Here is a 144,179-nt window from a genome sequence, read left to right on the forward strand (position 1 = left end):
GATCACCATGGGGGACACCCATGGTGTGGGCCCAGACACTTTCTCAATGACCCCTTGGTCTTACAGTTTTTGCAGTTCTTGTTCTACGAGGGGTCTGAGGTGAAAAGGGATTTTCCTGTGTCGCAGCGCTGTTGGCCTGACAGACGGGTCAATGTGCAGTTTAATGGGAGCCTTTTTTTTATCCGTCACAGCCCCTCGAATAGGTTCCCGAACTGGCTCAGCCGTTCCTTTGTTTGGTCCGCCTGCACACGCCTCGCGAATGTTACCAACCCCAGATCTTCTGCGGCGTGGCTGCTTAGCAGGGTATCCGCATCCTGGTTTATGACATGGATGTCTGTGGTGATCTCGTTGTCTTCCGACCGTATTGGCACGGCCATCTTGCCTCGGAGCAGCAAGGGTGAGTCACTCCCATTTGCGAAGACTTTCGTCTTGGAGGGTCTGAGTTCGAGTTTCAACCGGTTATACTGCTGAATCCCCATAACGTTAACTGACGTGCCGGTGTCGATCACCACGCTCACTTCAGATCCGGCAATGTGCACGTGGGCTGAGGCCTCCTTCGTCTTTTGAGTGCCTGTGTGAAAGAGACTAGGTACGTTGCACATTCGTCATCTACCGAGGAGGTGTTGTCGGCTTGGTAGGAGCTCCGCTCGTTCTTTCTCCCACCTTGGGAGGATGCAAGAGGAAACGGTTGACAGCTGTTGCACTAGCTTGCACACTGGCTTTGTCCATCTCCCATCCTTCTTCTGTGTCTTCCTCCTGCATACCGACTCAAAATGATTCGGGATGCCGCAGTTAGTGCACATCTTACCTTGGGCAGGGCATGATTGAGGTGGGTGTTCTTCATGCCCACAGTATCCCCACTGACCTTTTGGGGTTTGCGGTGGGCGGTCCCTTGGTTTGTAGCTTCTGTCGCATGTATTGACGGTGTTGGCTCGTTCCAATTTCATGGTGGCGCTCTTCTTGGTCGTGTGTGTTAGTGCGAGATCCATCTTGTCAGCCCGAGCAGCTGACCGGTCATGCGACCTTGCCATGACCAGTATGCCGTTCATCGGTATATTCGGCTGTCGCAGTCTGAGTACCCACAGCACTTTGCTGCGTATTCCTTGGATGAGCTGCGCTCTGATTTCTTTGGCCGCCCTTTCATCCACTATGTGCGTGCTGGCAAGCTCCCTCAGGCGTGTGTAGAACGTGTCAATGGACTCCCCTTCTCTTTGTCTGGCTTGTCGTAGCTTGAACTGCTCGAAGTATGGGTTCAATTGGGGGTCGAAAAGTGCGTTGGGCACAGCCATCGCCGCGTCAGTCATTTGGGGCTCCGACGTTAGGGAGGTGCTTGAAGAGCAAGTAGACTTCTTCTCCCGCGTAGTGGAGCTTGAGCGACCGTTTGACGGCCCCATCCGTCTCCCTGGTAGAGAAGAAATAGTTTTCCAGACGCCATAGCCATGTCTTCCACCTGGGGGATGCCGTGGTGGGGTCAGCTGCCTCACTGAACAGGGGTACGACGTCAGTGGGAGGGTGTTGTGCTATCATTCGTACTGGGGCCTGTTTCTCCTCCGCATTATCCCCCATGTGCCTTAATGGCGGAGTCTGTGCCCAGACAGATGTTGGGTACACAGGCTTTGTGCTGTCTGGTAGTGCTGCGGCCTGTGCTGACTCTGAGTGGTCAGGTGTGGGGGCTATGAGCCTTCCTCGGTTGTGGCGCCAATCTGCTGGGTGATACAAGTGTGCCCTGCCTGGAAAACATGCGTCTGCATGGGGTTTGGCTCTGGTTTACTGCCCGCACGGGCGGATTCTCAGGTGGCCGCGTAGGCGGTCGGCGCGTGTCTCATGCTGCGGAGGGGCTAGGCTCGCTGATCGCGCCCTGCCAACTCACCATTCATGTCGGGGCGTGGAGGTATGTTGATCGCGGCTACTGTGTTGTCTTGACGCGGGCCGTGGGGGTGAGCCTCAATGCCGGTGATGCTTGCTGGATGGGGTGTCACTCGGCCCTCGTTCAGTTAGTTATGCCCGCCTGCGCGGTACAGCCGTTCCCCGGGTTGTGGGGGGATACTGGAGCATGGATCAGTGTCTGCTCCTCGTCGCCAGTGTTGCATCGGCCGGGGATGCCCGTGGTTTCGCTGGTTGCACCGCTAAGCTGCTGTTGCGCGCAGCAGTAAGACACACCACACACAGTTGTAATCGGGTGGACTGACCCCATGCGGTCACGCCCACAAATTTATTGCCGCGCTCCGCCCTTCCAGCGTGAGTGCTACAATATCCAGCGTGGGTCGGCCGAGTTCAGCTAGACCGCTGACTCATTACAACTCCTACCTCCCACGTTCCTACATTGTCTGCTGGCCTCTTCTCCTTCCCTCGCTCTACCGATGACAACCTGTCGTGGTCCAACCCAGGGTAAATTTCTTCCTATCTACACTCTGTCTAGTTCGCCCTCCCTCCCAACCGTATTCGTCTCCCTTTATTCCTCTCTCAACCTACTGCTCTCACATGCTACCTTTTTTCCCTGCTTATCTTGTGTCGCTCATCTGTGCTTGTTTCTGTGCTTGTTTCTGTGCTTGTTTCTGTGCTTGTTTCTGTTTCTGTTCCTGTTTCTGTCTTCACTGGGCAGCCTCTCCCCCCTTACCTCCCCATCTCCTTGTTATGTTTTACATTCCATCCCCAGTAAGTACGAGTGTACACTGTGGATGCTGTGATGGGAGCCATGGGGTGAAGAGCTGGATTCGGAGGCGGATGACTCACTTTTTGCTTACTAAATAATACACCAGCCACAGGAACAGAGGTGGACGGAGCCAAGGGGAAGCATGTCAAACCCATGAAAAGCCCTGGTTTCAAAGCCGCTATTATAATGGGCACAGACCTAACCGAAAGCCTACAGGCTTTGCAGAGCCACCATCTTAATAGTAGAAAATTGTGAGAGTTGAGTGGGCCGTTAGGCTGCCCATAACATGCAGCTGTCTGTGCCCCAACCTGACCCACCTCAAATAAACCCCTATTTGTTGGACAGTTGGGACACTTCTGAGCATGTCATCTGCCCACTCCTTCCTCAGCTTGTTGCAAGCATGGGATAACGATAGCAATAATAAAACGTTATTGCTCGTAAAGATGCATTTTATTTATAACCAAGTCCTTAAGTACATTATATTTTTTTTAGATGTTGTGGCATATTATTGAACATACGAATGGCCCTATAAGGTTTGTCTGTGCTGGTTTGTGATTGTTTGATGATACTGGCTAATGCACCAGGTCCACATTCGCACCATCTGACAGCCGCTCACGGCTGTTGATTGTCGTTTGCAAGTGCAATCCCGCCAAATCTACACCTGCGCACAAATTCTGAGGGCGCCTCTTTACTTCGAATAGTCATCGATATGTGCTGCTTGCATTCACGTGAACATTAAACACATGTACATAAATCAAAAATGGCTTGCAGCCATCTGACCACTAAAGATAGAATCTGCTGCCCTTGCGCTGTAGCTGCTGTAATTACAGCTGCATCATTCTCGGCAGTCTTGGCCATTGACCCTTTGAGGGCCCTTCTGAGTGGATTGGGGAGTTGTTTTGTGTTGAAATCCCTCTGATCTGGCTATGCCGGGTTTGATCGGAGCCCCCGGGACAGCTTGCAGTAGAAGATGCTGCCTGCACTGCATGGAGGTGTTCAGCAGCACACTCCAGACACAGGCCTACAAGGAGATCATGTTGAGCCTTTTTCACATTCAGGGACGCAGGCCAATTGGTTCAGAATTTACAAGCTCTAAACAAATGTCCGATCCTTTAAGCTTGGGAGGGCAGGGTGAAGCGAGGAATAGTGAAGTACGTTTTAAAATGTTTATTTTTTGCTGCTCCTCCCATAACATACCCACCATTCTAACAATCTTCTGCTGCAAAGCTTAGCTTTGCATGTTCTCCCAATGCCCCTGCTTTCATTAACTTGTTAATGGGAGAGGTGTGGCGCAGCGGTCAGGACAGCTGACCCCAGAGCGCAGATTGCCAGCAGCTCAGCACCATGTGACTCTGGGCAATAGCTTCCAGCACCTCGAGACCCTTAGGGGTGAGTAGTTTGCGCTTTACAAATACCGAATTTAGGTTTTTAAAAACGTTTCCATATTACATTTCTCTTCCCAATGTCATGCTGCATTAGACTCCTTCTGTCTCTGCATCCCCGGACTCATTGGTGGGCCTTCCATTTCCCCGCCCCCCGCCCGCCGATTGGATCCCGCGCTCCCCGCCTCCCCGCAGACCCTCCCTCCCGGCTCCCCTCTTAAGGGGACCCTCTCCTCTGCCCCAGGTGTGACCACTGTGCCCTCGGCCTGGTCGCCCCCACTCCTCCCGCCTGCTCCTTACCTGCTGGGCCTCCTGCTGCCGCCTGCCGCCTGAGCCACCACAGGGCCGCCGAGCGCCGCCCCAGCCGCCACAGGGCCGCCGAGCGCCGCCCCAGCCGCCACCGAGCCCCCAGGTTCCCGCCGCTTCCCACGAGACCCCGCCCCCCCGCCCGCCGATTGGATCCCGCGCTCCCCGCAGACCCTCCCTCCCGGCTCCCCTCTTATGACGCCCCCAGAGCGACCGCGCAGGGGACGCGCGCAGCGGGAGCACCGAATGAGCGCAGAAGGTTCGCCAAAGGTAAGCCCGTCTGCGCCCGTCCGTGCCTGGACCGCACCCAGCGCCAGAACCCCTGGCCCCCGCAGAGGCCACCCCACCCGCCGGACTTACGATGCCGCCACCCTCAACGCACTCAACACCGGCCGAACCCCCTGGTGCTACCGAGCCACTCCGAGACGCACCCACGGACCCTTTAGCTGCCGCACCTGCAAGTTCACCTGCATCCGGACCCGCCCCACACCAGCACCCGCCAAGCCGAACACCAGCAGCAACCACCTCAAGTGCATCCTGCTCAACACCCGCTCCGTCCACAGACACGCCGTTCAACTCTGGAACCTCCTCGACACCACAGCTCCCGACGTTGCCTTCCTCACGGAAACCTGGATGAACGACTCCTCAGCGCCCGCCATCGCCATCCCAGAGGGCTACAAGATCATCCGGAGAGACCGCGACAACCAGACTGGAGGAGGCATCGCCATCATCCACAGGGACACCATCCGTATCTCGACCAACGCCGACAACACCCTGACAACCGCCGAACACCTGCACTTCCAGATCCACACCGACCCCAAGACCACCCTCAGAGGCACCCTGATCTACCGACCCCCGGGACCACGCACTCAATTCAGCGAAGACATCGCCGACTTCATTAGCCCGCACGCCCTCCCCTCTGCCGACTACATCCTCCTCGGGGACATCAACTTCCACCTGGAGAACAACAACGACCGCAACACCACCACCCTGCTTGACAACCTCGCCACCCTCGGACTCAAGCAGCTGGTGACCACCCCCACCCACCTCGCCGGACACACACTCGACGCCGTCTTCTCGTCCAGCAAAGACATCTCCTTCAGCCACGCCACAGGACTCCACTGGACGGACCACAGCTGCATCCACTTCACCTTCAAAAGAACCACGGTCCACCACCACCAGCAACAGGCTGCACGAAGAAGCTGGAACAAGATCACAGCCAAACAACTCACCGCATCCCTGAGCCAGCACCCTCCCGCCAGCTCACCGAACCCCAGCCAAGCCGCCGACAACCTCACGAAATGGATCTCCACCTGCGCGGACGAGCTCGCCCCTCTGAGGACCCCACCCAGCAGACCCGGAAGCAAGAAGGCCCTGTGGTTCACCGACGAACTCAAGAGCTCCAAGAAGAACTGCCGAGCCCTCGAGAAAGCCTGGAGAAGAGACCCAACGCCGGACAACATGACTACCCTCAAGCTCGCCACCCGAATGCACCATCAACTGATCCACGCCACCAAGAAAACTGCATTCAAGGACCGGCTGGACAACAACGCACACAACAGCAAGGAACTCTTCAACATAGTCAGAGAGCTCTCCAACCCCAACGCCGGAACCAACGACATCACCCCATCGCAAGACCTCTGCAACTCCCTCGCCTCCTACTTCCACAACAAAATCGCTGACATACACAACAGCTTCAGAACACAACCAACGCTCCCCACGACCAAACCAACGCCCCCCCACCACCACCCTCAACGCCTGGACACCGATCAACCTCGAAGACACCATCAGCACGATGAACTCCATCCACTCCGGATCCCCAACCGACCCCTGCCCTCACCACATCTTCAACAAGGCCGACGCTGTCATCGCACCCCACCTGCGGGACATCATCAACACCTCCCTCGACACCGCCACCTTCCCTGAGAGCTGGAAGCACGCCGAACTCAGCGCTCTACTAAAGAAACCAACGGCGGACCCCACCGAACTCAAGAACTACCGCCCCATCTCGCTCCTCCCGTTTCCAGCCAAAATCATCGAGAAGACCATCAACCAGCAACTGGCAGCCTTCCTCGAGACGACTGGTTCCCTCGACCCTTCCCAGTCAGGCTTCCGGGCCAACCACAGCACCGAGACCGCCCTCATCGCCGCCACCGACGACATCCGAACCCTGCTGGACAACGGAGAAACAGCGGCCCTCATCCTCCTGGACCTCTCCGCGGCCTTCGACACTGTCTGCCACCGCACCCTAGTGCAGCGCCTCAGCAACGTCGGGATCGAGGAGAAGGCACTGGAATGGATCATCTCCTTCCTCACCGGAAGGACACAGAGAGTCCGCCTGCCCCCGTTCAGATCAGAAGCCACGGAAGTCATCTGCGGCGTCCCTCAGGGCTCCTCGCTCAGCCCCACCCTCTTCAATGTCTACATGAGCCCCCTTGCGGCCATAGCACGCCAACACAACCTGAACATCATCTCCTACGCCGATGACACCCAGCTGATCCTCTCCCTGACCAACGACCCCGCCACCGCCAGAGCCAACCTGCACGAAGGGATGAAAAACGTGGCCGAGTGGATGACGACCAGCCGCCTGAAACTGAACACAGACAAGACGGAAGTCCTCATCCTGGGCTCCTCACCCTCCGCCTGGGACGACTCCTGGTGGCCCCCCGCCCTGGGCAACGCACCCAAACCGACAGACCACGCACGCAACCTGGGCTTCATCCTGGACTCCTCCCTCTCCATGACCAGACAAGTCAACGCCGTCTCCTCGTCCTGTTTCAACATCCTGCGCATGCTACGTAAGATCTTCCGGTGGATCCCCACCGAGACCAGGAAAACGGTCACCCAGGCCCTCGTCACCAGTCGACTGGACTACGGCAACGCCCTCTACGCCGGTACCACCGCCAAGCTCCAGAAGAGACTCCAGCGGATCCAGAACGCCTCGGCGAGACTCATCCTCGACGTCCCCAGACGAACTCACATCTCCAGACACCTGAGAGATCTGCACTGGCTCCCGATCAACAAAAGAATCACCTTCCGGCTCCTCACCCACGCACACAAAGCCCTACACAACCAAGGCCCGACCTACCTCAACAGCCGCCTCAACTTCTACGTTCCCAAACGCCACCTCCGCTCGACCAGTCACGCCCTCGCAGCCGTCCCCCGCATCCACAGAGCGACAACAGGAGGAAGATCCTTCTCCCACCTGGCCGCCAAGACTTGGAACGCCCTCCCCACCGACCTACGCCTGACCCAAGACCACCTCTCCTTCAGGAAGAAGCTCAAGACCTGGCTGTTCGAGCAGTAGCGGACCCCCCCACCCCCCTAGCGCCTTGAGACCCTCCGGGTGAGTAGTGCGCTTTATAAATGCCTATGATTGATTGATTGGTAATACACTATAAAATGTCAGAAAGACATTTGCATGCCCAGATTGAGTCTTGCAGGTATATGTGAAGCCTCTTTTGCCCTTGTATTTCCGCTTATACTTAGCTAGTCACACTTGACGAAAGAAGCACATATTGCCAGTCGGTTTCGCATTTACATACTTGTTTTATATTGCTTCATGAATCTATTCAGGCCATTTCTGTTTCGTGATGTACAATTTTCTGCTATTAAGTAAGATGATGAAGTTATGAGTTGGGCCTGAGAATTTAAAAAGCAATGATAGAATATGAAATTTGATGCCAAGATGACATGTACAGCATTGGCAGCTTTTTGCATTTAGCATATTTGCCCAAGGACCCTTTGTGATATTAGCTGTATATGCATATAATAAAATTACCCTGTCTTTTCAGAACAGCTACTAAATCGCTAATGTTGGGCTAGCTATCAGTCATACTCTGTAAGTGTAGTAAAGCCACTTTTTAACTGCATGTGACGGCATATCTGTGCATGCTGCACACTACCAATAAAATCTTTACAGCAGTGCAACAGTGGGGGAACCATTTAATTTCTTTCGCCCTGAGGAATGCCCAGGACTCATGTCAGGCTAGTACCATAGGGCAGAAACCTGTCAACGTTTGAACATTAGGGTCAAAGGACCACAACATCCTGTTTGCCCCGTATAATTATAGTCTTTATCCTTTCATCCCACAACAAATAAAAGGATACCTTTGGGTGGTTAAGGAATTGTATCTAATAGTATATAACCACCAGAAAAACAAAAATTCTTCAGAGCTCCCTGTAATACGGTTGAGCTCACCTTGACCTTTAGGAGTCAGGTTGAACCAGACGATGAAGCATGCCACTACTTGAGTGGGTGAGGGTTGTATAAAAAAAAGTTATACTTTTTCCGCCACTGAGTGTGGTGGAGCAGAGGTGTAACTCGTTTTCTTTTCTTCCTTTCCATACTGCCACCCCTAAGAGGAGGATACTACACAGGTTATTGTAGTTCATGAGATGCCTGGCGTTTGTTCTGGCAGATGAGTGGGTAACTGCTCTGATTTCTAAGTTAATGCAGTGTTATTTGAGGGCTGGGCTTAAATTGTTCAAACCTATGGTGATCGCTGCATTAATGAGTGACAGCTATCTTTTCCAGCAGAATGGATGTGTCATTGCATGTAGCTGCCAACAAGCAGGGAGTTTACTTTTGTTTAGCAGCTGGGCTCTTTGAAGTGACCTTGATGTTAGTAGTGGCACAGTCAGTTCTGAGAGCATTGCTATCAGTGTTGTTACTGGTACCTCACAAATGATTTCAAGTGATTGGTGCTGCTAATAACTACAGTAGCTTGAGCTTTCGGATTAAGGCCGACATGAGTGTGGGTTGTAGTTCCCTTACTAGTGACAGTATCCGGTATAATTGGGGTCTGTGATTTTTCAGGGTTTGTTTTGGAGCTCAAATTTGGAATATGTAGCTATGGTAGAGTTTGTTTATTTGTTTTGTAGAGCGCATCTGTCACCCCCCACTGGGGTACCATGGAGCTTAATACAGCTCATAACTCAATTTCCAAAGCAGTGCTTTGAGCTTTTTGACCTGGGCTGTTTATGAAGCTTTACAAATACACGTTATGTTTATGGAGCTAACGAGTTAAAGCAGTCAATGCAGTCATTTATTATAGCCCGCTGTAGCGGGCTATACCGGCTATTAAAGGCCCGCTGCAGCGTTAAAGGCCCAAGCCGAAGGCGAGGGACATTAACAAGGCAGCGGGACTTTAATAGCCGGTATAGCCCTACTACGAAGGGCTATAAGTCTATTAGAACATTCTGCCACTAGAGGTCAGAATGTTCTAACAAATAAAACAAAGGCCTCTCGAAGCTCGAGGGGATTTAAATCCCCTCGAGCTCCAAGAGGCCTTTGTAATACATTGGAATGTTGCTCTGCGGGCCTTTACCGGCTGGTAGAAGCAGGGAGCACTCCATTGTCTACAATGGAGCTCCCAATATTCTAATACTGGTTCTTTGAAGAGGGGCTGTCCGTTGTGGAGATTAGAAGGATTGTTTTTGCCTCGATGGCATGATTCATATAGGGTGCTTGCCAGTTTCTTTGTGATCATTTACTCATTCTGAATCTTGTTTTTGTCAAGATTACAGCTGGCTAATTCTGCCTAACATAGTGTAATTAAGAAATTTGGAGTCCTTACAGTACCTTTAGAATTAAGACTGGCTAAATTTTTTTTTGTTATTACTAAACCAATATGATGAACATACATTACGACCACATGTTACAATTATAGCGATTAGTATATGTAGAGATATACAGCATGCAACTTGAAACAATCAACCTTTACATTGAGCATCATGGCCAATTTAATTTTTAAAACACAGTACAGAATGTTTAGCAGCTGGTTCAATGCATTAACATAGTTGCCCGTGATAAACCCCATTAAGATATGGCTATTCCAAACAAAAGTGATGTTTGGTAGTCATGCGTAGTGAGTAGTGACATCTACATATCTGCACCCCTTCGATCCTGAGGGGTGTGCTCATCGCCTACTGTGGACAGCCTCTCCATTGTCCTCACCCGTCTCTTTGCTTATTAAGTATAATAATCAATGGTACCCAGCAATCTTTCGGTCGGTTTTGTGGTGGGAGAACATCACTATATGCAATGCCATCCTTGGCTCTAGTTCTAATTAAGTGCCTGTTATGGCCTCTAGTTTTTGGAACAATTTTCCCCAGAACCGAGCATAGCCAGCCAGTGTGCAAGAACCCAGCGTCCTCCTCTCCACATCTCAAGTAAACCGTAACAAAAGAGGGGCATATTCTCAAGGATCCATTGCCAAGTTATTGGCACTTTATCGCAGCCAAAGTCGCGATAAATTGATCGCCACATTCACAAGCTGGTGCAAACAGCCGATACTACCAGTTTACCTGCGATAGCATCCGCAAAACACATCGCCACAGATGACCCCGGCAACTATCGCTAATGAGATGCAGAGTAGGCGTTCTCGAGTAAAAAGCCGCGACAACACCACACCACACCTCACCATTCTCAACGACCAGCCAGATCGGCAATAAGACCACAAGACAGGCGATAAGGCACATTAGCAGCAGGAAATTAACACCTGCTCTGACCTGGTGCAAATTCGGATGACAACCTGCACCAGAAAAGGGAGCCCAGCCCAGAGCCACACCAGATGAACAACAGATGCCATGGAGCTACTCGTCATGCAGCTCGGAGCCCCAACAGGGCCACAACACCCACAGCAACCAGCCCCAGGCCCGCCACCACCCCCCCCCACTCCCCCGACCACCACAGAGGCAGCGCAGACAAAGCCAGCGGACCAGAGAGTGTCATTGCCCACTACAGACTTAAAAGGACAACCATCCTCCGGATCCTGAACATCATAGCCCACATGGCGACAGTACCAACACAGCAGACAACCAACATCCCATCTCAGACAAAGCTGCTGGCTGTGCTGCACCTGTTGGCCTCTGGGACATTCCAACCAACAACCGCCAGAGTCTGAGGAGTCTCACAGCCAGCCCTATCCAAGTTCCTCACACCTGTCCTGGATGCCATCATCAGCTTGGTACCCCAGTACCTTTACTTCCCCCCACACTGCGCAGGAACAGCTGGAGACCAAGCAAGGCTTTTACGCCATAGCTGGATTCCCGCACGTGTTGGGGGCAATTGACTGCACCCATGTCCTACTTGTGCCCCCTGCTGACACTGCACACAATTACCGCAACAGAAAGCACATGCATTCCATCAATGTGCAGGCAATAGTGGACCACCGGGGACTCTTCACCAATGTCGTCGCCAACTACCCAGGCAGTGTGCATGACTCATACATCTTCCGACAGTCCATCATCAACCGGCGATTCCAGGATGGCACCTACGGAAATGCAGTGCTCATTGGTAAGTACCAAATGAACACACCTCAAGTCCACAACCATGCAACTCACAACTCTGGGAATGCACACGTTACAAACTCACATACAACATGCTAAACAACATGCCCACCCACCATACACGACAGCACAACGTAAGGCAGTAACCTGAGCTAGCCATGTACATGAGCCATCAACGGCATGGCACCTCAGCCACACAATAGCAGAATGTGGGGAGAAGTGGGAACCAGGCATGTGCGAAGGAGGCATGTGACCTATGAATGAAAAGGCACACAATGCCAAGTGTGGCGTGGATGTGCTGGCCAGACTGCAGTATGCAGACCACAGACATATCCATGTCGAAATATACTGCTGGTGGTGGTAGTGTTGTGGACAGTGGACGCAACCATGTTACCCCAGCAAGTGGGGAAGATCTGGGAAATTTAGCTTGTTACGTCCCCCTGTAAGCGTGTGCAGAGTGGGCTGGCCCGGCGTACGCCAGGCTAGCGTAGGGGTGTGAATAAAAAGCACGTAACCCTGGGCGTGGTCCTCTTCCGGAACAGCCAACGTGTCTGCCAGGGCGGCGCCTCTCACCCCGCCACGAGGCCAACGCCGTGAGCGGTGGTGCCTACGATCCTGTGCGCCTGCTGCACCCCAGGCCGCTGGGCCCCAGACCTTGTCTTGCCCGCCCCTGCGCATCCAGGCCTCACTGCTCACCTGCTGACACCGGCGTGTCTACACGAGGGCCCACCACTTGCCGGTGCAAGCTCCAAGCCCGAGGCCCACGACCGTGGCAGCCTCCGCAAGCAAGGTCCGCAGTACTCCTTTCTCGTTGAAGTACTCGACCGGCATACACAGCGGACAAGTAGGTCACACATTTGGAACTGAGTCTTGATAACCCAATGGCAGAGTACATATTTTATGGCTGAGTTCATGTCCCTATACTCCCTTCGATGTGGTGCCACCAACTCTGTGCATAGCATTCCGACCACACATGTCTGTGGGCCCTTGCTGACTTCTGCCTTTGGCCTACACTGCGGTCCAGCAGGCCTCACATCAATCCAATACAGTCCGTACCAGGCAGGACACGGCATCGTCGCAGGGTGAACATCCGCTCAGCTAAGGCGCCCCCACCTCTGTTAACCCTTGACCTGCTGGTAGGTCGCTCCCCCACTACACAGCTCTGACCCCCTCTCTGCCATTCGCTGCCCCCGCCTTCCAGCTGCTCCTCCCTCCCACATCCCCATATATGGTGGCCGCTGCGCGGTGAGGAGAGCGACCCTTGACCTGCTGGTAGGTCGCTCCCCCCCACACAGCTCCGCCTGTGTGCCCTGATGCTGCCGAAAGTTGAGGCCCTCCTCCACCTGCGTCTCATTCCTGGTGGCCAGTGGTAGGCCCTAGGTTTGTATCTTGTGCCCGCTTTTGCCTCTTGTCTCCCCCTCGCTGCCATTGTTTTGGCCACTGTTTTTTCCTTCTGCTCGATTGGTATCTTGTGCCCGTTTTGCCTTCTGTCACCCCCTCACTGCCACTGTTCTGCCCGTTTTTCTTCTGTTTGATATTTGTATCTTGTGCCCATTTTCTCCTCTGTCTCCCCCTGTTTTTCTTCTGTTTGATTTTTGTATCTTGTGCCCATTTTCTCCTCTGTCTCCCCCTCACTGCCACTGTTCTGCCCGTTTTTCTTGTTTGATATTTGTATCTTGTGCCCATTTTCTCCTCTGTCTCCCCCTCACTGCCACTGTTTTTCTTCTGTTTGATTTTTGTATCTTGTGCCCATTTTCTCCTCTGTCTCCCCCTCACTGCCACTGTTCTGCCCGTTTTTCTTGTTTGATATTTGTATCTTGTGCCCATTTTCTCCTCTGTCTCCCCCTCACTGCCACTGTTTTTCTTCTGTTTGATTTTTGTATCTTGTGCCCATTTTCTCCTCTGTCTCCCCCTCACTGTCACTGTTCTGCCCGTTTTTCTTGTTTGATATTTGTATCTTGTGCCCATTTTCTCCTCTGTCTCCCCCTCACTGCCACTGTTTTTCTTCTGTTTGATTTTTGTATCTTGTGCCCATTTTTCTCCTCCGTCTCCCCCTCGCTGCCTCGTTCCCGCTGCTGCGTCCCCGCCCCCCTATGTGCAATTCGCTGCCCACGCCTCCTGCCTCCCAGCAGCTCCTCCCTCCCACATCCTCTCCCTCCCACATCCCCATATATGAAGACCAACTTCACGCAAACCTCGCTCTCAGCCCACCCACCGAACCCTCCAACACAGACGACGATGCCCGCAACCTCAGATGCTGGATCAACGACTGCACCAACACCCTCGCCCCACTGAAGAAACCCCTCCCATAGAGATACCAGCAAGAGGGCCAGCTGCCTCACCCCAGAACTCCTAGCCTCCAAGCGAGCCTGCCAAAAGCTAGAGAAGAAATGGCACAACGAACAGACCCTGGAGAGCCACGCAGCCCACAAGTACGCCACCCGCAACCACCACCTCATCAGGACGGTCAAGAGGACCTCGTTCAAGGACCGCCTCGACAACGCACACAACAGCAAGGAGCTCTTTAACATCGTGAAGGAACTCTCCAACCCCAGCTCCAATGACATCCCACCGTCGCAAGCCCTGTGCGACTCCCTCGCCACTTTCTTCCACCGCAAGATAGCAGACATCCACGTCAGCTTCAACACCCAGACAGCCCAAGAAGACAGCATCAACCATGACCCCCTGCTAGCCTGGACCAGCGTCAGCATCGATGATACCATCAAGACCATGAGCACAATCCACTCCGGCTCCCCATCAGACCCATTTCCGCACCACATCTGCAACAAAGCCAGCAGCTCCATCGCACCCCACCTGCGCAACGTCATCAATATCTCCCTCGAGACCGCGACCTTCCCAGAAAGCTGGAAACACGCCGAGATCAATGCCCTTCTCAAAAAACCCAAGGCTGACCCTAAAGACCTCAAGAACTTCCGGCCCATCTCTCTGCTCCCGTTCCCAGCCAAGGTCATCGAGAAGATCATCAACAGACAGCTAACCAGATACCTCGAAGAAAACAGAATCCTGGACCCTTCCCAGTCAAGATTCCGCAGCAGCCACAGCACCGAGACTGCCCTCATCGCTGCCACCGACGACATCAGGAAACTGCTGGACAACGGTGAGACCGCAGCCCTCATCCGCCTGGACCACTCCGACGCCTTCGACACCGTCTGCCACCGCACACTATGCACACGCCTCCACGCCGTAGGGCGCCGAGACAGAGCCCTGGAATGGACCACCTCCTTCCACTCCAGCAGAACCCAGAGCGTCCGCCTCCCCTCCATTCCGATCCGAAGCCTCCGAGATCATCTGCGGAGTACCCCAGGGCTCCTCCCTCAGCCCGACACTGTTCAACATTTACATGGCCCCACTCGCACACATCGCCCGACAGCACGACCTCAACAATCTCCTACGCCGACGACACTCAACGGATCCTCTCCCTCACCAAGGACCTCATCAACGCCAAAGCCAACCTTCATGAAGGAATGAAGGCCATCGCCGACTGAATGAAGACCAGCCGACTGAAGCTGAACACGGAAAAAACGGAAGTCCTCATCCTCGGCTCCAACCCCTCAGCCTGGAACGACTCCTGGTGGCCGACGGCACTGGGGACAGCCCCAACACCCACCGACCACGCATGCAACCTAGGAATCATCCTCGACTCAACGCTCTCCATGACCAAGCAAGTCAACGCCATCTCCTCCTCTTCAACACCCTCCGCATGCTCCGCAAAATCTACAGGTGGATCCCGACAAGAAGAACAGTCACCCATGCCCTCGTCAGTAGCAGACTCGACTACGGAAACGCCCTCTATGCAGGAGCCCAGACCAAGCTCATCAAATGACTGCAACACATCCAAAACGCCTCGGCACGACTGATCCTCGACGTACCACGACACAGCCACATCACCCCCCACCTGAGAAACCTGCACTGGCTACCCGTCAACAAGAGGATATCCTTCAAGCTCCTCATCCACACACACAAGGCACTCCACAAGACCGGCCCAGCCTACCTCAACAAACGACTTTCCTTCTACACCCCCCAACTGCCAGCTCTGCTCCGCCGACCTCGCACTTGCCACCATCCCACACTTCCGAAGGAAAACTACTGGCGGCAGGTCCTTCTCCCACCTCGCTGCCAAGACCTGAAACACCCTCCCACTGAATGAAATGAAAAGTGGATTTATAAAGCGCAAATTGCTGCCCTAAGGCGTCCAAGCGCTACTTGAAGAGTGAGGTGGGGGCGACCGAAACGATTCAAGGAAATTAATTTTGGGAGGTGAAGAGAAAGGTCTTTAAATGTTTTCGAAATGAGGAAAGGTTGGGATTGGATCTGAGTTGAGGGGGCAAGAGGTTCCACGACAGACCCAAGACCTGCTGACCTTCAGGAGGCTACTCAAGACCTGGCTCTTCGATCAGTAGCACCCTCCCTCCCCCCATGCCTTGAGACCCTCACGGGTATGTAGTGCGCTCTACAAATGTTGTTGATTGGTTGATTGGTCAACTAGAAATCTTCTCCACATGCCATTTCAATGCCGTGTGTTAGGGATCCAGGAGGATCTGGCTGCACAGCGGTTGACCCGTGCTGACTGCTGCCTCCGGCCTACACTGCGGTCGAGTAGGTCACACATTTGGAACTGAGTCTTGATTTCGTCATGGTAGAGTTCAAATCATTGTACGCAAGGAGAGTAAGAGGAAGATGTGGTTCAGTCCTGAGGAAAAAAGGATCCTCGTTACGGTGGTGATCGAACACTACCAACAACTGCTCTGGTGCCACTAACTGTGCATCGCAAGCCAACGACACGCGGCTGTGGGCACGTGCTGACCGCTGCCTCCGGCCCACACCGCGGTCCTGTAGGTCACACATTTGGAACTGAGCCTCGATTTATTTATGGCAGAGTTAATATCATTGTACAGGCCTCATCACAGACTGCATCCCCTTCCAGCTTTGGTGCCACTGACTCTGTGCCACGGGAGTCAGGGACACTTTCTGGTTCAACTTTGGTGGCATCTGAGTCTATGGCCTGGGGGTTGTCTTCATCATCATGTAGCCGATACTGACATGGTGGGAAAAAGGAGACTGTAGCATTTAACTACTCCATATTGCCTGTTTCTGCTTGCTTCTGCCCTCTGCATCATGCCCTGGATGGACACCTTCCACTGTCAACCGTAACACTTTGTGATATTCTCCTTGGACATCAACAAGGACCCGCTCAGCTCCCGTTGCCCTATCTCAGTGCACCCCAAGTCACCGTCCCTTGCGGGTGTGCCTGTGCCGGCCGCAGTGCATCCAGGGCCACTAACTCTGTGCAGCTCAAGTCATGGACCCTTTCTGTTTGCACTTTGAACTTCTGATTGTCTGATCACTGTTGTAGTTGTTGCCAGCACCAACCAACCCCTGAAGGGTGGCTCACATTACCCAACACCCATCCAGCACAGGCGTCACTGGACGTGTGACCATGGCACTAAAGGGGGCCGGGCACACGTGCCCGTAGCCAGTTGCACAAATTATCTCATGTCTGTGTGGTCATTATGTATGCATGAGGGCCCTGGGCCATACCACATTACATTGTGCTGTGTACAGCGGGTGCAACCTTGTCACCTCAGGCAGTGGGGGTAGACCTGGGACATGTAGCGGTGTCGGATCCCCCTGTGAGCGTAAGGGAGGGGACCGGCGTGCGACGTAGGGATGTGGGCATTCAACACGTGGCTCTGGGCAGGGTTGACTTTAGGCCTTGCCAAGGAAGTTACTAATGCGTGTCTCTCTGGTGTAGTGCCGGCACCACCCGTCACGCAATATACAATGTTGCTATGTAGCATGCCCCCGGAGTGCGGGCTCGACCGAGGGGTACATGAGGGTGCGCAAGCCCGCTCGGGGTCAGGGATCAGACATGCCAATTGTTGTGTGTGTTGCTATTTCCGCAGCATAAGCATAAGCCAAAGGTCTACCCTCAACCGCATGGCGAGTTCAGCCAGGCATGAACTCTACATCTGTGTCCGCCCTGTCCTTATACCATAGGCCTACACACACGTGGCCGCCCACCTTCAGTGCACAACATCTCTGTGTCGTCAGGCATGTGGACATGCGCAGACAGACATGACAATGGTGTGCCGTAGGGGTGCAAGTGATGCAACCGCGCTGCGCACACTAGTGAATAGGCTCGGGGAGGGAGGAGCAGCACTGAGGCCACATAATACACACTGATGCCGATCATTTGCAACAAGCAGTACATGTCATACAGAAATCACAAAGTCACACACCAATGAACCAGTGAGCCTGTCAACACATCATGCAGAACCAACTATTGACGCGTGTCTCTCTGCACTGTCACAGGTGACCAAGGATATGCACTCTGCTCTTGGATGATAACACGCCTCCGAGCCCCGAACATAGAAGCCCAGAAGCAGTACAATGCAGCCCACAAACGCACCTGGGGCATCGTGGATCACACATTTAGCGTGTTGAAGTCACGTTTCAGGTGCCTGGACATCACAGGTGGAAGGCTCCTGTACAGCCCAAGCATCGTGTGCAAGATGACCGTTGCATGTTGTGTGTTGCACAACATATGTGTACGCAGCAATGCCCCATGGATACAAGTCCCAGATGCACTGGACGATGATGAGGATGATGATGAGGCAGGTGGACCACACCCTACTGCAGCCGCAGCAGGAATAGCCCGTAGGAACATCATCATTGACAATTTCTTCACATGAGCATGTCACATTGTGACAGTCCTTAGCAATCATGGGACAGTACAAAATCACCACAGGCACAGCATGTGCAAATAAATGCATTCCAATAACACATTCACTAACAAAACAGAGCATTAAAGGCTTCAGGTGCACAGCACAATTGCAGTTGCTGGGTGGTCATTTTCCTGCAACAGCATGTGAGATGATGCTAGTGTGCGATGATGAATGTCGCATTGCTTTTTCCCCAAACATTGAGATTTTTGTATGCCCCTCACGTTGGAGAGCACTTACTGTGAGCATGTTTCACCTTTTCTTTTTCTAAGGAAGACAAAGATGCAAAATGAATCTGAGGTAAACTAATCAGAATAAAAAAGAAATGTATGTATGTTACATACAGTGATGTAAATGTGTGCATCTGCATGTACAGAGAAACCTGTGCAGATGGGGTGAGGGTATGTATGTGTACTTCTGCATTTATGTGTGTGTATATATGCATGTATTGTACTGTGCTTGAACGAACGGTGCTGTGGAGCAGTAGGAGGCGGCACTGGGCCTGCTGCGGGGGCAGGACAGGAGGCAGGTGGGGCAGTGCTTGCACTAGCTGTAGTGCATCCATGCCAAGGGGGTGTGCTTTTAGCCCATGGATCGGTTTGTGATATTCCAGCCACATGTGATAATAGGTACCCACAACATCCACCCGCTTTGTAGTTTGGCAAATGTACGGACAGCAATGAAGGTACTGCTGCTGGTGAGGCTCGAGACGGGTGCATGAAAAGGAACGCACAATCTGAAGAGATATCTGCTAAGGATGCAAGTCTTTACCTGGTCAGTGCAGCACTCAACTACAGACATGCATAGGATAGACCATGTACCGGTTTACAGAAAGCGAGGCAGAACCAGTCGCATCCAGATCCGCAAACTTTGAGGAAGTACTGGAGATAGGCAAAGTACCGTGGAGGCCATGTGGCCTCACATACTGCTTGCCTTTCATGAGTACCTGACTTACCCTTTCCAAGCAGTCTACACACTTTTGGTATGTGAGATATTGCGTTAAAGGTGATTGGCAGTTACTGATAACGCCGCACTACAACTCTGCCATGTGTCAGGTAGAGTGCATGGGCACACTGACCCACACAGGGTGAGGGAGGGGCATGCATACTTATTGCTGTCCATGCCAGAGTGCAGCACAGGTGCCATGGTCTCCGAAACTACAGGGAGCAGAACAAGAAAGTAAGCTCACTTCAGTCTTCCCCTCACTACAAGCCAGCGATCAGACACGTCCTTGTCGAGCCCCATTGTGTTTGGGTGTACCGAGCTGTGTAGGGGCTTTGGGGCAGCAAGTACTGGGGAATCATTAGCATGTCATCAAAACACTCTTCAAGTAGGTAGTGGAGAACGTACAAATGTACCGCACGGTCCAATAACACTTTGCAGCTGTTGGATTCTTGGAAATAATTAAGCAACAAGTTGTAACGAGAGCAGAGCTGTGAATGAAACCAGAAGTGATCCGGGGGTGAGCCTCATGTGATGCACACGGAAACGGAGGGAAGTGAATGAAGCGGCGAGGTGGGAGGGGAAATCCTCTCACTCTGAAGTCAGAAATAAGATCACAATTTACAAAAAAAAAAGTCTCTGAGCCAGTAACTAAGATGGGACAAGTGGAAGGCTACAAGAAATGGGAGCCTGCTTCACGGGAGGGAACAAACAACAAAAAAAGGAGGACAAATAAGAAAAATAACCACTTAGAAGCTAGGGTTTTTAAAGGACACTGACAAATAAAAGCGGGGGTGGGCTTAAGTCTACAAAATAAAATACAACAGGTCTCGAAAAGACAGCGCAAGCGCAGTCAAGGCTCAACCTAAAAAAACTACTTTGCTAACTCCCAGGACAACAAGTAACCAGTTGCAAAGAAATAAATGACCAATGGTAGTTTGTCAAGAAATTTTATTACCTCTTGTATTAAATTAGATATTTCGTACCAAATCTTACACAAAAGTAATTGGCCTTCCTTCACAGAAGAAAGAGTGCAAACATTTTTTCGAATTAACACTTTTATTTAAATCAACCAGTTGGCTTCGTTACACTCTAAAAATGTCAACCTGCCTCGAAATTAGGCATATTTTCTAAAACTGGCACATTTACTGTACATTTTGTGATTATCAATTGGTTTAGAGAGGTGCCTTCAAACTTAGAGTGGACTCCTCACTTTCACTCTATCGCTCACCGGATTCTTCTCAATATGCATAACTCTCTAGTAGCTGTGTTTGAGGCAGGAGAAAGGGCGGATACAAATTGAACATAAAATAGGGACCGAGGAAAGGAAGAGGCCAGGGCATGCGAAAAAGAGACCAGTCCCCATGGTATATTTATCACAACAGGTCCAGGATGCAGACTAAGAAATGTGTAAGGGTTGGCTAATGGACTTGGTGCCAGACCCTTAACACATATAAAGAATGGCAGTGCAAAAGTTCAAAATTTGAACTTGACATTTTACGAAATCAGAGATAATGGACTATGATCACTACTAAATCTACAAATAAATTCTGATTTCCAGTATCCGCCCCTCAATGGGAAAACGTGTCGAATCTGATGCCTCCTAAATCCACTACCAAAGAAGCTGGGTGCTACTCTCCTCCTCAAACAAAAAAAGTTTGTGGACTCCATTGTCCTTACCTGTTCCTCTGCATTTTCTCAGAAGATTCACTTGTCTCTCTTGATGTCTTTGCACTCTGGGAAAAAATTGACTTGTGCAGTCTAGTCTGATTGCACCTTCCATTTGACTGTACCATTTTCCCACTCTTCCATCCACAGAGGTGAAATATCCAATTGTTCCTCACTGGCAAATACACCCAATCTACCCTGCATTAACACAGTCCACCAGCAACACCTATTCTATTTCTACTATGTCGCTATCACGGAAAGAAAAATTATTTCCTAACCCCAAAAAAGCAACATTTGTTCTACTGCTCCTATAGCTCATCAACTGAGCACTCTTCTCTAAGTCCACCCGAACCCCACATTCTCACTGCTGTTACAGACGGCCAGTGGAAAACACTGCACTTTCAGTAGATGCCAATTTTTCCCCACAGCCCCCAATGGACATATAGTTTGAAAATATTGCACATCATAAAGTGATACCAAAAGAACAGACCTAAACAACAGTTTCTGAATGTTGGAAACTGGCCAATACTAGCCGTGGGTAGTTCATGGACTATGACACCTTTCAGCAGGATGCACATTGTTACAAATCAGGTTTCTCCAGTATAGCATCAATACAGCTCGCAAAGAAACATTGCACCTGGTCTTTTTACCTTCCAAATGTACCACTATCATAACAATATACAATAGAATGCTATTATATCAGGTCAGTTATAATTAATTTAAAACACCTCTATTATAAACATATACAGACCTAGAAAGCAGTGTTACGAACTGTTACACGTACAAAGGGCTAACAGCAGCATTATTAATGGCATCATGTTACTTTGTTAACACTGTATCTGCGTCACTTTTAGTACAAATACGTATATGGGTTTATATCCAAATGAACCCCAATCAGTATGTTCTAGTCCAAACCTGCACCCAAACATACACACAGGCAGACAGCCATCTTAGAGATAAAGTTAAGATTCGTCTATTGACACTTGTGCACATAAACTGAACAGCGTGACAATAACGTCTATTGCAGAAAGACCAACACACATGGTGCTTAGCAAAGGGCCATGGGCACAAGGCTTTGCTCGCTTAAGAGATGTCTGAATCATTGATTTCATAACGACTTATGACTGCTTCCAAGAGAAATTATGTCGGCCAATCCGCTGCATCTAAGTAGACCAATGAAAACTTGCAAGACTAGAAAGTTTCCTAAATTCAGGTCTGCTGCTCTTTTCCGGATAACAAAATACCGGAAGAATGAGCATTTCAATGAAGCTGTGAGGAGTGCCTCTTCTGAGTGTGGATGGAGGGAATGACTTATTAGGTAGCTAAAGCATTATTTTATGTGTGTAAAGTAACACAGATGGGTAGGATAGGTAGAAGAAGGTCCCACCTGTGGGCTAGAAAGATTTTCTAGTAGACTCTGCGCCTGCTTTATCCTTGACCAAAATGCCGCTGAATTTGTATACTGCCCAGCCTAATGACCCACTGGATAAGCATCAACATGAGATTCATTCCTAATAGTGGGCATCATCACAACAGTTTTTGGCACGCACTCAAACCATATTTATGTACAGTCAACAACTGTTACTTCTTCGCCAGTCTGAATGACCATCGCACTGACTCTTTACTAAAGGATCTTTCAAATGGGCATGCAACTATTTTTCAGAAGCTGAGAAACACTTTGGAAGACAGCAGTGGAAGGAATGTCTTGTATGTGCTTGAGTGTCATGGAACCCCACCCATCGGGTGAAACCACGGTTTCAAACCTAGGCTGCCCACCCATCGGGTGAAACCACGCTTTCAAACCTAGGCTGCCCACCCATCGGGTGAAACCACGCTTTCAAACCTAGGCTGCTTGCTGTTCATGCTTGCAGACTGATGAAAGCTTGATAGTTCAGAGTGCCCTTCTTTCAGTGCACTAATTTCTCATCACTTATCTAATATTTGTATTTGTCAAGTTAGAAACTGAAGTGAACGTCTGCCTTTTATTATTAGCTTTTGGTTGCTGTGCAATACAAAAAAACATAAAATAAACTGGAATAAAAATAATAATTTACTTTTCATGCTATATCGTTCCAGAAATTAATCTTAATACTCCCGTTTTTTTTTTTGCAGCATTCGAGTATGATTAGAGGGTCTGACCCTATGTATTATTTAAAATAGGTTTACAGCACCAACAGCAAAGAGAGCATTAAATGGTACTATACAAATCAAAATGAAGATCATCATAAAACATGAGGTGCGTGAATGGAAAAGATACTGCAAATTAACTACAGTATGGGGAAAACGGAGGCAGACCGATTTAACTCTTCCAAAATTTCCCAACAAGAGTTTAGGGGCAAGTCAGTCAACCTCATAATGTGACTGTTCCACTTCTACAGCCACTTTAGGTCACAAGAGATTTCGCCAGAATTTTTCTATTGTAGTGTACATCTAGGGAAAAATGATAAAGGCTTGTACATAGGACGTGCTGTGATTGTGATTTGAAGCAAAATAGAAGAGTCTGGTCTAGGTAAGTCATTTTGCAATCTGAGAGGATCTGGGTAGATTAGATGGATGGTGACCGTGGACTCTGAACCAATAAAGATTAGTGAGCAGTAATCCACTGCAAACCAAGTGCTCCATGCCAACCCCTAGGAGAACGATCATTAATCCTGCACCAAGGATGGTCAATGGTGCCATAAGGGGATTTCAAATGGATGGAGGAGTCTTTCCCAGTTATCAACTGAGTCTTTCAGTTTACAGCTCTGCAGAGTGTAAGATCAAGTTTATGATGGATATACTATAAAAATATAATTTCACGTATGGCCATGCTAAAAACCATCCCTAATCATCCTGCAGTTTAAAAGTCCTGCCTCGATTAAAGCTTGGAATTCACAGAATTGCATTCCCAGGTTTGATATAAAACAGCTACAAGGACACTTCACTCCTGCTGCAAACGAGACTCCTTCCTTGCACGCCTAATCAGCAAGGTATTTAGGGCAACAGGAAATTAGATGATAGCCTCACGGTTCCTCCCAGGAAACAGGACTCTACTGCCATCAGAAGTGGAAGTTTTGGTGATACTTCCAGAGAGCCCACAATGAAAAGGCCATGTGCTTGAACTGCTCTTTGAACGCCCCATTCTCCATAAGCATGGACAAAAGATAAAGCAGAGAAGCTTGCACCACTGGGGAATGACCAGTCTACAGTGCCCTGAGCTCACCCCTCGCTTCACGAATACCAATACCCTCCATATGGCGTAACAAGTGACACACGAGCAAATTCTACACAACTCTCATTCATTTACAATACTGAAAGTCACTCTCGAATGTACAGACAACTCAAATAACTCAGATCGCTTTTAGTTAAGGAATGCTATCTAAGCTTTTGTCACCAAGGTGCCTTACTATAGGTTTTCTTGGTCACTTGAGTCAGAAGATGTTACCTGGGCTCAGAGATCAGAAGCACACACATATAAACACACACAACTGTAGACACGTAGATGGAGCTTCAGAAAATACGCCCAATACAGAGAAAGTAAAGTGAGGTACACTTCTCACCACATTATTCAAAATGTTCAGGATCACACATACACAATTTAAAAAATAAAATCTCAGCTAAAACACATGCACTAAGTTTATCAGGTGAAGGCATTTGGTGAAATGAAGCGAGGTAATTCGTATAGCTTATGCTGGTTGCTGTATGTGTCAAACACAGATGTATTTCCTGTTCTAAAAGGGCAATCTAACTTTCCAACTTTTTTTTAGTTTTAATGAATTTTTAATATGAAAATATTCCTGTATTTCGCAGCTTGCACACTCTCCCTGCCCTTGGTATCCAAGATGAGATTGAACGTGGTGTTGACAGAAAGTGGGAGACACTTCTCTCACTCTCTACAACAATAAAAAATGTCAAGCTGATGAAAGGAGAGCCACAGTGACAAGTTTTTGGGTGGAAGTGGGTACGATACTTAAAGGAAAAGGTACATAGAAACATTACAGATTAAACTTTAGTTAAAGAACAGGGCAGCGTCCAACAAAACACCAGGCTTTTTAGAAATAGTTTTACTGCTGTACATTGTTACCAGACACACAGGGGCATATTTATGAGCCCCTTTGCATCGCTCTAGCACCATGCAACATGAAGCAAGAGTGACACAAATAAAAAAATAAAAGAGAGATTTATAAAGCCACGCAAGGACACCTTGCGTGGGCCTGCATGGCTTCATAAATTTCAAGTAACGTAATGCAGGGCAAATCGCTGCGTTACATTACTCTGCACAAGGGAGGTGTTTCCATGGGTTTTGCATGAGCATTCCAACACAACACCCATGGATTTTGACGCAGTCTCGCTGCGCTGTGCCACTTTTTCATAAAGGTAGCCCACAGTTTTTAATCCTTAGGCCTCAAGATCATGTCACATAGTTTCTTAAACACACCTATTTTCAACTACTACATTAAAGGATTCGGAGCTCTTTCCTAGGAATCGGAAGAACATGTAAATACATTTTACTTTCATAACGGAAATAAAATACAATTTCGATAAACGTATGCCATTACAACAGACCTATTTTCTCCAGGATGGGTAAAGGCAAATCTTACATTGTAGCGTTCCCAATGAAAAGGGTGGACATTAAATGCTGCCATTCTTAACAAGCAAAAAGTTAATAAGTGCAAGAATCATTTTTTTAAATTCCATTTCTTCTCCCACTCTGAGAACAGAAAAACCGTACTATGGCCCTAATTACGAGTTAAGAGCAAATATGTGTCAGTATTTTTGGGTGGCCAGCATTACAGTTTCTGATATTTGCACGCATTACACTCACATTTCAAATGAAACCCCACAAAATGGAGACTAACAGGACACAGATTTACTGGGCGTTATTATGTATGGTATTCCTTTTTCCATGGGGTTTAACACACTGATTTAAACCTGCTATGAGCAGGAAGTAAATCTGAACTGGGGCCATGGGGTCTGGTCTAAGGTGGGGTGGGTACAGGTTGGCTGGCAGGAGAGTATCACAGGCACTCCCCGTGCCTTGTCGAAAAGTAAGGCTGGGGCCAAGGTTTAGATCCAGACAGATAAATACTGATAGAACCAATCCCACAATGAAACTACCTTGCATCACCATATCCAGACTCTTGCGTGAAACTCATCCAGTCAGGCACTGCGCAGGTTGCTTTATCCAAAATGAAAAAACATAAGAGACCCAACCAGTAGTGCAGTAGATAGAGTCCACCACTACCACATGGCTACAATTGTAATCCACCAGTCTGCTGGGTAAGAGGCATGTTTCTAGTCACATATGTCAGTCAGCACCCTTAATTCTGGTCTGTCAGCCACTTCAGTGGATAAGGAAATGTCTTATGCCAGATGGGGAGTCAGGCAGTTGGCACTTTTGCAGCATGGTTCGTTGTGTAAACAAATTACCACAGGGAAAAACGAGTAACTGAAAAATTAAGAATAAAAGTGAATAATCACCATTCAAAGGTATAACAAAATATCACTTGAAAGTACAGCAGCTTTAGACAGCAAAAGGATTCAAAGTATTTGCAATCCTTGCACTCATAACGGAGATGTGCTAACACTTTAACCATCATGACCCTGTGTTATGACTAAGGTGCTCTGCAGTGCCTCATTTGGCACTCTTTAAAGAGCTCAAGAAAGACTGAACATACTGTCACAACACAGAGCTTAGATAAACAACAACAAAACCACAGAACAGCTAAAAAATTACCAAAGCAGGTCCTGAATAAGCTACAAACAAGTGCCATTGGGGGCAAACTTTAAGCACTCAACCAACCCCTCCTTTATGTTTGTTGTTCCTCCTGGCTTGCGTATGTGTCATTGTAATGTTGTGCTCTTTCTGAGTTGGGAATCCAGACCCCTTTACAGCAGGGGTATGTGTCCACAGTCTCGCTCAGCGAACTGTCTTTGTGTGGTAAGCTATTGTGGTGTTATGCCATATATGTTCCGCGTTGGTGGAGCTTGGAGCCTCTCCGAAGTCTTGGGTTTCCTTGGCTGGGCTTCCCTCTTGAGTTTTAAAATACACTATGTAAAACACTGGCAAAACAATCCCTATCAAGAGCATGAAGAGAACGGCATTCCACCATCGGATGCCACAGTCTGCGCCAGAGGTGCCGCTCTTCTCAGGGAAAGAGTCAGGGGAAAAGCCGGTGACAAGGTGGGAGGGAAAGGTAGCTGAAGATTGTTCTGTAGACTGCACCGCTGCCTCAATGTTTTGATCAATCTCCTTAAAATATTCTGTCAGGTCCGCCCGACTGTTCATGTCATCGACGTCTGGGGACTCGACCAGTTTGAGTCCTAAGGATGAGACTGTGGGCTGCAGAGGTCTCAATTCGCCCCTCCCCTCGGTCAGGATCCCATTGGGTTTCACGGGGATCTTGATTGACTTTAGAGCATAAATGTCCTGCTCCCTGATGAAGTTGTTCACACGTTTGATGTCAGCAACCTGTAAGAAACAAAGGGAGTAACTCCATAAGACACATCGTAGTCTCAAACATTCCCAAAATATGCTTTGTCTACATTACCAAGAATACTAACATCAGCCTCTTACACAAACATGCATTGAAAGGCTGGAAAGAGGCAACCTGGTTGGAAAAGAAGATGGTTAAGAACGGGTGATATGCAACACAGTAATAATAAGGCAAGAGCACACATTATGCAGCAGAGCTGTCTGACTTATGCTGCAAGAAAGATCAATACATGTGGAATATTAAAAGAGTAAATCATTAATGCTGGTTTTTCTTGTGAATGGTTATGTAACTACTATCATTAGAGACTTGTACCAATTATTAAACTGCTGTCCCTCACTCCCCTCCCCAAAGGAAAATTCAGAATCTACAGATTTATACTACAAATTGTGCTGATGTATGCAATGGGGCGGCCTCTGTGTAATTGGTTTAGAATTATGTCTGTGAAGTTTTCTTAAGTTTGTCTCCGTAAATTCAGTAAAACTCACTTTCTAAAAACAATTGTTTCTTATTGAATTAAACCATAGGACCATAGTTCACGTAATAGTATCTTCAGCAAATCATCTATTCCTCTAAAAGTAAATTAGTTCGAATAAACTATATACGTCCTACCAGGGGCGGTGGGTGAGATTTTAAAGTGGTGGGGCGCAAACTAATGAGCATACAGCACCGTAGCGAGCGAGCGCAACGAGCGCGCCCGAACCCCAAAAGGGGGGTTTGGGGTGGTTACCCCCCCCCAAAAAAAAAATTGAAAAAAAAGAAGAAAAATCGTGCATTTTCAAGCAAATTTGAGAAAGCAGGAAGGTTAATAAAGCAATTGTGAAAGTGCAGTTATTACATTAATTGATGGCATAACATAGGTAGCTGCCCAGGGCGCCAGACTTTCAGTGGACCACTGATAGAGCCAACTCTGTTCTGCAGAGAGCCTTGTCCTGATGACCGTGAATAATTATAAAATAGATTTTTAAAAAATATCGTTTTCCTTTAATATATTTGTTAATGTGGTTGATGTATGATTTTCTGTTACAACATTTTCAGAGAAAGTGTATGTTTGTGCTTCATGCAACATCTATAAAAAGTTGCTTTTAGATCAAAACAGGTCCTGAGATATGAGAAATGGCAGGGTGTCACGGAGACTACTTTCAGCAATATCAGTGAGCTGCTGCTGCTGTGTTACAATACTGAAAACCCAAGTCACTGTCCTTGAATATTAGATGTAAACGAAACGCATGTGGAGTTTGGACGATTTTGCCGGTGCACTGACAGTGACCTGGCCAAAGAGGGCAAGAAAGAGCTAATATTGGATCATAAATTCAAAGGGTTTCGAATAGGTGCCCCCAAAATACGTTTGACACAAGGCCACCAAATCCCTTAAGATGTCCATGAACCAAGCAACCATTCCCATTGTAAACCGTTGCTTAAGAGCAGTGTGGGCAGTCCCTAGATAAGACACCCCAGGTACCTGAACATTTGAGATATTTTGAGTGACCGAGGTGGCCTCCACTGCTCTCGCTATCTCAGCGCATCACCTTTACACCCAAATGAGCCGTCTCCAACTACACGCACAGTGGATCACATGCACGCGAACTTTGAACTGTCATGGACAAGGGTATTTCTCAGCACTCAGTGCGTCCCAGGCACGGCTGCCCCACCACTCGGAGGCCCATCCAGCTCACTCGCTGCTCTCCATGAAAATGATGCTTGTAACCGCTGCTCTGCATCAGGGCTGCCCAACTTAACACGCATCTGCATACAACGAACCTCAGTGGACTTGATCAACATGTTCATGGGTTATTCTGAAAAATCACGCTGAAACGTCCCTCCTGAAACCCCTTTGGACACCCTTGCCTAGAACTCTAATCTCATCCTACTACTCGGTAGCGGCTTCCTATAAAGAATGAATATAAAAAAATAAACAGTACACACCCGTAAGACTACACTCTCTCTCCTGGGCCCAAATGTACTAAGGTTTTGCGTAGGCGTTCTTTGAAGAAAAGCAGTGCAAACGTTCGCTGTCGTCGACTATATGCTTTAAAGCCCTGTGGGCGCTCGTGCAAAACTATGCAAATGTGGGCCGTAGTGTTAACTCTTGGAGCTGCTGCAGGCCAACATCTGCCAACCTCTTTACCATTCCAGGAATGCAGAAAGTTGCATGCGTATGGGAAGCGCGGGGAACGTTTTCATCTACAGCATTCCCCGTACAGTGTTTTTACCGACTCGTCTTTAACATACAAGGAATAATATTGCTATCTATGGAGCACGCACGCTAGTTTTGAAAGACAATTTACTTCTTTTAAAAAAATCCGGAGATTACAGCGTAGAGCGGAGGGAATGTAAGCAGCATTAAGGTGAGTGCTTGAAATGGAAACCTATTAAATATCAAATTTGGATATATCTTGGAAATTCATCCATTTTTCTCCAAACATCAGCTCACGAGTTCTGAAATTACATACATTTTTGTGTAAAGTACACATGTATTATTTCGACCAAGTAACAGCTTTAAATTCTGTAAATTGTGCAGCACAGAGGAGGGCTACTTACAGGTAGGAGGAGAGCTACCGGTAACTCACTGGCTACTATTTGGACAAGCCTGGTGCGGTGGAATCACAGTACAACAGAAAGCTGAGTTTAGTGAGTGTTTTAGCGAGAAACAGTATTTTTCCTCTCATATGGCTGTTCATTTTCATTCTTGCAGTCCTGTACTTGCCATTATAAATGCAGGACTACAAGTCCCACAATGCAACGAGGTGTGTATGCTTTGAAGCTAGGACAGTCTGCACCCCTCTCACATCACAGGGCATAGACTAAATGTTCTGCTCTCCTAAAGTGTACTTCTCAAGCTACCCATGAGTGTGCATGGAAGGGATAGGTTATAAAAAATAAAGCATATGCATTATAGTGGTCGGAAATGTACATTAGTTGAACTAGCGCATTCCAAAATGTAGAAAAAGAACTTCACGTAATGTCTGGCCAGTGAACAGAAGATATTGACAAGGGCTGTCTTTTTTTTATAAATTATGGTTCAACCTCCGAAGCACTTCTCTTACAGACTGGGCGCTTAAGGTGTTTGCACTTTATCCACTTTAGAGAATACACAGTTGCCAAAACAGCACCCAGAGAAAAACCCGGACCAGGCAACAGGATATGTGATGCATTTAACGCTGGAATGTAAACACTTCATTTGAAAAAAAAGTAGGCTGCAGGTGCTGCTTGGGCAAATAAAGCGATTGCATTTTAATGATAAAATGCAAGCAATGTTCCTGATGTGTTCTTCAGTCCCTGTATACAAGAGATATGCATGCACTGTAAGACTGTCAATGTGCTGGTCTGTTCCACTATTTACACAAATAATTTAAATACAACAGTTTTGTTTTCTTTCTTTCATAGGCTACTCATCCCAATGCAGGGTGTCCGAATGCTCTACATCCCAAGTAAACAAACATTATACATTGACAGTACATCATGTGCGTAAATCAATGTACAGCAGGTGTTACATAAAGTGAGGGTTACAAGCTGTAGGAGTTACATGCCCTTCGTAGCTCACTGTCCTATATTAGAATCATATATACAAAACGAAAAAATAGGTCATAAAAACACAAAGAAATGAATAAAAACCCTGGCAGTGAAAGGGCCGAGAATGCTACTCACACGACATACCGAGCAACAATTTGTTGAAAACGCATTTATCGAATGACTAGTACATCTAGCATTATCGTGTCATTATCTTGTTTGTTGCATTTATTTGAAGACATGTCAACTTTAATGTCAACGCCTGTTTTTTTTGGATCGTATTGGTGACTGGACCAAAAATAATTCTAGGGAGAATGAAAAAACAAACCATTCAAATAACGTGTTAAGTAAAATGGAAAACAACACAGATCAGGAATGTGCTAAATAATAAAATGGCACGCGACACCAATACAGTCAAACTACTGTATTCCTTCTCACACAAGATCATTAACTGTCTCCCCACATCGGCGCAAAGCACAGGGTAGCATTCTACCAAGTTCTATATATAAGCGACAGACAAAAACAACAAAAAACGTGTTCCTGTCAACTTAGGAAGCACAGTGCATTAAATACCGTCGATTTTGCAGGATTCATTTACTAAGCACATGATTCATAAAAACTCCACTGAACAATGTAAGGGTAGCGACTAAGTAATAAACGTGAATTACTGGCCAGCGTAAGGGGGAACCTGGCAAAATATGACAAAGCCTAGAGAGGGGTACAGCTCAAACAGGGCGTAAAAAAAGTCTACAGAAGAGCCATCTGGTTGCCAGGATAGGCCACTAAACCCACTGTGCACCCTAAGGAATAGAAACTGAGTGACCAGCTTTTGGCTTTCTCATTGTCGGGTGTCATCGCACTTTTTATAGTTTGGGTTTGAAGTCAGGGTTCCGTAAGTGGTACTCACGCTGAAGCCATTAACTTCCGGGAGTATGTTCTCCCCATGTGACAAAAAGACCACCCATTCATTCAGTGTGGCACTGGGTAACAAGATAGTTACCAGATGACTCCCCGTAGATATGACACCATGGGCCTGGTGTATCCTTAGGGAATAGGGAACTATTCAGGAAGCGGGGTAGGATTCCACCGCGCCTCCTCAGAAACCAGTTTTTCCTAAGGGACCCTCATTAGATGACCAGTTTGGATAAGGGGCACCATGAAACGCGGACTATTTTTTTTGGGGGGGGAATTTTCATGTTAGGAACATTACTGAGTAGATTAGGGTCTGCCTACTCTCCTGACTAAATGTGTTGACCTCTCTGGCACTTCTGGGCATGAAATAATTTTACCAACATGCACTCCATTTTCAAAAGTTTTCTTTTTCTCTTACGTTTTAAAGGTGTGCGATTCAGCTTGCGTGCGCCGTGTCTGAAAAACACATAGACATATACTAAATAAATGAATGCTCGGTGTGGAAAACCGCTCCCTAGCTGCTGGTCGCACTGAACATCAAAACACGATGGTTTTTCTTCTAGTTTTCTCCAGTAGATTTTCTTCATCTTCAATGCTTTTACTTTTTAATAAATCACGCTCAGTTGCGGCTCGAGGGGTGTCGCGGGGGAGGGGGGGTGTATCGCGGAGGTGGGGAGGGGGGGAGTTTTGAAATAAAATTTAAAAATCCTACCTGAGCAGGTCGGTCCGCTGCCTCGGGTCCGTTGGCGCAATGGCGCCTACACTCGGGAACAGCCACTGTGACGCACACATCACTGACTGCTTGCAAGTGGGCGTGCAAAACCCTCTCAGCCAATCCTGGCGCTGCTGGCAGCGCCAGGATTGGCTGGGGCACGTTTTACACTCCGCCCGCCTGCCCATTAGGAGACCGAGGTTTGAGCCTTTGCTCAACCCTCGCTCTCCTAATGGGCATGCGCCAGAACTGCAAACACAAGTGCGCATGACTGGGCACGGTGCGAAAATTCGTCCTCCGTCCCCACTCATGCGCACTTGTGCATTGTGCTGCTCCATGCCCCTGGTGACGGTCTGACTGCATGTCAGTCAACATGACGCCGGACCGCCCACGGGTGGTCTGATGTCATGCTGACTGACATAATTGTCAGTTGTTCTCAGCCGCGGGTCCAATGGCAGGTGGGGCTATGCCCCTACGCCCCAATGGACGCACCGCGGCTGCGTCCTACACTTACTGTTATGCACACACCTTTAAACACATTCATTAAAATAGGTCTACCTCTTTTGGAAGTTCCACTCATGCCATATTTTAAAATCTGCCACTACACTTATGTACTCAGTGTATGGATCATCCCTTGTACCTAACAGACGTGTTGAAATAATCATTTTCCTAGTCCCTTAGCAAAAGTAGCCTGCGTAACACGTCTCAGTAAAATCATTATTATAGCGAGTCCTACTAGGATGTTCTTTAAGATTAAATAGAAAGAAAAAAAAAGGCATTGGCTGTTTATTAAAAAATCTGTTTTAGAAATGTGGCAGAGTAACATTTGTTAACTTCAGTGTTGAAATAACTCGTTTAAATGAGCAACAAGTACAAGTCTTCACATGTTTTCAGCATAGACACCTGTGTGTGTCCTACTTGTGTTTTACTTAAGAGAATGAACACAAACAATTTTCCCTACTCATCACTTTATGAATATGGACAATGTGATCTGTCCTCCAGCAACACATTTCTGACGTACATGATCAGAGAATTGTTGAACAAGCAACTCCAGAGGCCGAGATAAACATGCGGAGTGCTGACTCAATCAGAGAGGCCTGTGAGACGCATTACGGCTGACTGAGCCGCGACTAGCGAGACCTGCCCGCTGCCTACGGGGCCTGGGGGAGCCTTGCCGTGACGGACCGACAGCCACTGCCAGGTGGGACTGCGGAGCCAGGGCGGCAGGTACCCGGCAGGGCAGGCAGAGGCGCAGCGACGAAGAAGTGACATGTGACCGCGCTTGCACAGGCACCCTACATGCGCTGTCCCGGCGCGGATCGCGATCACGCAAGGCCGAGGATTGCAGCCTGCCCAGCGTGAGTGAGGCCTAGAAAGGAGCGCTGATCCAGACGGCAGGCGCATCACCCGACACCATACCAGCATTTACCAGAGGGAAGAGAGGCGGAGGGGCAGCTGACGGGGGGCACAATATCGCCGCCATCGAACACTCACCTACTTGCATCGTGAAGGCTGGATGGTGGGGCTGAGAGTTGAGGCCTACCTTGCACACACCGCCACTGCATCGCGACCTGCACGATCAGGTACAGGCCACAGAAGTTATTGCCTGCAGGGCCCGAGATAACATAACTGGGGGGGCCCTCCTGTGGTGTGCTCCCCGCTGCGCCCTTGATGGCCCCCCGGGCGAGGCAACTGCAAAGCTGAGGGCCTGTTGACCTGGGGGCCGCATACACTCATAACGCCTGCCCGTTGGGGACATCGTCGAAGGGTGTACGTCCTGCCTGTGGGTTTCCTCGGGGCCGGGTGCGAGGGACGACCTACTTCACAAGGCTGGGGGACCCTGGACTTTCATCGCTCTGCCTGACACTGAGCCGTCCCCACTGCTGGGGAGTGGCCCCAGTCGACTTCACAAGCTGCTGCACCCCGAGCAGTCCCTGTGAGCTTGACTCTTGAGGAGGAGGAACAAACTGACTTAATCGCTCCTGCAGAACGCGGCACACGCGGTCCACCTGGTCGGGGGATCGTGAACTTGAAGACATCGCACAGACACTGCCAGGTGAGGGGCGACCCAATCCTTCCCTCAACACACCCTCTACTCCACTACAAGATCACCCAGGCTGAGCATTTCGAGCAGCAACCCCTCGGTAACGGTGTGCACGGATACATTTCCGGGCCCCCACTCGACCCAGGCCCAGGACCCCATCTCCCCATGCTGGACTGGCACTCACACTGGAACCACAGACCTGCAGACCTCTGGAGACTGGGCAACACCTGCAGACCTCTGGAGACTGGGCAACACAGGCACAGAGGCGCTGCTCCCACCTCCGCGCTGCGCAGCTGGACAGTAACACCACCCGTGCCACCCCGTTCCTCCGCATATCATAACCCCTTTGCGCCGCCCAGAGCGAACAGTCAGAAGAACAACTAAGTGTCGGCGGGGGACGCCTCCCATCCACCCAGCTGGTCACGACTGGGGAAACCGGATGGCAAATAGCCCAAACTCAATTTCAACACCCGCAGAACGCCCAGAGGGCAGCCGCCCGACCCAGAACAAGACAGCGCGGGTCAAGAGACACAGGGCACAGATGAGGTAGACATGAAGACACTGCTCCACACAATGAAAGCAAGCTTTGCCTTCATAGAAGGGAGGATGGATTCCATGTGCGGCAGAATGGTCCAGATCACCCAGAAGATCGAAAAACAAGACGGGAGAATCAAGGAGGCTTAAGCACGTACCTCAAAGACGACCATACGCAGGCTGCGGGGCAACTCCCGGACATTGACAAGCTGTGATTGCAGCCAAAAATGAGGACATTGAAGCCCGCTCGAGGCGGAACAATATACGCATAACTGGCGTCCCCGAGACCACTAACCCTGGAAGGCTTGAAGATTACGTAGAGCGGCTGCTCACTACATGCTTCGGCCAGGAGGCATTCTCCAGGATTCTCACTGTCGAAATGGCACACCGCACATTGGCACCAAAGCCCCCGCCGGGTGCACCGCCTCGACCCATAGTCGCGAGACTACTTAACTATCGCGACCGCGATACATCCCTGCGTAAGGCGAGAGAGCTGAAAGACGTGGTCTTTGAGAACAATGCCATATCACTTTACCATGACTTCACCTTAAACGTTCAGGAAGCGTGGAATAAATTTGCTCCCATCAAAAGGAAACTCCAGCAGGAAGGAGTGGAGTATGCAATCCCACACACCTACGATGGTAAGCAACACATCTGCAGCACCACACAACAAGCGGCAGACTTCTTTAAAAAAACCAGTGCTGGCGGCCAAGAGAGTGGAGCGATTCCCGACGAGCGGCAGACACGGCCCGGCGCATCAAGAAGAGGACTGAGAGCACTGAATACAGATGTACACGTCTCCGTCGGCAGGTGGCTATGTTGGCACTGTTGGCATGGACATTTGCTCCAATATGCAGTTAACACTAAATAAGATCAATGTATTGCCTCCCGCCCTTTCTCTAGTCTTTCAGTAGGCGGTGAGGATCTTGTCGGATATTGCAATAGCATTCCAGGGCCCCCTTCTGCACACTACCATGGTGCAGGAGGAGCCACAACGCCCCCTGGGACACATGTCTCTAAGGGAGCATCCCAATCGCGGGGACTTTATTGTTAGGCAGTTGCCTATGTTGTGCAGATAGAGGGACACTGTCACCACGGACCACTAATAACTCAGAGACTCATTTTCTATCTGACTTGCTGCTGCACTGTGTCTGCCTGTTCTTGTATCGTGATCTCCCTATGTTGCGAATGACATTTAACCCCATAACATGGCCAGTGCAATGCTCACTCAGGGAAATGATGGCACAAATGTTTGAAATGTTTCTGGATGCATTGGAAGGGGTTCAGACGGAGGGTACTGTACACGGCAAGTTGGGGTCGCCGTTGTAGGGGGAATGTTGGGGTAGAAGGGTAGGCATTACCAAATTGGTGTTAGATACCAGGCTATGTGGTTATAGCACTCACTTTATCACAGATCCACAATCCCTATATACATGTTGGAACTTAGGAAATGGCAGATGAGGGACACAAGCCAGACACCATAGCATAGCATCCATGGGTCTCCTAACTTGGAACATTAGGGGCCTGGGCGACCCCAGAAAAAAACGGCACATACTGGCCTATCTAGACAGGCATTATGTCAGTATAGCCATGCTGCAGGAAACGCACACCCTCCCCTCCCAGCAGCCCCAGTTCGCCTCAAGATGGACTTCACATAGGTGCTTCTCCTCATATTCCAGCTATTCCAGAGGCGCAACAAAACTAATAAAAAAAGTGATGCCCTACACTGAGGAAGGCTATACACTAGACCCACAGGGTAGGTTCTGCGTGACGTGGGGGAGACTAGCTTCTGCCTCCATCACACTTGTGTGTAGGTATGGGCATAACATGGATGACGAAGACTTTTACATAACCTTATGGGCACGAGTAGTGAGCATAAGCTCGACTCATCTAATGTGGGGAGGTGATTTCAACCTTACACTGCATCCCTCGCAGGACCGCTCTCACTTGCTACCACACCATTATTCCAAAGCGCAACGCCAACTCCAGCAAATAATTGCAGACAAATTACTTGTGGACGTCTGGCACCATCACGATCCAGCACAGAGGGAGGGCACATTTCACTCCGCAGTACACAACACTTGGTCCCGTCTGGACCTGTGGATCGCCTCGCAAGACATAGCGTTGCACGCCCTCTCCTCGCGTCACTTAGCGTGCATTTACTTGGATCACTCCCCAGTGCTTATGGCCATACAACCACCAGGATTGCCGCCCCAACCCAGGCAGTGGCGCCTGCAACCTACGGCGCTCCTCGACAGTGTTTCAGACTGAACTGGGGGAAACTCTAGAGGAGTTCCCGAGACTCAACATCAACTCAGTGCCCTCCCTAGCAACGGTGTGGAAAGCCTTGAAGGTAACCGTCAGGGGCCATTGCATAACTAAAGCGGGAGGCATACTCAAAGGCATTCGCATTTCAATAGCATACCTAGAACGTCAGATCAAACAGCAAGCGGTGAACATGCACACGGCAGGCGCAGGTTCCACTCCGGCCATGATATGTGAACTCCTCATGAAGTGTCAAACCGAGGCGGAAAGGGATTGCCTTTTCCGCAGCAAATACCACATGGCGCGCAGATATGGCGAGGGCGAGCGCCCCGGTAGGGCACTAGCCGATAACATCCGCCCCCTAGAACGGCAAACCACGTACTGGCTATCCGGGATGAGGCAGGAGTGACCCATCGAGACACGTCGGCCATAATGCAGGTGTTCACTGCGCACTTCCAAAAACTATACACGACATGTGCGCCACATCAAGCTGAGACCCCACAATATTTACAACAGATAGAGCTGGCCTGAGTCAGCAAACGGCAGCGCGAAATCTTAGTCTCCGACTTAGGGGAGGACGAAATAGATGAGGCTATTATGCACATAGGGAATGGGAAGGCGCCTGGACCCGACGGCCTCGGAATTGAGTTTTATAAGACCTATATCGACACACTCGCCCCCTTCCTTAGAGCGTTATATGAAGAGGCTGCCCAAACCGCGACGCTCCCGCCTACCATGAGGGAGGCAATGTTGGTCTCATTACTGAAACCAGGAAAGGCCCCCGACTCCACGGACTCGTACAGACCTTTATCTCCAATTAACTGCGATGTGAAGATACTAGCTAAGGTAGTGGCCAATAGGCTCATGCTCTTGATGGATAAACTCATCAGGCCTGATCAGACGGGCTTCATACCTGGGCGATCCACTTTGCATAACCTGAGGACCCTCTTTTCCATCCTGCATGGGATTGACCAGGAGGAGCAGGCGGTGGCGGTCTTTCTAGATGCCACCAAAGCATTCGACTCCTTGAAATGGGAGTACTTATTCTCAGTTTTAACTCATATGGGATTTCCTCTGGGGTTCCTCAAGTGGATGCACCTGCTGTACCACTGACCCTACGCCTCGTTACTCCTGAATGAAGAACGCTCTCCCACCTTTGGCATTTCCTGGGGCACGCGACAGGGGTGCCCCCTCGGACCCCTGCTATTCGCGATAGCCATGGAACAGCTGGCAGCCATGTTACGGCAGCACCACAAACAATATACGCTGGTTACCCCACTAGGCCTGTTCTAATCTTGCTCTACACGGACGACGTTATGCTTTACGTGCGAGATCCTGCTGAAGGCTTGAACGCCATGATACCCGAAAAGGCCCCAAATTTTATTCTTTCGCGTATATCACTATAAACTGGGTCAAGTTCCAAATCATGTCGCTCACTAGTTGCACCACTCCATTCCCACTGGACTAACCACTGCAGTGGTGCGAGGACGAGGTCCGCTACCTGGGCTTTACTATCACCAAGGACAGAGAAGAGCTCTTGCGAGCTAACTATGGCGTGGTCCTTACAAAGGTGGAAGACTTAATCACTAGATGGATAGCTCTGCCGCTCTCCCTAGGCGGCCGGGTGGCCCTAATGAAAATTATCATGTCCAAATTTTTATACTGGTTCACAAACATCCCCTTCCCCCCCGGTCGTCCTTTTCTAGGTCTTGCGACCTGCGTTGCACTGCGCAGCAGTGCTGGCGCAGGCGAGAGTCCTTTTGTCCGGGGTTCAGAAATGGACCCTGGAATCGCACACACTCGTGCGTTTTTTTTTCAGCTCTTCCATTGGCCTTTGCATGCGTCTTATTCTTAAAGACTGCACGCAATTGGCCCGAGGCGCACGCTTAGCTCCTCCCACGGCCTATTGGTGTCTATTACACGCACCAAGCGTGTAATAGACACCAATAGGCCGTGGGAGGAGCAATGTTCGTGCCCATAGTCAGGCGTGACACGCGCACCACTTGTTTTTTTTTACTTTTGGGATAAGCGCGGCACTCGCGCTTTACTTATAACATTAAAAGTAAAGCGCGAGTGCCGCGATTATAATGTAAAGAAATAGATTTTTTTTTTCTATTTCTTTACTTTTGGTATAATCGCGGCACCCGCAGTTTACTTTTAATGTTATAAGTAAAGCGCAGGTGCCGCGATTATACCAAAGGTAAAGGAATGGAAAAAAACATCCATTTCTTTACTTTTGGTATAATCGCGGCACTCGCGCTTTACTTATAACATTAAAAGTAAAGCGCGGGTGCCGCAATTATGCCTTTCCTTTGGGTCAGACATGTTTCCAACTGCACGCCGCTAGTTTGTTAAACTCTTTTAACCCCTTCGGTGCTCATGACGGAACGGTTCCGTCATGAGCCACGGTTGAGCTGTGCTCATGACGGAACCATTCCGTCATGACCACGCCCGCGCAAGATTCCGTCAGCACAGCGGCGGAATCTGCGCAGCATGGAAGGGGTTAAGCCAACCTTGTATGTCGCCTTCCCCATCACTCACTAGGACGTCGGCTGGCATGTGGGAGCTCACCTCCTGGATGCCGATTATCTCCATGCTGAGGTGTGCAGCAGTGAGGGGCAGGGTGCCCCTCGAGGACTTCTACCCCTTCGGGCTGGAGAGAGGTGATGCGGTGACCCGCAAACAGGATGATGGCGCCTTGGGTTTGCTTGCCATCTCGGTGCCCTTCCCCTTCTTTGGAGAAACACACGCTGGACTGTATGTAAGTTCTGGTTTCAGTGATTATGTAACGGTTAGTGATATTTGTTTAGGAAGCACTAGAGTTTACAGCGGCTATAGGATATAATTCGAAGTGGTTCCATTGGAGGCGGATTTTCTCTTTCCTCATGGACATAGTCAGGTTTCTTTTCTTATTTAAAGTCCGTTAAGAACCACGCCACCAATCCTGCTCAGTACACAGGCCTGCACAGAAGAGGGTGGTGAGACTTTAGCTGCACCCATGGCTTCGTAGCAGCGGCCAGGGCCAACTGAATTTTTAATGAGATCCAGTTCAGAACGGGATTTACAACCCCATCTTGTAATATCCATGGTGAACTTGAAGCATTACCCATTTTTTTGATACCTTTAAAATTAAACTGTAATTTTTATCCATCAGATGGCCGTGGTCAAATTATGCTTTGGATTCGGCCCTCCTTGACATACACTTTGACACCCCTACGTTATATGCATCCCTATCTACACATGCTGCATAAAGTACTGAAGCGTGTTCTAAATAACGCCTTCTAGTTTTTTCTACCTTCTTACACATTTCAGTACATTAGCCCTGTGGCATCATATACCCCAAATTTACAGCTCTTTATCTGCGATGTCCATCATATATTCAGGATAGCCGTATCTTTACCAGATTAACAGGAAAACCATGTAACATTAACTTACATTCAATCGAGCTGAGTAGGGTCAGTTTGTGAAACTGTGGTAAGTACGCAACTCTCCTGCACCTATGTTGCGCATCCCCTTTCAAAATGTACTCTCCTAAGTATTCTCTGTACAGATCTGATCTAATCTAATGAATAGAGGCATGAAACATTGCTTGTTCCTCTTGTTATGAAAGGGTACTGAGCAGCTACACTGGAAACCCGGCTTCGGTCAGCCTAACTGAACCATACTTAGAATGAACAGTCTGCACAGAGTTTCTTAACCGAGCGTATGCCAGTTTGTCGTGCCCCGTTCCAGATGTTTTTACGGATCTTTCTGGCCACCCTCGATATCTTTGCGTGCATAACGATGGGTTTTATATCATCCTTAATGCTGAATATACCAGGTAAGGAAAAACGACCTTTCTTTTGCATTATTTACGGTACACCGATCGCTCATACTGTTATTAAATGAGTTTGTTCGTATACAAAATACGCATGCATTTACGGGAATATTATATTTGGTTAATCTGGACAGGGTGGCGTGTGTTGTCTCAGTTTATTAACGCCTAGTTTTGCGCCACGTAATGTCACACTTATACGTATACCGCACCTCAATTTAGAGTTTTGGTACTAGAAGGAATGAAATAAATGAAAGGAGAACTGTTCTGAGTGAATACTTTAGATGTCACCACATGGTCTCCTGAATGGTTTTTTCACTTTATTGGTGCATAGTGTATAACATGTGGTTTGGACCAGCACTGCAGCTTGAAATTTCATTAGCTTTCCTCTGGATATTTTCTTTTAAATAAAAAATCATGTATACAGTTGAAGTGCATTTTTTTTTTCACACCTGGAAACCGACAATGTAGACAAAACTACGACATTGCTACAGCACGAAACAACGCATCACAACCTGGCCAGCTAAAAACTCAAAACGTTCTGTTGATTAGCATCCCTAGCCCTATACTGCTGGTGACTTTTCCATCAGTACATAAACGCAACACAGGATGTACACACCTCTTTCCGTACACCTTCTCAACAAAGGTAGGCACAAGGAGAGAAAACACAAGCCTTAAGCTGAAGTAAAGCTCCCATATTTATGTAAACAATCACGAATATGGTGCCTTAAAATACTTTAATAGTTCACTACTGCAGGAGCTGTATGAATATAACATAAGCAAGGTCTCTCTATTCACTAGTGCAAGGCCTGTGAGAATCCAACAAAGCAAGGTCTTTCTCTTCACTACTGCAGGAGCTGTATGAATATAACATAAGCACGGTCTCTCTATTCACTAGTGCAAGGCCTGTGAGAATCCAACAAAGCAAGGTCTCTCTCTTCACTACTGCAGGAGCAGTACGAATATAACAGAAGCAAGGTGTTTCTATTCACTAGTGCAAGCACTATGAGAATCCAACAAAGCAAGGTCTCTCTGCTCACTACTGGAGGAGCTGTACGAATATAAGACGCAATGCCTCTCTACTCACTAGTGCAAGGGCTGTGAGCGTCCAAAAAAAGCACAGTCTCTCTCCTCAGTACCGGAAGAGCTGTACGAATATAACAGACGCATGGTTTCTCTACTCACTAGTGCAAGCACTATGAGAATTCAACAAAAGCATGGTCGCTCTGTTCACTACTGGAGGAGCTGTATGAATATCAGACGCAAGGTTCTCTACTCACGAGCAAAAGACACACAATTGATGGACGGAATGCAGAACAAATCAAAACATTCACCCCCAGTCAAGAGATCTGGGTTAAATCCATCATTCTTTTGCTCACCATGCCACCCCAGTTTAGACCTGACCATATGTGTAGGAGAGTAGGGTCTGCTATCCTATGGTCACCCCAAATTTTTGCTTCACTGGTTTTCGACGTATTGAGGCTGTGGGTCTGCTAATCAGACCCCCAGCCCGCTGTTCTCTCTGCTAAACTGACACTATGCACTTTGGGTGCATGACCCATTGGAACTGGATCACCCTGTGAGCCCCTGTACTAGTGTACCCTAGGTACCCAGGGCATTGGTGTATCTGAGGCCTACCAGGGGCTGAAGCATGTATTGTGCCACCCCTGGCCTGGCCTAGCAATTTGACACAACTGGCTGATCGCTCAGCTGGGGTAAGTTGGTGTATCCACCTCTTACTTAGGTGTAGTATGCCTATACCTAATCGTAAATGGGACACATGTTAACCTGTAAGTCACTCCTATGGCAGGCCTTAACAATCCTGAAGGCAGAGTGCTTGGTTTTATGTGAGATGGTGCTCTGGCATGAGCTGAGCCTATCTGCAGTGGTCGGAACAACTTCCTTCTACCGTTTCCAGATATCGCCATACCATATACTCTTAAGTGCATTATGAACCTCGCGGTTAAATGCTATCTTTGGTTTGGCTTTATCTAAACATGTCGAGTAAGGTGTCATACGAATTGGAATGCTAACCCCTCACCAATTCTGGTTAGCATTCCACCCTCCTAGAGTGACACGACATGTATAGAACCTGAAACCCGGAAATAATTCTGGAATTAATTTACTATTTCTGTCATGAGTACACATGCAATAGCAACAAGCATTTGCAATGAAACAGGTCTCGCACTGGTGAAAGTTAGAGCTATTGGAGTTGCAAATGCTAAAGTTTTTAATCCAATCTGTCAAGAGGCTGGAGCTGGAGTTTGGGAGGGTAGGTAATTAACTGCGGCTACAACAGAAACAGGCTGGAAGTGGAGTGTTGCAAGGTATGCAGCTTCAAACCCGATTAATTAATGCAAGGTGAAAAGGCGTGTGAATTAGAAATATGGTCTAGGAATAGGAGTTAGGAATGCTGCAGTTATGGTGCTTTTCAAAATGATGTATAATATAACTGGTGTCTGAGTCATGTGAGTAATGTGCAAGCATTATGATAGGCTGAGTGCTTGTTTTCCAGGAGATGGGCGATTGCGTTTACTTTGCTTGCACCTCCCCTATCTCCTGCAAATAACAGGCTGTACTATTTTGTAAAAGCTGTATAAAGTTGTAAAAACCTAAATTTGAGCTGAGCACAATGAAAGAAAAAACACACGGATGCTATTCTTAAATATTATTTGCTGTGTGCATGGACTTAATGTATTTTGGCAAGCCACGCACAATGTAAACAATGCGCAGCAGCTACTGTTAAAGCTTAAGGGGGGCATGCCTTTTGGTAAAAAAACAAAAATAGGATGGTACCTTTTAATTTGTAGAAATACAGTTGTGTGAGCTGAGCACAACAAAATACGGGCGGATGCGATTTTGAAATATTATTCAAGGCGTGCTCACTTCCCCCAAAAAATTACAATGTTGCTTGCGCAGACTTAATTTATTTTGGTGAGCTGCTCACAACAAAATACAGACGTGCGACCGCCATTGCTAAAGTTTAAGCGGCACAGTAATGAAATCCAAAGAAGATGCCTTGCACGGACATAATCTATTTTGGCCAGCCGCGAACAACAAAATAAAGACCATGCGGCTGCCATTGCAAAAGTGCAAGCAATACGATAATGCTATAGAAACAAGAACGTGGCTGTTAACATTTAAGCGTGGCGTTCGGAAAGTGCGGTTGGGGAACGTTGTAGTTGTTCTGCCTGCAACACCACCAGATCGAAAGTCATTAACAAAATAGTGCAAACTAACTGTAAATAAAACATGTAAGATTACACGTAATATGGCCAGTCCTTATGGGAGGTTAGAAAACTAGAAAGGGAGGGACTACTGAACAAATTAACCAATGAAAGAAAAGCATTTACAAAAGAAAGTCTAAGGACCCAATTAAAAACACGGGCGAGCAATGGGCGGAGCTTATAGCCCATATCCTGAATACAGCATGTTTCAAAGCTGACTAGGCGAGACCTAAAAACTGTCTACCATGCCACTTTCTATATGCATCACAAAATTCTATGCATTATCTAACAGTGGGCGTTTAAAGAACTAGATGGCATACTGACTATGCAACTGTGGGCAGAAAAATTAGCAGGGCCCGGCTGGATCTCAGAAAGATGGATAGGAAAGAAGGTGGTCTTAGATTGCCCGAAGTAAAGCTATACTACATTGTAATGCAGTTACAACATGCTGCAAGAGGTGTGGGGAAGTAGATGAGAGAAAAGGCTATTGAGCGGGAGCAAAACCTCCCAGCACTCCTCAGGACAAGCAAATACACCTAAACAAGAACCCCATACGCCAAACAGCACCTGCAAGGGAGAGCAGCCAAAAAAGTCTTGGGACTGCCTCCCTTTGCCGGGTCTTTCGAAATCTGGTGGTTACACGTTTTGGCGTATTAGCCCGATGGAAGGAGGATGAATGCCACACTCTAGGGAACCTATGCCAGGGTGAGGAGTTCACCGCTTTTGCAGATCCACAGAAAGTGTTTGGTGTACAACCTGGATAGTTCTTCCAATATGCAAAGCTAAACAGGACTGCCTAGTCTAGTGGGGATTCTCAAAAATACTCTGACCTCCTCGTATTTTAGAGTTGGAGCCTGTGCCACAGTTTAGATTCCCACTTTTATGAAGCATTAACAAAATATAGGAAAACAAACTACTAGTAGAACTCTCAGTATTGGGAGGGCGATCTGCAGACACACCTAACAGACGAAGATTGGGCCAAAGCATGTGAACACCAAGTGAATCATAAATCTTCACCCCTTTTTCTGGCATCCAAGATTCAACTACATGTTTTCCAACATGCATTACGTTTCTCTTGTCAACTGCTTTTGGATGTTTCTTGGATCAAAAGATTTTGTACAGCGTCAGGACCTTTTCAATTGCAGCTGACAAAAATTGGAATCATCTCTTGTCGGGGGTTCGAGACTTATCTTCTCTTCAAATTTCAAGAAAAATCTTAAAACCCTTCCTTTTAATGCAGAAAGTTACATTTTGTATTTATTTTTCGATTGTTTGAATTTGGTAATGTTGTCGCTCCCCAATGCGCAATTAAACTCCAAATATCAACATAAGTACTCTTGTGAACAGTGCTGATAGACACATACAACTTGCAGCCTCAAGTAGGTAAGTAAAAGCCGAACACACCGTTTGTTATCTTACATTTCTTCACGTACAGTTTGTGGTTTGTTACTCCACTAGAGCTCTCCTGTACATTTTGATAGTAGCAGTTGGGAAACATGTGCCGATGGAGAAGTAAATAAGTGGCTTACAGAGACGCTGGAATAGCAAGAGACCTCTTCCACTGAGGTAAGAACCAAAGGTTCACTATGATAACCTGCGCCCTGGATGGTTCCCATTAAGGCTCCAATTCTTTGTCTCTGCATTTGAATAGGTACAAATGGGGTTCATTACTGCACGTGTACCCATATGGAAGTTAACAGTGCTCGACTCTGATCTTCTGTTGTCAGGAGAACTTCATTATTTAACAGATAAGGTGCAAGCATTTTAGCAGGAGACCTGCAGTGTCCTGTCTATTGCCATCCAAATTGTTACTACTATGCTCTGAGCTGGACTATGATCATGACCTTAGTCTCCTCCAGGCCACGGAATGCAGCTGCAAGAAAAAGCAATTAACACTTGGAACACACTTCCTGTTGTGATATGCCTAGTTAGTTTCTTTCATTCAGGAGACATCTACAAGGCTTTCTCTTCAAGAAATTTTATTTTCTAGTCTGTTCATTCCTCTTTTTTGTTTGCTAGCAACAGAACACACGAATACAGATAGAGCATATAACAACTTAGTTTCATCTTACAAGTTAGTGAAATAATGCCAATTATTTCCATGAATCTTTCGATGGTGTAATTAGATAAAGTGTTCATGAAAATATACATTTTATTCCATCCACAATGAATTCTACCCTTCTGGCAATTTGATATTCCATTTCGAAAGCTTTGTTAATTTCTCTCCACCATTCCCAAAAAACGTGGCGGTTTAGGATCTTTCCATTTTTTGCAATTAGTAATCTGGGGACGGCTAAAGCATGTAATGCAAAATGACCTACCACAATACCCAGTGGTAGGGTACCTGGGTGAAATTTTAGGGTAACCCTTAATATGTCACTAAGCATTGAGTGAGGAACGACAATTCCTTTGAACAGGCAGCAACCATAAATATAGAATCAGCAAGTTGCATGTTACATCTCAGGCACTTTATTTTGAGTCAATACCATTTGATTAGCTTAGCAAGAGTCTTATAAAAAAAATCATACACTGTTATATATGTTTGAGTTTTAAGCATGATGGGAGTGACAGTTTTAAGATTCTTGAGCAGAATGTCTGAAATTTGATTTCCGATTATCATGGTAGAGAGTCACTTGGACCATTTCTCTACCTACTGTGTTGGATCCTCAGGGGCTTTATTATGGAAAGTGCCCTCGGGATGCAACTGGCATCTGCACCTACTTTTTGTGCCCCCAGGGCACTTCATTATTATAGAAAGGGCCACAAGCGCTTGTGCTACCATTTCTGTAAAACAGATAGTGCTGGTACACATATAGCGCCATCGCTATCAGCAGAGATTGTTCTCTCATTTGCATGGGGGCGAGGCCCAATGCAAATGAGGGAATCCCTTTGCCTCTGCACCCGTGTCATATTATAGACACGGGCGCAGAGGCAAACAAGCTAAGAGATTAGAGGCAAAGAAGCTGTCAGGTGGCGACTGTCAGTGCACCCCTTAATGGCAGCCCTCTGGAGGGGGAGAGGGTCCTATGTACTCTCACGGCACTCGCCTGCAAGGGATTCTCTCTCTCTCTCTTTTTAAGAGTGCAGGCGGGTTGCCGCCTGCACAGTGGAACACGGAGCGTCTGCTTCAAATCTGCTCCATTTTTCACTTGAATGCGCTGCCTCCAGGGCAGCACGACTACGCGGATGCCCTGGGGGCGGGACATTCAATGTAATAGGGAACACGCTCACTGTTTGCACCCAACTCACTTCTTTTAAGGTGCAACGTGGCGCAAACAGTTAAATTGTGCCCTATGTGTAACAGAGGTACATATAACGAATAGGCCCTAGTGGACACACTAAAAAACATGAGTTAAGGTACACCTGTCAAAGTAATTCACAATATTCGAAGGCAAAAAATGTATAAATAGGGTAATTACTAGAAGGATAGGCTCCCTTCTGGAACCTTTGAGCCAGTTCAGTGACTTCTTTTTGCGTCCTTTGGTCCAGGCTACTCCAGCTTACCTCAAAGACACCAGAGATGTGCTCAACCTCATCCGAACCATTAATGATGAAAACACCGAGGAAATCAACTTACTGCTCACACTGGACGTGGAAGCACTCTATACGAATATTCCGCAGGAGGCAACCATCGAAGTGGTAAGCAACTTGTTACAAAACTCGGAACTTCCAACGTCTACACCGGCAAACTTCATCTCGGCCCTCATTGCCCTTGCTCTCACCAACAACTATTTTATGTACAAAACCACCATCTACCACCAGGTACAAGGCACCAGCATGGGGAGCACCTTTGCGCCGAGCTTGGCTGGATTGTACATGTCACATTTTGAGACCAACCACATCTTCACAGACGCCAACCCGTTTCACCGACACCTGGTCACTTGGAAACGGTACATAGACGATGTGCTGATCCTATGGAGAGGACAGGCATCTAAGACACTGGAATTCTTTGAGTGGATCAACAATCAGGACCCCCATTTACGCTTCACTATGACCTCCAGTGACGAGAAAATCCCTTTCCTGGATTTATCTATCCAACTAGAAAATGGGATACTTCACACCAGCATGTACAAAAAAGAGACAGACTGCAACAGCCTCCTGAGTTTTAAGAGCCACCACCCAAAAGCTCTACGGGAAAACTTACCCTACGGCCAGTTTCTCAGGATTAGGCGCAATTGCAGCAAACTACAGGATTTTGACAGACAAGCCAACACCCTATCTGAGAACCTGGCGAAGAGGCACTATCCAGCAAAAGTAATCAACCAAGCTAAAAAACGGGCTAGGAACAACACTCGTGAGGGCCTCCTGGAAACGAGAGAGCCCGATACCAATAACGTGATCACCTGTGTCACAACCTTCACCCCCCTCTCCAACAAAATCAAAAGAATCATCAACCGTAACTGGAGAATCATAAACAGTGATGCACTAAACATCCCAGCACCTCGTTTTGCCTTTAAAAGAACCAGTAATTTAAGAGACCAACTGATTAATACACGGCCACGCCAGAAACAAGCGAGAAGAGAGAACACTCTGTGGGACCTGCCAGCAGTGAAGGGGCATTACCCGTGTGGCTCATGTAGTGCCTGCACCACAACACGACACACGAAAGTCTTGGAAATTGGTGAGCTAAAATGGGAACAAAGGAAGCACACGAACTGCAACACCACTAATTGTGTATACTTGATCTCGTGCCCATGCGAACTCTACTACGTAGGCATGACCACCAGATCCATCAAAACAAGGATCAGTGAACACAAAAGTACCATCAGGCGAGCCCGCGCAGCCACTAAATTGACGAACCATTTTCTGGAAAAAGGGCACCCCTGTGAAGCGATCCAATGGACCATTCTGGAATCCAATAATAACTGGACTAGCGAGTCGCTCTTTAGGCGCGAACAACGCTGGGTGCACCGCCTGCACACAGACACCCAGGGGCTCAACGACGATATCCCATGGACCGAGCTCTAATACTGTCATTTTTGTATGCATGTATAATGTGTAATCCATCGTACATCGTCCCTCCGGCTAGGAGCCAAACAACTGAATGATTAGACCAACGCTCGTCTCAATAGCTCTTAGGTGTATCTCCCGGGCCTTTTTGGGCCGTACCAACTATGAGGAGATACTGCTATATCCTAAACACTATCCGGTAAAGGATGGGACATTTACACCTTCCGCACACGTTAGCGAGTTATCACTTGGCCCCGCCCATACTCCGCCACACCCTCAAACTTGGCAACATGCAGGGTAGATCGGCCATAGGCTGACAGTGACACACCTACTTGTGTGGTCTAGTTCGCTACTCCGGTATTAACACATTGTAAGCACTTCACGGCCCGCATGCGCGTAGTAACACACCTCACAGACAATACGCATGCGCCAAAACACCTAATCACGCATGCACAAGAGAACACTGGAACACTCTGTTTCACCGCGCATGCGCAGCTCCGGCCTCCCATGACTCATCGTGCCGTCGAAACCGGAAATAGGTACCTCCTTCAATCACGGGGCTCAGTCTTTAAATATCATGGGCTAGGAAAAATCAATCACCTCCGAGCAGGCGTCTGGACCGGGCAGGTTTCCAGTGCCGTCACCTGAGCAACCCGTGAGTATGACTCGAGGCGATCCAGCTACCCAGATTACAACGTAAGCATTTATCCTGCTCTACACTTGGCAACGATGTAAGTAAATCTAACGCTCCACTTTGTTTCCTTTACCCTCTGGGTATTCCCTGCTGATACGCATCATTTCCGACTTACAGCCCTAGATGGTGTGGGCCTCCTACGCCGCTTTTTAACTCAAGGAGTAATTCCAACTCTTATTATAGGTAAGACTACTCTTAGCGCACTTCATTCGTGTTGAACCTACGAATCTAGTTACACACACAACACACGTGTCTTTTTGACTGGCCTGGTAGACGACACGCCAGGTGTGCCCGCTGCACAGCCAAGTGGAGGTGTCCGGGCCCCGCGGGGTACAGCAGTTTACCTAGCGAGTCTCCAGCTGGGTTCTGTGACCGCCTCCGGGACCCGGGACCAACCATCTTTTGACTGGCATGGGACCACACCCACGCCTGCCCGCTTCTCCAGAACTTTGAGAGTAGCCTGGGCCTCCAGGTGCATGATACTATGACTGTCTCATTGTAAATATGTGATTTCTCGAATCACTGTGTACTTATGCGGATCGACAAGGCACGTCCGCATATGTATTTTAACTTCTGCATTTCTCTTTGTTTTATCTTTCTTTTGGTCTAGGTACAACGCAAAGGGGGCACAACAGACTCCTTTTTTCACACACTACCTGTTTAGGAGACACTGTACTCCCCCCCCTTTATTGCCGAGTGAGAGGGTGATATTTTACCCCCCCCACTACACATAGTCTGGGCACCTCTCCCCACACTCTTCACCTCTACTGGTCCTGATGAAGCGCCATGGATCATTCTGACCACTAAAAGGCGCGAAACATGTCGACCATTTGACCTGTATCTTCAGTTACTACTGACACATTACGTTTTGATTAGTAACATCTTTCCACGTTTTTTAGTGTACCAAGGGTACCTTCTTATTAAATTAGCTTCCCAGGTAACCCTTAGGTATTTTTATTCCTGCACACCCTACCGTCACCACTGACCCTGGCACTCCCCCTCCACATACCCGCATGCACCAATCGGCAGCTCTCTTAAAAGATCTCCGCTAAAGAGACCCTTCGGGGGACCCGTAGGGCATTGCACCGCCGGCCCGACGAGGAGCACTGCCCGATGATGAAGCATGACATCCTTCGGGGTGTGTGAGGGCAACAAGAGACACTTTTGTTGTCTCCCCCCCATCCTGAGTACCCCATCCTAGACCACGAACAGATAGATCCATCCCTTCCTCTTTACTTTCCTCTTGTTGAGGTACGGTCTTGGTTGACTTTCAACCATACCGACCCTGGAACAGTGCCTTCCAGTAATTACCCTATTGACTTCTCGGAGCACAGGCACTGGACCATTAACCAGCTCCTGGTCCCCCCCTCCCCTTTTTTTGGATACAACAAAAAAATGTATAAACCCATTTATTTACACAAAAGAAGAAAAGGATGAATATCAGAGGATATCATGAATACAATTTATCGTAAATTCACACATTGAAGTTTCAAAAGGGTGCCCTGGGAGAGATGGTAGGTAAGCGTAATTTAGTGGTAAGATGAAGGTAAGTGGTGAAAGGTGGAGGGCAGTGAGCATTATATACATCAAACTATTTCATGAATGCCGATCTGACCTATAACATGGCCAAGCTGTTTATAAAACCATATTTCATGGGCACATAGAATTCTTAATATTGTTGACCACAGTGGTGAAGAGGGTAAGTAGCTGTCGACATTTCGACCCTGGGGGGGATGTAGATACTTCCGAATCTTACATCAGGGTCTTCATTAGGACAAGGAAAGGGACACCCCACAACACCAAGGGTAAATGGTGGTAAAGTAGGTTGGGCCCGGAGGCTCCAATGGCAAAGCAGGACCTCTGTTGGTGTTTTAAATGCTATAGGCTTCAAATAAGGGGTCAGTACTGTCAAGATTCCCAAAAAGTGGTTATTATTTCAAAATCAATGTAGTTGGGATCAGACCATGAAGATTCCCAGAATTCTTTCACCAGAGGAGACAGCTTACGTCCGTCTGCGACAGTGCAAACTACGCGGCTGCCTTGGGAGCGTGACGTTCAATGTAATAGGGCGCACGTTCACTGTTTGCACCGACTCACTTCTTTTAAGGTGCACCGTGGTGCAAACAGTGAAATTGTGCCCTATGTGTAACAGGGTTCCAGATGTGAATTCTAACAAACAAGTATATAAGTTGGCTGTAGATGGTGGAATATTTCTATAGATCCATTTAAAAATGTGATGTTGACTAAATGGCTTTGTCCTATTTCAGTGATGAAGTTGTTATGCTGTAGGTAGAATTATTTTTCCAAATTAATAATTGATTTAATAACCACTCCCTCAAATACGTTTCCAAGTTTCCTAATCCCTGCTAAATGCCATCTCCAAAAAAGTTCTGGGCCTTGAAGATGTTTGTGAAGTTAATGATTACATCTTAGAGGTGTTAGTGGTGAAAAATTCATAACCTTTTTGAAGAACTTTGGATCCCCAAACCTCTCACTATATTCATTGCAATTAAATATGTTCTCTACCGGGTTGTTAGAACATGTGTTGGTGGGGTAAAAGGGCAGCACTATTTTGCTCAAACATGCCCCATAATATAGTCCCCAGTTCGAAACAGAACATCCACCTATGCTAATAGGCAGCTTTAATCATTTGATAGATTTTCAAGATTATCTTATCACATTCTATAAATCTGGATATGAGAGAATATTGTATTGTATTGTATTTATATAGCGCTTACAACCCCGGATGAGGTGTCAAAGTGCTTTTTCGGAGAGTTGCACGCTACTCCGGAGCCCCTAAAGGATTAGTGGTGAATTAGTATAGTGAAATATGAAAGTAATAGGAGTGGTGGATATGTTAGTCAGTAAGTTGGATTGAGAAGAATAGTGGAGAGAGAAATAGGTTTGCATTTATATAGTACTTGCTACCCCGATGGGGTGTTGAAGCACTTTTTCGGTGAGTAGAACACTACTCCGAGACCCATAAAGGAATAATGATTAATTAGTATAGTGCAATATGAAAGTAATATGAGTATTGGATAAGTTAGTGAGTGATTTGGATTGAGAAGGATAGAAGAGGGAAAAGGTTTGCATTTATAAGGCACTTGCTATCCCTGATGAGGTAATGATGCGCTTTTTCGGCGAGTAGCACGCTACTCTGGAACCCATAAAAAATATGATGGTGAATTAGTTAAGTAAAATATGAAATTAATTTGAGGGGTGGACATGATAGTCTGTTATTTGGATTGAAAAGGGTAGTGGAGGAATAGATTGGGAGCTCACAGCAGTAGGGGGGGCTTGGGGTGAGTAAAAGGGAGGTGGAGGGGGAAGAGCCAGAGGGAAGGGTTTAGAAAGGCTTGTTTGGGAGATCTGAATAGTAAAGAGGTATGAGATGATGCAAGGAGGGGTAGAGTAGGGGAGAGTCTAGAAAGGGGGAAGAGGAGTTGGCCTAACGGCTAGGCCGGTCAACCTCAAATCTGGGGAACCGGGTTCGAGTCTTGGCAATGACGCTGAACATCCTACGATTATGGGCAAAACACTCAATCTCCCCGTGCCTAACAAAAATGAATGTGTCCTCATGTAACACAACTGGTGCTACGTAAAGCACTCCGATACCCAGTACCGGGTCAAGTTTGCGCTATATAAAACTCTGTAAAAGAAAAAGGGAAAAAAAGGGTTATTTTGGGGATCACAGTAGTGGTACGGGGTTTGGGATGATTGAGAGAGTGGAGAGGTAGAGGATATATCGATAGAGGTATAGGGTGAGAAATAGGGTAGTGCACTAGAAAGAGTAGTAGAATTGGATATGCTGAATTCGAAGAAAAGTCATAAATATATGGATACATAAGTACATAGAAGGTATGTATATATATATATATATATATATATATATATATATATATATATATATATATATATATATATATATATATATTCATATTCTTCAAAACCATTCGATTCCTAAGGACAGCAAGCTCAATCATCTGGTGCGAACATCCTTTCACGGGCAGAATCCAGCCCCAATAACATATTTATAGAACAAATTATGCAGCACTCCAGTATTACTGATTCCAAGGGTTTTATTCTTCACCACTACCACCAACGGGTTTAACCACAAGGCCCTAGCCCTTGTGGTGAAACACATTGGTGGTAGTGGTAAATAAAACCCTTGGAATCAGTAATACTGGAGTGCAGCATTATATATATATATATATATATATATATATATATATATATAATCTACTGGCGGTCGCCAGTAGATAGTTATAGTTAGGACCGTGTTTCCATAGGAAATCCGCAACATTCTATTTGGAATAACTTTGGTGCCGGTCGACGAATCCTCGCGAAATTTTCAAAACTAATGGGGCGCTACGCTCCGCTCCTACCCTGAAAGTCTCGGGGGGATTCGTCAAGCGGGGGCTGAGAAAAAAGGGGGGTCCCAAAACGCGTTTTCCCCATGCATTTTCACATAGGACCTTTAGTCCGAGCTACAGCCCGAACGGCTGAACAGAATTACTTGAAATTTGGCAGAGAGGTAGTCCTCAGGTCAAGGATGTGCCTTTTGTAGGTCTGGTGTAAATCTGTTCAGTAGGTCCTGAGAAAATAGCATTTAAATCAATATATATATCTGTAAGCGCGCTCCGTGCGCTTACCGTAAGCATACGGTGCCGTGCGCGAGCTCAATTCTGATTGGTGGTTACATGACTGTAAACATTCGAATCGGTCGAAATCAGGAAGTGTCGGCCGCCATTTTCTGTCTCTCGCACTGAGAAACAAAGGTGGGGAACGTGAAAAGGGGGCAACGAAGAGAGTTGCAGACCCCCTAGTGTTTGTCAGGGGGTCCAAGAAGGACCCAAAAGTACGAAAAATACATTTAATAATTTTAAAAAAACATCGCGGAGTGCGCGTACGGTAAGCTTACCGTACGCGCACGGGAAAAAATAAATAAAAAAAAATAAATAAAGAAGTAACAATCACATTTATTAAATAAATTAAAGGACCCACAAGGGAGAAAAAAACAAATGTTACTGTGTTAAAAAATGCGCGGTGCGCACGGCATGGACTGCGCAACGTGGGCGCTCGGTGTGCGAAGCGCACCGAGCGCCCACAGCGCGCGCACGGTGCGCGAAGCGCACCATGCGCGCAGGGTGTGCGCACAGTGAAAAACCAGAAAAATAAATAAAAAATAAATACATAACTTAGCATTTAAAAAACCGTACAAATTCACTGAAAAAACCATAGGTTTCACACACGTTATAGTTAGGAATTATCATTTACAAAACCTTGCAAATTCACTTAAAAAACCATAGGTTTCACAGATGTTATAGTTAGCTGTACATTTCACTCGTAAAAAACCAATGAAATTCCACGTTATAGTTAGATTAGGTAACTATAACTTGCGCGACCGCAATCCACAATGTGTAATTTCAGATGTCATCATTGATGTCATGAGTGATGTCACTGACCATGTCATGAGTGATGTAATATGTGACGTCATCAGCAGTTTATTGTGGGCGCGCAAGTTATAGTTACCTGATCTAACTATAACGTGGAATTTCATTGGTTTTTTACGAGTGAAATGTACAGCTAACTATAACATGTGTGAAACCTATGGTTTTTTAAGTGAATATATATATATATATATATATTACCTACTGGCGGTCGCCAGTAGGTAGTTATAGTTAGGACCACGTTTCCATAGGAAAACCTCAACATTCTATTTTGAATAACTTTGGCGCCGGTCGACGAATCCTCGCGAATTTCTCAAAATAGGTGGGGCGCTACGCTCCGCTCCTACCCTGAAAGTCTCGGGGGGATTCGTCAAGCGGGGGCTGAGATAAAAGGGGGGTCCCAAAACGCGTTTTTCCCATGCATTTTTCCATAGGACCTTTAGAACGAGCTACAGCCCGAACGGCTGAACAGAATTACTAGAAATTTGGCAGAGAGGTAGTCCCTAGGTCAAGGAAGTGCCTTTTGTAGGTTTGGTGTAAATCTGTTCAGTAGATTCTGAGAAAATAGCCTTTAAATCAATATATATATCTGAGCCCGCTTACGGTACGCTTACCGTACGCTTACCGTACGCTTACCGTAAGCTTACGGTGGCGTGCGCGAGCGCGATTCTGATTGGCTCTTAGATCTTAGTAAACATTCGAATCGGCCGAAACCAGGAAGCGGCGTCCGCCATTTTGTCTCTCGCACTGAGTGTTGTTTATCAAACATGATGGCCAAAAACATGTTACGGGGCTGTTTTGACAACTCCCTCCCACATAGTCATGTTGAGGGAGTCCCCAAACATCCCCCAAGAGCAAAAACGGTTTTATTTTTTTTTCGGCAATTTCGCGGGGTACGCTTACCGTACGCTTACCGTACGCTTACCGTAAGCTTACCGTACGCTTACGGTAAAAAAATAAAAATAAAAAAAACACTATCCACACTTACTCCACCCCCTGTGCTTTTGGTGGCCGCAGGCCACCAAATGTGCAGGGCTTATTAATAGAGAAAAAAAACGTAATTTTGGCAACATGAAATTATAAAATCGAAATAAAAAAAACACTATCCACATTGACCTCACCCCCTGTGCTTTTGGTGGCCGAAGGCCACCAAATGTACAGGGCTTATTAAAGTTGATAAAAACCGTGCACGGAACGAACTGCGTTAAGTGGGCGCGCACGCCACAAATGGCGTAAAGTAACTTAGCATTTAAAAAACCGTACAAATTCACTGAAAAAACCATAGGTTTCACACACGTTATAGTTAGGAAATAGCATTTAAAAAACCTTGCTAATTCACTGAAAAAACCATAGGTTTCACACATGTTATAGTTAGCTGGACATTTTACTGATAAAAAACCAATGAAATTCCCCCGTTATAGTTACTGTAGGCAACTATAACTCACGCGACCGTAATCCTCTGCTGATGACATATGTGTCTTTATGAAAAAAAAATATTTGTAATATATGTATAGCTAAAATTTAATGGAAGAAGATATGGGCAAATAAGTGTCTAAATACAGTATTAGCATCAGCAGAGGATTGCGGTCGCGTGAGTTATAGTTGCCTACAGTAACTATAACGGGGGAATTTCATTGGTTTTTTATCAGTAAAATGTCCAGCTAACTATAACATGTGTGAAACCTATGGTTTTTTCAGTGAATATATATATATATATATATATATATATATATATATATATATATATATATATATCCATATGTGTGAGTAAGGAAGGTAGTATATGTAGATTAAAGATGCAGTCTGATACAAGGAGATTCTTTTTGTAATTCAATATTGGAGCAATTGTAGATAAACAGTTATGATAAAAGATTTACTTATTTATGCATTCACTTTTATACATGGTAAATTAATACATAGAATAACGCATCTATCAGTAATATGTACATTTGTTAAGCAGAACTAATGAATACCAATATTTAAAAAAAACAATTATTATACACGTTTATCAAAGCAATACACATATGTATGTACATATCTATAGTGCAAATAAATGCTTTTTTACAGAGGTATATGCTGTATTTTTCTGTTTGCGTTTGGTCGTTATGTGGGGCAGAGCCAATTCTTGAGTAGTTTTCTGAAACTAAGGTGGTTATCCGAGGATCTTATGTTGGGGGGTTAAGAAATCCATAGTTTGGCTGCTTGAACAGAGAAGGATGTGCCATCCATGGTTTTTTTCTTGTACGTTGGGATTTTGAGGCGGGGTGCCACTCTAGAGCGGAGGTTCCTTTGTTGAATGTGTTTGGTGATTTTATTCCTGATGAAGAGCGGTCCCGTTCCATGTATAGCTTTGTGGGTGATACAAGGCAGCTTGAGTGTGGCTCTTCTGGCAACCGGTAACCAATGCAGGGCTTTAAAGGCAGGGGAGACGAGGTCTCGCAGCTTTATATGTAAGAGTAGTCTAGCAGCTGAGTTCTAAATCCGTTGTAGTCTTTTCATACTCATTAAAGGGGATCCGTGGTAGAGGCTATAGGCGAAATCAAGTTTGGACAGAACAAGAGACATGGTAGCCTGGACCTTGGTGGAAATCCCAAATGGGGGAAGATTCGTCGCAGAGATTTTATAGTAACAAAGCTTGATCTTGCTAGTATGGCCACTTGAGCATTCATGGATAGATGGGAGTCCATGGTCATTCCGTGGTTTCGTACTTCCTTTGAGACTTTAGGCGGTGTTCCCAGATATCAGGCCAGGTAGAAAGCGGGCCTGACAATTCCCACACGTGAGTATTTCCGTTCTGGAAGCATTCAACTTGAGATGGCTACACGTCATCCATTGATCCACGGCTTTAAGACAACTGAAAATAAGCGGCTTTCCAATGTCTTTGGGGCATTCTAGTTGAAGGAGTATTTGCGTGTCATCTGCATAGTTATAGCACAAGGTGAAATTGATTGATCGATGCTGGTAATTACTTAATGTAGATGTTGAAAAGTATAGGCGAGATGATAGAGCCTTGAGGGACCGCTGCTTTTGTGAACTATGGTTTGGACAAGAAAGGGGGGGTATGAATGACAAAAGTTCTGTTGTGAAGGTAGGATGTGATTCAGTCCAGACCAGCCCCCTCTATATCAGCTTCGTACAGTCTTTGTATCAGAGTATCATGGTCAACAGTGTCAAAGACAGCCGAGAGGTCCAAGAGAAGTAGCGCAGCAACCCCATTGCGGTCAACTGTGTTCTTCAGCTCATCCCAGATGGCAACAAAGGCAGATTCTGTGCCTCATCCTGGAATGAATCCCGTTTGGAAGACTGAAAGTATGGAATTATCTTAAATGAATTGTGAGTTCTGGTCGAATGCTGCTCTATCTATCAGTTTGCCCAGGAAAGGTGCATTTGTAATCGGTCTGTAGTTGTTGAGGTTCAGCAGTTCCAAGTTTATTTTCTTTAGTAATGGACTTATGTATGACCGTTTAAGTTCTTCTGTAAATTTTCCTGTAGTTAAGGAATTGTTGATTCTTCTTCTTACTGGTGTGGCAGCAGAGATTGTTAAAAGAATTGTCTTGAAGGTATGCAGTGGACACGGGTCAGAAGGGCTGTCGGCAGGCCTGCTTGCTTTGACCAGGTCCATAAATTCATTGTGTGAAATGTGTTGGAAGGAACGGAGAGGCTGGGTTAGAGTATTGTTGGATTGTTGTTTTAGAAAAGGGTCGGTGCTGGTGCTTTGTCTTAAATATGACTCCAAGGTGTCTCCTTTGGCCATATAACGATTTGCCAGTTTGTCTGTGAAATCTTGAGTAACGGGATGAGCTCCTTCTAGGCAATTAGGTTTATGAAATTAATTGAGAATTTTATTGAATTCTTTATTTGCACATTTAGCATTTTGAATTCTGTCTGAATAGTACCTTTTCTTAGCTTTTTTGACAGCTGACTTGTATAATCTGTTAATTTTCTCTAGGCAAAGTTTGTCTTAAATGGGGTTTGTTTTGAGCCAGGCATGTTGCAGATTTCTAATTTGTTGTTTTATTTCCTTAATCTCTGTATTTCTCCAAGGTACTGGTTTCCTTTTGTTCTGTTGTGTCGTTTTCAGTGGTATTAGGATATCAATAGCTACTTGTAGCCACTCATATAGTTTTTGAACAGATTTTATTGTGTCTAGTTCTGTACTGGATGTTAGTTGTGCTTCTAAGGGTTCCAAATTGAGTTTGTTGCACCGTCGATGGGTGGATGCTTGTAAGGTGGTTTTAGGTGCATCGATTAGTATTGTTTTAGGTTGGAAAGCAAGCAAACGGTGGTCTGACCATGTGACTGGAGTCACTGTTTGAAAGCCAATGTTCTATATTTGCAAAAATGACATCTTGGAGGTGAACAGCGTTGTGTATGGGTTTGTGGACGATCTAATGCAGGTTCAGTGCGTTTAGGCCAGCAATGATTGTTTTCAGGTGGGGAATATTGGGTTTGTCAAATCAAATGTTGAAGTCACCCAGAAAGCATAGGTTGAAGTGTAGTGTTATCAGGTTTCAAACTGCGTCTAGAAGTGTGTCTGGGAATGTTGCATTGCTAGGTGGAGGTCTGTAAAGGAGCAAGAAGTTACAGGAGGAAGGCGGGTGTAGGATTGCATCTGGTGAAAAGGGCCTCTCAATCTTTTATGGAGACGTCGTCAGCTTTTGAGATTTCTAATGTTTGCCTGAAAACAACAGCCATGCCACCTCCTTTTTGCCCATACACTTTTGGGTGATATTTGATAGCCTAGAGGAATGGCTTCATGCAGGACTGGAGCAATATCATCTCCTAAACATGATTTAGTTATGAATAGTATGTCAGGTCACTGAAAAGTTTATAGATATGATGTTTATTTTTAGAGAGAGATCAAGCATTTATTAGTAGACAGTTTAGAGAACGTGCTTTGGCGATAGTGTGACTTTGTTTTTTAGAAGAGTCAGCAGTATTTTGTGGGCTTGTGTGTCCTTAGTGTTGGTATTAGCTGTATGAGGATAGCAATTGTGTAGCTGTTCTGTATCGTGTTCCTCGTCCAGCAGGCTAAAGAGGCATTTTGATGGTTCTATGTGTGCAGGTGGTGGACATGGTATTTGAGAGTGAGATGGTGCGCTGTGTTGCTTTTGTAGTGTAAACTTGTTGTGCAGTAGACACGGCAAAGTGAATTTGTGAGGTGTGGCATGTTGCTTATTTTGTTCGCGTCTGTTTAGGACGGAAGGTGTACGAGTTAGGGGTGGTGGTGCAGCAACTGGGTCATGTAGTAAGGTTCTAAATTGTCCAATGGAGGAGAGGTGGTTAAAAGAGAGTTGCTGTGTGTTGCTGTATATGTGTTAGGTGTGGTGGAAGAGAAAAATCTTGGTATTGTAGTTTGTTAATTTGTGTAGTCTGAAAGGTGGGTGTATTTTTGTAGTTTGTGATGGAAAGTATTATGAGGCGTTGCGCTTGAGTTATTTTGTTGTGCTGGTGTGTGTGTTATGTTTTGTTTTTAAGGAGTAGTGAAACAAGGTGCTGATGTATTTGTTCTATGAGATAGATTTGTTTGTAAGGTAATGGGGTGGTGATGTGTATGTGAGTAGACTATGTTGTGTGTAAGTACATTTGTAAAATATTTAATGGATATATGAAGTGCAAGCTCCTAAAAAAAGGTACAAGAATTTGGGAAGAGTATTCATTTTTAGGTCGAGCCTAGAGCAGCGCACATATGCTGCTTGCTCGACTTTTAGTAATGGGCTTTAGAAAGCTCACCACACGCTTGTGCGTGTGGTGATTTTATTCTCCCAGGCTATTGTGCTTTGCGTGCGTCTTTCTAAGAAAGACAGCACGCAATTGGGCAAAGGCGGGTGCATGTCCCGCCTTTGCTGCACCCACGGCCTATTGCTTGCAGTTATCCGCACAGGCCACATCTGTTTTCAATTATCGCACCCAGACACGGGCGCGATAATTGAAAACAGATCTCTCACTGAGGCGCACGCGCACCACTCGCGTGCTTGAAAGTTGGTACCTCTGGTTGAAACCTGTGACTGACATAGGTTTCCAGACCTCCTATAGCAGATGCATATGAATTACAAAAAGCATAAATCTACATCAGTTCGTTAAGAGTACGTCTTTATGTGTGGAGATTACTCATAAACACCATCCAGCATCTCTTCTACACTTTTACATTATCGCAGTCGGCGTCGGCCTCTGCATTTCCGGTGCTCTGCACTGCAGAAGTGCGTCCCAGGATGTTGTTTTGAGCAGGGTTACCTGCTTGCCACCTGATTTATGTGCCGCTGCCGCATCTCTGCCGCCTCATTGTACACCTGCCTCTAGATTGAGCGGCCTAACCGACTGCAGAGAAGGAGACAGATGTGCCTGGCTCGTGGCTTGCACGAGTGCGAGCTTGGAACTCGTAAGAGAACAATGAGGAGTGGGCAGTGATTTATAGGGCTTTCCAAGCCTCCACACATCACGCGCCATCCTGACCCCCTTTCACACTTCCCAGTGAAAGAGTCTGGCTAGCCTCGGGGACACATCTCTCCCGAACTAATGCGGAATGACAGACGCTCACTGTCGTACCAACAAAATCAGAGACGGAAAGAACACAATTTTGTGCGCGTATTTTTTTTTTTACTCTATCATTTCATAGATTTTTGGTGATTTCACGATAGATTGAAAACAGAAAAATAGATGTCCAGATATAAACACAACAAAAATACGGTGCCGCGAAAAAAGTGTTTGGAATGTGATAGTCATTTGTGATTTTTTATTTAACTTGAGAAGGATGTAGAAGGGCTCTGGATTAATGCACTACGTGCAAATGTATTTTAGAGCGGGGCGAAAGGGATGCCAATAAGAACAATTTATTTACTAAAGGTGAAATTATGAAAGACAGAACGGTTCATTAAGAGAGTAGTCGATCAAGGTAGATGAGCCCGAATGATAAAGCCAATTACCATGGTAAGCCTACATTTAAGGCCGTATTGGCACTGTTTATGCTTGACATCTATCCACATACGAGTACCTGCCACATGTAAATGGTTGTACTAATGTTTAATTCTCCACTACAAATGGGTAGAATTGCATAGTTTTAAATCCCATTCAAGTGAGTGCAGTGGGCAATCAGCGCATATATTCACTTGAACGTCTTTTAACTCCATAAATTTGGGATTTTGTGGGAATTCACAAACCTCTATACAACCTTTCTCACCCTTGAACGCATTTGAGTTATTTTTACTCCAGCAAATAGCCAGACTTGGATGGGGTCTACCAGGAGGGAAAAAATTGTTTATTGGGACCACCTTTCACCCAAAGAAGAAATGCGCGTTGGAGAAATAGCAACGTTAAAAGGAAATCATGTGACTCAGTTAATAAAGAACACCCAGAAAGCTGTAATTGGGGTGCGCTGCCAGGTGTGCCACTGCTGAGATTTATAAATAGAAAAGAATTCAAACATTTCAATCAAGAGGGATAATTCTTGTACAAGTGCAAATCGACAATTTCCGTTGTGAATCGATCCAATAGTGTTATATCGTCAGACTTGAGGCCGGGTGTTATGGGCACTGCGAATTACGACTGGCAAGTGTACACCACTAATTAAAGCTCATAGTATGTGAAATTTGCACCTAATTTCTAGCTGCATCTCCAGGAATGGGGAAATACATGCAATCTGCAAATGAGTTAACTTGCACTCAGCGTGGTACCAAACATCAAAACGGTTTAATTTCTCCTGATGGCACCAACCAAATTGGATCTAGCCAACTGCACCAGTGCTGCGGCAACACATTCTTAAATGCTGTATTTATTGCCCCGTGCTCACGTATTCTCAATTGCACACAAGGGGTCGGCAAAACTGCCACAACAACGACATGTTTAGCACGCCGAGCCAAAGACTAATCCCACAGCAGTTTGCACAAGGGGTGAGTCTAGCCACATCTTCAGTCTCTCATGCATTGTATGCACATCGGAGTCCATGTGAGTTTTACAATGACCAAAGCTGCTGCTTGACTATCCTAGGCTGGCCACTGGCCCATGTTTTCCTGACACTTACTTCCACTCTTCGCACTGCTTCGCTCCAAAATGTACTGTCCAGACTGCACCAGGCCAGCCTTCGAGCAAGTAAACTTCTGCTATCTATTCTTGTTTAGCTAACTGTTCTATAGTTATGCCTGTGGTCTGAAAAATGTGCACATTGCTTGTAACACTTTTGCGCAAAACTGGTTTCATTTTATGCATGGTCTGCTGGTTTTTAATTACTTTTAATGAAAATCAGCTAACCCTTCTGTCCACCTCTTCAGACCTGTTCAGCATGGGGCCTGTGTTCTGCGCTTTGTGCCTTGGGCTTACTGCTCTAACCCACAAAGATGCACCTCACAATGTGCTCTATTTGTTTTCAACTTATTAGGAAAGCAACACCAATATGAACCTTCTTCGTCGGTACTTGGCGTTGTTTTAATGATATGCCAATAGGTCTCACCTTTGGGACATTATAATTGTTTAGCCATGCAACAGTTGATGTTGTTGCACCAAGGATATTGTACTGCATAACTAAATACTCTTAAGGTTCCTATTGGCTATGCCAATGCTTGTTTAATTATGTTGATCCTGCCAATTTATAATATTGGTAAATGCGTCCACCATTCTAGTTGTGCTTTTGCAGACTGTAATAAGTTTGTGTAGATGTATTTAAAATATAATTAGAGTTTAGAGGACATAGTAATTCCGAGATATCGAGCACTTTGCTCCTAAAGTAAGAACAATTTGGGTTATGTGGGGACTGAATATATATCTGGACAATTGACGGAGCCCTTCAGTTGTATATTCTATCATACTTTTTGTGTGATTTAAGGAGTTCGAAAATATAGCAACATCATCTGCATATACTGCTAAAAGAGAGGCTGTGGTAGAATTGGGAACTGACAAAAGTTTCTCTGTGAGCTGTCTGACGTTCCATATATACCGCACATAGAGCAGGAGAGAGGGGGCGGCCTTTACTTGTGCCTCTGAAGATGGAACGAGCAGTTGAAAAAATTACCATTGATGAGTATTTGGGTGCTCTGAATGGATTTAGATCCATTTAATAGACCTAAGGTGTTTTAATACCTTTCAAAGAAACTCTGTTTATACTCTATCGAATGCAGTGTAATTAATAGTAGGTTTTAAAACCGTGGTGCCTATCAGAAATTATGGATGACACAACCTGGTTTATCCAGGCAGCTAAAATCTTAGAGAATATCTTTGAATCAGGTTTTAAGAAAGAAACTGGTCTATACAATTTAGGATGTGAGTGATGCTAACCCTTTTGGGGAAGACAATGGTGGCCTCTGCCCATGTCACCAGAACGGAGTTACACATTTGGATTTCATTAAGTACTTGTAAAAAACAGTGCTGCAATTAAATCTACAATAGTTTGGTGCATTTCTATTAGGGTATGACCTGGGCCAGGTGCTTTAACAGGTGCCATTTATGAAATTGTGCACTTTAATTGCTCACCTGAGAATCGATCAATTAACCTGGTACTCAAATTCATCCAGAACAGATAATTATATTATGTGAATTGTATGCACTGGTGTAGGTTTATATAAGCAAGTAGTTTTGACTTATTTTTGCCTTTTTATAAGCTATTCGTTTTATTAGCATAAACCTTTCTTATTACCTTATGTTACTTGAAGTGCTTTGATATGTGTGTGTTAAGCAGTAATATAGCTGTAAGTTTGATTCATTCCAAAGTTTTCTTATTAATTTGGCTGTGTGTTTTAATTTGTGAATCTAACTCTTTTCCTAATTTCTCCATTAGTATAGGAGTGAGCATAGCAACTTCCCATCCTGACTCTCAAGCATATTAAGAGCCATGTTGCACTGATATTTCACTATATGCTGCACATTCTTTTGGATGCAATGACAGCGTGTTCAATAAGACTCTTAATGCAACCAAATGAGAAGCTTGTCTCACATACAAAACTTTTAACCTCTCAAAACTCACAGATGTCTCTTGAAGGTGTTATTTTTTATGGAGGCTCCCACGCCCGATGTTGTAGAAGGCTAATTATCTCTCTACATCCCTGTTTTCAAGAAGACCATATTTTCCATATCTTTTTCCATATCTTGGAGAAATGCTCCAAGAATCCTCAGTGCCCTCCCTCCTCACCTCAAGAATGCTCCCTCTTTTCAAATATTTAAATTATTTCGAAAGAATATGCTTCTTGGGAAACAGCTGCATTTGAAAGATTAATCACCTAACCTCAGCAGCCCCTGTTCTTTGCTGGTTTCAACTTTCTGTTTCCTCCCTTGCTGGGTGTGTCCAATCACCTGACATTCTTCTCTAACTCATACACTTTTACCTCACTTTAGAGTTGTTGCTACGTTGTATGTTAAATTGCACTAGCAATCTCTTTAATCCCTTCGGTGATCATATCGGAATGGCTCAGTCATGAGCGTCAGTGCTCGTGTGCTCATGACTGAACCATTCCATCGTGTGCACACTAGCACGATTCCCTCTGCTGTAAACAGCAGAGGGATTTCTTTCTTTTATAGGCCCCTAGAGGTGGGGGAAGAGCTTCCCCAACCTCCCGTGGCATTTTTTAGTTTTCAATGTAATGACAATCAAGCGCATGGAGTGCTGATGTCATTAGATTGAAAATGAAATTTAATTTCAGTTTCACTGTTTTGGTGCTGGTGGGGCTATCTCAGCCCCCCTGAGCACCAAAACACAACAATTGAATTGGCGTTTTCAGTCTTTCTGCCCCCACTAGGGGGGCATATGGGTCTATAACCTCCAATCTGCCTCCCCCGGGAGGGCAGAAAGCACCCTAGACACCAGGGATTCTTTTTTATAGTTCAGGGGTGGGGGCTGCCCAGAATGGGCAGAGCAATGCCCTCATTCTCCCCCCCCAAAAGAAATGCCAAAGTCATTCTGCCCCTGCCCCCCCGCCCACCCAGGAGGCAGAGGGGGCAATAGCCCCTGATCTGCCCCACAGGGGGGGGGGGAGGGAAAAAGCGCACTGGGCACCAGGGATTACATTTATTTTCTTTTTTTAGTAGGGTTGGGGGCTGCCCAGAATGTGCATGCCAATGCCCCAACCCAAAAGGTTTCCCTAGGTGCCGGCTAAGCTAGGGTTGAAAATCCACATCTAGGTACGTTGCAAAGAAGGGTCAGTTTTCACAGGAAAAATGTGATGTGTCCACGTTGCGTGTTAGGCCGTTTTCTGTCGCAGGCACCAGGCCTACCTACACAAGTGAGGTAGCATTTCTACCAGGAGAGTTAGGTGAACATAGAATAGTAGAACAAGCGTTATCACCAATTGACTTTCAATGCATTTCTGCCTTACAAATGTAAGACAATGTGTAAAAAAAGTCATTTTGAAAAATGTCCTGTAATTCACACGCTTGGATGGGTACCCACAATTTCAGAGATGTGCAAGTAACCACTGCCTTTAAACTCTATATTTTGTTACCATTTCGGAAATATATATGTTTCATTAGTACCTATTTTTCGCTCTTTATATTTTACCAAATGAATTGCTATATACCCCATACAGAATGAAAAACCATTGCAAGACGCAGCTTAGTTGTTGGCTCTGGGTACCTCAGGTTCTTGGTGAACCTATAATTCCGATAGATCTCCGAAACCAGAAGGGTCCAGTAGACATAACAGTATATTGCTTTAAAAAATCTGCCATACTTGGAAGTAGTTGCAGGTGAAAACTTTGACACAAATGGCTGTTTTTTTCAACTCAATTTCATTTTTTTTTATTTCTATTGTTAGTTTTTATAGAAAAACCTTGAAGGATCTACACAAATGACCCCTTGCTGAATTCAGAATGTTGTCTTTGTTTCAGAAATGTATAGTTTTCCGGGTTCCATTATTGCTATGACACCCATTACTACCACTAACTGGAAGGAGGATGAAAGCACAAAAAATATGAAAAATAACCTATGTCCCAGTAAAATGCCATCAATTTGTAGAAAATGTGGGTTTTATGTCAAAAGTCTGCCTGTTCCTGAAAGCTGGGAAGATGCTGATTTTAGCACCACAAACTCTTCGTTGATACCTTTTGCAGGGAAAAAACAGACTCTTTCTTCTGTAGCACTTTTTTCCCACCCCACCCAAAAAAAACTAGCTGTATTTTGGCTACTTTATTTGTTCCCTCCAGGGGAATCCACAAACCCTGGGTGCCTTTTGAATACTCAAGATGTTGGAAGAAAAGGACGCAGATTTGGCGTGGATACGTTATATGGACAAAAAGTTACAGTGGCCGAAGCGCGAACTACCCCAAATAGCCAAAAATTGGCTTAGCAAGTGGGGTGAATTGTGGGGGGGGGGGTGGGGAGGGGCTAGCAGTGAAGGGGTTAAGCATTAATCCCTTCTTGTGCCTCCTGTTGCTTGTCACTCCTAACTTCTTCACTGTCATGTCGATACTCCTTAACTCTACACTCTAGTTTTAGTCCTGCTAAGCTCTTGCAATTCCTTTTTAGGTAAACTCTTTATGTTCAGTTTGTCACTGCTCACTCAAAATTATCATTTTGTTTAAGACCTGGCATAGTGGACTGATTCATCTATTACCTGCGTTTGAGCTTGACCACAATTACGTTTCATTATCTCCACTGATTAGTCAAAGCTTGCGACTCTGTCGCGGCTGTATCCTTATCCGTTTTTATGTTGCAGCTATTTAATCTATTCCTGTGCACTTCCAACTGGAATTGTAGAGAACATTGACACCTTGATTTGCGACTCAGTGTGACCACTGTACGGTTCTGTGGCATCTTTATCTTTTAGGTATGCCTAGCCTTGCCTACTGCAGGCCCTCATTACTTTTGTTTAACTGTTGCCACTGTAGATATTTGAGCCATTGTAGATATCAGACTTATAATGAGAAGTCTTTGGTCAAGGGCATTAGCATTCAATACAACTGCCCGGATTGGGATCATTGCCTAAAGTCCAATAACGGCACTTTCTTAGCAAGTGCACCTTTTATTGGTTTGTGTCCATAGAGCGCAGATGTGGCGTCAACAACCATAGACCACAGACGTACCCGAAGGGATTGCTACCATGCACTTTCAAAGGTAAAAGGAGGACAAATTATAAGTGTTAGTCTATATCCTGTTGTAAAGCTCTCTGAAACCTGGTTTTGTGTGGGGATTGTGCAGTATAACAAAACCATGAATGTTAAACACAGTATTTATTTTTGCTTGCTTATGAAATACCTACATGCACCTGGCATCTTTCGGTGTCTGGGATGGAAAAGGTCAGCTTAGTAATCAAGCTAAAATTGTAAGAACAACATTAGCAGTGAAGGGTATATGCGCACAGAAATTATCCTAATGTTTTCAAAAACTTTCCTTAACAGTTATGTGCTTTCTTCTGAAGATCACAAGATCTGTGCAAGTACAACTTTCTACAGGCATGGGCGTTGTTAATGGAACTGAATGGGACGCAATTCAATATAGCTACAGTAAATTCATCTTACTCAAATGCAGATCCAGGGCATTCATTTGCAAGAGATCAACACTGGCAGACAAGGGGTCCAACTCATTGTATTTAATTCCCCAAAGCTGGGTAATCCAGGTGGGAAGAGTGGTTCCAGATGATGTTTGGCGCAGGTCTGTAGTGCATTACGACCACTGCTGTGCTGAACTGTGGCCCTAAAAGAGGTTTTGTAACAGATTTCGCGGCTGGTCTTTTTCTGAGGTGGTCGGTGTCACAATGGGAACTTTTGACACCAACCTTTTATCTTTAATGAGTTCACGTCAGCAATATTTTTTTCCAGTACAGACTTGTCGTTCTAAGCACGGACTAACACACATGATGGACCGCAGCGGTTAACTCTGCACAGCTGCTCACTCTACTGAGCCCATATTAAACCATGTACATAATATTTATGTGGAGGCGATTGTTCCTACACAAGCGTGCGCAATTACACTCAGGTGCAGTTACAAACGTTCTGCTTCGCGATCCACCAGAGTCATCAGCAACAACTAGAAGTTGGTCACTGCACGGGACAATTTTATTTTCAATACATTCATGAAAAAAGTGTAGTCTAAATAATGCGAAGATTAGAATATAGTGTATGATTAATAAATGTATAGACAATCACAGTACCTATACCATGAAACTCTTTCTAAAATCTCATTAAGCGAAGTTAAATTAGCCCACTAATATACGTTTGCTCAAAAGTGATAGGTCATCTTTCATCCTTGACAACAGAGGTCCCACAGTTCCGGGTAACACGTAGATTTAATCGCTACACCACAGCTCACCACACTTCCTCACGGCCATCCGATATTTTCAAACAATCTCACAGCTGCTTTCAAATGATAAATCATTCTTTCCTTCTACTGAAATGACACATATTCTGCCATGTGGTTGACACATAATTGACACTGAGCATCAAGATGGATTAAGCAGGTTAAACAATGTATGCTGCTGACATGTATGTGATCTGCAGATCATTCTGAATCCCAACACAACGTTGAGCAATGTCTGCTGCTGACATATAGGTGTTCTGTAGTCTAATCTGAATCTCGACCCAGAGAATTCAAAATACCATCTTTCAGAGGTCGACAAATTGAGTAACATTCAGTTAGGGAATAATAACAGCGATTAAATATGTTTGTATGTGAAAAAAGATCCCCTACAAAAAAATAAAAAATAAAGCGTTAAAAACGTTGCACCAAAAATGTCATGGCTATCATATATTGCCATGCTTTTTTTTTTTTTAAACAGAGGTAGAAGTCTAAATCTGTACTATGTAATTGTTTTTTGTTGTTGTTTTAGAATAGGTTTATTGGCATTTATCAACGTGGTACACGCAGCACACCAACAGAGGCAACACAAGACCAGCAAGCCGGCCAGTCTTATACCAAAGAGAAACATTCCCCTAACTCCCCACCTCTCCTCCCCCACCTACCATGGCTCTGTCTTTGGCACCTTTTTCCCTTCGGTGTATTTTACTTTTTCCCTTCGGTGTATTTTACTTTTCAATCAGTCTTATCTCCTGCTCTGTGTGCCATTTTTAGGTCTTGCGTGGCGTGGGCAGCGCATGCGCTGCTCGCCTCGCGAGATTTATTGTTGAAAAGGACTTTCAGAAGAGGGCTTTAAGCCCCACCCCTAATTTCCATTGGCTGGTGTCACCGTTTATGCTAAACGGTGGCCTGCCGTTGGAAATGAGGGTTTTCTGTAGATGCCCTTTCGCCTCCAAGCCGGACTCGGTGGCCTGCTTTGCGTCTGTCGCAAAGCACTTTCTTATCTTTATGGGGCCATGTGTTTCTAATTAGACACACATGGCCCCATAAAGACAAGAGATCCCCATACTCCGGCTGCAGCGCGGTCATCTTTCATTTTCGGGACGGCGCTTATTACATATCTTTGCGGGCACGCTGTAAATTCTTTAGTCTGTAGTCGCAGAACATGGGCATTTTTGACAAACTAAAGACTGCATCTTCTCACGGATTCCACCAGATGGTGATGCAGGCAGTAAATTGCTGTCTGTAACCAAGAAGCTCCCACATCTGAAATGTGCTCTGTTATCAGCATTTGTATGTAGCTCATGTCTACTATTTGTTCGGGCATGTGCACCAGGTATGTACATTAACGCATAAATTTCATAAGGGACTCTGCATATAGGATAAGTAGATAATGTAAACTGTACTTTATTGTGATTACAGCTCACACAAACCTCGTGGTATATATTCAAGGAACAATCAAAAGGTCTGCTGCAGAAATATATCTGCATCTGGCATCGGGCACGAACAGGACTGACTCAACCTTTCACCATTCTGTGTCTGATAAAATGAGCTGGGGAATGGTACGCACAATACTAACATTGCTAACCACAAACATCCCTACCAGAACTGGCACTGTGTGGTACATTCGTGAACGTTGTTTGCATATTTTGCCATAAGTAGGCATTATGTCAGTCTGCTGAATCAGCAAAGAAAGAACACGCGTATTATTACCCATCTGCAATAGGTCAAATCAAACGACGAATAAAAACACTTTTCCAGGAACTTTCACTCTTTGGAAACGTGATGCGGACATTTTCAATCTTAAATGTAAAATGCCTTAATAATGTCTTAGAAATTATAAACTCATCTGAAGCACATCATACCCCCTGCAAACAAAGCCTGTTCTACGAGTGCAAATGTGGCCATATTTTCATTGGGGGTAAATATTGTATGTGCCACGTTCTCTTTCTTTACAATAGGAATGCCACGCGGATGTGTGTACATGCATCTCTTACGGATGAGGAAGAGGGACAAATTGGTACCGGGTGATCAGCCACCCCATCTGCAAGGTGGAATGCTGTGCACTCCATTTGTCACCTACTAGAACCACCCCACAATCACAACGGGTGATCACAGAACAGCACTGGAACACTTTTTTCATCCAAAACTTATTTCATCAGGTAAATTACAAAATGGGTAAAGGTGTTTGGACTAAGACCACATTGTTGTGCAGGCTGACCCGTGCATACCACCAGACACCACAACAATAACAGACATCAAATACCACAGACTGTTGTGTGGGCGACCATGTGCGGGTTTACTCCCCGTTATTTACACCCTTGGCTGCGGAGTGCAGTACATCCAGGTGTCAGGGTCATAACGTAGTGGCCGAGTGGCTCACTACATCCCCCTTCCCACTTTATTCTGGGTCACTGTACCTTAGCTCACACACAAAATCCTTCAGTGCAAGGTGCGGTCGGCACCACGCAGGCTGAAGCTGGCTGACGCATGGAGGCAGAAGCGCAGATGCGGATAGCGACAAATGCGTTAGTGGGTGTTCGCTAGGACTGTTACGGTGACTTGCCGGTCCGGCATCACCAAATGTTGTGCTGTCTGCCCCGTGAATACCACCAGACCCTACAACAATAAAAGACACCAAGCACCACAAACTGCTGTGTGGGTGAAGAAGACCTCGAGTGGTATATCTCACTTTTATTTATGCCCGTAGGGTTGAGTACAGTACATCCGGGTGTAAGGATCACGACACACGTCATTATCAGGACTGAAATTGCGGTCGGCGCCAAAAGGTCACTGAGTAGGGCTAAATGACTGCTGGGCTAGTGCGCATTATACAAACGTGATGATGATGAGGATCGCTTTGCTTTTAACAGCGCAATTATTGACACAACGCCCATGCTCCTCAAGTACTCTTGGCTGAAAAGAGAACTAGGTCATACTAGTCCATTTCACATCCATGCCACCCAGTGGTCGCAGTATTAACAAGCATTTGCAATGCAATAGGTCTCGCTTTTACGCGAGTTTAAGCTATTGGCATTGTAAATGACAATGCCTTTTATTTATGTTTTAAAAACAAAAACAAAAATAAAAGGCATTGTCATTTGCAATGTCAATAGATAAAACTCACGTAAATGCGAGACCTATTGCATTGCAAATGCTTGTTTTAATATCTGAAGGAAAGATACTCCTAGTTTCTCCATTCCATTGACCATCCATCTGCTCTACGGTTTTCTGTCTCTCTCTCTCTCCAGTCACCCTTCTCCCTTGCTTATTTGTCCTACCTCTTTTCCTCTCTGAATTTTTAGGTCAGGCTTGATAGTGCAGTTGACTGTGAAACCTACTGTTACAGATATTTTGATATATACATGGAAGGAGCTTTAGCTCTGCCCAAAGGAGTACTGTTTGGTGTATCACTACGCTGCTTGAATGTCTATGTATGAGGGACTATTTTACATTTCAAAAGTACACTGGCTCATCACATAATAAGTTCTTTATGTCATAGATGTAATATATACAGAAAGTAGGCCTTTTTTTGTTTTATTTTTTCACTGCTATGGGCTTTTAAAAAAGGTTTAAGGCAGACTAAAAATGCAAGCACAACATATTGCCTTTGCCATTGCTTGATTTGCTGCGACCTACTTGCTCCATTTGCCGTTTTCAATATCCAATCACATTCGCTCCCATGCCCCATGTCTTCTTTGCTCCCCACGCCATTTCTGTATCTTCCTTCTTTACATTCACTTTTTACCGAACTGTTGCACTTTTTTCATCCAGCACAGAACGACGTTCTCCTGCTTTCAGGCTATTTGAAATGTTTTGGCTTTTAAAAGTGCATTTAATTTATATTTTTAAAACAAATTTAGCATTTTAAAAATACTTTACACTGTCTCCCAATATATAACTTTTTGTTAATTTTTTTGTTAGCTTAATAATGTTTTACTTTTTTGATACATTGTTGTAGCTCACATTTTTTAGTCTACTTTTTTTTGCTAGAAACCATATGTACTGCGTTAAAAAACTGAAAAATTGTTCAATTTAAAAAACGATGGGTTAGTCTGTGGCTCTCTTACTATGGATATCCTCGGTTATATCCTTTGGTGGTGGAACTTTAAAACCAAAGTGTTTCTTACAAAATGAGGAAAAATAATTTGCTGAAGAGTGATTGTTGAGTCTAGGTAATAATTATGTTTGCCACTCACAAAGGTGTCCGCAACATTTTAAATATTCTTAGACTTATATTACTAATGATACAGTACAAAAACATTTTAAAGCCATGCAACTCGGCAATGAACTTCAGTAGAGAGACACCACCTGTCCAACTCGTATCAATGCTGCAGATGTTGGAGAGGGTAAAAGTGGGCGAACATTTGTTTGTAAAAGCAGCATGGGAAGATATACTGTACAATGAAGTTTCAAGTATATACATATTACTATTCACACAGTCAAACCAGGCAGCATGCTGATGACTGCTTACCTTACAGCCGTACTGCAAAGCAAGTTTGTTTAGGTTGTCTTCTTCTGTGATCTCTCGCTCCAGGAGCATCACATCTCCAGGTCTATGATTAGAGTTTTTTGGCCTTTGCTGATCCCTGCCTCTGGCTCGCAGCTCCATGACATCAAATTCTTCTTCGGATGAGTCTTCTGAATCAGACTTGTTATTTCTGAACATATAAACATGGCTGCCTTGGGCCGCATGGACACTAACCGGGGCCTGGAAGGTTTGGGCGGACACTTCTTTCAGCCTCATTTTTCATGTGAACACCTGCAAGGGACAATCTGAATTAATGTGATGTATTATGTTATACAGTGATATAAGGATAAGCCCTTTTTACTTTCCAGAGGTTTCATGATGTGTTATGGATGCATTAGAGGTAAATATCAAAGCTGAAGGGGTCCGTGTACGGCTGCTAGATGAACCCCTGGAACCCCATCTCTGCCACTTAAATACAGACACTGCTGACCTTGAATTGCTGCACTCATTTTACCATTTAACTACCACTTGTAACTTAGCACACCTATTACTTACTTGCCGGCATATTTGTAATCTAGTTGTTTGCAGCTCTATATTAAACAAATTACATGAAAGAATTTGACATTCATTAATAAAATGACTGGATCTATTAACACTAACACATGCCATACAACCATTAAAGAACGAAGAATGATACCGTTTTGCAAGAGCTACTATTAATAATAATTGTGCATGCTTGAATAATATAAAATTTCAACAAGGAAACACTGTCATAGCACAGGTGAAAACAAGATCAACGAGTTATTCACACTCAGACTTGGTTTATAATACAAATTTGTTAAGATAAGTGTAGTAGAATCCAGAAGGGGCAAATATTCAATGCACTAGAGGGCAAAATCAAGGAGTCTGGTCTAAAGGATATTCTGCCCAACTTACACCAAAGCAAATGTATTTTCATAAAAGACGTTCCTCCCCTCGATTGTATTTGCTCACAAACAATTTGTATAAAATCTGTAATAAAACTCTCCTTTTGAGTTTGTTTAAATAATTCTCAACGGCTACTGCGTGCTCATAATAAAAATGTTTTAAACCTTTCCCAAACGAAATTAAATAAATCCCTTATAGCAAGCTACTTTTTTCAGTACATTTTTTAACACGTTTATTGTTTTTTTATTTCGTAAACAAAACTGGAGATAAATCCAAAGTATAGCATCAAGGCAGCACATGATGGTTAGCAAGATTAGACTTCGTGGGAAGACCCGCCACTACCACTACATTATAGGGATAAATTGCAATGTGTAAGTCTTAACCGTTTGTATAACCAGAAAGTTACAGGCCCTAAATCTTTTGGTTTTAGAAGCGCATCCTGCCATTTGTACATTTACTTTTTAGCCCTGCAACAAAAGTACATTTCCTGAGACCCGTGCAAGCCTCAAAAAATCTACTTGCTCACTCTCTATGGCGTGTCAGATTTTATCAGGTCGAGCCATAATTTAGGACCCACTCACCCGTTCTGGCAAGTGGGCAAAGAACAGGTGTTCTGTTCTGTCAGAAAGTGAAGGAGCAATAAATATGACTTTAAATCTTGTTTTTAGTTTGTCACATTTGCTCTGGGTCCGGAGACATAGGTCAGAAGTCAATTAACAATTACTTTTCCTTCTCTGACTGCAGAGTTCCATGATTTTGAAAAGTGAACTCGCTGACCTGTTGTAGGAAGAGTGAAATGAAAGGCTGTAGAGTATCAGGTTTTTACCAATATACATTTAAATAGCTAATAACTCAACTGTACAAACATTTCAAAATATATTTTTGTAGTTGTGAAAGCCCATTTTTGTACATCTGTGTGATGATTTTTTTTTTTTTATAGGATGAAAAAAAACAGGACACTTAACTTGGTGATGTGCAAATGATTAATATGTTTTCTGAAACCCGATTTTCACAGATTATTGTTAATACACTATATTGCTTTATCAGTAAAGCTGCTAGGTAGAGGGAGGGTTATTGGCCACTTCTTGGACATTTACTGTCTGTAAATGACAGTGCGCACCACATCATGCTTTAGTAATGAATGTATTAAAAGTAAGTGTTTAAACATGAACTGAGAAACACTCCCGTCCCTGACCTGATGGCAAAGTTATCACTAAACTGAGAGACAAGTCAGGGATCATGTGTACCCTGTATGTTGGCTACATTCTATTACACATGGAGCAAACGTTTAGTCTACTTAGTCAAACAAAAGAGTTTTGTTTTCTACAGAAGAAATGCTGAATTCATATTTGAAGGTGCACTCATATGTGAGAATGAAGAAAAAGCAAACTCTGCAAAATAAAATATTTGCCAATGAACACACAATTTGAGACCAGTTTACGGCTCAAGCACATTACAGTAAGGTCAAGTAGATTATTCAAGTTACTCGACCTGCAGGTCTAGAAACATTTTGATGATTTTGAGGGGCCTGAATCACCAATACATTGCCAAATCGAGTGGGCTTCTTTACCTGTCCTCAGACGTAACTCACTAATCATACAGATTGGCCAGACCATGAAAAGGTAAAAGGGATCATAAAATCTAGCTAGAAAGTAGCTGCTCCAGGCCCAATTAGTGGTATCCCATCAACAGTCTAAAATACAAGCCAGACTACTGAGCATCCATATTGTACACCGTTTTGCAGCGAGCTACATAAATTAAGCAATCTCTGAATCATGGAAAGGCTTGCTAATGTACTCAATCTAAACAAGCATTTACAATGCAATGGTCTCGGCATTTGTAAAGTTAGAGCTATTGGCATTGCTCTCAAATGCGAGACCTATTGCATTTGCACCCACACACAGATTAAGCTATTGACATTGTAAATAACAATGCCGTTTCTTTACATGTTTTAAAAACATAAACAAAAATAATGTCATGGGGGGAGGAGCCAAGATGGCGACCGGGATGGCAGCGTAGGCTCCCGGCTCCGTGAACCTCCGCACCACGCACAGATATCCTGCACGAGATCCTTAGCCTGCGCTATCTGCCCGTGTTGGTGAACGCGAGCGGCAACCGACCGTGTGACCCCGAAGTTTCTGGCAGCGGTACCGCCGGAGAAATGTCCGTCTGAAGTTTGCGGCCTGTGCAGCCCTGGAGCCGGGACCTCGAGTGGACGCCGTGGCCGGGCGGCAGTGCAACAACAGCGGCCTTCGGTGACTGGGTGGAGTCGGACTGCCGGAGTGGTGCGAATGTCGGCCTGCGTTTCGCCGTGGTCGTTCCTACCACTAAGCGTAGCGGAACGGGTGCGTGCCCGAGGTGGCAACTCCAAGACTCTCCAGTGATTGCCTCAGCCTTCGCCGGTGAGCTGCCCGGACGCCGCCCGTAACTCACCCCGATTCTCGCGGGCTGCTCCCGGATTTTCGCGGGCGCTGGTCCGTGGTGGGGACGACTGTGGCCCGTGACCACACACCGGACACATCATTTGCCCGTCCCCGGAACCCTGTTTCCAGCGACATGGAACCCGAGGCGCTTGGGCCTGAGTCCCGGTCCCGATCTGGGTTGGATCTACCCAGCGGCCATTTTGGTAGGACAGTGTCCACTATCCTGTACACTGGGTTGCAGCAGGATTGGGAGGGTGCGCCTCTGAGGAGCGTAGCGGAGCAAGCGCCGGGAGCTGTACTGGGGTACGGTGACCTTCTCGAGGCCCTCGGTGCCCTTCATTCCACCTTGGTTCACGGCGCCTGGGTGTTGGGGAGCAAGCTCGATGGAGTGACATCAGCGTTGGAACAGTTGCCGCCTGCCTATCCCCAGGTACACTGGTACTTCTTACACCGCGCACGAGGGGACAGTGTAGTGGCCGCCCCTGTGAATAGTGCACGCCTGGACTCTCCGGACAGTATATTAACGTGCGATCAGCTGGCTGTGGATCTGGTCTGTTCCGGAGGTCTCGGACCTGAGTGGGGGGTGGTGGCCTTGTCCCGTGCGCGGCCTCCGACGACTCAGGCAACATCCAAGCAACGGTCGCCTACTCTGCCTGATTCCGCCTTCCTGGGCCTGGTGTGCAGTGTAAATCCTGGCTCAGCACTGGGAAAGACGACCCTCCATAGAGCTGATTGTGTCGACCTTCAGAGCCCTCTACCCTACTTGTGTGTGTCGCTTCCTGATCTTTATTGGACGCTTTTCTTCCTGGTAACACTGGACATGGCACTGGGACGAGGGGTATGCATGGGTGGGTTTGCAAAGAGTGGCCAAGGATGAGGCTGACCCTTCAGAGATGGTCATCTACTAGGCGGGCGGGCTCGGGCGTTGTGTGCTCTCACGGCATAACTGTTAGTGTACCAAGTGCGTAATGCTCCTTACTTCACTTTGACAGGGTCGATTTCGTGTTCTGTATTGTATGCTTTGCGGGAAAACGTATGGTGCGGGAGGGAGAAGCCGGGGGCGTGTTTTACAGGCCCTCCTCCAGTTTATTAATACTTTCTCTACCCCCCCGTCTGGTGGGGTTTTTTTCCTACTCTTTTTCTCTGTTTCTTCTATATTTCGGGTCTGGTTCAGGGGCGACAGGCACACTGCTGGGGGGGGGGGGTCGTACTCATCTGCAGAGGTGCAGGGTGGGAGGTTGGGGGGGGGATTCTTTAGTCTTTAACCCCTTTTTTCTATGGCCTCCTTTTCTTCTCTTATTCTTCTCTGTCTTTTTCTGGGATCAGCATGGTTGAACTCCTTTGTTGTTAATCACTGCTGTTTCCGGAGTGCCATAATTTCCGTGGAGTTTCCTGGGTCTTGGGGCAGGGGGGTTGCAGGCGCAAATGGCCGTGTCAATCCTTCACATCCTGAACTTCCTGTTTCAGCGCCATTGCCTAGATAGACTGCTGTTTATTGTTTACGTTCATCATTCTGCCTGCCATTTTTCGCTGCTGGGAAACTGTTTGGCGCCTGATCCTTCCATCCTCTTCTATTATAAAATGTAAACCTTTATTATCCTTGTCTCCTACTTGGGCCGTTCAGAGACTGAGAGTATGCTAACGTCGAGATTTTGCACCCCGAGGTGCTGACTGTGATAGACTTGCTTTCTGTTATTCTGACTGTTTAGCGGCCGGCCCCGGGGGTTGTAGGCCCATACGTGTAATTGATTGAAATATCAATAAAGGTTTTCAAAAAAAAAAAATAATAAATAAATAAAATAATGTCATGAGCAATGCCAATAGCTCTAACTTTAACAATGCCGAGACCGTTGCATTGTAAATGCTTGTTGTTGTGCCTGCTGGGAATTCACAGAGGGATTCTAAGCAGGCGAGGCCCGTTTACAGCTGCCGAGGTCTCCTTTGTGAGTGCGAAAACGAGGTAATTGCCACACAACTCAATTCTGATCCCTGTACAAACTTTTGTTTGTAATGGGCACTTCTATTCAGGACTCAATGTACTGAAACCCTAGAGACACCTAATGCACGGATTACAAATGCCTCTGTAATTATAATCCTGCACAAACCCCTGTTTGCCGTTGGTGCTGCAGTTACCAGTGGGTCAGAGCTTATTACTGGGTTCAATAAAGTCTGCGTACCCCATTTAAATATTGGCATGTCGAATCTGCTGACATTTATCGAAGGGAAAAGGCCCTGTAAATACCCAAACAAGCAGATTTTGGCGCGAAAGGCGCCAGAATTCACAGGTTATGTCCCGTAATGAGGGCTAAACTCGAAAGAACGAGTGAGCGTGTATATTTACATAGCGGGCTTGAGACTGGAGAACTTCTATAGGTGGCGCGACAGCTAGACAGACAGACATGAAAAATATTCAAAATTCAGACACACAAAAAGGTGGACTGTAATTACACGGCAACAGATGTCTGTATGCAAGTGAAGGATGCGCTCCCGGACTGACGCAGTAATACATCGAGCTGTCAAATGTTGCAAAGTGTTCCCATTTTAATAGAGCCTTTTTTCGTGGAAACTTCCATTAAGCAGTGTTTTCGTGGCCCTTGGTGCTCGGGTGCCCGCCTCATTAGCAGGAGCAGGCGCTGCGCCTTGCATCGCGAGCCGCTGGGGCAGGGCTGTCAGAGGACGGGTTCCGTGCCAGCGGCAGGCAGAGGGCATTGTCCAAGGTCACAAGGCCGTGTCTGAGCGCTGGTGGCGGGAGCTGGGCACGGGGGGAGCCGGCTCTGCTGGCAGCGGTGAGGAGCGCCGGGCCAGGGCACGGGCCGGGCGCCTCCGATTAACTGCTTAACTCTCTGCACCTGGGGAAATCATGAGTGGCACGGGGTCGGCCGGAGGCAGCGCGTGCTGCTGTGTGTGGGTACAGATAAACGGAGCGGAGACAACAGAGCTCAGGCAGGGTCGGACTACGACAGAAAATAGGCCCCGGAACAAATGTACGAAAAGGGACAATGCACAAATGGTGGGATCCGGCCACAGGTGGGGCCTGTACCTAGAGTGACCAGATTCTCAAAACAAACAAGGCAGAGCAAAAGGCAAGCACACCACTGCCTTTCTCCGAGGCAGAGCAGAAATGCCTCGGAGAAACGCAGTGGCGTTTTCGGATTCGGGGGCGTGTTTTGCTTTTATCTCCTCTTGCCATTGGCTGGAGGAGATAATTATACTTTCTGAAAAAAACACGCCCCCTGATCCGAAAAGGACGGGGCCTAATCGGAATGACGGACCTCTTCTCCAATGGTTGGCCAGCATTCAAGAGGCCAGCCAATGGAGAACAGGGGAGAAGAGGGGCGGGTTCAAGCCCCTCTTCTCCAAGTCATTAAATCTCGGATCGAGACTGCGCAAGCGCAGCCTTCGAGCCGAGACCTAAAAAGGCTCCAAATCTAACACAGAAAATTCCTGTTTCTAGAAGTTGACTCAAAATTTCATGCCATGTTTCTATTGAGGAGCTAAGCAAATGGCCAGCTCAAACCAAAATACTTTAAAAATAATTCATAGTTACAAACAGGATTCAAGGCCAATAGGGCCAATAATAACAACACATTCTCCTGGCTCTTGGTCTACTGCCCTCCCGGTCCCCGGACTAGGTTTATCAAGGATTGGAGCCTTACATTGGGACCTTACATCACTTGTCCCAATTCTGGGTGTCTTTAATTTCCTTCTGGAGGAGACTGGTTGCAGTGAGTCCAATAGGTGGTTGGAATTGATGAAGGACTTTGGTTTCCCCAAGTTGTTGATTTACCTACTCATAAAGCAGGACACACTTTAGATGGTATCTTTTTTAATAATGAGGCTCTGGAGATGTGCGATCTTCTCCTGATGTGCTTAGCCGACCACAATGTGGTACCTTTTAAAATTACTTCACAGAAGGACAGAGGTCAGCGGAAGAGCAATACCACCATTTTCAGAAGGTGGAATAACTTTTCCTCTGAAGACCTAGAAGTAGCTCTGAGTGAATCCCTAGTAAGGACTAATAGACGACTGGAGCATACTGCAGAGGATTTTAATATATGGGTAGCTAACGCTATTGATCAAATTGCCCCTTCCCTCTAAGTCCAGGTCTAGAACCAGAAGAGCTGCTCCCTATAATGGAAACTTTCAGCCATTAACACAATCTTTCAGAAAGCTCTCAAAAAATCTTTTGGCCTATCGATAACTCCATTACTGACACTTATAAAAGCCACAATTTTGCTTGCATTAACATAAGGTCTGGAGGTATATCCCTTGTCTTTTGGCACCCGATTAAACTGTATTCAATACAACTTGTTTAGTACAGTGTTCTGTCTTCTACACTCAACCTTGCAAGACTAAATCTGCCTACAGTTTGCCCTGCAGGATCAATCCCTGAAGCAGGAAGCAGCTACAGCCAGACTTAATCCTGGCTACAATTAACAGATGAAGCATATTTTGGAATAATGAGACAAGAACTAAACTCCCCAATACTCAACAGCACAACCCCACGTCACAAACCAAAACCTTTCTCATGCAGTAACTGAAAATGTAATGGCCATTGGACTATGTGTCACATATGACTGTTCTAAGAACTTCCTCAAAATGAACCAGGGAATGTTCTCATTTTAATAGCCAACAGCTATTCAAAAAACAGAGCACATAGCACTTTCATGAATTTTACTTACTAAGCTAATCAAATTCAGGTTTATCATGTATTACCTCTACTCTGCAAAACCAAAATACAATATCTTCACCTGAGATTTGGTCTATTAGAAATAGGAATCTTGGAAGTTTATTGTAACAGATTTTAAATGTTGTTTTTGCAACTTCAAATTTGAAACTTGGTACATGTAATTTGGTGTTACCCGTCTTGTTATTGGACTGTAAAATAATTTTACGTTCATCAATTCGAGGACTTGTTGAGAGTTGTAGAGAAAACAATTGATTGTGTTTTAACAGCAACAATAAAGGCCTTTTGAGCAGCTTTGTAAAGTTAATGAAAATGTTATTGTACGAACTGGACCAGAAAGACAAAAAGAAATTATGCTTCCGAGTTGTATTTCTCTTTTTATACAATGAACAGGCAAATGTTGTAACTTGATATTTTTTTGTGAAGATTACAAAGAATTCTCAAATACAGACTTATGCTTATTAGATTGAGGTTTAATACCTCATCCTCCTGTTTTTAAGTCCTTACTTCTCGCTTGGCGTAGATGCATTTGCTGTTCGCTTTATCTTCTAGTAGACAATTGACATGGTTTATATTCGACTGCTAATAATGGTTTTATTATTAGACTTATTCTGTTCCCTTTTTATAAGCTATGCCAGCTATCCCCTTCTCTGTGGAGTCTCTGTCGATAAGCTTGGTATGAGTATTTATCTACTCTAATAGATACACCCCCTGAGCCCCCTACTTATGAAGAAGTTCCCTGTTTTCCTACTGCGGTGGTGTCTCACGATGCTCTAGAATGTTTATACATGTTTCCCTGGAGTGTGTAATTTTATAAAATATCTGCTTGTCCATGGGCCAGAGTGCTTCATAAATCTACTTATCCTATGAAAGAAATCAACTTGTCACTTTGGTACCATGCAGTGAGGTTGACAAGTTATGGTAGCAATCTCACTGAATCAGAGCTCTCAAAATAGCCTCTATGATTTTGCCAGGATTCAGAATCTAGCAGGGTTTATATTCTAGGAATGCCCCGATTTTCCCACCTTTGCACAAATCTAAATACTGCAGCTGGAAGTAGCGAGAAGTGGAAGTTCTGGGGTTGGATTATTCGTTTCTGTCTATGCACACCTACAAACTTGCACGTTTAAGGATTTTACCAATTCTTCTCTAATCTCTTGGCACACGTTGGAAATTACTCCAGACAAAGGCAGAAGTAAACGTTTTCCCAGGGTGGGGGAAAACAAGAGTTGTAGGAAAAGGGAAATTGCAAATGCTCAGCAGATTCTCGAAGGAGCAAACAAACATATGCATATTTGCAGTTTACAAAGGAGAACAGATTTTACTTTTGTAAATCCTTGTGAATTAATGAAAGTCGTAAATCCGCAACGAATGGAAGGACATTTACTATTGTTGCACTTTTGTGACTTTCTTTAATAACTGGGTCCCTAATTATGTCTGGTGTTAGCCAAGGCCTTTTGCTTTTATTAAAACTTTATATATAAATTACACACTGGAGGTTGCTACTCTGTATTTTTTTTTTTACAGATTTGATTTTCTTTTCAGCTTTTACCTTCATCTTCATAAATACCAGTTCTCGCATCTTGTAACAGGTTTATTTCACATTTTTGGATACATTAGTATTTAGGTAATCAGTATACTGTTTATCTCCTATATTGAACATGTCCCACACCAACAGACCCTCCAGGCCCTCCCAAACAATTCCACAATCTTCTCGCTTCGATTGTGGCGGAACGCGTCAGCACTTCCTCGAACTTCACCCTGTTAGGGGATCTTAACTGCCACTTTGACTCCACAACCGATCACATAGCCACTATGATGATAAATGACCTAGCAGCGCTGCAGCTAACCCAAATCGTTAGGTCCTCCACTCACGTCAAAGGCCATTTGCTGGACCCTGTGTTCAGCAATTGCGCAGATCTTACATCCAGCCTACCAATCCCCCTTCCATGGACTGACCATTTACTAGTCCCCTTCACCTGGACCACACTCAAACCTCCAACCATTAAACCCACAGTACGAAAAGCCAGAGCCTGGTCCCGCCTTCCAGTCGACAAATGGATGAGCAAACTCGCTAGCAACCCTCCTCTCCATAATAAGGATCCACGCCTAGCTGACCAGTCCTATGAAGACTGGATCACCCAATCCCTTGACAACACTCTCCCCAAAAGAAAAACCACTCTAAAACGTTCCCACAAATCGGCACCATGGTATTCAGAGGCCCTTAGGGCAAAGAAACGCCTATGCAGGAAAGCTGAAAGGAAATGGCGTCTGGACTTCTCTCCAATAGGAAAAACCCAATACCGAACGCTACTTAAAGAGTACAAAGAAGAAATCAAAGCCACTCAAGCGGCATATTTTTCTAACAAAATCATGTCAGCCAAATCAAAACCTAGGGAGATTTTCTTAATAGTAAAAAATCTCTCCAAGCTACCACCCAGCCCACCTGTAACCACATCCACAGAGCATTGCAACAATGTGGCAGCCTTTTTCCACCAAAAAAATCGACAAAATCTACGCCTCCTTTCCCCCCCTGGCCACCTCCGTTCCAGCCTCGACTAACACAGTCTTGGCACACCCTACCTTACAGACTCCCACTACACTAGCTCACTTCCCCCCCCTAGATCTGGCATCTCTGGAAACTGTAGCCCGGAAAGTCAAATCTGGCTCCCCCAACGACCCAGCCCCACCAGACATTATAATGTCGGCATCTCAGGTCACCCTACCCATCATAATGGACCTCCTGAATGCCTCTATCTCCTCCGGCACGGTCCCTCCTGGATGGAAACGGGCCATGGTTAAAGCACTGCTGAAGAAACCCAGTTTGGACCCATTAGACTTCAGCAACTATCGGCCAATCTCCCTGCTTCCCTGGCTGAGCAAGGTGTTGGAGAAATACATCAACAGCCTTCTGGTCACCTTCCTAGAAACCAACCAACTGCTAGACCCCACCCAGACAGGCTTCCGACCCAAGCACGGAACCGAGACCGCCCTCCTCAAGGTCACCGAGGAATCCAGAAAAATCTTGGACCAAGTAGGATCAGTGGCAGTGATCCTCCTTGACCTCAGCGCGGCCTTTGACACGGTCAGCCATGACATCCTGCTGAACCGTCTGTCTAATGTTGGCGTCAAGCACCAGGCTTGGCTATGGTTCGAGTCCTTCCTGAAAGACAGATCCTTTCAGGTTTTCGACGGTGAATCAGTATCTACCAGCAGACCTTTAAGGTGCGGGGTCCCACAAGGCTCCTCTTTAAGCCCGGCGCTATTTAACATTTATATGAGGCCACTGGCTGAGGTTGTTCGTCCGTATGGAGTTAAGATCATCTCCTATGCGGACGACACCCAGCTGGTGGTCTCACTGGCACATGAGGCCAACATTCCCATGAGCGGGGGACTCTGTAAATGCCTTGAGGAAGTAAAGAGCTGGATGTCTTCCTCATCACTCAAGCTAAACGGGGACAAGACGGAGCTGATGCTTCTAGGTCCCGCGAATCCTAGCTCCTTCAATTCCCTGTGGCCACCCTGTCTGGGCACCCCCCCAACACCCAAGGACAACATCAGGAGTCTTGGGGTGTGGCTCGATAAATCCCTGTCATTCGACACACAAGCTACCAAACTTTCCGCCACCTGTTTTGGTCTTCTTAAAATGCTCAAAAAAATTCTTCATCTTTTACCCATGGAGGCAAAACAAGTGGCCATCCAGGGTCTGATCCAGTCCCGCCTGGACTTCAATAACGTCCTATACCTCGCTGCACCAGACTACACATTGCGTAGACTTCAAACAGTGCAGAACTGTGCAGCTCGGACACTGCTCCAGCTCCCACGCCGACAATCCGTCAGAGCTAGTCTGACCAGTCTACACTGGCTGCCAGTCCGCCAAAGAATCCACTTCAAAGCCTTGTGTATTGCCCACCTGGCTTTCTGAGACAAAGGCACAATCATCACCCGTGACCTAATCTCTCACTACCATCCAAGCAGAAACCTACGGTCAAACCAGACTTTTCTGGCCACCGCACCCAGAATAAAAAGAGCCAGAGCAGGCGGTAGGACCTTCACCCATAACGCTTCCAAGCTATTGAACGCCCTTCCTCTTCATCTGAGAGCCAATTCTAATCTTACCTCATTCCGGAAACAGCTCAAGACTCTTCTTTTCAACTCCCCACAATAATTCTGGTAACTATCCCCGCCTCTGCCTATACACCTGTCGGTCCCTCAGCGCTTGGACACCCCCGGGCATCAATCGCGCTTAATAAATCCACATACAAATACAAATACCAACACCCCCCTCCCTCTCCCCTAATGCAGGTCACAATTAGTAGTCATCTATGTAGGGTGTCACTTCTCCGCGAGGTCACTTGCTCCCGTCCCTCTCCCTATATTCATGTTCTACCATCCCCACATCCGTCCTTTTATGTCTTTTTATTTTTACACAGTGAGGAGCGCCCGCTCGGCTTCTCTTTCTGGATCTTGGGGTACTTGGCTTCCCCGCCGTGACTGCGCCGAAGGCGAGGCCCCTCCTGATTCTGGCTCCGGGTTTCTCATACTCTCTACTAGTGCTTCCCATCCTCTAGCTCTTTCAATGTTGCCTATCCCCCCCGTGTGGTTTCCTAAGTAGTATCCTGCTCTTACAACCCACCCAAGCTTCCAATTCCTTTTTCCATTCTGCTATTCTGGGCCCCCCAGGTGTCTTCCAACACCTTGTGATTTCACGCTTGGCCAGTATGAGAGCAAGATCCTGGAATCTTATCAGTGACCCGTGATTTAGATGTGTTGGGAAATAGGCTCAGGTGCGCAGGGAACCTCATGTTCAAGAGGTCGCTACTCTGTAGATCAAGTTAGGACAGAAACTCTATAGGAAGAGCATTTTTTTATTTACTAATAACTTTGTCATCGCTTGACAAATCTTAATAAAACTTTCCCCCAAAAACGTTCATCCATCTCAGCTCTTTCCTGAAATGTTTGGGGGTGATCTGTCAAGTGGGGTCAAAAAGAATGGGGAAGGGTCCCAAAACACAATTTCCCCAGGGAATTTTGAACAGCGCTACAGCCCAAAGATTTGTCTGAAATTTAAGATTTTAAGCCTTCTGCTTGGCTGAAAGGGCTTTTTAACTTAATTATATTAATGGGGGGTGGGGCGTGCATTTGGCCCCCCTTCCTGAGCGAATTTTGGGCCCCGGAATTCAAGGACCTGACACAAATTATGTGTCCCGGGGGACCCCATTCCCTTGAGACAGCACAGTACTGGCGCATTTAAATCCCTTCACCACCCGTGTCTGTGTGTTTGTGTTTAGGGAGGGGGGGAGCGGGTCACCCAAGCAAATTCAATATGGCTAACCTCACTTTGCGTGACAGTATTCTGCTCTTTCACAAAGAGCGTATCAGCACATAAATTAGTTTCCTTCAGTTCCAGGGCCAACTATGGCACTATGTGCTTTTTGAGACAAAGAAAACATTTTGACTTTTAGCAAAACAATTGGTCACATTGGTGAGGGCCCAGGAGCTCCCACAACAATCTCATTTCACACTAACTATGTCAAAACAAAACACATTGAAAAAACACTAAAAGGTTGGCAACCGCTGCCAGAACGATCGTTTTACCAATGCTTGTTTATTTTCTTGTTTTCCATAATCTTGCCATATTAATATTTCAGCAAATTCTAGCATGTATCAAACACATTTTACTAAAGGATGCCTCAAAGAAATGGTACCTAAAAGTGCACAGGTTAGCAAAACATTTTTCTTCCGGTTGCTATTTTTGTATACATTCTATTTTGAAAACAAAGAATCATCACACTTGTTTTCATGTTTCTGCGAGTATCTGCATTTACTCAGAGGGCATTCTGGGAACACTTTAGGTAGCCTCAAACTGTTCAGCTTTGGAAACGTGTGTACACATTTTCTTACTCAAATCACTGCCAGTAGCAGAACTCACAGAATTTCCTTACAGCACTCACCCTGTTAATAAAGACTTTGTATTAATAAATCCTGCTTACAAATATGACCATCATGAAAATATTAATGCAAATCTTACCTCAACTGCAGAAAGTTCATGGGGCGTGGCCGAGACGGCCAAGATGGCGGCAGCACTTCCCTAGCGCTCCGCCCAGCAGCCCGCAACATCGGCATTAAAATATGCCCTAACCTGACAACAACCCACTGCAAACGCAACTGCAGTCACAACAGGTGTGGGGAGCACCTGATGAATCCGGAGGGACGGCGGAGACGATGCCCCTGAAGACGCTGGGAGCTCTGGCGAGGTCGCGTCCGCGATCGTAAAATGGCGGCGCGCGGCGGACCCTGAGCGCTCCCATGACTGAACGGGGGTTTGGAGACGGGGCCTGTAGATCACCGACTTTCAGACCTTGCGGCGATCATCCTTCACGCTCGGACAGCCCCCAAGCGGGGTAACACAACAGAAAGGCACAGGTGAGTGCACTCCAGCAGCTGATCGCGGGCCCCTACACACCGCAAATCCCATGCGAGGGGAGGCCCCCACCTGGAAAGACTCTACGCCGACGCCAGGGCCCACCTTAGCACTCCCATAGAGCGCCCACGCAAGGCACCCTTCCCCGGCACGACACCGGGCCTCGAGGTGCGCGGGGGGGATACAACCGGGTAGCAGGTGGGCACCAGCGAATTATCCGCGCCACCAGCAATAGCCCCTAACACAGCTGCACCACGATTCCACTGGGAGCCGGGAACCAGGGCCTGTGGGAGGCGGCAAACCACGAGAGCACGTCGGGGGCCTGGACAAAGGGGGCGGGTGCCCTCCGAGCTCGATAGCGGAACCCTCCAGGACTGGCGCAGGACGATGGCCGCAAGACACCCGCCTAAGAAGGCCCAGCGCAGCAGTGCCCCCAGAAGATGCCCGCGACCCCCTCCAGGGCCTAGCAGGGCACCTCTGAAGCCACACTGGGCCCCCACCTCAGCTAAAGACCCATAGCTGACATAGCACGCAACAAACTTCGCACACCGACAACAGACTTCTTTCCTCGGGCTGCCACTGACCCCGGACGACACTGAGCCCCAAAAGGATCCACGGAGAGGCTTCCGGTTGCTCCTCACTACCATTTCGCTGAGTGATACTCCTTCGGCAAAGTCCTCACCAGCTTGCACGGGGCGCATCCCAGGAGGGTCAGCGGGCATCGCCCATCACTGACCAGGCGACAGTTGGAAGACGTAACCGGAATATGAGCGGGGGACACCATAAGGAGAAACATAGGCCCCAACAGACCGTGACCCACTGGATCTCCACAGAAGGAGAGGGACACAAGAATCAACCGGTGTCTGTCGACAAGGGACACGATCCCCATGGGGAGCCAACGCGCAACGTGCACTGCACAGACCCCGGGACCTCCGAGAACAACATCCCCGGTACCTCACACTTCACTGGTACCCTCATACACAGAGGCTATGTCAAATAAATTGGACAAAGTCCTGGCGGCAGTTGAACACTAGAGGGTAACCATGGAGCACAAGCTCAGAGAACTGGCCACAGACCTCAATTTGCTCCGGGACGACCACAGAAAGCTGGCGGACAAAGTCAAGCAAGGAGAGAAAACACTGCTACTCTGGAACCGCAAATACAACGGCAATGAGACACCTTGAAAGATCTACAAGCACGGGTGAAGATCCTGGAGAACAAAACTGATAATTTAGAAGGACGGTCCCATAGAAGCAACATTCGCATCCTTAATCTGCCGGAGGGAGTGGAAGGGACTGACCCTCTCGGATACTTTCCAACATGGATTGCGACGTTCACACCAGCGAGGGACTTGACCCCATTCTTCTCCATAGAAAGGGCACAATGGGTACCGGCCCGCAATCCACCACTGTCGCCCAGACCATTTCTCCTAAAACTGCTCCATTACCAAGACAGAGACGCTATCCTCCGAGCTGCAAGACGACAGGGAACACTCAGAGTAGAGGACAAACAGGTCATGCTATTCCCAGATTACTCACGGGTTGTTCAACAACAAAGGTCCACCTTCTTGGCAGTCAAACGCATTTTGCGCCAAAAGAATGTCCAATACGCTCTTCTGTTCCCAGCCCGACTCAAGATCATACACGATGGAAATACCCACTTCTTCTCAGATCCCGCAGAGGCACACAGCTGGGTCGTGCAGCACCTGTCACAAGTGGACAATCCCAGGAAGGCGCAAACCTATCGACCAGCAGGTCGACAGCGACGGCAACAGAAAAAAGTCAGGCTTACACAATTGAGCTCACGTTCGGACTCCTCCAACAAGAACTCTCCTGATCTTGAACAAATCATAGCGGAACGCCGGAGAGCGCTTCAAGTGGCCGCAGGGATGAGACCCCAAAAGGACAGCTCAGATGGTGAGAGAGGCCCGCACCTCTTCATTTCAGAAAAGGAGGGCAGCGACACAAATATTCCCGGAGATGGCTCAATGACACCACCAATAGTTACCCCCCAATCGGCAGACACCCTGATCTGATACTCCCAGACTGGAATGATGAACATTATGGGGGGCAACCTTCCAGACCTTTATACCTCCTAAACTAGGAGACATTGCTCGACACCGAAGGGATGCTCCTGTATGGTCCTATACTTAAGGCACCTGAAGGCTGTACATAGAATGGAACAGCACCAGACAGGGGTGGCTAGCATAGTCACGGTTGGGCACCACCAAAGCACAGTCAACGAGCGGGTAGCTGCAGTGACAGTGACTGACGGAGCCGGACGACCACTTCCCCCCGCAATGAACTAAAGTTGGCAGATGACGTGCAGCTTCCCATTGGTTCACCTTACTTCCCCCCGCATTTCACATCCCCTCAACCCTCCCAAGAGAGCGCACACACGGCATAGAGAAACATGGCTCAGATATAAGTAGCAGGCATTTTATTTTTTTTCGGCGGTGGGGCGGCGCGCCGGACGACAGAGACCCCAGGCCAACAGAAACAACACCTAGACACTAGACACAATGGCAGCCTAAATACCTAACACGGACCTGAAGGTCATTACATTGAACGTCAGGGGCATACACACAGCAAACAAACTGTACGCGATTTACGTCTACATTAAACGACAGCAAGCACAAATAGCTCTCCTACAGGAGACACACCTGACAGCGACAGAGGCGGATCGCCTACGTAAAAAATGGCGGGGTATTATCTGTGCCACAACATACTCTGCATTTGCCAGGGGTGCCCCGATTTGGGTTAGACCTGGGGTCCGCTTCAGAGAACAATCCAGAGTGGTAGACAAAGAAGGTCGATACTCCTTAATAGCGGGACTCCTCGAGGGTAAGGAAATACTGGTCGGAAGCATTTATGCCCCAAATGTGGAACAAGATCAATATTGGGTCCGCCTTACTGGAGTTGTTAGCCCAATACACATCACTGCCTTGGCTGTTGGGAGGGGACTATAACTGCACTCTAGACATCAGCTTGGATAGGGGTCATCCCCTTCCGGCGCAAGCCCCCGCCCTGAAACAGACAGAGCAATTCAAAAACTGGGTTACCCACTGGACATTAGTAGATGCCTGGCCAGAAAAGAACCCAAACATTAGGGTGTACTTCTTTTACTCCACCCCACATAATTTTAGGGTGAGTCTAGATAGATTCCTTTGCTCCACAGCGCTGCTCCCTCAAATACAGCACACAGATTATCTGGGCAGTGTACTATCTGATCATGACGCACATATAGTGGTCCTCAGATGGAGGCCGCCCCACCCCCCGTGCCCACGTGGAAACTACCCGGGAGTGACTCACTGATCAGGTGTTCTGTCACACGCACAACGACCACATACAGGAATACTTCACATTAAACGCAGGCACAGCCTCATCCAGATCGATAGAATGGGATGCGTTTAAGTTCGAGGCTATGGGACACTGCATCCAACACATAGTAGGAGTGCGAAAAACACTAGAGCAATCGTTACAAACAGCGGAAACAAGATTGGCGGACCTAACCAAAAGCATGGAACCTGGAGCAAGTGCCGACAGCAAAAACAACTTACGCGGAAACTATGAGAGACCTTCGTAAATAAAATTTTAGGACCTATGTCACCAGGGTACATCGGGAGTGAAACAGGGCGGGAACACTCCTCGCCTTGCTAGCGAAACAAGACACGTACATACATCAGATTACAGAATTGATAGATGTGACGGGCGCCCCTAAGCAGTCACAAGTAGATATACTACGCATTTTCCACGACTATTATACAGGAATCTATCGGGCTCCGCCACAGTCATCACGACTGGCGTTGCCCCAGTTCTTACACTTGCTGCCTCTACCAAGCATCCAGTCGGCAGATGGGAAGGCGTTCGAGGCAAAGATAAAATCCCCAGACCTTACGCCGATATGGACAATATTGCAAGGCTTTGCAGAGGTCTCCGGACTCAAAGTCAATTGGGAAAAATCGACAGTCTTTTCGCTATGCCCCCACCTAGCCCCCTCGGAGATAGCGATTGGGCCCCAGACACTCGGTTGGCATGCTGCAGCACCCCGATACCTGGGAGTGCGGCTGTATCACTCGCCCAAGAGCCTCTATGAAGGAAATCATCGCAAGACATTGGCCGGGCTGCATACGGCAGCCGCCTTCTGGAAGACCCTGCCCTTGGCCCCCATAGGGCGAGTAGCTCTAGCGAAGATTATTATGGTGCCCAGGCTACTCTACTCTTTTACTAATCTCCCAGTGATACCGCCTCGCACCTTTTTTCAAGAACTAGACACACAACTTACAACATTAATATGGGGAGGTGGTAGACACAGGGTGACCCTACAAACCCTTTATTTACCCACAACGCAAGGGGGTCTGGGAGCCCCCTCCTTTGAAGCTTACTTCCTAGCAGCCCAACTACAGTGGCTGTCCCATTGGACGGCAGAGCGCCACATAGAGGAGACATTCTCCAACGATGGCCGGATACCTCTACCGGCCCCCCGGAGATTACTGATGCTGGGTACCAAGCTTACGCGTACACATCCCCTGCAGGTAGCGATAGCCCGAAAATGCATGATGCGCATACACCGTATGTCAATGGGTCAGCCCCTCTACTCCCCATTGCTTTCATTGGTGGGATTCCCTCAGCGGGAGAAATATTATACCTCCAGCACCCTCCGGATATGGACTGAGCATGAGGTGACTGAGCTGGAGTCCCTGTTCGAGGAGGGACAGCTGAAAACATATGCCCAATGAGGGAAAGCTACGATCTCCCCCCAGGACAATTTCTGGTCCATAGACGATTAATAGATAGCGCCCGACACTGCTGGGATCTCGCTGAGGGAGAACCACCGACACACCCGGTGTTGCACACAATTCTGCGAATGGGTGCGGGAGGCACTTAGTCACTTGGCATTACAAAGCGATACGGGAACTGCTCACAACCCCTCTACAAGCCCTACGCCAGAAATGGGAAGACAAGATAGGATGGGTGCTCCGCGACAGAGAATGGGAAAAGGCACTAGAGTACCCAAAAAAGGTTTCTAGATATGTACGTTTCAAAAACATTCAATTCAATATTTTACATTGCGCATACTTAACACCTCACCGGCTCCACCGATTTGACCACAATACACATTTCGCATGCCTCAGATGCCAAACACCTGAGGCGACTTTAAAACACATGTTTTAGGACTGTCCCACACTCCTACAGTACTGGGATAGGGTACATCAGACCCTAAAGGCGACAGTCAACCTCATGAACATTTCAACGTGGGAGGCGAGCGCCCTAGGTGTCTTCCACAGGTGGAAGACAGAAAAGGTGCAATGCAGGTTTGCTTCCCTAGCTCTGCTTGTAGCGAAACGTGGCATAGGCATGCATTGGAGGGCCCCCGCAGGACCCCCGGAAGCAGCCTGGATAAGCACCGTAAAAAAATGGGGGGTAGCAGAGGAAGATGCACTGAGAGATGAGGAGGAGAAAGGGATTCGTAAGCATCCCATCTCCATGGAGTGGGCGCAACTCCTGTTCCAATTTGCTCAACAAACAACACTAGAGGACTCACCCATGGCCATGCAATATCAATCCCAAACTCCACCCTTGTCCTCCACGGCGCAAACGAACACCAACGAGTAACAGCCATGCGATATGAAGGGCTGACTACGTGCTAAGGCCCCACTGAAATCCTACCCTATGTCACAATGGGAGGCGCAACCCCCCCTGGGCTCCCCTCCCCTTGCCACTTACGCCCACGGCTCCGTAACGAGCAAACCAGAATCAGCCACAAACGAAGCAAATACCCCGATACAATCCGTAAGCTCCCCGACCCCCCCTTTCCCCTCCACTTCCCTCTTTAGTTAACTGTTCTATGTTTTTCCTCCCGACCCCATGAAGTCGGCTTATCCGAATAGGGAACATACTCATGAACAATAGCAAAGAAGGTGTACGGTGATAGAGCTGGGGACTGAATATCAACCCACACCTCGCGGAAATCCACATATGCAGACACCAGACAACCTACCACTGCCCGTAATAGTTCATCTGCAATGTAATCTCCATCCCATTTTACTGTTTCTTATATGTGATGTAACATATACAATGGTATGGTTGTTCCAGGATGCAATGACACCATTCAAAGGTCTGCATACACCGGTCATCATGTATTAATAAAGATGTGTAATTCTGTACCATGAAAAGTAAAACTCCCAATAAAGAAATTTAAAAAAAAAAAAAACTGCAGAAAGTTCATGATTGCATCGATCCATAATGTGGTACTGTGTAAGTCAATAAGTTTGTGCTGCAGGGAGCTGGGCCTACTTATCCAAAGGACAAAATAAACATTAAAACTGTATGTCCTAGACCCCAAACAATATAACCTGGCTGCCGGGTGATAGGAATTCCACACCTCTGTTGTCCTGTTGACTATTTCTGTGCAGAGCTGGCCCATCACCTCAACTGGCTTGCCAATAGCAACTCCTCTGATCATCACTTTCATTGCCTCCCAATTAGTGGCTCCTGTTTTGTGTTGTGGCGTGGTTTACATCGAAATAGTCTGCAATGTGCGAATTATTGTTGCAAATTATGTGTCCTGGATTGCTCCTGCTGCCTCGTAGGGAAACGGGGTCTTCCACAACTCCGGCCATACGTCATTAAAAGCAGGAATGGTCGGAAAGCAGCCTATCTCCATATTCCATATCCCTGAGGTCTGTGTATAAGTAATGACTGACAAAGAAGTAATCGAGCCTATTGTTTTGAAGGTGTGGAGGCAAGAAAAGGGAATAAACCAATCTTCTGGATGCCCAGTGTGCCATGCGTCAATAATCTAAAGTGGGTCTACAGTTTAAATTAGTTGTAAATATAAGTCTTGTCTGAGGAGCATGTCTCTCAAGATATTTATCTTTCTCAGATGATATCATACAATTAAAATCCTCAGTCCAGATCACTGGGGTTCCCAAATGGGGGATAATGAAATCATATAACCTGAGAGAGAAAAAAAGAATTCCGTGTTGGCGTTATAACACTTTAGCAACACCATTCAGACAAGGTGCAAATAATCAAAATAGGAGTGTCCAATGGGGTCTCTTATTGCATTTTATTAGTTTGTGTGTTTCATAGCTTCATCATTCCTCATGTTTGTGATGCAGCAGCAGTCACATTGTTGTGCCTGCTACTGTTGCCCCTTCCTACTTGGGTCCAGTCATGATTCAAGGTGACTGCTCTCCAATTGAAGCACCAAGAATAGAACCCAAGTCCTCCCGGCAGGGCAGAAACTTTTTCCACTCATGTGACAGCATATTGTCCAAGTGTTGACACTGCAGGGATTGTAGTGGCAGCTCTTAACAGGCTTTCCAATGCTCTTGTACTTTTCATCTTCAAACACAACAGCATGCAAATAGCCTATGCCCTGTGTCAGCCACTCCTGTGATGGCTGGTTGAAATACACATCTTCCCCCCCCCCTCCTTCGAATGACTTTTGCTGGCAGGTAGGCACAACATATGAAAGTTGCTTAGCTACTCAATGTTTGGACAATTACTGTTGTTCCTCCTTTCGTGCCACCAATAGAGCATAGTACCATTCTCTGTCCAAATGGTCAGCCCCACACGCCCAGCAAAGACTCAATGTCAACATACCCTAGAGCAGCATCAAGGCACACTGCAGAGCAGCATTCGGCTTTGCCTTCTAGAGCTCATAAACTGGCTACTGGCCTCTTCCTGTCAATCAGTAGAAGCTGCCATCCATCCCAGGACAGCTGGGCCATCACTCCCGCTGTTCAGCTATGCCGTCCGTTCACCACCACACTGACCGCTGCAATCCTTATCTTCTAGGAGAGAGGGACACTCCGCTCTACTCTTCTTAGTGCTCCTGCTGGGCAAGCACACTACCTCAACGTCCCTCACTGGTGTTGCTGCAGCTGCCTCATAGGACATCCTCAGTGAGGTCAGGTACAGCGCATGGCCCTCAGCAGGAATGGTGACCATCTCCGGAGCCTCAAAAGCTGCCTGCCCATCCGGGACAGCACAGGCAGCTCTTCTCTTAGGGTGCCACAATGGCAGAGGAGCAACACTGATCTCTTACTGCAGCAAACACGGCCCTAACAAAACAGAGGCTATCATCTAGATTTTACGCTTCTCGTCCGGTCCTGGGCTCTCAATTATTCTGCTTCATACACAAACTAAACAGCCAGGCAGGATCCTGGGTCATTTAGGGATATTCCTTCATAGTTATCTGGTTCCAATTTCAACAATGGTGCAGGATTCTGCCAGGATTATTATTCAGGTTGAATAGTGCAGTTGAATTAACATCATGTCAGACATCTTGCTGGCTAAGCCCGCGCACACTTTCTTTCTTAATATTGAGAGGCATATGTTTCTGATAATCAAAAGCTACTTAATACAGGCCAAGGGGTAACTATAGATGGTAAATAGCTTTTTAACAATGGGCAGTTTTCCTATCACTTGACTGACCATCATGTCTTGTATTTTGGGAACGGTATGACAATCACCCAAAATATTTTGAAGTTCCTTAATTTCCCACACAAATGCAACTACATTTGACTTTTGTCTTACCCGCTGCTATCAGAGAATACCAGAGTGCGGAACCAACCAACTGCTTGTATGAATTCCATTGCTACACATGTGGTGCTAAAGTGCTTACACTTAGTTTTGAGCCGCAATGGAGTATGCCTCACCGTGGGCTGAGCCAGCAGATTGCCATTTTATTCTTTAGATCTTTAACACAACTGTAGTAGTGTACATATTATTTAGATATTTATGTTGTTGCAATAGTACTGGTCCTTTAAGAGCAATGTACTAGTCAAGGTGTTGACTATTGAAGCAGCACCATAGTGATGGAATGCTCTGGTGGGGACTTGAGTCAGTTGCAACTGACTGATTGTACCTGATGGATGGGATTTTATCTTCTTTGCATTAAACTCAACTTTACCCATTTCATTCTGCTTTGGGTATTTGATTTGGACTTCTTTACACTGGCGACGATTGTGGGATGCATCATCACCTGAGCCTTCATGTTTTTTTTTTCTATGTTTTTCCTTCATGGCTTAACACGAGGATTTTAGAAGTCTGAAAGAAGATCCCAACATCTGGTGCCTTTTGTGCTCTACGTTTTGGACCTTACATTTCGTAAGTGTTATTTTCTATTGCTGTACTTAAAGCTTCGCCACATTTCTCGCCCTATTAAGTACAAATATCTCTAAACTATAAGAGGGCTGGGAGAAGTTCGATGTGGGCTTAATGTAATCCTTGAAACTTTGTTGAAAACACCTACTAGTGTGCACAAAGCAAGGATTATTCTGATTTATGACTCAAGGACTTATGATTTAAGAAACCCATCAGAGGTAAAACGCTGGTCCAACAATTCTCTTTCTTGCTTTTCCAATATGAAAGATTGTGCAGCTGTTGAAGTGAATGGAGTATCCTGTTAATTACTCACAAATCCGACTGGTACTCTATCTTTATGGGATTACTTGCTGCTTAAAAAAAGGTTTTTCACACTCAGTCGGCTGCGAGCTTTCATCTTCTCTGTTACGAGATATTTCTGAAGAAACGACGTTTCTAACTTGGTGGCTGATGACGTCTCGCATGTCTGGCATTTCATTTTATTTATGGTTTTTATTTTGTGTGGCATCATCCCTGTGTTTTAAAAAAATTTTAACTGGTGGGAAACAAACTGTATTAATTGCTGGCTAACGTCATGCTCGAGCGAAACCTCTGAGTTGCTGTTTGACTGTATGCTGCATTCCTGCGCGTCAACTTTTTAACTGGCACAAATAAACAAACAACTTCAAGAGATGCCGGCATTGTTCTAACTCACTGTGTCAGCGTTCCAATCTCGTGCATGATGAGAAGAATGTTTGCGATGATTCGTCTTGGTTCGAATAACGAGCTTTGCGCTTTTGGCTCTCTGAAGCTCCGGTAGTCTGTGACGTCAACACAGTGTACAGAACGTCGAAGCTTTCACTCTTTCCTGATTCGGCTCCCGTCACTTCATCGCCTCTTCTTGATTCTCTACCTCATCGATGTTTCGTTTGGAGAAAATCTTTAGGACAATTTGAGGTACTGTTTTCCTGTATGTTTTCAATCTTCAGAACAACAGCGCCATCTTCTGGATGCTTCGCACAAATGCCATTACGTCCATGATGTGCAATACATATTCACCTGGTGTTTGATCGTGATCTCTATGGCAGAAAAGACCTTCATTTTCTTATTTTTTTTTCTTCTCTTCAACCCTACAACGATTCATTTGTTTAGGGTTTTCACTTTATTTAACATTCCCATGCCTTTGTACTTATGAACAAAATTAGGGTTTGAGTAGAACCATAGTATATATGACTTTTCTTTCTTTCTCCAAGTCCACGTGCAGTTACTTTGTGTAACATCATAAGTAGATTGTGTAATATTGAAGACACATAGGCGTATTTGTTTTTGTCCTTTCATTTAATTATCAATCTAACATATTATTTATTGAATTGAAATGCAGAACGTTGCTACTCTGCCCTTCTTTCTTTCTAATCCAGGTGACCCACCAATTAGGTGGCATAAATGGAAAAAGGTATTTGAAAGATATGCCAAAGTGTGTGGAACTAACTTAAGCGCAGAAAGAAGAACTGCGTTATTTCTCCACTGCCTGGGCTCTGAAGGTCAGGAAGTTTTTGACCATTTGCCTGACGTAGATGATGCTAGTCTAAATGAATATGAAGTGTGTATACTAAAATTAGATCGCCACTACTTACCTAAGGTGAGCACTATTCTTGAGCGCTACCATTTTGGGAGACGCACTCAAAATGAAGGTGAATCTGTGGAAAATGATGTGACTGCTCTAAGGAAGCTAGGGTCATCTTGTACATTTGGGGGTCTTTTAGAGGAAAGGATAAGAGATCAATTCATGTTAGGTTGTAATGAACAAAAGGTAAGGGATGACATATGGCAGAAAGATGACCCCACTCTTGAAGAAGTACTGGTTATTGCAAAACAGATCGAACATTCTCTGAAGTGTGTGGAGGTAATAACTAAAAATGAGAATAGAAGTGAAAATGTTCAAGTAGTCAAAACGCACACAAAGGAAAATAGCGAGAGCAAAGGTATAAATGATAAGAAACTCAAAACCTTCAGAGTGGAAAAGAAATCTGTTTTTACATCTAAGAACCAAGAATCAAATCTCAAGTGTTATAGATGTGGGAGCCCTAGTCATTTAGCCAATGACAGGAAATGTCCCGCTCTTAAAGTGAAATGCAATAAGTGTAAGAAGATAGGGCACTATTCCACCTCTTGCAAATTGAAAAAATCTGGTTCCAAGGTAAATATGATTTGCAAGAATGGTGAAAGCGACACTGCGTCTGATTCTGAGGTAGATTGTGGACAGATTATCATCTCTCAGATATCCAATGATAAAAAGAAAGGGCCTTTAGATGAGGTGATGGTGGAGCATTGCAAAACAAGCGTGCTTTTTGATTCTGGTGCAAAGATCACTATTGTCTCCAAAAATTCTATGAACAATACTTATTGAACAAGGTAAAACTTTTGAAGGCAGATATAAATCTTTTTTCATATGGTGGGGAACCGATAAATTAATGGGTTACTTTAATGGTCTGATTGAATATAAGGGAAGGTACATCTCCGGTAAAGTCTATGTTTCATACAAAGGAGATAGTTTATTGAGCTGGCTACACCAAAAAGATCTAGGGGTGATGTTAGATCCAAATAATGACCCACCTATAGTATCAAAGGAGAATTTTCTCATAAATAATATTGAGTTACAGTCCTCCAGTGAAGAATATACATTGGAATTAAAGAACTCCTTTCCAAAAGTTTTTAAAGATGACTTAGGCTGTCTGAATGATTACGTTCACAAGATAAAGCTAAAATCGGGTGCTGTTCCCTTTGCCAGCAAGGTACGTGGAGTGCCTCTGGCAGTTAGAGAGGAAATGAAGGATCAATTGGAGAAACTCAAATTAGAAGGGATTATAGAAGAAGTGGAAGGGACAGAGTGGTTGGCTCCGGTGGTAGCCGCCCGAAAATCTGACGGAAGTCTCCGTCTATGCATTGACCTGAGGGAATTAAATAAACAAGTGGTGGTTGATAAATATCCACTCCCTAAAATTACAGATATGCTGATGCTTCTCAAAGGTGCTAATGTTTTTTCAACGGTTGACCTCAAATCAGCTTATCACCAGATTAAGTTGGATGAGGAGTCCAAGTATTACACCTCATTCATCACTCCTTTTGGCACCTTTAGGTTCAAGCGCTTACCATTTCGTTTGGTGTCTGCTGCCTCTGTTTTTCAGAGGGCCCTGGAACGAGTTTTGAAGGGTCTGAAGGGTGTAAAAATTTACCAAGACGATGTTTTGATTTATGGCAAAGATGTAGGTGAACATGATTTAAGAGTGAAGCAAGTCTTAGAAAGATTTAGTTTACACAACCTCACTGTGAGGATTGATAAGTGCAAATTCAGGAGATCTTCAATTGATTACTTGGGTCACACGATTTCTGGCAAAGGTATACAACCCAAAAGTGACTTAATAAAGTCTATAGAAAACCTGGCTTCGCCTAAAAGTAAGGAAGAGCTCATGAAATGTTTAGGAATGGCTGAATATTATAGCAATGTGAAGGGGTTTGCTGAAAAGACTGTTAATATGCGTACCCTTCTTTGCAAAGGTGTAGAGTTCAATTGGAATAAGGGTTGTGAGACAGAGTTTGTCAAGATCAAAGAGTATCTCGGGGAGACACCTAGTTTGAGGTGTTTTGACCCTGCGGCCAAGTCGGTGTTAGTCACTGATGCTAGTGTCAAGGGTTTAGGAGCGGTCTTACAGCAAGAGATTAAAGGGGAAACAAATGTCATTCGGTTTCTCTCACGTAGTCTAAGAGGAGCTGAAACCTGTTACTCTGAAATAGAAAAGGAGGCATTAGCTGTTCATTGGGCTATGAAAAAATTGAAGAATCTTTAATGGAGCACCAAGTTCGTGGTTAGAACAGACCACAAGCCTTTAGTTGAAGTCTTTAATAAGAAAGGAACCGATGCCATCTCGAGCAGGATTTCTAGATGGGTCATTGATCTCAAAGTGGAATATTTACCAGGTGTTCGTAACTATACAGCAGATGTCTTGTCAAGACTTGTAACACTTGATGAAGGTTGTGCTAAGGAGGACGAGGAGGAGGAACTTGAATGGGTGTGTGCCATTGAATGTGGCGGAATAAAAGAGGAGAAATGGAGAGAAGAGTGTAGAACTGATGAAGAACTCTTACAATTATCCTACTTTCTTAATGATGGATGGGTCAAGAAAAGTCGAGGGGCGTCAGAAAAGTACTGGAATGTGAGGGAGGAGTTATCCGTTTCTAATGGGCTGTTGTTTCGCTGTACCAGATTAATTCCCCCTAGGTGCTTTCGTGAGGAATTAATCACCTTAGCTCATCAGGGTCATTAGGGTATTTCTAAAACCAAAGAAAGTATCAGAATTAATTATTGGTGGGCTGGGATGGATTTAGATGTTGAAGATGTTGAAGTGAGTGTATTCCATGTGCACTAAGTGAAAAATGTTTTAAACCAAGAGTACAGCCTATGGTCATTAGAGACAGACACAATGCACCCTGGGAGGAATTGGCTTTGGACATTTTGGGTCCAGTCAAATGTAGAGATGGTGACTTCTTTTTGTTTGTTTTAATAGATCTGTATTCAAGGTGGCCTGAAATTAAGATCACAAGGTTGGTTGATTCTAAACACGTTATCTCTTTCCTCATGGATGTCTTCACTAGGGAAGGTCTTCCTGGTTATCTGCTTACAGATAACGGTGTACAGTTTGTTTCTAAAGAAATGGGGGAGTTCTTGGAGAAGTGCTCCATTAAGCATAAGCAGTGTTCATTGTACCATCCGGAAAGTAATGGGATGGTGGAAAGATTTGTCAGGGTTCTTAAAGAATCCATTGCTCTTTCTAAACAAAATAATATGGATTGGAAGGAGGGTATTAATAAAACTGTTGAAATGTATAGGATCACACCCCATTCCACCACTGGTTGTACGCCATTTCTTCTCCTTAAAAACAGACACCCAAATACCTTCATCGCACCTTTCTGGGTCAATCAAAAAGTTGTCAAGAAAGGCGGAATTTTGTCCTCCTTAAGGTCATGGAGGGAAAGAGAAGCTAGTAAAATTGTGAATCGTAAAGTATGTTTTGATAAAAGGAAAGCTGTCAAGACAACATTTGTTAAGGTAGGAGATTTAGTGTTGATTAGAGCACCGCCAGGACGGAAGTCTTCTGAATTGTTTACAAAGGTACATAAGGTCAAGAAGGTCTTTACCAATGGGGTTAAGGCTGAAGATTCTAGGAACTGGAATCTCAACAGGGTGGTGGTTCTGAATGACTTCTTGATGAATCGTGATTTAGATAAGACTAGTGGAAAGTCTGACAACAAATGTCTGTCAAGCTCTTTGAGAGAAAGGAGCAAAAGGGTTACTAAACCTCCAGCAAGATTCAATGATTATGTTAGGGTCTAATTTTTGTTTTTAATCTCATTTCAGGTTTGCTTTATTCTAGTCATAACTTATGTAAAGGAGGGGGATGTGTAGTAGTGTACATATTATTTAGATATTTATGTTGTTGCAATAGTACTGTTCCTTTAAGAGCAATGTACTAGTCAAGGTGTTGACTATTGAAGCAGCACCATAGTGATGGAATGCTCTGGTGGGGACTTGAGTCAGTTGCACCTGACTGATTGTACCTGATGGATGGGATTTTATCTTCTTTGCATTAAACTCAACTTTACCCATTTCATTCTGCTTTGGGTATTTGATTTGGACTTCTTTACAACAACCCAATATGTCAAAATAATAATCATTTCAGGCTTATAGTCTGCCCATAGCCAATTATATATGTTGGATATCGAGCTGAATGATCAAGCTTCTCTGATTGTACCAACTTAAAATAATTTGACCCTTCCTGGTAACATGTATATTTGCTCAGATATCTTGTTTCTAAAACAACACATTCTAGAAAATATGAGAACTATATGCCCTGAGGTGTTTTCAATTTGTAATTCAATCTCGTTTGAACCCTTAAAAACTTTAGCAAAATACCCTATCTTTTACATATACTTCACTGCTTGTTAATTCGGGATGTTTTGCTATTAGCTATGTGCAATCTTCATGAACGCTTGAAACAACCAATTAAATGTATAGATTTTCTGTCAACCAATACCTGTCTCCGACAACCACATGACATTGCGATCTCCTTTCAGCATCGGCCCAATGACCAGCACAAGTATCCCCACTAGAGGTATCCCGGTTGTTCAGTTCATCCGTACACTGAATGTAATGCTGCGATTGCTTAAACATAATGTTGATTACAGTGAGTCCTACTTTTCCTCGTCACAGCAGTTTCGAGGAGCCTATTTCTGCACTGCAGGTAATCCATATGAGTTGAGACTGGCGACTGGGATTGTGCAGAATGTAAACAAACAGACAATAACATGCTTGAAGAAAAAATGGAGGCGGCACCAGGAATGCAGTTACATATCCAGAAAAGCCATCTTATTTCATAAAAATCCTTTATTCCTTATTCATCTTCATAAAACAATAGATGTACACATGACAACAGCCAACACGTTTCGTTCCAAAGGGTGGAACTTCATCAGGGCATGAAATAGTAGAGATGTAAACCACAAAATGTGTGCGTATAACTTCAACAATGATTACTCTGTGTTATGCGTTGCGATTGACGCTTCCATTCCGAAACACCATACCCGCCGTTTACCGGGAGAGCAGCTCATGAGTGCCGCCTCCATTTTTTCTTCAAGAGTTTTTCCCTGGAATTTCCAGTAAGACCTTTCCACAGCAGGTCTTGGAGACGTCTGGCACAGGATTTTCTTTGATTTATGGGACTATAATATTGATGTGCTCAACAATAGTCGGCTGTGGGATCTTTCTCTTGTAAAGACAATAACATGCTGCAGCGCGAACTGCCAAGTGTGAAGCAAGGCACCCAAAGTAGACAAATATAAATATGCAGACTTCCAAATGTCCAGTTACTCAAGCAAGCGATGTGAGTGAAACCTTATGGGCATATACTCACTCTGCAGCGTACAGTTTCTTTAACTTACTATGAAAAAAACTGAAACCGGAGTGGTACACAGACAGACAGGCAAATAGGTAAGCAAATAGCCAGTGCTTGGAGGCCAGGTGCAGTAACGGCATGAGCGCATTGGCTACAACCGAAGACGGCACCACAAAGGAGGCACAGATTGCGGCGCAATGATCCTGGGATTCCTAGCAAATGAATTGGACATAGATCTTATTATCCATTACGACAGTGTATCATCAAAGACTTGAGTTTTACAATTCCTGATATTTAGACATGGGCAAGCCACTGTAAGCTTGAGATAGATGCCTGGCTCTGAGGTGGCTCGAAGTCCTCTATGATACTCGAGTTGAGCCTCTATGCAGCCTCTACTTGCTACCCACACTCTAACCTCATGGGCAAAGAATTAAACACAAAGCAGCGACCTTTGCTGTTAAAAAAGGAGAGAGAGAACTAGATATTCATCTTGCTGCGTAGTTACAAAATGTGAAACCAGCAAACTTGAGATCAAACCTAGATTCCCGGCTAGACCATAACTATAAATAGTTTTTTTTGACCAAGCCTTCTTTTTCTTCCTTATTACATATGACAGTACTTTCAAATACTTAAACTCAAAATGTGTGCGGTACAAACACCTCTTGTATTTGATTTATTAGGCTATAATGTTGCTTCATGCATAGAAATCTAAGCAATAGAGAGGGTACACATCAACTAAGTTGCCTCTTAGTTCACTAATGCCATTGTCGTCATAGGGGTGCATGAATGTTTCCACGTTCATGTTAAAAAACTATCACTTTTAATAAAAGATCTCTCCTTCCACTAACATAATCGGATGCACGAAGGTAAAACACTTGTGCATGATAAAGAAAACACCTTTATTAAATTTGAAGAGACCTGATCATATTTTTACATGATGTTTGTTGTAGGATTTACATGCAGAATATTATTGTGGCTCGGTGTACTGGAGAAAAGCACTGCTCCACACCGCGTAGATAGGGTTTAGAGCTTTATTGGTAACACAACCTGGCATCAGTCCTTCTCAACACCAGGGCAGCAACTGCCGATCTTGGAATTCCCTCAACCTCACAGTCTAACATAGAATGTAACTCACGGAACATATGTAGATGAATGGAACTTAAGGATGATGTGTTCACATCATCACACTCGGCTCATGCCCTTACGAGTTGGCACCAACCCTTAGCTCTGCTCTGACTGGGTTATCCCTGTTAAATTGTTTGCTCGCCCACCTCTAGTCATATTGTGCCATTCAAGAAACATTAGTGAGACCAAACGAGTGTCTCCACAAATACCCTGAACTAAATGTTTGAGCTGGAAAACAACGCCGCTGGGCAGACAGTGTATGGCCACGACTTACTGGACACCAATTTCATGATGCAGTGCAGTGGGAGAAAGGGCATATCAAGAGCCCTTATAGCATTAAGGACAGTACTAAAGGCCTGGAGGCGCCAGGCTTGGTTGCTGCCAAATAAAGTGACGATGATGACATTAGAAGATAAGTACACAAGTTCCAGTAGGATAATGCCCCCACACCCTCAAACAACACTTCACAATGCCATTGCTTTTTGAGGATCCACAATGAGATGACAAAGGAGAGCCGCAAGCAGGAAAGTGTGATGACAACGGAACACGAGTAACAAGAGATCATATATATATTTGTGAAAATAGTCTGGTTTATACTTATTAACTTGAGCAATTATCCAACCTTCTTTGGTATTTCCTCAGAGATCTCGTACCACAAACCCCCTGACCATTTAATCTAAACCCCAGGAGCTGTTCTAGTGGTACAGCCGATGTTTGAATCCACATCCCTATAGTCTTAACTGAGAGGGACTGCGTCTCACCAAATTAGAGAGGCTACATTCAGAACCCTTCGACTGTAGTCCTCTGCAGTAAAGCTTGACCTGTAAATACTTGCCCTGCATAGAAAGTTGTGCGGCGAAGCAACTTTCCAATCATATCAAGGTCAACTCCCTCCTTGACGAATTCCAATCTGGTTTTACCCAAGGTTGCAATACTGAAACAGCCTTACTTCAAGTAATCAATGATGCCATGCGAGTACTTGACTCTGGTGAATCTTGTCTCCTGATCCTTCTTGATCTATTCGCAGCCTTTGACACAGTCAATCACAATACTCTTCTGAACACTTTAAAGCTAAGAATGGGTTTTGAAGGCACAGTGCTCAAATGGTTCGAATCATTCCTCTCTGGCAGATCCCAGATGATCAAAATAGCTCATTGTATCTCAACTTCAATGGCTGTTGGACAAGGTGCCCCTCAAGGCTCGATCCTCACGACCACTCTGTTCAACCTCTACATTGAACTGCTGGGCAATCTCCTAAAAAAATCTGGGATCCAGTAACACCTATCTACAGATGACACCCAAATCTACCTTTCTTCCATTCATAACATTTTAATCCTCAACACCACTCTCAACTCCATCCACCACTGGCTGTTTACTCATCAACTATTACTAAATCCCTCCAAAATAGAATTCCTTCTCTTCTTGACCTCACTATTTCCTCCTCCTATCCAATATTGGATGAACAATTTGAACACTCTCAACTACAAGCCTATCATTGTTGACAGTGCCAAATCTCTAGGCATCATCCTAGATAAAAGGCTCAACTTGCAGTCCCATATCAATTCCATCGCCAAGAATGCATGCTACCAACTGCGCCTTCGCTGGGTGGTTTGGCACTTCTTTCCTGAACAAGACCTAAAAACCTTAGTCCAATCATTGGTTCTTTCCAGATTGGACTACTGCAACTCTCTCCTTGCAGGCCTTCCCAAATTCCAGATTTCCCCTCTAAAATCCATCCTCCACTCAGCAGCTCACTTCGTATATTGGGCTAAAAGAAATGATCACATCACACCCATACTGTTGTCTCTTCGCTGGTTTCCTATCTAATGCTCACACCTTTCATATTTTTGTACAATATAAATATGTAACCTAATAGCGTTGAAACTGAATGTATGTAACTTGTTAGCGTGATCAGCCTATATTGTGTACCTGCAACTGTATATGTAACTTGTTAGCGTGTTAGTCTATTTTGTGTACCTTTTGTAATTTACCTGGCACTCGCATGAGGTCAACTTTGTAAATAAGTATTTTACTCTTGTTCTAACCTAACGCTGACACCTTTTATATTTTTACAATATAAATATGCAACTTGTTAGCGTTTTAACTGCATATATGTAACTTTTTTGCGTAATCAGCCTATCTTTTGTACCTGTAACTGTATATATGTAACTTGTTAGCGTGTTTAGTCTACCTTATGTACCTTTTGTAACTTACTTGGGGGCACATTATCAAGAAACGGCGTTAAAATTATCGCCGCTTTAGCGGCAGAAAACTACCGCTAAAGCGGCGATAATGGGCTTGATAATATGCCCTTGAGAATTCCCATAGAAGCCCATGTTCTGGTGTCAACATTGGCTTCTATTAGAATTCTCTGCGGCATATTATCAAGCCCATTATCGCCGCTTTAGCGGCAGTTTTCTGCCGCTAAAGCGGCGATAATTTTAATGTGGTGCTTTATAATATGCCCCCTGGTTCTTTAGTAAAGCGCACTGACACCTTTGGGTAGTTTGCGCTATATAAAACTGCATTAAATAAATAAATCACTTCCCACAAATCTCAGCATTTCGTCCTCGCGTGTTTTGCTTCTTCTGACATCACATAGCCCTGCCTGTTTAATTAACGCCTGTAGACACTTATTCTGGTGCCTCAGCGTCAATACGGTTACAAACTCTCCTCTGTTCTGAATCTAGGGGCATATTATCAAGCACGGCATTAATATTATCGCCGCTTTAGCGGCAGAAAACTGCCGCTAATGCGGCGATAATGGGCTTGATAGTATGCCGCAGAGAATTCCAATAGAAGCCCATGTTGACACTAGAACATGGGCTTCTATGGGAATTCTCAAAGGCATATTATCAAGCCCATTATCGCCGCTTTAGCTGCAGTTTTCTGCGATAATCTTAACGCCGTTTCTTGATAATATGCCCCCCGATTACTGAGCACTTCCCCCTATATCTTTGCAGTCAGTCACTTCCCGAATCACAGACCTAAATCAGTGCCTCTTTCCTCCCTCCCACATTAAGGGCTTGTGCCCTGTATTGCTCTCTCTGCCGTAACTTCTCTACTATGCCTCCCCAACCTCTGCTGTAACTCTGCCTCCTGTTCCAAATTGACACACTCTTCTATAAGACGTCTGTACGCCTGTCTTCTGTATTTCTATATCCCTAGCTCTCCTGTACCTGACTTGCCCTCTGTAGAGCCGTTTTCTCAATCGGTTATCGATAACATCCTACGCACCAACTTTCCGGATCCAGGCGGAATACCTCGCATGTGAGCCTTACCTGAAATCTTCCAAATGAAGATCTCAAACATCCGGGCGTCTCTACTTTAAGTCCATTTCTATGCAACTTTAATTTCCAAAACAAGAGACGATTATAGGGAAACTGGTGTTAAACAGATTGACAGGATGATTGGCGGAGCTTGGAGGGTCTTTGTGGCTATATTTTCCTGTTTGCCCTGTCATTGGTTAGAAAACACATAACCCGCCCAAAAAAGGGTGGCCCATCCACCCATTCTGCAGCGGAAGAGGTCGCTCTTACAGCTGCCCCGGAACTGACCCTTGATTATCAGGAAAGAATGACCCAGCCGCACAGGGCCGCCGTACGCTTAGGTCTGCGCTGCCACGCACCACTTTCTGACGAATGGCCTTATGGACTCTGGCACGCTGGAGGGCATTGGGGGTTCTCGTATAGCGATCTATCAGCGCAACGCAGCGAGGCTTCCGGTAGCGCGCTGGGAGCTGCTAGCTTTCCGATGTTTCTCTCATTGCCCCGCTGACCTAGGGGCTGGTGCTATCCCGTAAGCTCCCAGGTCGTCAGCGATAGAGCCACGGTAGAGTGGCTGACTTGGGACTAAAGAGCAGTGTTTAATTTGTTTAAAAAAAAAAAAAAAAAAGAGCGTCTATGCCCGAAGCACGGCTGTACGACTAAATCTCGGCTCTCGAGACGGATGGTCTTAAATACAGGTCATGTTTCATTAATCCACTACCAGATACCTACCTTGCCAAACTTCCTAATTCAGGTTGCAGGCTACCGATTTCACGGCTACCCTCAGTGGCGGCTGGTGACATTTGAAAGTAGTGGGGAGTAAAAGATCAGGATGAGTGTCGCCAATTTTGTATTGTGTGCACGATTTGAACTGACCCCTCTATTGTCCTCTGTACTGGTTGGAAATGCCTACAGTCAATAGCAGCCACCCATAATCCTGCATACTAGCCATGCGAGGCCAAGCACCCACTTAAATCTTTCTCACTAGATATTAGTGTCAGACAAAGCAACTCATGAACGCAACTCACATGAGACCTCCTATGTACCCACTTCCTAATACATGTCGATATCACGAATAACGATGTACAAGGCAATGTGGAACAAATCCAAGAACGGCTAGTTAAACAGAAGCAAGAAACTATATGGAGCACCAAACAAGCCCTCTGTCATCGCAGTCAACTCGTAGCCCTACCACGGCCCGCTGGCGTACAGAGACAGTCTGATGTGGATGCCCAGGCTCAGTAAGTTCCACCAAAGCACAGAATGCACAGTAGCCAACCCATAAGCAGTGGCACCAAATGTTGAATTTGCAATGGAAAATGAACAAATCGAAGGCGCACACTTCTATCACAGAAACCCTTCTCTATCAATAAGCTGGTGTCTGAAGCACACGAAGCAGCTTCACGCTTGCCCGACATCCATGGGCACTTAGACACCCACCTGGCTCGCACACACAGAACTCATTATGTTGTTACAAGAATGACTTTTGCCCGAATCCCTTAATTATCACTCATGCTGACACCAGAAACAGACATGAATGGCAGGAATGCGGGTTTACGCAGGGAAGCACACATAGTGTGATGCCATGCTGCGAGGTCTTGGGCTAGCCTAAAGCGGAAATCGATTATAAAAAAAAAAACAAAGGAGCGCGCTTGCTTTAATCACAAACTTCATAGCACCCACCCACTCTGCCCAATCAGTAACAAAGAAATGTCTAAAACTGCGTTCTCTACAGTAACAAAGATTCCCCCTACCTTTCTGCTCGTCCGAAATCTTCATTGTCAGGCATATCAGCCTTTTGTGCGAGTGTTACACGGCAGTGCTGCATTAACCCTTTGCACGAGGCAGTCAGACGTGGTTAATCAGTGCTGGCTTTTTTTTCCAGTATGGCTTGCTTTTTTTTTTGCTAGCTTTTTTTTCAGACGTCTGCATACACATCAGGCACGTTTGTACAAATGGTATCAAACTTTATTCTCGTAGGTTATGTGAGCAGGAGCACACCATGCGTCATGCAGGGAGAGCAAGGTGCCAATGTGGTAGCTGAAGGAGAGGGCCCGAGTATAAGGATACATTAAGAAATACAAACTAAAGTATAACTTGAGCCTTTGCAGTGCCAAGAAGGACAACCGAAGTACCCTGCAATATAATTTAAATTAAGGTGCGGAAACAACGGAATACCACAAATTATATTTCAGTGATTCATGTTATTAAAATGTTGAACAAAGATTGCAGAGAGGTTGTCATAATTTAGTGGTCCAGTGACGACTATATATTTAACTATTCGGAGCAAAACCGAACTGAACAAACCCGGACAGATTTTATTGCTAGGCTGAAAGATCCAAATCTAATTAGTGTATTATAAAATAAATAATGAACATCCTCATACATTTGTGCTCTTTCGTTCTTTTACCCAGTCGCGGCTGGCGGCATGACTCGCGGGGGGGAGGGTTCATGGTTATAATTAAATTTAAAAATGTAAAAACACTTACCTTACCGGGTCCAGAGTCCCGGACCGCCTCACTAGGAAGCAGCCACAGGCAGCCTCCCTCCTTGGGTCCTAAGCCAATCACAAAGCTGCAATGGCAGCATTGTGATTGGTGAGGCGCAGCAGAGAGCGCCCCAGCCGGGAGCCTAATTTGAGGCCCTATGGGGGAGTGCGCATGGCCGACCAAAGCAGTCAGGGCCCACAGCATTGGGCAAGCCACTCCCCCCTGCCCTCAAGCAGGACCGCCCACCCACCTGCCCACAACCAGACACTCCAGGCACTTCTGCTTTCTTGCAGTGCGAGAAGCAGAAACATAAAATGGTAGTTTTACCATTTTTGTTTCTGCCTTCTCGCACTGCGAGAAAGCAGGGTGGCGACGCCCCCACGCCCCTATGGAGGAACCACCACTGCCCTATGGATAACTGCATGCAGAAACCGATTTGAAGTTTTGTAAAACTGGCAAACATAAATGTTGATGACTATCACTCCCGCTCCAATCGTCCCCTTCAAGAATTACCTCTGACATCGAAGGTTAACACCTTGTTATTAATTCTTGGAGGGGGAAGTTAGAGCATGAGACAGGCCTCAAACATTTTATTTTTGGCAGTTTTACATAGCACAAAACAAAAACTGAGTTTGGAACTCTGTTTTTGTTTGCACTATGTTATTAAACTGCCAAAAATTATGGGCCTCATTTACAAGAAAGGGCCACAGGGCGGCACCGCAAGCTCTCTGCCTGTGCCAATCTGCAGCACTTTCAAAGCACTGTGATTCAACATATTTATAATAATATGTTGCATCCCTGTGCTTTCCCCTGCGCTGGTGCTCAATTGGCTGCCATGCACCGACGCAGGCACCCCTGCACCATGGTGCAAGGATGCCTGCGTCACAGGGATGATTGTTTATGTGCAGGAAGGAACACCTTCCTTCACATAAACAATCTGAAATTGCGTTTGTCAGCTTCTATGAGTGCTGTATTAGCACACATAGAAGTTACAGAACGTCATTTTGCAATGATTGTTTATGTGCAGGAAGAGAAACCATCCTGCACATAAATAATCACAAGAGGTGATTTCCTTGTTCTTTGTGTGCTGCAGAATGCAGCACGCAGAGAAAGAGGAAAGAAACGAGGAGTGCTGCGTGTAAAGGGTCTGTATTTACAAGGACAGGAAAAGCCACACAGTGTCCCTTTTCATGTCCTTGTAAATGTGGGGCAGTAAAATGCACCACAGATGCGTCACAAATAGTGACGGACCTGCGGCGCAAGGGGATTTAAATAAGCCCCGAAATGCTGATTGCCTGTCATTATTCATACCAATAGATCCTATTTAGGCAGCTTGCCTCTTCTTAATTATAAGTCAGTGGGGAAAATACATTCTCCCAACTATTATGTTTTAAAACCTCCCACCTGCCTGTCTAAAATGGTGGCATGTATGAGAGAATAAAAGACCCACAAATGATGGACAGAATATGGAACAAATCAAACATTCACCCCCAGTCAAAAGATCTGGGTTAAATCCATCATTCTTTTGCTCACCATGCCACCCCAGTTTAGACCCAGCCATGTGTAGACCAGTCTTGACCCTGCTCCTTATGGAAACAGTCAAGCTTGAACTGCCAAGACAGATTCTCCATGGACCAAAAACAAGCATCATGGGACCGGTTTATACCCGGAGCCTTTAGGGCGAAAAAGCAAAAGACACATAAATGATGGATGGAATGGAGAACAAATCAAACATTCACACCAAGTCAAGAGATCTGGGTTAAATCCATCGTTCTTCTGCTCACCATGTCGCCCCATTTAGACCCATCCATATGTAAATGAGTCTTGACCTGCTCCTTTATGAGAACAGTCCAGCCCGAACTACCAAGCCAGGTTCTCCGTGGACCAGAAACAAGTATCATGAGGCTGTTTTCGGGGAATCACCCCTCATCAGCCAGGCTAGCTTAAATCCATTGGCACAGTAAGCCCAGGACCCACGTCTGGCAGTACCCAGCACACTTAGGGCAAGAAAGCACAAGAGAGAAAATGTTTTGACAGAATGTGGAACAAATCAAACATTCCCCCAGTCAAGAGATCTGGGTTAAATCCATTGTGCTTTTGTTCACCATACCACCCCAGTTTAACCCCAGCCATATTCAAATCAGTCTTGACTCTGCTCCTTATGGGAACAGTCCATCCCAAACTGCCAAGCCAGATTCATCCTGGACCAGAAACAAGCATCCTGGGACCAGTTTATACCCGGCGCCTTTAGGGTGAGAAAGCAAAAGACACACAAATGATGGATGGAATGGAGAACAAATCAAACATTCACCTCAAGTCAAGAGATCTGGGTTAAATCCATAGTTCTTTTGCTCGCCAAGCCGCCCCAGTTTAGACCCAGCCATATGCAAATCAGTCTTGACCCTACTCCTTTATGAGAACAGTCCAGCCCGAAATGACAAACCAGGTCCTCCCTGGACCAGAAACAAGCATCATGGGACTGGTTTCGGGGTATCACCCCTCATCAGCCAGGCTAGTTTAAATCCAGTGGCACAGTGAGCCAAGGACCCACGTCTGGCAAAACCCAATTCACTTAAGCGGGAAAGCAAAAGAGACACAAATTATGGACGGAATGCGGAACAAATCAAACATTCCTCCAGTCAAGCGATCTGGGTTAAATCCATTGTTCTTTTGCTCAACATCCCACCCCAGTTTAAACCCAGCCACATGCATATCAGTCTTGACCCTGCTCCTTATGGGAACAATCCAGCCCGAACTGCCAAGCCATGTCCTCCCTGGACCAGAAACAAGCATCCTGGGTCCGGTTTTGGGGCATCCTCCCTTATCAGCCAGACTCTCTTGAATCCAGTGGCACAGTGAGCATGGGACCCATGTCTGGGCATACCAGGCGTACTTAGGGCGAGAAAGCAAGAAACACACAACTGATGGATGGTATGCGGAACAAATCAAACATTCATCCCGTCAAGAGATCTGAGTTAGATCCATATGGCTGGGTCCAAACTGGGGTAGCATAGTGAGCAAAAGAAGTGGTTGAAAAGTTCCAGCACTCTGTCCATCATCTTGTTGTGTTTGCTATGTATAAGATACTCTCTGTCCCTTTTTTATTTTTTATTTAAAACATGTTTTTATTGGCATTTTTAATTTCAGCACAATCCCAGCTCATATGCGGCTACTATATCCATGACCCTACCCATCGCTCCTACTCCGCCTTGTCTCGGTGAGCCCATCCGCTCGCAAACCGGGGTCTAGGTGTTGCCCCCATTTGAGCTACTCATGTTTAGCTGATCGTGAACGTTTACGCCAATAAACTTAAAAAACGAACTTAAAAAAGTACAAAGAAACTATTAACAAAACTGCGTGCGCTACGGGGGTGCAGGACAGCCGGTCCCAGGGGTGCATTTAGTGTTCGTGCGGATGACGTGTCTCTTCTTTCACAGGGTATGACTATCAGGGTGGGGGGTAGGGCTGAAGGGGAGCCCCAAGACTGGGTCCACGGTTTTTGGACCTTGGTCTACTCTCTACCAATTGTCTGCCTCCCTGCTAGGATTGCTCACTTATGCCCCTCTAAACCATTATCCGTGTGTGTCACACTCCCTCAGTGTCTTGTTCCCTGATACAGCTATGTACGGAACCTACTCTATCACTCCCGGACCCCTCTCCCAACTCTCGTTCTCTTTCTGGGTTTTCCCACATTTTCTAGTACCTCCTTCCAGAGATCTGCTATCGGTCGTCTCCGGATGACTCGTGCTTCCTCCAAGCTCAGGGCTCTACCCTCTGCTGCTGCACAACCAATAACATCTCTGTTCCAGCTGACCACCTGTGGCCCCGATGGGGTTTTCCAGGCCAATGCTATTTGCCATTTAGCTAGGCCCAAGGCAAGGTCTATGAAGCGATTCCCCACCTTCCGTTTAAGGGGGACGGGGGAAGATACCTAGTAGGCATGCCACCGCAGTAGGCTCCAGCTGCCTCCCCAACACGTCCTTAATCTTATCCAGGATCCCCTCCCAATAAACCTTCACAACGCTACAACTCCAGGTCATATGCATAAAATCCCTGTCTGTATAGGCACACCTCGGACAGTTCCTCACTGCGCCCCCATACGTAACATTGAGTCTAGAGGCGTCGTATGGATATAGTTGAACTGTGTGTATTTAAGTCTGGTGCTCCGTGATATTTTCTTATGGGACCGTAGGGCCTTACCCCATTCCCCGTCTGTGAATTCCCTGCCCACTGCCCTATCCCACTTCCCCCTCAGGGTTCCCATGGGGCTAGTGGACGAAGAAACTAGTGCCTCGTTCAGAGCTTGCATTACCTGGTGGGTCTCCGGTTCATCCCTACCCATTACCCAAAGCTGGCCAAAAGTACGATCCAAGGCTTCATACCACAGAAACTGACCGGGGCGAGACCGCAACTCTCAACCAGATCTGCGAACAGGACTAGAGTGCCATCCTGATAACAATCCCCTACTGTGTCTAAGCCCAACTCTGTCCACGACCTCCAGCTGCTCGGCCGTAAATATAGACACTGGAGTTCCATGTAGGTGCCCAACCAATGGCAACGAGGGGAAGTACCACGCGGTCACGCCCAGTCGACGTTGACAACGCTTCCAGGTGTGTATGGCTGTAAGTTGCAATACTGACCTATATGGGGTGACAACTGTCGGCCTCACCAATTTGGTGAGCAATAGATCCGGGTTACCATTTGGCTTTGTCAACCAAGTTCCCTCCTCATTTATACCCTCTTTTCACTGTGCCTGCCACTGCAGCTGGGCTGCCAGCATATACAGTTCAACATCCGGTACACGCAGGCCCCATACGCCATTGGGCATTATAGGGTCCGCAGGGAGACTCTGAGTCTACCATCTCCCCATATCAGGTCTTTCATCAATGTGTTCAGGGGCCTATATCACCCCCGGGGCATCAGGGTCAGCAGGTTAACAAAAAAATACAATAGTCTCGGCAACATAACTATTTTGAGCAGAGAGATCAGAGCCATAATTGGTAGCTGCAGTGAGCGCTAAAAAAGGACATTGTTCCGAAGGGAGCTCAGTGCCCTGCCCAGGTTCCCTTCCCTTAAGTCATCTAAGGAGTGAAAGACCTGAATTCCTAAGTAAACGAATGCGGGGCCCAGTTATTATCAGCCAGTATAAGTGTTGGCCGGGGTGCAGGTCCCCGCAGTGGGACCAAATATGTATTTTTCTTATTAACCCATAGGCCGGACAGGGTCTCGAACCGCTCCAAGATCGCTAGTGTTGTAGCGGTGCCAGACACTGCCTCACCCAAGTACACCAGTAGATCGTCCGCGTACAACAAAACCAAGTGGATTCGCCCATCAAGGTGGAGACCCATCCCCTCTCCGCCCTGCCGGATCAGTTCTGTGAGGGGCTCAATGGCCAGGGCAAACAACAAGGGAGAGAGGAGACACCCTTGCCGGGTTCCCCGTTGTATGGTATACTAGGAGGACACCGATTTCCCGTCTTGACCCTCGCCGTAGGTGACGTGTACAGCAGTTGGACCCACTTCACCCATCCCTCCCCAAGGCCCATCCACTCCATGACCTCAAAAAGATAGTCCCACCCCACTGTGTCAAAGGCCTTCTCCAGGTCAACAGACAATGCAGCCGCCAAGGGGATAGACCGTGTCTCCTCATGAACAACCTTCGCAGGTTATAAGATGTATTACAGGAGGGGATGAATCCATTTTGGTCTTTATGGATGATGGACTGCATATGTGGAAGCAGCCTGAGCGCTAGAATCTTCCTAAGGATTTTAAAATTGATGTTGAGCATAGAGATTGATCTATACTCTGTCACGGGGGTGTTAGCGTCTTTAGACTTGGGAAGGGAAGGGGCATTACCAACGCACACTCCCCGTTTCTGCGCCCCTGCGTATAGGGTCACCAATCATGGTGCCAGTAGTTCCACATATGCGGTACAAAATTCTGCCTGGCGCCCATCAGGAACCGGTGTCTTTCCCCTCGCCATAGGTGCAATGGCAGCTCTGACTTCACGTAAAGTCACTGGGCCTCCCAAATGGTCTTTCAGCTGCTCGGCAGGTCCCGGATAGTGGAGCGAGGGACCCGGGCAGGGCTAGTGTATAACTTAACTTAATAGGTGCGGAACAGCATATTAATGGCATCGGGATCATATACCAGGTCCCAGCCATGCCAGTAGACGACCCGCCCTCCCTTCTTTCTGTACTCTGTCGAGGTATTCCCTATAGCTGTGGCACCTCAGCCTCTCCCGTGCATTACTATATGTAGGTGGGCCTCTTGTAATCGTGCTGCAGCGGTGGCCTCATGCCCCTAAATATTGTCCAGTTGCTGGATTTGGGCCTCTATGTCTAATAGCTCTTTCCTGATCTCCCGTTGCACGCCAATCGATTGCCCTAAACAGTGTCCCCTCACCACAACCTTAAATGCCTCCCATTCCACCAACCCCGAGGATGCAGAGTCAGCATTAATTGGAAAGTATGACTCAATAGAGGCCCTCAGAGAGTCCCGAAAAGGTGCATCTCCCAACATAAGAGGAGGCAATCTCCACAATGGGATTGGGGCCGTCTTACATAAGGCTGTTGGGTCAACAATAGGGGACTATGATTGGAGAGGGTCCTACCCAAACATTCTGTGTGTGTAACCACAGCCCCGAATTCCGGCATGCACAAGAAGACATCCAGCCTAGTATGCACTTGATGCAGGGGGTGAGAAGTATGAGTATTCTCTATCATTAGCATGCTGCACCCACCGTATATCTTCCAATCCCCAATGACTAATCCAGTCTCGGAACCCCGCTGCTATGTAATTAGTCTGCGCTCCTGGGAAGGGTTGGTGGGAAAGAAACACCGCAGTATCGACCACACAATTAAAATCACCCCCAATAACTGTGTACCCTACCATGTGTTCAACCATCTGAGCTGAGAGGATGACAAGGAACCTCACCTGCTCTGTATTCGGGGCATACACACTCCCAAACATCACTTCCCTCCCTGCCAGTCTCCCAGCTGCTAGCACATACCTGCCTTCGCTGTCAACCTTGGTACGGATGTGTTCAAAAGGAACCCCGGGCCGCACCCATATTAGTGCCCCCCTAGCAAAGGCAGAGTAAGTAGTGGCATATATACGGTCCCTCCACCGCCTGCGCAGTTTGTCCAGCTCGCTACTAACCAAATGTGTCTCCTGTAAGAGGGCTACATGCACATCTCTCCTCTTTAGGTTGGCGTATATCTTACACCTTTTGGCCATAGACCCCATCCCTCTTATATTCCATGTTACAAACTTAAATGGGTTATGCATGAGTTGGGATGTCAACTGAGCCCCCAACCGGCCCAACCCCACCCGCCTCCCCGAATGCCATCTCACACAGCTTAATTCCTTCACTCCCCCATATGCGCACAAAACAAAAATAAATAACTAACGTCCCCAAAAGGACAACTCCCCAACCCCAGGACGGTCTAGCAACGGTCACCTGCCCAAACCGCAGACAAGACTGCATCAACAAAGTAAGGTCCAATGCTATTGTCACAAGGACCTAAGGGGAGCGCGGCTTTCACTACAGGTGTCCCTACAGTAGTTTCAACACCCACCCCACTGTGCGCCGGCCAAAAGGTGGCAGCCCAAACCCACACCCAGGGGTCCCCCCGCCTGCCTACCTCAAAACCACCCCAGAGCAAAGATAGAAAAGGAGATACAGTGCGGGGGAACACAGTTATGAGACGAGCGAGAGAGAAAGAAGGATGGGGCGAGAGGGAAGAGATATCAGGTGCAGAACACCACTCATTCAATCTTGTCTGCTGTGCTCGGGGTCCCAATTGGCATGTTGACACTGCTACTCCGGGATGTGTCCGAATCAGTCCCATCAGTACTTCTCTTTGATCCGGAACCTTTCTCTGATGATGATTGTCGTCCCTGCATCATGGCCGCCACCGCCTGTCGTGCCTCCACTCGTTCCTTTTCTGTCTGCGAAGAGCTCGGCTTCTTTGGAATCCCTCGCCGCTTCCGAAGTCTCTTCCCGGGGTCTCGCTCTTGGTATGGGGATGCCATGGTTGTGATGTATTTGGGCCCTCCTCTTTGTAACTTTCAATCCAATCCCTCGCTGCTTTGGGATCATCACAGAAGTGTGTCTGACCATCCAACATAATCCGAAGGCGGGCTGGAAACATCATGGAATACTGGATCCCTTCTTCCCACAAGGCCCTCTCAACCTCAAGGAAGGAAATGTGACGCCTATGAACTTCCTAGGTGTAGTCGGGGAATAACTTCACCTTACTGTTGTCCACCACAAATGGCCCGTTTGTGCAACAATATGTCCCCGTCTTTAAAGTGGAGCAATCAAGCCACCAAAGGGCGCAGGGGCCTTCCCCGGGCCGGCGGCCTGGCAGGTACGTGGTGCACCCTTTCCAAAGTGTAAAACTGGGACAAACCGTCTGGAGCCTCCACATCCCGAAGCCAACTTTCTAAGTACAGGATCATGTTGTTGCCCTCCACTCCTTCCAGTAAGCATAGGATCCTCACATTATTCCTCCGATTTTGACTTTCAGCATCCTCAGCTCTCTTTTCCAGAATGTTAGATATGTCCCGCATCTGTTTGGACAAGGCCTGCTGCACCAGTGAGATTTCTGTAGGAGAAGACTCAGTCCATTTTACCCTATCTGCTAGCTTGGTGTGTTCTGCTCTTAAAAGGCCCAGGCCCACCGCCACAGTACTTATATCTTGATGAAGCGTCGCCTTGGTGTCGGCAATGGCTTCTAGTATATGAGTCAGCTGCTGTTGGACTGGGTTTGCCAAAGGTTCACGGCTTAGCTCCTCCTCCATTTGGTCTGGTGTGGTTTCGTCTTGCTGGGAAGAGGGGCCCCGACTGCTTCCCTCTGGGCTTCCCCATCTCCAGTTAAGTATAGATTCCAACCGGGAAACTTATTCACCTCTCTTTGGGCTGCCAGGGACCAGTTAGTGGAGTTCCAGCCCGGTTCCTCACCTCGTACCTCACCGGAGCATACAGTTTTGCCACTGGGGCCCGCCAGCTCCGTTTGTTAATGGCCGTCAACAGTGGCCTTGGGCTTAGATTCCATCCCCCCTATCAATTTCTTCACCCCGTAGTAGGTTCAGTGAGGGTCTCAAACTTCCTGTGTGCCCTGCAGCACCGACTCAGTACAGCTCCATTTGGCAACGTGGCCCCACGCAGCCCCAAATCCCCCCTACGGGCCTCCCGGCTTCTCAGCACGGGCCGTGGCCGTCTCTGCTCGCTGCTGTCTCCAGCCCCCTCAACTGACTCTCGAGGCCTTCGTTCGACACCTACCCTTCACAGTGCTCCAGATCTATTGGCCCGAGGCTACTTGTCTCCTCGGCGAGTCCCGGCACTCCGGTGACCGCCAGGGATGCCGCGCCGATCCCCCCCCCCACTGAAGGGTACAGATTTGTCCAGTCTCAGTCAGCCCCTGAAGGAGAGCCCCAATGCGGCACCCCCTACTCGATCTGGCCCCCCCTGGCCTCTAGGTGCCGATGCAACTCATCAGTGCTCAGAACTTCTCGCCAGTGCCAAAGTGTTCCGCTCTCCCACCCTAGAGAGCACCCAGCAGTGTCACAGGCCGCCAATGCTGCTCCCCAGTTCACCTGTAGCTTCCTTCACTGTGCGTCCTGCCGCTGCTCAACCCGTGCTCGACCCCTTCACCTACCAAGACTATGGAGCTTCAGGCCGCCATCTTGGCTCGGGCCTCAGCGTCTCGCGCACTCCAGCCGCACCACTCCTCCACTCATCCCCTGACTCACGGAGGCAGGGTTGCACTGTAGGGCACGCCAATCAGCAATAACAGCGTCTGCGCGCTCTGGACTCCCAGTCGCCACAGGTGTACATCGGAGAGGGCCCCAGGCCGGCGGACAGTTTTTGACATTCCGCCGCGTCTGCGTCAGCACCTCCCGGCGCTGAAATGGCAATGGCAGCTCTATGTCTCCGGAGGCCACAGTCCACTCAGGGGCAGGTAGGGATCTCCACGGCAGTCTCCGATGTGGTGATTTTAGACTCGCTCAGGTCCGCCCAGCTCCAGGGTAACGGGGGGACTACTGTGCTCGGGGAACGCCGCTATGGCCAGCTCGCACCACTCTCCAGCCCTTGCTTGGTGCACCACTGTGGCACAGAGCTCCGGCGCCACTCTCCGTTCCGGTGCCACTCTCCGTACCCTTAGGCGTCCTCCCATAACTGTGACTCGCCGTCACTCGATCTGTGCCCATCGCCTCAATGCTCTGGCCCGGAGCCCCGGGCTGCCATCGTGCTCTGACCGCAGCGTATCTTCGATGTTTTCCGCTACTCCCATCACCCCACAGCCTCCAAGTGGTCAGTTTGTGCTCCGGGTCACTTCCGACGAGCGGGGACCACCCCGGAGCACCCCAGGGCCCGGGCCACCGCTGCTAGTTACAGGATAATATTCATGGCTGGCACGGAGCTCTCAGCTCACACGTCCGCCATCATTGGCTTACAAGCCACGCCCCACACTCTCTGTCCCTTTATCTCACTTTTGCAGGTTCTTGCTTTTTCTCCCTTTGGGACAGTTTTGCTTTCTTTCTGATCTGTGTGTTTTTACCTCTCTTGTGCTTGGTAAATATCTGTTGTGGACAAATAAGTGCTGGAGGCCCTCACCGGCGAGGGAGCTCTGGGCCTCATACCATAATCTCTTAGACAAGTCATTAAAGATTTCTTCACACTGGCCATATGGACCTTTATTAGCTGACACGAAGCATTGAAAGTGAGAAGACATCAACAATACATTTCTACCCCGTAAAGCCAATGTGAAACCACAGTAAGGACCAGGAATCGCTGAATTTGGTAAAGGGGTTTATTTGAATTACAAATCAATCGGGTATGTATGCATACCAAAAGTAAGTTCAATAAGTACATCAAAACAATAGGTACGCTGAAATATCTCAATAGATTAAAGTGCAACAGAATGAGATACAGAATTGTGATAGCTACAACAATACAAAAACAAATGAAAGCAAACAGGTGTTCAATAAAGAATCTTCCCTTTTATCTTCTAAACAAAGGTCAAATATAGAGTCATCTATTAAGGGTCTCTAATTTGCAAGCATAGAAGGTGACAGCATGATCAGACTTCCGTAGAAGTCTTGGAAAAAGAAAATAAGTGTTCACGCTTGCAAGAATAGGGCTGGCTCAGAGGTCTGTACCTCTCGAAGTCTAAAGGAAATATCGGGTGACTCTAACTGTGTGAACACCAATTTAAAATAAAAGGAGATTAAGAGATGTCCTTATCTCCTTTCACACCACCAGTGGCATTCAGACCATTACTTGGGTGTATCTGCAGCATTACTCGGATTTCCCAACACATCAAACTGAGACTACGGCTCTCAACCTTGAAAATCTTGCTATCCTGGTACATGAACATGATGAATAGATGGCCTGTTTTGACCATTGTTTCCCCACGTTCACTGCTAAGTTTTCCTCCAGGCCTCTCTATCAACAGTCTAATACAGACAATAAGCTTTTCTCTAACTAACGAAATGAACCTGCAAGAAAAAGGAAAACATGCTGGCAAAGCAAAATGCCAAAATGCCTGTAGTCAGACTAACTTTAACTAAGCATTTAATGTGTACTTTGAATACGTGGTTATACATGCACCGGTGTAACTTAAAAAATTAATGTAAAACGTGAGTAAAAGAGTACGTTTACATATGCAAATATAACAAAGTGCAAGTGCGAAACGTGACTAAAGAATGCATGCTTTCATGTTTAAACTGAACAATAGTGCACACATGTATAAATCTCTAGCCTCTACAGTGAATACATTTCAGTGGGTAACAGCTGTTACCACGCAGTCGGAACCCCGCATTCCTTTACCACGCAGGTGACATTACCATGCAAGTCCTTACCACGTAGGATTTTACAACGAATATACCTTTACCACGCATGCCTTTACAACGGATTTTGTTGTAAAGGCATGAATGGTAAAGGCATATTTGTTGTAAAAATGTTAACGGTAAGTATTGGTAAGTTTTCTTTTTTTTTATGTAAGTGTTTTAAAAAAATATATATAAATGTATGTCTACATACATATATATGTATGTATATGTATATACATACATACATATATATTAAAAAAAAAAAAAAAAAAAAAATCAAAACTTACCAATACTTACCGTTAAAACCTTTACAATATGCCATTACCATTCATGTCTTTTCAACGGCATGTGTGGTAAAGGCATATATATATATATATATATCACCAAAAATCTTCCTAACACATTGCGGAATGGGTGCTTCCTTACTCGTGTATGGCCACACGTTAATAATTAATTCCAAACACTCCATCAGGAGCAAAGAGGAGCACTCACAGTTATTAGGAAACCACTTTATTTGAAGGCAGGCACGTTTCGGTGGAAACTCCTTTATCAATGCCAATTACATACAGAGGAATAGCACTCCTTTTCCCGCTTTCCCCACCCCGCATATTATTACAACGCGGTCGTTACAACGACCGCGTTGTAACAACGCAATACCATTACCCCGCAAGTCATTACCACGACTTGCGGAGGGGGCGCTGGATGTTGGAATAGTACGATTTACTATTCCAACTCCAGTCTGTGCGGACAGTAGGGAAGGTGTTGGATTTTAAATCCAACACCTTCTCCCCCCTTCCGCAAGTCGTGGTTTCGACTTGCGGGGTAATGGTATTGCGTTGTTACAACGCGGATGTTGTAACGACCGTGTTGTAATAATATGCGGGGTCACGGATGCGGGGTGAGTGATGTTTACCCATACAGAGTGTCAAACAGTCCTTTAAACCTCACTGCACTCACTCTCATTGGGGGATAGATTGTAACCATCAAGAGCGGACTGTTCATTGTCCGTATGTGATTTCACTAAAATGCCGCCATATTTAAACAGTGTTTTCAGACTCTCAATTGTCCCACTCATGGGACAGAGATATTTTTATTGCACAATTTGGCCAAATAGTTGTATGTTATTATGGCGCACCATATATATTAGGGGGCATGCCAGTTCAGTTTATAACTCTCTTACCCCAAAGAGGTGACTCATGCACTCTCAAAGATGCACTTTGCTACCCTTTGTTCGGCCACATATTGCTATTTTGCATATCCACATGCAAGGGAATTTTTAGGGTTTAGGGTGGGTATGGGTTTTTGGGTGGCAAGGAGGGTTCTAGGGTTTAGTGTGGATTTGGTTTTTTGAGTGGTAAGGGATTTTTTCAGGGTTTATGGTGGGTATGGGCTTTTGGGTGGCAAGGATAATTTTAAAATTTATGGTGGGCATGGGATTTTGGGTGGCAAAAGATATTTTAGGATTTAGGGTGGGTTTGCGTTTTTGGGTGACAAAGGGATTATTAGGATTTTGGGTGGATTTGTTTTTTTTGGGTGACGGGGCTTTTATAAGGTTTTTGGTGGATATGTTTTTTGGTTGACAAGGGTAATTTTAGGGTTTAAGGTGGGTATGGGATTTTGGGTGGCAAGGGAATTTTTAGGGATTAGGGAAGGTATGGGTTTTTGAGTGGAAAATGAATTTTTAGGGTTTAGGGTGTTATGCGTTATAGGGTAGCAAGGGAATTTTTAGGGTTTAGGGAAGGTTTGGGTTTTTGAGTGGAAAAGGAATTTTTAGGGTTTAGGGTGTTATGGGTCATAGGGTGGCAAGGGAATTTGTAGGGTTTAGGGCAGGTATGGGGTTTTATGTGGCAAGGGAACTTTTAGGGTTTAGGGTGCTATGGGTTCTAGGATGGCAAGGGTATTTTTAGGGTTTAGGGTGGGTATGGGTTTTTGGGTGCCACGGGTAATTTTAGGGTTTGGGTTGGATTTGGGTTTTTGAGTGGTAAGGTTTTTTTTAGGGTTTAGAGTGGCTATGAGTTTTTTGATGGCAAGTGAATTTTATAGTGTTTAGGATGGGTATGGGTCTTTGGGTGGTAAGGGTATTTTTGGGTTTATGTGGGTAAGGGTTTTGGGTGGAAAGAGGATTTTTAGGTTTTAGGGTGGGTATAGGTTTTTGAGTGGTAAGGGATTTTTTTACGGTTTAGCGTGGGTATGGGTTTTTGGGTGGCAAGGGAATTTTTAGGGTTTAGGGTGGAAAGTTTTTTTTATACATATATATATTTTGCAATGTTCTTATGCACATTTCAGTTTGACCCGAGTCTGTCCTCGCGAGCTGAGGCACCCACTGCAAGGAGAGCAGTGGCTGTGACAGAATTTATCAGTGGAATATATCTATATATCTATATGTATATTCATATATATATAGTTTTATATCTATATATATAACTATATATAGATCTAGATCTATATCTATATCTATATATATACACATATATATATATATATATAGCGAAAGCATAGCAAAATGATATTAGAATTCATCACATTTTGCCTGAATAACAACATTTTTATCTTCCAGGGCCAAAGATACAGGCAGATACAGGGAACGGCTATGGGCACCTGCTTCGCCTCCAGTTATGCGAATCGTGGGCTGGTGGGAGAAGCAGGTGGCCTGGGCTGATGATAAAGGCTGGTCTTTTTTCACATTATGAGAATTATTAAATATTAAGTTGCATGTCACAGGGGATTTCTTCAGAGTTCATGAAAAGAACGACTGATCTAGGGTAAATAGATATATATATTACCCTATGAGTAATCCCACGTATTTACACTTAAAAATTGATGGAAAGTGCCGACTATTGCCAGGTCTTTGTTGTTGGATCATAAATTAAGTGGAGGGTGGATTATGAGGAGGCAGCAAGTGACAGTGTGAGACGCTTTAGAACTAGGGGATACTCACAAAAAACTTTGAGAACAGCCCAACAGAAAGTCAGGGATAAAGAGAGGCATACATTACTGCAAGAAACATACACACCAAGAACAGTAAAAGATCCAGGAAGCCTGAGACTGATTACGAGTTACTCAAACGCCGTGGGGAAAATAAGAGCTATCCTATGAAGAAACTGGAGAACGCTACAATCAGATAGTGTGGTGGGCAGAGAACTCCCAGATTATCCTAAAATCTCATTTAGAAAATCCCGATCTATAAGAGATCATCTAGAGGAGAGCCACCTACCCCCACTAAAAACAGTTTCCAATTTACAGGACCTACATGGATCTTCTCCATGTGGGAAGTGCAAAGCTTGCACTAATAGCAAGATAGTTATTGCATTTCTGATCCCAGGTTGGCAGAAAGAAAGAAAGATCACAACATTCATGACCTGTACCTCAACCCATGTGGTTTACTGCTTGGAATGCCCATGTGGCCTTCGCTACGTGGGCAGTACTATACATCCAGTAAAAATGAGAGTTCTAGAACACCAACGAGCAATTGCAAATAATGATGCAAATTACCCTGTGGCACTCCACTTTCTAAGTCACCATAGCAGCAATAGGACACTCCTACAGTTCTTCTGTCTAGACTGTATCCCTAATGAAATCAGGGGAGGAGACAGGGAGAAAAGATTACGACGTCTAGAGCGTAGCATGAGTAGAGTTCTGGCAATGAAGGACTAAAGAGTGGTAGAAATTATTGAATGAGATGCACATGTCATGGTGGATACTATGTACTAAATGGCCATCTACATCTATTTAGGCCCATTCAGGGGAAAGCAAGCAGTGGGTGTACTACTTGGAATATGGATAATGCATATGCCCATCCAGGGCGGAATAACGCAAATTGAAATGTGTTCATAATGACATACGACATGCTGTGTGTAGAAAGTGGTTTAATTAATTATCCACTAGATGGCAATAGAGGTGGAGTGAAGTTGAGATTTTACAGAATTGTCTCCTTCAAATATTATAAAATAACCTAATTGATTTGTGTTTATTTATTGCAATGAATTAGAATTGTAATTTGGTTTTAGAAAACAGAATCAATGACATGGTTAATTATGAAATAAGCTTAGACCATTTTACACACTCCAATATGGCGCTGACCATTTGCAAATTAAATGTCCTTCTTTAGTTTTGTTAATTTTAACCTATATGTATGTTCGTTTTTATGGCGCCTGTCGACACTGACGAAGGCTAAGGCTGAAACGGGTTTGTTGTTAATTTCTTTGTGCACGAATAAATCCGTATCTGGATTTAAAGTCAACAAGAGTGCTGGTCCTTACTGTTTGAAGGGGCAGTGAAGCGTTATATATATATATATATCTATACATCCAGCTGCAGTTGCGATGAAAGGAAGCCCAGCCTGGAGGGCCGGGCTTGTAGGCGACATCATCGCCATAACATAACAGAAGACATTCACGCAATATCCAGCGAGAAAACAAGCCCTCCAGTCGGACATCAGGTAAATAAATGTATTCTTCAACAGACAAAGCATTACGCGTTTCGACCCCCAGACCTCCAGATTAAGACCCATCTGGGGGTCGAAACACGTAATGTTTTGTCTGTTAAAGAATACATTTCTGACCATGTCATGAGTGATGTAATATGTGAGATCATAAGCAGTGCATTGGGGGTGCATGAGTTATAGTTAGCTTAGTAAAGAACTGGCAGAGACACTGTAGGAACCCTCCTACATCTGTGCTGTATGTGAGCGGCTAGTTTGAGCCACTGCCGAGTTGTCAGCTTTAGCTTATGGCAAGACATGAATCCATCATCCTCTGATGTTCCAAGACATAGAATGTTTAAGGCCAATCTGTGCAGGGGGAAAGCATGGCAAATTTTTTTTGGGATAAGGGGCACAGTGAGTGGGATGGTCACTGCTGCTGTAAGGGGCAGTGATGGTGTCAGGGTACATCAAAAGGTTGCATAACAAACCGTATGTAGGTGTTTATAGCTTAAATTAGGTGCATGAGCTTTGCAGTACACTGTAGCATTCTAGTTGTTGCCAGGAGGCAGCACGCAGCTTCAGTCAGTCCTTGAGACAGTATGTCAGACCTAGGACTGGAGTGCAGTGTGACCGGAGGAGCTGCGAACAAGCAAGGGGTAGTTGTCTGCATCTCTTTGACCTTTGTACATTGCATAGAGCTCTGGAAGGGATTTGTTAACACACTGAAGCAGCCAATAGACCTGATTCAGGCAGGAGACTCAATTGTTTTGAAAGAAAACAATGGCTTTATTTCAGGGATGTAATGGACACCTCCACAAATGCAGGGGCATCCCCAGTCTTTAGTACATGAAAGGGGGGGCATTAACTTGTCCGTGTTGTAAATGTGTCTCTCTCTCTAGAGCAGCTGCAGTGAGCAGCATGCTCTGACCTGACACTGTGAAGACTCAGGACGGAAGAGAAACAAAGTAGTTAATTTGTTTCTCTTTCAGGGTAACCCCATTCTGCCCCAGATCCAGTGAATATCGAATATCTTTAATGTATGGGAGAGTCAGGGGATGCTCTTCACATGCAACTGAGGGGGTATCATTTTATGTTACGCCACTTTTTGTTTCAGCTATCTCCCACCTACATTGACCTCTGTTTCAATATGTCAATGGAGAAAATGGAGAAACTACCACCCCCAAAATCTCCCACTTTACCGCTTCACTGTGCAGGGAACACTTACAGCCACGTTGAGTTGAGCTTGAGTTTATGGGATCATGTGATGGACTCTCAAAGCCGTGACAGGAGGAGTGACCCCTCTAGATCAGGGGTCTCCAGCCTTTTCTGTAGTGGGAGTTACTACTAATTAGTGAAAATCATTGTGCGCTACTAAAGGCCAAGTAACTTGTGCATTGTTACCGGACACCCTTATGCCCAGCTGCATTGACTTTAAGCCTTATGTCCATACAGCTAGATACTATGCTATGGTATGAACAAAATATTTTGGCTAGCGTCACTATGACAAAGCTGCCATGTGTGTCAGTGAGCAAGGTCTTTTGGGATATATCAACATGTTTGCTTATGAATGGGATATATTTGTATGGGTGCTGAGAGCCTGTGTCATATGTACTTGCAGCACAGGACATACCTTTCGCCATATCTGGCACTGTTACATGAATAACACAAACATACAACCATTTTTTTTAAATGTGAGAAATTTAAATTGCAGGAAAATGCTCTGCAAAAATGTTTATAATATAGATTATTTTTCTCACTTAGAATTTCTCTCATTAAAATAAATTACTGTATTTTTCAGTTATAAATGTGGCATAGTGTCTCTGGGCCACTGGGAGCAAGAGGTCTGCTGTTTGCAAATGCGACACTGAAATGGGAGAAAATTAAAATGAAGAGTTATTATTATTATCATTATCAAACAGTCTTTATTCGGCAATGAACACAGCTATAAAATATACAATACATTAAAAACAGTATCAAATTAATTAAAAGAAAGCATATTTCATTATACTAAGCAACTCTAAAATTACATCGGACGATATACACACATCTTACAAAAAACCTCTTAAGTATGCACGACTATAAATGCTTGCAAATTCCCTACGTGCTATATCAGCATAGAATCGTTCACAAATATCCCTCTCTTTCTCAGTCATACCTGGATTTCCTAGATCTTATCATTGCTCTTAAAAAGTACATAATAACAAATAAATTGCGTTCCTTCTGCAGAAGTTGCATGTGCAAAAGTGCAAGTCGAGCCTGTCTAAATCCCAATTCTTTTAATTAGGGTTTAAGATACAGATGCCTGGGATACGTAAAATATTTACATAAAAAGACAAAGTGTAAAATATCATGTGGTGAACTATTGTCACAGCCACAAGGCCCTCTATCCTCGGCTCGTACAACAAAGCCAGGTGGAGAGGCCACTAAGTGATAAAACATATTAAATCTAAAACGAGTAATTGAAAAACAATTGTGGGCGCTAGTTAAAATGGTGAGGTAAAACTGTATTCCCAACACCGATTTGACTAAAGCATGTGCTCTAACCATTGGCTTGATCAGTTCCTTACCTTCTCGGTCAGAGCTAGCTTTTTTAGAGAACAGTTCATTAATTAATTTTTTATCCTCTCTCTTCACCGCTTTATAATTCATAAAAATATCTCATCTTCCTAGGGCACAGAATGTTTCCTTGATATATCTTAACCAGGGAATTTTGAAAGCATGATCCAATGAAAGGCAATCCAGAATTACAGCTTGGTTGAAGGAGGCCTCCTCATTAGACTAAATATTCACCCAGCAAAGCAGGGGCTTGACTACAATTAGATCAGTGCTATACCTTACCCCAATTTCCTCATGAACAGAGTATGCAGGAGTTCCCTGCGGGACTTTTAATATCCGTCTTAAAAATGTATTTTGTGTAGGCTGTAATTCAACGACTGTCTTGTAACCCCAGATCTCGCTCCCGTACAAGGCCTTACAAATACAGAATGACTGATATAATTTTAAAATAACCCCAGGCAACCATGTGCCTAATCTGTGTGCATAATTAGCAATAGCTCCCAGGGCTTTCTTCATATCCGTTACCTTCTCTACCATCAGGTATTCCAATTTAATTTAGCGTCAAATAAAACACTGAGGTATGTTAAGGCTGGGATTTTGGCTAAACTAAAAGTGCCTGCCTTGTAGAATTTTGTACTAATCCCCCGACAGCCTACTTCCATCACAAACAACTTGGTAAAGTTGGGGGACAAATCCAGCCCGTTCATGAAGGAGACAAGCCCATCAATTAAGACTTGCAACACTCTTGGGGTACGTGCTATAAGCACAGTGTCGTCTGCATACAACAGAACTGGTCTACTACCTATTCTCGAGGTATCAGCCTTCAGTGATATTCTAACCCATTGATATACAATGTAAATAAAAAAGGGGCAAGAATACAGCCTTGGTGGACGACTTATGAGCATTTAAAATTGTCCCCCCTCTTTTGTAAATCGGACTGCAGCTGATGTATGGGCATATAAAGTCATCAAAACGTTTAATATTGCTCGCTCCACACCTAATTCATCTAGTAGTGACCACAGTTTGCTGCAGTCACCCTATCAAACGCTGCAGTGAGATCCATAAAACCTAGATATATGGAACCTGCTTTGGCAATTGTATATTTTGATATCAGCAAATAGAGGTTCAGGTATTGGCCCACTGTAGATTTACCTTTTCGGAAGCCATATTAGACCTCCGAAATAATTTGGCTTTTGTCTGGCCACTCAGCTAATCTATTTAATAATATCCGTCCCATAACCTTGATGGTAGAGTCTATCAGGGATATGGGTCGGTAACAATGTGGATTATCCCTATCACCCTTTTTAGGTCTCGCCTGAGCCAGCGCTTTAGCGCTGCTCTGGCGAGAGCTATAGAATTCGGGATTTGGAAGTGCAAACTAGTGCTTTTCAGGCCGCCAACTACAGTGCATGTGCTCCGGGCGCACGCACCATTTGTCAGCCTGCTGATCACTTTCGTGGCCGCTTTGATGTTCTCAGTGAGCCACGCGGCCACTGAGAACATCAAAGCGGCCGCGATAGTGCTCACCATATGCCAGCCTTCCCTGTGTTGCTTTAGCACTCACCGCCCCCCCCCCCCTTCCATGTTACTTGTCTGGCTCACTTTCTCTTTCATGGCCGCGCGGCGTTAATTTCACGGCCGCGCGGCCAATGCTTGTTATGTTTCTGGCTCATCCAGTGCTCACTCTTAAATTATATTTACGGTGCAGTGTCGGTGGTTAACAAAACGCACCGATCAATACAGCTGTGTAGAGCGATCAGGAGAGAGATGTTTAAGTTGTTGGCTGTGAAGGAGAACTTATTTAAAGCGTTAGTTCGGCTCCCCTCGGCATTAAGAGGGCTCGGGTGTTGGGGCAGATAGATAACTGCTTCTGTCACTGAGTTTACACATATCTTAATCGAAAATATATTCGCAGGTAATGCTTTACGACTCGTCCAACTTATTTGATTAGAATTGGTAAATTAATTTACCCTAGTTTGCTAATTGTTTGATAGCAATGTGGTTAATTTAGCCCTGCAGTCTGACTTGGCTCACAATTTATAATGCCGTAGATTGCCCTAGACACCTGCTTTTAAAAAACACACACAAGGCTCTCCCTGCTTTGATTTTGTTAGAGCTACAGAGGTCTTTGGGTCATTTAAATTTTTTTTAGGCACCAACGTGTTCGGTCATGTATATCAAGAAATTACTTATTATTTAATCAAAGTTTGCCTGGAGACAGTCAGTCTTCGGTAGGCATTGCAGTTCATACGTTTGGTGGCTACAGGGATGGGGAGGAGGGGAACTAGACTAGTCAGTCTCGCCTGTCAGAATTGAAGTCTCTTTATGTGAGGGACTTGTGTATGAGGTAGTTACTGTAGCAAGCAGGGCGGCAGCTCCGGCGCAGTAGTTGCGAAAGCCTCCAGCAGTTTTTTGTTTTTCATTTAAGCAATGTTAGCCAGGCGAGCTAGTTGAAATTAAGGGTCCCAGAGGTCACTACCTTGATCTGGCTATGTTTGCCACCTGGACTTTTTTTTTAATTGGTTTAGCCGGTATTTTAATATGCAGGCTGGTACGAAAATCACACACAGCTGGTATTTTCTCCTCTGATACTTATGTACTTTAAACGTAAATTGAAAGCAGTATAAAATGTGCTATAAATCTGCTTTAATGATCCGTGACCGATAGTTAAACCTAAACAAAGGCTGCCTTCAGGTTGCTGCTGCTCTGAACGAATTGCCTACAACCAGTGGTCGACGTGGGCAGGATCGGTAGGGCCGGCGTGCTCCTATTTTAAACAAGCATTGGCATAGCCAATAGGTCTCGCTTTTGGGACCTTATAAGTATTTAGTTATGCAGCACAATATCCTTGGTGCAACAACAACTGTTGCATGGCTAAACACTTATAAGGTCCCAAAGGCGAGACCTATTGGCTATGCCAATGCTTGTTGTAAATAGGGACAGTAAAATCAGTGGACCAGGACTGAGGCATGTCAGATCGCACTGCCGCATTTAACACCTTGGTCAAGATCGGGGCTCACACCTCTATATTATTCCAAAACAAGTCCGTGGGAATCCCATCTGGGCATGGGGCCTTATTCTGGGACAGTCTCTCTATGCCAATTTTAACCTCATCTAGAAGAAAATTAATCTGAGAGTCACATGAAAGGAGCTAGACATTATTGTTATGTTGATCACCTTCCCCGTGAATACAAACCGCCTGGAAATGATTCTTCCACTGTTCTTGGGTGGTATGATGACCAATGGTCGGTTTATCCGGTTCTGAAAAACAAGGTCTATTGATGACTTTCCAAAATAGAGAGCTATCTTTTAGTTCACTAGCCTGAACCAGCTCCTCCCAGGCCTGTTTTTGTAAGGAAGACCTCCATTCCTTGAGCGCTTTTTTATAATTATTGCAGCAAGTGGCAACCGAAGATCTGTTGCGAGGACTCTCTTTCAAAGACGCTTTAAGGTTCCTCAGCACCTGAGAGCGCCCACTGTCAAACTATCCGAATGAGAAGTGGCCGCTGGGGCAGTTAAAAGCTCAGTCACTGACTTCGCAATGGCAACAAAATAACTAATTACATCTTCCTCTGAAGGTGATAAATATAAGCACTTCAGAATCTCATGTTGCCTCAATATGAAGAGGGATATATTGATATCTACCTGTGATCAATGCAGGCGCCTCCCCTGATCAGTTGGTGAAATTGTCCCTACCATCCTGCTACCTGCTACTAACCTAGGACCCTGAACCCTCAGCCCCAGAATCAAAGGCTTATGATCGCTCTAAGGACTATGTAAAGTCCTAGAGAACGATATAATGGGTCCCAACGATGATGAAATAAAGATAAAATCAATAGTAGTGGCACAGCCCCTTCCTTTATAAGAGGGTGGGTAGAGTCAATTAGGGGGCTTTACTGCATTTTGTAATATAAATATTAAATCATGAATATTTACGGTAAATAGACATAATATCGAGAAAAAAGAATATCGACTGGACAGAATATCGAGTTTTTAATATAGAATGGACAGAATATCGAATTGCCAAAATATAGTGGTGAAGAATATCGAAAATCAGGTAAGAAATATCGATTTAAATAATATAGAAGTAAGTAATATCGACAGTCATAATATAGTAGTTAAAAATATCGATTTTTTTTATAGTGTTTTAAGTGTTAGTATATGTGTTAAAAGTATGTATTAATATTGGAATGTATGTTAGAATATTTTTAAAGTAATTGAATTTTATGTTATTTCATTTTTGGGTAATATAATTCCGTAGCGGGTTGTGGGTTTATAGGGGAGTAGGGTGGGAAGTAATTTAATTATAGTACATTAAATAATAATTTATAGGAATTATTAATTATTTTTAATTTAATGTTGCGTTTTACTTCTGTAGCAGGTTGTGGGTTTATAGGGGAATAGGGTGGGAAGTAATTTAATTGTTATTAGTTAATTATTAATTAGTATTGAAAATTAATTGGTTGTTGATTAACTATTAATTGGTAAATAATTTGTATTAATTGGTAATTAATTTGTATTCATTGTTAAATTGATAATTATGTTAATTGTATTCATTTAATATTTGTAGCGGGTAGTGGGTTTATAGGGGAATATGGTGGGAAGTAATATGATTCTAAAAAATTAATTATTTAAATAATTTGTGTACATTGATAATTAATATATTATTAATTAATTATTAATTGGTATTATTTGCATTTATTAATGTTTTTTTAGCAAAATAATTGGTTGTTAATTAATTATTAATAGGTAATTAATTAATCAAATTGGTATTTATAATTAATTAATTATTAAATAATGTGTGATTGGTAATTAATGTTAATACTTTTTTGGTATTAATAATTCATTTATTTTTAATAAAATATTAATTTATTATTTTCCATACTATTGCACTCACTGGAGTGGGAATAGTAATTTTTACCCCTACGCTATCCAACGTATTCCCTACTATTGCACTCACTGGAGTGGGAATAATAATTTTTACCCCTACGCTATCCAACGCTTTCCCTACTGTTGCACTCACTGGAGTGGGAATAGTTAATTTTACCCTCCCGCTATCCAACGCTTTCCCTACTGTTGCACTCTCTGGAGTGGGAATAGTAATTTTTACCCCTACGCTATCCAATGCTTTCCCTACTGTTGCACTCACTGGAGTGGGAATAGTATTTTTTACCCCTACGCTATCCAACGCTTTCCCTACTGTTGCACTCACTGGAGTGGGAAATAGTAAATTTTACCCTCCCGCTATCCAACGCTTTCCCTACTGTTGCACTCTCTGGAGTGGGAATAGTACTTTTTACCCCTACGCTATCCAATGCTTTCCCTATTATTGCACTCTCTGGAGTGGGAATAGTAATTTTGACCCTCCCGCTATCCAACGCTTTCCCTACTATTGCACTTACTGGAGTGGTAATAGTAAATTTTACCCGCCCGCTATCCTACGCAGAAAATATTGAATATTTTTAATTAATATTACGTTAATATATATGTATAATTTTTTTTTTTTACTTTCATTAATTATTTATTAATTTTAATGTTATTTAAGTATTTTTAAGTATGTGTCAGTTAATTATATGTATTATTTCATTCATTTTACATTACTTTTAAGACATTTAAAAAATTCGATATTTTGACTAACTATATTTTTAACAACGATATTTTGGATTCTATATTTTTATACTTACCTGTTTGGAGATAGGGATTCGATATTTTGGCATTCTATATTTTGGCATCGATATTTTTGTATGTCTATATTTTGGTAGTCGATATTATGTCAGTGATCCGTATTTACAAGGGCATTTAAATCATGACCATCTGAGGAATGTTCCATATGCCAATCATCTGCTGCTGGGCATATGGAACTATCCCTCATACTTTGTCCGATGTCTGAACACAAATGACAATTAAAATCACATAACAGAATAAGGTTTTCCTGTGGTAGGTCATCCCTCTGTAGCTGTTCCAGAAGACCAGCTAGCTCCTTCATACTTTGCGGGCCAGAATTCCTATTTTTGGCATTATAACAATTAATTATTGTAAACCGTAACGTTCTCCCCATCACAAGCTTTAAGCCTTGTGCAACTGAAGAGTTTCAGGTCAATTGTTTCACAGACCCACAAAGCTCAAGTGCAATAAATATTGCTAAACCGGCTTTAGCTCGACCACAGATCGACCCTTCCGCTGAGAGGAAGAACGTTATGTAACCTTCTAGAAAAAAAATATTTTTCACCTCCCAGGTCTCCTTCAGGCAAATGATCTTATAGGAAGTTACAAATTGGATCCATCTATCATCTTCAAATTTTGGGGCTAGGCCTGCCACATTCCACGAAATCAAATTGACCTCTCTCCCTCCTTGGGTACTAGGTAGTCTAGCTGATGTTATCCCCCTGGTAACCTATCTGACAGTTCACGTTGGAACAATCTAGAGAGTGGAATACTTTCTCACTCTGACGGAACTCACTAAGCGTGACAACCTGCGTTTGTAAATCAGTCGATGATATATGTACCAGGCTGTGTTCAATGCCCTCAACCTGTCAGTCCAGACTATTAAGGTCTGACATGAGTGCATAAATATTCGGTAACAACTCCAATCCCTCCCAATCCCTCCCAGGTATGTACACCGCCCTCCAACTCAAAGGCATTGTTGTTTGCTGCATCATTAGAACTTGGTCTGTAAAAAAAAAACTGTGGGAGTGGTTTAATTTCAGATGCATGAAAAGGGAACTTAGCAGAATGTCTCAAGATGTAATATGCCAATTTTGGAAATCTAAAAGTGACAATCACCACATCACCTTTGAAGGATTTCTTAGATTGTCCAATCCAAGAGACCCTTCTTGCCATCAAAATGTGAGAATGATCTATCACATTAAATCTGCTATGTTTCCCTAACCAATGTGACAATTTACTCATCAGAGTATCCTCAATACCTACTCCCAAGCTTTGAACCCCAACCAGAACCACAGTATAAGGACAACATGCCGGCGGCAGGTCAATTACTGATAGATCTATTCTATTTATATTGTTAAAACTAGCCCTCACTTTCACGTGCTCACGCGAGAAAGAATATTGGTCCCCGACACCCTCAGCTTCTCTATCCAAACCACGTGTTTGAGGGATAAGCTTGCTACCATCCGCCTTGCCCTGGACCATTACATGTCTCAAAGACCCGTTCCCTAGCGGTCAATTATTATGTGGTGGTCAGCTTTCTAAATTATTTTGCACGGGCAAACGGGAACAGGCTGCCTGTAACTGGGCACTTGGTGGGGCAGGATCTTTAGTAATAGTATTCAGCATACTCTTCACTTTCCCAAATGTTTCTTTAGAGTCAGATAACACTTCGTCCAATTTGTCCCAAGGCTGTGAGAGCAGGTCTGTCAGCAAATTCATAACTATTTCCCTCAGGGTATTCCAAAATTCCCCCATGTCTGGCAGGCTAATTGATGGTTTTGTTTCCTCCACTCTCCGTGTGGGCTTGTTTCTCTTCTTTGCGCAATCTCTTGGGTACCGGTGAAACCTCTGGCTCCATGCCTTTTTTGTTATTATCTGGGGGTTCCCCTTGGCCCTCCCCCACAGTGCCCAGAGCGGGGGTACTAGGGCATTGCTCTCCTCCCCCTGACATTGCAGCCCCTATAACAGAAGCCTGTGAATTATCCGAGGTAATATCCTGGGGACTCGTAATTGTCACATCTGCTAAGTCAACGGGCAAAAGTGCAGGCGCTGTGAGACCGACCGAGCCCATAGATAATCACCTCTCCACTTTGTCGATCTCCTTGGAGATGGCCCCTACCGCTTTCGCTAGAAACGAGTCAATAGTAACCCTTTTATTGTTCGTCAGATGATCAGTATTGGCAGCTTTTCTTTTCCCCATTATGAGTAATTGCAGAGGAATCCTCCCGTCAATAAAGAACCTGTCTGAGCAGAGGGATTTAATTAATTAAAACAATTCAACAGTGCTCACCACATTGTTGGATCTTCCAGGACTTTCGCCGGCCTGTAACATTGAAAAGTGGCTCCTAGGCAAAAGGCAGATACTATGTTGCTTGCACGGTAAACAACGTTTACCACAAAACTTTTTCCCCGCAGGGAATCACAACGCGGTTGTTACAACGACCGCATTGTGATTCCGCATACCATTACTCCGCAAGTCGGAACAACGACTTGCGGAGTGGGGGGGGGGGGAAGGTGTTGGATTTAAAATCCAACACCTTCCCTAGTGTCCGCACAGACTGGAGTTGGAATAGTTAATTTTACTATTCCAACATCCAGCGCCCCCCCTCCGCAAGTCGTTGTTCCGACTTGCGGAGTAATGGTATGCGGAATCACAACGCGGTCGTTGTAACGACAGTGTTGTGATTCCCTGCGGGGAAAAAGACTGCGGGATGACGACATAAATTCTGCTTGCACTGCTTCCGCTTCAAGAAAGTGACCAACCAAGAAGGTAGGCCCAGCCAAGCCACGATTGGCTGCAGACGGGCACAGACGGGCCCGCCCTAGGCCCGGGCTTTGCTCAGGCATGCCCGCGCATGTCCTGCGCTGCGGGAGAACTGGTCCGGTTTTATGCACCTCCTGGCGCGGCGGAACTGGCGGTGGCTGCTTGCAAGCCGCGTTGCGTGCTGGGTCTTGCAGTCCCGTCCCCCTCCTAAGGGCAAAACAGTAACAAGCGGTCTCCCACGCTGGGGGAGACCTGAGCTGGTTTTACGCACCTCCTGGCGTGGCGGAACTGGTGGTGGCAGCGTGCAAGCCACATGTGTGCTGGGGCTTGCAGTCCCAGCCCCCTCCTGAGGGCAAAACAGTAACCAGCATTCTCCCCATAACAGTTAACTTAATCATTATGGGAAATTCTCATTCTCTCCCATATAAAAGCACTCAGAAACATCATTTTGTTCACAGCTATGTTAACCCTGAGGCATCTTCTATTTCGCACGAGATATTCAGTGTTCTATTATAAAGTGTCTAATTTTTAATGTCTCACTGAGCAACCTCATATGAAGCAGCAGCTTAACGTTTAATATATTTCTATATCTATATAGTTTTTCCCTCTGTTGGCCTCCTCTGAGTCTATGGACTTGCGTCTGGTCCTCTCTTCAGTGTAGGTGTCTTTTGCAAACTTCATCGCTTCAATAGGGTCAGTGAAAAAGTAGTGCTTCTCTAACACTACTACTTTCAATAGGGCTGGGGTATAGCATTGTATATTTTGTTTGCTTGACTTGTAGGATTGTGTGCAGGTATAAATCCGACCCTTGCTGTTACAGTCATATCTGGGTATATTGCAAGTCTCATTCCATGGTATATCAATTTTCCTTTCTCTCATGCCATCCTTAGTGTTTCACCTCTGTTATAGCGATGGCTACTGTGTGTCTTGGAGCTGTTCCTGGAGAAGTCCTAAGGCCAAAAAAGCAGTGTGTTCTTTCAACTATTATGACTGCAGAGAAGTTAGCTCAACCAAAGGTCTCCACAAATGACTCCGGGTTTCCCATACCAGTGGTCTCTGCAAGACCAGTTATCTGAATATTATTTCATTTGAACTTTGCCTCTATGTCCTCATTATTAACTTTGATGAACTCTAGTAGCTTTTCCAATTACAACACTTTTTTCATGTTTCACAGTCTCTTCCCCTAGGCCTGAAATCTGGCTTTCAGTCATGACAAGTCTAGCAGCATATTATCCATATATTCTCTATATAAAATCTGTTTAAAAGGTTGTCAGGTTTACCAACTGTTGTCATCAGTCTATAATTTACTTGAAGTAGCAGCTGTCTTGTGGACGTTGTCTCATCTTGGTTGTGCCCTTATCCCTGCACCCCTTCTATGTTATTGGCTTGTTGTGCCTTTTCAGCACACTTTGGGTCAAAGGACAGCTTACCTTGGCATGTGCCTCTCTTTCTCATATTGCATCTCCCACTGCTCACTGGCCTGATTCATGCAAGTGTCTTGCACATTAATAGCACCGTTTAAGATTTGTATGTTGGGGTAGTCTAATTGCAATCTTAATTCTCAGCCTTTTAGTACTTTTTATCCTTAAAAATGTGTTGGGATATTTTCCTTCTTTCCATCATGGGATTTGCTTTACTATTATGTAGCCCACTTGTTTACAGTGCCACATGCTGACTTATGTTGGCAGAGGATACTGTCCCAATATATTCACCAAAGCGCCCACAAACATACTCATCCATTGTAGTATAAACTAATGTGGGGCTTAATTTTCCATGCAGTAGTGCCATCCACATTAGGGTGACCAACAGTCCGTAAATTTCACGGACCGTCAGTAATTTGGACCTCACGTCCGTTGTCCGTGAGGATCCCTTCTACAGACATAATTTGTCCATAATTTTGGGCCCTGCAGGGGGCAGAGCTGTTCCCCCGCATGAGGCCTCAGCTCCCTGATGGGGCCGACTCGCACTCATCTTCGGAGCACAAGAGCAGCCCCACCTCAGCCATTGTCATTCTGTATGCAGCAGACGATTGTCACATACAAAATGACAATGGGCCAGTCTGGGCTGTTACAGCATGTGGTGGGCCTCCTCCTGCCTCAGTCTAGGGCAGGGTATTCTGTTAGGGTTAGATAGAAGAAATGTACAAAACAATTGTACAAAACGCCCATGCTGCTATGTGCCAGTTCATGAAAAGAAGCTGGCGAAAAAAGTTACAAAGAAGAGGTTATAGTTCTTACACAGTCTCATAATTTCAGAGCTGAAGCATTTTTTTTATATTATATACAACTAAGCCATAGTTACTGCTTTTTTATTTATTTTATGCAACTAACATCCATTGACAAAGCCAATAGTCATGGCTTGTTGTAGGTCCAATGTTACTGAATGCAATGACAGAAACAGCAAAATACCAGTCGGGTGGCACATTCCGTTCAGCACATATTTTTAGCTTAGTTGTTTAAAGCCATGCCTTTAATTACATCAGACATGCCCCTTGGAGAGACCCCCAGTTTTTCCTTCCCTCTTAAAGCCCTGGAAACAACACCATGTCACAGTCACCTCATGTCCTGGCACTATGCATCATGCATTACTCATGACTTCCAAATTTTCAGATTGCCTATGTGCAGGGGCATAGTGAACCCTCCCCCACCCCGCCCCTTGCTTTAGGAATTACAGCGAGGGTGAAGTTCTTTATGGGCCTCTTCTGTCTGCAACTCAATAGACAAAGGCTTAGCTCATAATTAATGTGAAAAGGTGGGTTAGTGAATAAGTGAAGGAATGGGTAAATTGCTGGATGGATTAGTGGAAGGATGACTGGATGAGGGAACGGGTGAATGGATGGATTAACAGAGAAAGAATGGATGGATGCATGAGTGGAAAGATGGTTGAGGGTAAATTGATGGATGTATGGCTTGAAGGATAGATGGATGGGTAAAATGGTGGATGGATCAGTAAAAGGATGGATAGATCAGTGAAAGGGTGGATGATGGGCGAGTGAATGGGTGGATGGATGAGAGAAATGATGGATGAATTGATGAATTGATAAGCAAAAGGGTGAATGAATGGATGGGTGGATGAGTGAAAACATGGATGTAAGGATGGACCAGTGAGTGAAAGGGAGGGTAGATGGACAAAAGGATGGATATATGAGTGAAAGGGTGGATGAATGAGAGAAAGGATGGATGGATGAGTGAAAGGATGGCTGAGTGATAGGGTCAATGGATGGGTACATGAGTGGATGAGTAAATGGATGAGTGGGTAGATGGGTGAAGGGTGGATAGAAGGATGGGTGGTTAAGTGAAAGGGGAATGAGAGAGAAAGGGAGGATGGAAGGACGAGTGAAAGCATGGACGATTGATTGGCAGAATGGATGGGGAATGAGTGCCTGGATGAGTGAAAAGAAGAATGTAAAGATGGATGAGTGAAAGAATGCATACATGAGTGAAAGGGAGGGTGGAGAGCTGGAAGAAAGGATGGATGGACGGATGAGTGGAAAGTTGAATGGGTGGACGGATGAGTGACTGGGTGGATTGATGAGTAAGTGAAAGGATGGCTGGATGGGTGAATGGGTAAATGGTTGGATGGATGAGTGGATGGATGGGTGGAAGAGTGGATGGATGAGTGAAAGGATGGCTTGGGTGGAAGGGTAAATTGTTGGATGGATGAGTGACTAGATGGATGGGTGGAAGAGTGGATGGATGAGTGAAAGGATGGATTGGGTGAAAGGGGGATGGATGATGGATGGATGAGTGAAAGGGTGGATGGAGGGATGGATGAGTGAAATGATGGATGGAAGGATAGATGATGGATAGGTTTGCAAATGGATGAAAAGGTTTGGATATGAATGGGCACACAGATGGAAGGACAGAAGGAATGGTGAAAGACTGAAAGATGGATGAAAGAATTAATAGATGACAGAATGTACATTTGAAATGGTGGATATCAGGGGTTTGGTGGAAGGATGAATGGCTAGATCCTTGGACAAGAGAGCTCTTCTGGGGAGGGTTGTGATGACCTACTTTGCTTTCTTGGTGTCATAAGAGCCTTATTTCAAAGTGGGAGGTATTTAAAGTTTCTGCCTACTCCCTTGCCCATATGTTACTATTCTGTATTTGCTGTGTGCTTATGTGTGGGATCCATACATCATGCATATGACATTTTGAGTGACACCCAACTGCTACTTGAATGCTACACTAGTAATTGTAAATGTTTGCATGTTTTGTTTTAGGTGTAAGGTTTTAGGGAGAGCCTCATAGTGCCATGAGCTGTGCTTGAGATGTATATTGTGATTGTAGCATTAGGTAATTTGTCAAAAATATACTATGTAATAGTGTTTCGACAGTGCCTTCTTTAAGAAAGCTGCAGGGAAAACCACCTTTGTGACTTCCGTCCGCTAGTGCAACTTTCTGCAAAACCCCCATAAGCAAAGACAGATTCCACATTTTAAGTTGAGTTCCACTTGCTGAAACACCCATAATGCTTTCCCTATAGTGGGTTCATCACTGGAATCCTCCCTTTAGTTCACCCATGCATGTACTTAAGTGGTTATCTATCTACTTACTTTTATACTATCGCGCAACTTCGTCTGATGTGTCTTTAAAACGTACCTTTTATCCTGAATTTCGACCTTCTGTCCTGAATTTTGAACCTTTATCCAGAATTTTTATACTTACTGTCCTGAATTTGTACCCATGCCAGTTGGTCACCCTACTCCACACTGCAGTAGTTCATGGGAAGTCTAGCATCAAGAGATCAACAAGATGCCTTACCTCTTTGCCACTAATCATAATATATCACTTTTGACTCTGACCCGCCAGCTCATCCCCTTCATCAGCACCTCTTGTTTGCCAGCATTCCTCTCCATCTCCCCGCAGTCAGTGGAGGAGGTTTCTGGCAAGGGTGCTATCGGCAGGCTACCCACCACCCATCAACGTGTGCGCAGTTGGTTCCTTAGGCTCATCAGTGGCGCCAGTCATTGCTTGGCATCTGAGGATGCACTATCATTCTTCCTTTCATACAGCTACACTTGCTTCCCTCAACTACTCTCTCATTTCTGCATGATCCCAGAGTCAATCGCATTTAGCCACAGAGTGTTTTATGTAATTGTTGCCTTGTGTGCAGGATGATGATTTATGAGGGCAGAGAGGCATGGAGATCCACTCAAAAGTCATACTTTCATGTGCTCACCAGGCAGAAACCCTAGAGAGAGCCTTAGGCAAGGTGAAACTTTCTCCCCTTTGTTCTTATCCTGACTTTTGATTTTGCATTATTTCTCATGGCTTACTGGTATGTTTAGTACAT

The 144,179-nt window shown here is 45.6% G+C and overlaps 1 protein-coding gene across 2 annotated transcripts; it reads right to left on the bottom strand.

Moving 5' to 3' along the window:
- Positions 1-20,255: 20,255 nt before the first annotated feature.
- On the bottom strand, positions 20,256-109,340 carry LYSMD4 (LysM domain containing 4). 2 transcript variants are annotated; one of them, XM_085644530.1, is made up of 3 exons: positions 109,158-109,340; positions 74,255-74,542; positions 20,256-27,438 (listed from the first exon to the last, which is right to left on the bottom strand). In XM_085644530.1, exons 2-3 carry the CDS (start codon positions 74,525-74,527, stop codon positions 26,887-26,889), a joined length of 825 nt encoding a protein of 274 aa, XP_085500656.1. In that variant the 5' UTR covers positions 74,528-74,542; positions 109,158-109,340; the 3' UTR covers positions 20,256-26,886. The 2 variants fall into 2 exon arrangements, with proteins under 2 accessions (XP_085500656.1, XP_085500657.1); XM_085644531.1 differs by lacking the exon at positions 109,158-109,340 and adding an exon at positions 98,523-98,697.
- Between the last annotated feature and the right edge of the window lie 34,839 nt (positions 109,341-144,179).

Source organism: Triturus cristatus, chromosome 3_1 (assembly GCF_964204655.1).
Source record: "Triturus cristatus chromosome 3_1, aTriCri1.1, whole genome shotgun sequence".
In the NCBI taxonomy this organism is placed as follows: domain Eukaryota; kingdom Metazoa; phylum Chordata; class Amphibia; order Caudata; family Salamandridae; genus Triturus; species Triturus cristatus.

Bases quoted from the DNA above. Each gene is read 5' to 3' on its own strand.
- LYSMD4 (XM_085644530.1), bottom strand. From the start codon at position 74,527: ATGAGGCTGAAAGAAGTGTCCGCCCAAACCTTCCAGGCCCCGGTTAGT. The intron at 27,439-74,254 runs GTAAGCAGTCAT...TGTTTCTTACAG, and splicing joins CTTTGCAGTACGGCTGTAAG to GTTGCTGACATCAAACGTGT.